The sequence below is a fragment of the Marmota flaviventris genome, chromosome 1, assembly GCF_047511675.1.
Source record: "Marmota flaviventris isolate mMarFla1 chromosome 1, mMarFla1.hap1, whole genome shotgun sequence".
NCBI lineage: Eukaryota > Metazoa > Chordata > Mammalia > Rodentia > Sciuridae > Marmota > Marmota flaviventris.
Window position 1 is genome coordinate 219306706 of NC_092498.1, and position 134314 is coordinate 219441019.

General features: G+C 58.8%; 7 protein-coding genes across 16 annotated transcripts in view; 3 read left to right on the forward strand and 4 right to left on the reverse strand.

Moving 5' to 3' along the window:
- The first annotated feature begins 7130 nt into the window (after nt 1–7130).
- Nucleotides 7131–10589, forward strand: Jsrp1 (junctional sarcoplasmic reticulum protein 1). The gene is made up of 8 exons (XM_027952778.2): nt 7131–7267; nt 7520–7645; nt 8164–8314; nt 8626–8663; nt 8821–8938; nt 9238–9408; nt 9900–9991; nt 10085–10589. Exons 3-8 carry the CDS (start codon nt 8197–8199, stop codon nt 10550–10552), a joined length of 1005 nt encoding a protein of 334 aa, XP_027808579.2. The 5' UTR covers nt 7131–7267; nt 7520–7645; nt 8164–8196; the 3' UTR covers nt 10553–10589.
- A 220-nt stretch (nt 10590–10809) lies between these two features.
- Nucleotides 10810–13865, reverse strand: Amh (anti-Mullerian hormone). The gene is made up of 5 exons (XM_027952568.2): nt 13038–13865; nt 12411–12550; nt 12074–12182; nt 11845–12001; nt 10810–11750 (listed from the first exon to the last, which is right to left on the reverse strand). Exons 1-5 carry the CDS (start codon nt 13573–13575, stop codon nt 10871–10873), a joined length of 1824 nt encoding a protein of 607 aa, XP_027808369.2. The 5' UTR covers nt 13576–13865; the 3' UTR covers nt 10810–10870.
- Nucleotides 13866–13948: 83 nt separating this feature from the next.
- Sf3a2 (splicing factor 3a subunit 2) lies at nt 13949–21528 on the reverse strand. 2 transcript variants are annotated; one of them, XM_071604288.1, is made up of 10 exons: nt 21429–21512; nt 20586–20882; nt 19167–19330; nt 18584–18655; nt 17475–17521; nt 16779–16888; nt 15611–15660; nt 15379–15519; nt 14962–15030; nt 13949–14841 (listed from the first exon to the last, which is right to left on the reverse strand). In XM_071604288.1, the coding sequence occupies exons 3-10, from the start codon at nt 19290–19292 to the stop codon at nt 14062–14064; spliced, it is 1395 nt and encodes a 464-aa protein (XP_071460389.1). In that variant the 5' UTR covers nt 19293–19330; nt 20586–20882; nt 21429–21512; the 3' UTR covers nt 13949–14061. The 2 variants fall into 2 exon arrangements, with proteins under 2 accessions (XP_071460389.1, XP_027808370.1); XM_027952569.2 differs by lacking the exon at nt 20586–20882 and having other exon boundaries at nt 21429–21528.
- A 419-nt stretch (nt 21529–21947) lies between these two features.
- On the forward strand, nt 21948–23633 carry Plekhj1 (pleckstrin homology domain containing J1). Its single transcript, XM_027952572.3, has 6 exons — nt 21948–22153; nt 22241–22308; nt 22376–22442; nt 22793–22883; nt 22972–23035; nt 23108–23633. The coding sequence occupies exons 1-6, from the start codon at nt 22060–22062 to the stop codon at nt 23216–23218; spliced, it is 495 nt and encodes a 164-aa protein (XP_027808373.1). The 5' UTR covers nt 21948–22059; the 3' UTR covers nt 23219–23633.
- Nucleotides 23634–24089: 456 nt separating this feature from the next.
- Nucleotides 24090–81346, reverse strand: Dot1l (DOT1 like histone lysine methyltransferase). Of its 5 annotated transcripts, XM_027952567.2 has the most exons (29): nt 81102–81346; nt 68110–68153; nt 62758–62832; nt 58471–58534; nt 56819–57047; nt 54746–54840; nt 53989–54051; nt 49221–49276; nt 48413–48492; nt 45491–45559; nt 44673–44779; nt 44141–44182; nt 43134–43277; nt 42712–42946; nt 42116–42229; nt 41363–41454; nt 41121–41222; nt 40557–40694; nt 39893–40018; nt 37975–38459; nt 37732–37867; nt 36873–37019; nt 35871–35997; nt 33495–34072; nt 32853–33058; nt 30418–30482; nt 28908–29861; nt 27621–28253; nt 24090–26434 (listed from the first exon to the last, which is right to left on the reverse strand). In XM_027952567.2, the coding sequence occupies exons 1-28, from the start codon at nt 81180–81182 to the stop codon at nt 27655–27657; spliced, it is 5253 nt and encodes a 1750-aa protein (XP_027808368.1). In that variant the 5' UTR covers nt 81183–81346; the 3' UTR covers nt 24090–26434; nt 27621–27654. The 5 variants fall into 5 exon arrangements, with proteins under 5 accessions (XP_027808368.1, XP_071460364.1, XP_027808367.1 ...); XM_071604263.1 differs by lacking the exon at nt 27621–28253 and having other exon boundaries at nt 28908–29864; nt 32853–32974; nt 81102–81342; XM_027952566.2 differs by lacking the exon at nt 27621–28253 and having other exon boundaries at nt 81102–81339.
- Nucleotides 81347–93866: 12520 nt separating this feature from the next.
- Nucleotides 93867–131637, forward strand: Ap3d1 (adaptor related protein complex 3 subunit delta 1). Of its 4 annotated transcripts, XR_011705228.1 has the most exons (33): nt 93993–94179; nt 105824–105919; nt 106614–106694; nt 108131–108211; nt 110367–110474; nt 111492–111621; nt 114536–114675; nt 114752–114825; nt 115906–115955; nt 117761–117810; nt 118503–118551; nt 119736–119881; nt 120133–120281; nt 120364–120594; nt 121335–121566; nt 122306–122451; nt 122897–123038; nt 123605–123676; nt 124282–124357; nt 124515–124723; nt 125103–125176; nt 125501–125672; nt 126439–126510; nt 126829–126951; nt 127264–127410; nt 127675–127722; nt 128260–128449; nt 128775–128863; nt 129061–129146; nt 129522–129643; nt 129871–129950; nt 130425–130967; nt 131006–131637. XR_011705228.1 is itself a non-coding variant. In XM_027952643.2 (32 exons), exons 1-32 carry the CDS (start codon nt 94084–94086, stop codon nt 130518–130520), a joined length of 3657 nt encoding a protein of 1218 aa, XP_027808444.2. In that variant the 5' UTR covers nt 93867–94083; the 3' UTR covers nt 130521–131637. The 4 variants fall into 4 exon arrangements, 3 of the variants coding, with proteins under 3 accessions (XP_027808444.2, XP_027808445.2, XP_071460400.1); XM_027952643.2 differs by having other exon boundaries at nt 93867–94179; nt 130425–131637; XM_027952644.2 differs by lacking the exon at nt 93993–94179 and having other exon boundaries at nt 105828–105919; nt 106627–106694; nt 130425–131637.
- Nucleotides 131638–132817: 1180 nt separating this feature from the next.
- Izumo4 (IZUMO family member 4) overlaps nt 132818–134314 on the reverse strand; it is a 2390-nt gene continuing 893 nt past the window's right edge. Inside the window, exons 4-10 of one of the 2 annotated variants that reach the window (XM_027952646.2) lie at nt 134204–134230; nt 134037–134112; nt 133890–133937; nt 133791–133805; nt 133547–133564; nt 133351–133365; nt 132818–133137 (exon numbers count right to left, since the gene is read on the reverse strand). In XM_027952646.2, coding sequence (XP_027808447.2) covers nt 133047–133137; nt 133351–133365; nt 133547–133564; nt 133791–133805; nt 133890–133937; nt 134037–134112; nt 134204–134230 — 290 coding nt within the window. In that variant the 3' untranslated portion in view covers nt 132818–133046. Of the gene's footprint in view, nt 133138–133350; nt 133405–133546; nt 133565–133790; nt 133806–133889; nt 133938–134036; nt 134113–134203; nt 134231–134314 lie in introns of both variants that reach the window. The other variant, XM_027952647.2, reaches the window with a different exon arrangement.

The following is a 134314-nucleotide window of genomic DNA, read 5'->3' on the forward strand; positions in this document are numbered from 1 at the left end:
GTAATTTGTGTGAGAACTAAAACCTAGACTTAAGCAAGAATATTTTACCTCCTAGGTGAATTCAGAACGTATTTCATATGTGAATTACAATCTGCATTTAAGGAGCAAAGGTGGAACTTGGTGTGGTTAAATTCAGATCGTATTTCGTATTTCATGTGTAGACTAAAACTTGGACTTACCAAGCAAAAATACTTCACTTCAAAGTTAAATTCAGTAAAATAGTTCCTGTTTTATGTATAAACTAAATATTGCTTTTAGCAACCCTCCCCTCCAAAAAATAGAATACTACTTCTTGCAAGCCCCACTTTGCTCTTCAGGTCCTACTTTGATTATTTTGGTGTTGGGAATTGAGTTCTGAGCCTCACACATGCTCTATCACTGAGCAAGATCCCCAGCCCTACCCACGGGAGGGAGGGAGGGAGGAAAGAGGGAAGGACCCTGTTTCAGCTGATGGGCAGAATCATACCCTTTGGGACAAGATGTTTCTCCTTTGCTAGCGAAGCAATAAGACCTTGCTTGGTGTTTCGTGCCTATAATCCTAGCTACTGGGGAGGCCAGGGCAGGAGGACCACAAGTTTAGGTCAGCCTCAGCAAATCAGTGAGACCCTGAGCAATTTGGCAAGATTCTGTCTCAACATCAAAAATAAGGAGCTTAGGGGCTGGGGATGTGGCTCAAGCGGTAGCGCGCTCGCCTGGCATGCGTGCGGCCCGGGTTCCATCCTCAGCACCACATACAAACAAAGATGTTGTGTCCGCCGAAAACTAAACAATAAATATTAAAAAATAAATAAATAAAAAATAAAACAATAAGGAGCTTAGCCAGGCGTGGTGGCACAGGCCGGTAATACCAGTGGCTTGGGAGGCTGAGGCAGGAGGATTGAGAGGTCAAAGCCAGCCTCAGCATCAGCAAGGTGCTGAGCAACTCAGTGAGACCCTGTCTCTAAAAAAAATACAAAATAGGGCTGGGGTGTGGCTCAGTGGTCGAGTGCCCTTGTGTTCAATCCCTGGTACAAAAAAAAAAAAAAAAAAGGATGGGGATGTGGCTTGGTGGTAAACTATTCCTGGTTCAATCCGGAGTACCAAAAATAAAAATAAATAAAAATTGATAAATTAATTGAAAAATAAATAAATAAAAGTTGTTTTGGGGTGCCCCACTGCTGAGCCTCAGCCCTAGTGTTGATCTTTTTTAGGGGGGAGTGGGATTGAACCCAGGAACACTTTACCATCAAGCCACATCCCAGCCCTTTTTATGTTGAAAGAGGGCCTTGCTAAGTTGCTGAGGCTGGCCTGGAACTTGCTGTCCTCCTGCCTCAGCCTCCCGAGTTGCTGGGATGCTGGTGCCCATCGCACCTGCCATGGTTTAAACACAAACGGGAACTCTGGGGAGTTACGTGGGGTCGCAGCCACTCCGGCCTGTTCCCCTGTCTTGGCAATGCTGGGTTCTCACTGTATTCCAGGCCTATTTGAGTTAGACACAACCTTCCCCAGGGGCCTCAAGTGACTGCAGACCCATGGAAGTAGGCTCCGATGGGAGGTGGCTGGTGCCTCCAGGTACCCTTCCGTGGGGGGAACACCAGTCAGAGGACAGTGGTACAACTGGGCAAGCAGAGGTTAGGCCACTAGAGAATCGTTTGGGGGACGTGCATCTTATCAAGAAGTTGTTGAGAATGGGGGTCGTGGAGAGCATAGAAACCCTGGGCAGGGCTGGGCCTGCCTTGGAGGAGGTGAGGACCTTTGCTATTTTGGGTTCTTCCTTTTCAGTGCTGGGGTGACCCCAGGGCCCCCCCATTGCTAGGCGAGTGCTCCATCCTGAGCCATGGTCCGGCCCAGCCTGTGGGTTTGAGATCTGTTTTTTGACCTCTGAACAGCTCCCCAGGGCAGGCAGATGGGCAATTCTGGGCCAGGTGTGCAGAATCTGGGCCTGCCAATGGCCAGCCTTGGTCACGGGGCCGTGGCCTGCTTACCCTCCATGACTCAGGCCAGAAAGTGACCCTTGGGACCGTCTGGCCCAATGGGGCGCTCTGCATGGCAAGGCAGAGCTCTGGAGTGACCTTTGGGTCACACCCGGCCACATGGAGCCCAGAAGCCTCCCAGGAAGGTGGGGGTGGGCAGGGTTATTTCTCCTTAGCAGACTTGGTCCAGTCGCTGGCCAAAACCACTTTAGTTTGGAATCTCTGTGGGTGAAAAGAAGTAGAGTCACTTGGTGAAAAATAAATAAAGACTGGCGTTTGGGGTCAGAGCAGGCGGGTGGATTGCAGTGGCCAGGGGCCCGGCGTCACCGACGCGGATGGCTCCAGGCCTGCTTTCCTGAGGACCCTTTTCGCAGCAGCCCAGGAAGTAGGAGTGACCCGGATACTGCGTGAGAACCCTGCAGCTGCTCCCCTTGGCCTCTGGCCACCCCCAGGTCACAGACACCAAAGCCGCCACCGCTCGGGAGACTTCCTCCAGCACCCTGAGGCCCCTGCCACGTCCCCCTGGTCCAGCCTGCCCACTGCCAGTGTCAGAGAGTGAATTCCTGGTGGACACTGGGGGAGGGGACACTGACCCTCCCTGGAGGTGTCCTGGGCCTTGAGGTGCTGAGCAGAGTCCCCAGCCTCTACCCTCCAGGCCAGGAGCTCCCCTGTCATGACGGCCACCAGTACCCCCAACATCCATTGCCTGCATCCCTGCGGGCAGAGTCACCCACCCAGGGGCGAGGCCACAGGGTCACCTAGAGGAGCAGGTGGGCTGGGTGGAGGGGTCTCCAGCCCAGGGGAGCAGGGAGCCCTTCCCTCTCACCCGGGAGCTGCTGTGGCACTGTACAGGGGCAGCCCGGACTGGCCGGCCACACCGGTTAACGGCTCTGGATGACAGAGGGGAGGGGTCACCCGTGCATCCTGCCAGGGACCCAGGGCCAACCCCGGATCTGGTGGGAGGTGCCTGAGGGAGCAGGGAGCTGTGGAGGGCATGGCCCTGGCAGCAGGGGTGGTGGCAGGCATTCTGGGTGCATCCCGGAGGTGGTGGCGCTGATGGGCAGGGGTGGCGAGCACGGCGGGCAGGGGTAGCAGTGGGGGCCAGAGCCCGGCTTTCACAACTGAAAAAAGAATCAAAAAAAGAAAAAAGCGGCTCCTGGAGTTGGTGAATAAGGGCCCTCCGAAATGCCACATCCTAATCACCAGAATTTGTGACTGTGTCACCTCCTGGGGCAGAAGGGACTCAGGTGTGACCAGGGGAGGGTCTTGAGCTTTGGCCACCCAGGGTCACCACAGGGTCCTGCTGACAGGAGGAGCAGGGTCAGGGTCAGAGGGCCAGGAAGACGCTGCGCTGCTGGCCCTGGAGCTGGAGAGGGGACGGGGACTCTCCCTGGGGTCTCAGGAGCTGGAGGAGGGGACCATGGACTGTCCCTGGGCCAGGGAGGCCTGTACTGGACTGTGGCCCAGGCCTGAGGGGTGTGTGGCTGCAGGCTGAGCCCCTGCAGGGTGACCCGTGGGCAGGAGCTGGGTGCCCGGCGGGAGCCCAGCCCTGGCTCTCCATGAGCCTCGTCTCCTGGCGGCAGCCCAGGCGTGTCCCGCGCCCGCCCGGGGTTGGCCCTGTGTGCTGAGGTGCTTTGGGAAGTGGGGTGACGCCTGCAGCTGACTGTGAAATGAAATTGGAGGAAGTAGGCGGGGGTGCAACTCTGGGGCGAGCACGTGACCAGCCTGCGCCAGGCCCTGGGTTCCACCCCAATGCCACCCCAAAACACAGCACAGCAAAGTGCTACTTGTAGACCCCAGGTGGCAGGTGGCGTGCGCCCCTCCGGTTCCCAACTTGTGTCACACGTGACGACTGTACTAATCAACTGCTCGAGGTGGCTGTGCAGCTCCTGGCGCTTCCTGCCCCACGAGGTGACACGGCGGTGGGCACAAGCTTCCTCTTCACTTTTGAACACTGTTATTGCTTCTTTTTTAAAAACATTTTTTAAATCGTCAACGGACCTTTATTTTATTTATTTATCTGCGGTGCTGAGAATGGAACCCAGGGCCTCGCACCTGCCGGGCAGCGCCCACCACGGAGCCCCAGCCCAGCCCCAGCCCATGGCGTCGGTTTTTGAACAACTGTTATTGCTGAAGAAAAGAGGACCGGTTGCTCATTTAGTGGTTTTCCTCTCTCTCCCAGTCCTGGGGAGGGAACCCAGGGGGCGCCACCCACTGGCGCGCCCCTGGCCCTTTGCATTTTGTATTTATTGTATTATTTTTTGGAGAGGTACAGGGATTGAACTCAGGGCCACTCGGCCACTGAGCCACGTCCCCAGCCCTATTCTGTATTTTATTTAGAGACAGGGTCTCACTGAGTTGCTGAGCGCCTCACTTTTGCTGAGGCTGGCTTTGACCTCTCAATCCTCCTGTCCCAGCCTCCTGAGCCGCTGGGACTGTTAGGCCTCCCACGTGGGAGGCCCTGGGTTCGATCCTCAGCACCACATAAAAATAAATAAACAAAATAAAGATATTGTGTAAAAAAGTGCTCATTTAAAAGATCAAAACTTGGAAGCAGCTTGGCAAAGCCTGGCAGGTTCCTGTTCCTGCCCGGTGACATCCTCAGATACCCAAGGGGTGCCACTCATGCCCTTGGCAGCAGGAGAAGGCTCTGGAAGGTCTGGATGCGGCAGGAAGTGCCCCAGCCGGGAAGTAACCCCAGGCCAGGGCCACGCCACGACTCCCGGGCACCTGGACAAGAAGTGCCGCACCCACTCCACTGACCGGGCCCGCAGCCCAGGCCAGTGTCCACTCGGGCGTCCTGGTCCTACACCCCGGCCTTTTAAAGTTCATTTTGAGGCAGGGTCTCCAGAGGTTGCTCTGGGTCTGGCTAGGTGGCTGAGCCTGACCTTGAACTTGGACCCTCCGGCCTCAGCAGTGTCACATGTTTGTGGTCCCAGCCACTCGGCAAGCTACAGCAGCAACGTCAGGTGAGCCCAGGGGCTCGCGGCCAGCCTGAGCAGCTTAGTAAGACCCCGCCTCACACCCGGAGGCGCAGGAGTGGTGGTGGCCGAGGGGGCTCCGGCGCGGCAAGCCCTGGCACAGCCCCTGGTACTCAGGAAGACGGGGCCAGTGAACTCAGGGGGGCAGACGCAGCGCGATCGTGGTGTCTGTTCAGCGGGCAGCTTGGCCCTCCCCCCATCTGTTGACCCAGGGGGAAGCCAAGGGCCGCCGGGGAGAAAGGCCCTGGGAGGTGAGGGGCAGCCCCGCTTCTCTCCCATCCTGGGAGACTCAGCTCCTCTGCTGGTCAGTGCCACGGAGTGACCTGCTCAGAGGGAGCGGGACCTGCCCAGCCCAGGGAGGCGCCCCTTCAGCAGGTCTGGGATCTGTGGTGGGGTCAGAGACAAGTTCTGAGAGAAGGCCCCGCTGCAGGGCCTTGCTGGGGAGCCCTGCCCTGAGGGAGAGGCGTCCTGAGGGAGGCTGGGCGGGGGCAAAGCAGCCATTGGCCAGGGACGGGCAGCTCAGCCGCAGGAGGACGTCGGCCTCCGCCCACTGGGCCTCCTGCAAAAGCTCAAGCACTCCTGGTGCAAGGTGAAGTGGTGTGGTGATGGTGACGTTGGCAGCCAGCTGACAGTTCCTCAGAATCGGCCAGCCAGGTGTGGTGGCTGGCCTGTCGTCCAGCTGCAGGGAGACTGAGCAGGAGGACGGCAGGGTCCAGGCCGGCGGGCACCGGAGCCAGACCTGTCTCAGCATAGGACGTCGCGGGCTGGGTGTGGCTCATGGGAGAGCGCGGGGTTCCAGCCCCAGTGCTGGGGACAAAGATAGACCATGTGGCATGTGAATTGTGTCAATAAGGTGTGTTTTTAAAAAAAAAAATCAAACAAGATTTTGTTTTAGGGGCTGGAGTTGTGGCTCAGCGGTAAAGCACTCGCCTAGCGCGGGCGAGGCCCTGGGTTCGATCCTCAGCACCACATAAAAAAATAAAATAAAAGTACTGTGTCCATCTGCAACAACAACAACAAATATATATATCTATATATTATATATATATATATATATATATATATATATATATATATATATATAATATATAGATATATATATAAAGATTTTGTTTTAGTTGTAGATGGACACACACCTTTATTTTGTTTATTTTTATGTCATGCTGAGGATCAAACCCAGGGCCTCCCATGTGCCAGGCAAGTGCTCTGCCCCTGAGTCACATCCCCAGCCCTATTTAAAACATTTTTTAAAATGATGACAAAAGCCAGGTGCGGTGGCACATGCCTGTCATCCCGGCAGCCGGGAGGCTGAGGCAGGAGGATCACGAGTTCAAAGCCGGCCCCAGAACTCAGGGAGGCCCAGAACTCAGGGAGGCCCCGACTCTAATAAGATACGAGATAAGGGCTGGGCTGGGCTCGGCGGTAGCGCGTTGCCTGGCACATGTGAAGCACTGAATAAATGAAATAAAGGTCTTTCAACAACTAAAAAAAAAATTCAAAAAATAAATAAAAATGAAATACAAAGTAAGAGCCGGGGTGTGGCCTGGTGGTTAGTGCCCCTGGATCCAATCCCAGGTATCAAAAATAATGACCAAAGGGTTTCCTCCGCTGGAGAGTGGTGTCTTAGTTCCTGCGTGCAGGGCGGGGGGTTGCCCTCCCTCGGGGCTGTCCTTGCTGGGACACCCTCTGGACACACCCCCGCAGAGGCGCCTGGTGTGGACGGTCAGAGGTGCCGGACAGAGGTGCCGGGGAGCGTGGCTGGGAGCTGGTGCAGCGAGTGTCCACAGGCAGCTGCTGCCCTGGAGCTGGCGCACGGCTGGTTTCACCCTCACCCCCCAGGGGGAAGCCACCCATGCCTCACATGGGGAGCTGAGGCCCTGCGCTGGGCAGCCTCTGGACCCCAGGTCCGTGGGCAGCCTTGCTCCAGGCCGGGGCCTCCTAGGTGAGGCCCTCCCTCCGACCCTGGCTGCTGGCTCTGTGCGCCCTGCAGGAGGTGGCTGTCACCCCAGCCAGACCTGCACACAGTGGTGCTCTGTGAGGATGTGGCCCAGATGAGACAGCAGTCAGCATGGCCCAGGCACTGTCCCCTCTGGACCCCACTTCCCCTGGTTGTCACCAGGGGCTGGTCTGATGGTGGCATCACCCTGAATGGGGTGGGATCACCCTCCGGCCAGTACCCTGCCTGGTTCCAGTGGTGATCTCCCGCCTGCCCCTCCCCTTGCTCCACGGTCCTCAGTGAGGTCCGCCCAGCTGTCTCTGGCCACCTGTCGCTGTCTGTCCCGTCCACCCTCCCAGACTCCATCCTGTGCTCCGGGCCCAGCGTGGTGGCTGTGGGTAAGAGGGGCTGGGGAGGCCGTCTCCAGGGCTGGGGTCCGCTCCCCCGCGCTGCCGCCCCCTCACCTGGGTCTCCCACCCCGGCCCCCTAGGCGCTGAAGCCTTCCTCCTCGGCCCCTCAGGGTCTCCCAGCCCCAGGGAAGGGGGGCCTCCCTTCCTGGGGTGAGGGACCCACTGGAACTAGCAGCCAGAGGCCATGGAGACCTCAAAAAGCAAGGTCTGGGGCTGACTTCAGGTTGGCCCTGTCTGCAGCCTCGGTTTCCTCACCTGCCATATGGGAACAGAGGCCGCGAGAGGAGGCCGGGGCCGTGGGCACGCTGGGACAGGAAGACCCCAGGACCCTCCTCCCCTGCCCTCAACTACTGTGGCCAGGGCCAGGTGGGTTCTGGCTGCTGGGGGTTGGGCCCCTCGGAACATGGGGATGGCTGAAAGCTTTGGGTGCCAGGAATGGTGGGTGAGGATGGTCAAAGGGAGCCCCCATAGGAGCAAGACCTGGGAGGGGCTCAGACACTGACCAGCTCGTGCTGCTGGCCTTGGACACCAGTTAAAAATAGTCCCTGGGCTCAGAGAACATGAGCTGACCCTGGGGCCCAGGTTCTGGTGTGGGCTGAGTCTTTGACTCATTGCTGTGTGACCTTGGGTGGATTCCAGTCCTCTCTGAGCTCCACACTCAGGGATGCTGGGGTCCAGAGAGATAGGCCATGGGGAGGGCCCAGCGTGGTGGCTGTGGGTAAGAGGGGCTGGGGAGGGTGCCTGGGAATGGGCCCTTGCAGGAGGTGACTGTGCTCAGAGAAGGCTGCTGGAGAGAGAGGGACCAGCAACAACTGGGAACTGGCAGAGGGAGGCTGGTGGCCTCCTGTCCTTGGAGGCCCAGGTGGTGAAACTCCTTTTCCCAGCCCCGGTCTGGGCCCACTGCTGCTCCAGTCTACATGACAACCAGAGCCTCGGAGGAGCTGGACGGAGGCCTGGGCAGCTGCCTGGCCAGCGAGGACCTCTCTGCTTTGGCAGATCCCTGCCCAGGCCGGCCTCCAGGGGACAAGCCTCCAGGTACGCTGAGCCAGGTGGCTCACCGCCAGACACCAGGGATTACTGTCCCTCACTGGGCTGGAACTGCTCCCTGCGGCCAGCCTGGTCCCCATTCCTGCCTCGGGGGTCTTTCAGGAGCCCGGAACAGGTGGCCGGCCACATGGATCTGGGTTTGACCCCAGGCGGCCTTTGGAGTCTGGGTGCTTTGGGGCAAGGGCGTCTCTGAGCTCTCTGCAACTGGGAGGCCTCAGGCACTGTTAGCCCAGCGGCAGGGGGCGGGGTCTGACCTGGGGGCCCTGCCACCTTGCTAAGCTCTCCATTCCCACCCACAGAGACCCCCAGGCTGGGCAACTCCAGCACCTGGCCCCAGGTGAGTGTCTGGGCCCTCAGTTACAGCCCAGGATGCCCTTGGAGTTGAGGACAAATTGGCTAAGAGGGTGTGTTTGTTAGACCCCAGGGAGGGCCGGGCTCCCTTTGAGGAAAGACCTAAGGAAACAATGACCTGGAAAGTCTGGTGATTCCCACAGGACTCTCGGGAGGCCGTGGCAGTGGGGAATGTGGCCACCAAACCCAAGAAGATGGAAAAGGAGCCTGTGGTCAGGGGGAGCCCAGGAGCTGGGAAGGAAAAGCTGAAATCTGGAGCAAGTGGGTTTGCAACAGGCATGGGTGAGGCAGGGGTGGGTACAGATTGGCATGGGGGATAGGCTGCAGCCTGGGTCACTAAATTTAGGGGGTCAAGTGACCGGATGCAATGGGGGCTCCTGGATGCCAGTGGCAGGCAGTGCCGGCAAGGGCAGGGGCACCCGCTGAGCCAGAGCCGCGGGGCGTCCAGGGCTCGGCTCACCTGCGAGGAGCTGGTGCAGGACGCAGGTCTGCCCTGCGCCCAGCGCGGGCGGAGGGTGCTGCGGAGCCCAGAGCCGGAGCTCAGAACACCCACCCTGCAGCCCCTCGGAGCGTCCCCGCACGTAAGAAGGCGCAGGCCGCGCCACCGCAGCCGCCACCGCCGCTCCCCGCCCTCGGGGAGGAGCTGCCCTGGGGAGACGTGACCCTCAACAAGTGCCTGGTGCTGGCCTCCCTGGTCGCCTTGCTGGGCTCCGCCTTCCAGCTGTGCCACGGTGAGCCGGGCTCCCCAGAGGTGGGATGGGGGTTGGGGACCAGGACGCCCGCCCCTCAGGGAAGGGCCAAGCACGGCCAGGGCGGGGTCTGGGTGCCTCCTCTCCAGGGTAGGGGCTCTTGCAGGCCGCTCTCCTGCGCCCCTCCCTTGAGCTCCCCCAGTGACCCTGGCCGAGGACCACTCTCCCCTCCCCCTGCGGCCAAGGCCACGCTCACACCGGCCTCGTGGCCTGGGCTCCCCCTTCCAGCTCCTGCCTCGGGCACCCTCTGGCCCCGCAGGGATCTGCGGGAAAAGAAGGACAGTGGCGCGTTTGCCACAGGACAAAGGGAGGTGCGGGACAGGAGTGCCCTCGCGGCAGAGAGCCCTGCCAGAGGCACAGCCAGGCTGCTCTGTGGTCGGGGCATGGAGCTCTAGGGTGGAGGGAGGGTGGCAGTGGACAGCGTGACCCGTCCTAAGGCCCAGGCTGACTGGCTTTCCCCACCGGTCCCCCAGATGCCATGATGGGGGAGGGGACTGCCCCCACACCTGCCCCTGAGCCCTGGGTCCCTCGGAGTTCTCCCCACAAAGAGCCGGTGACTTCCCTGGTAAGCTTTCCAGCGGCTGCGGGAGGTGGGGCCCCTGTCCCTGTCCAGGAGGAAGGGGTGGGCCGCCTCCAGACCCACGTGCCCGTCTTACAGCCTGAGCCCACCATCCGGGAGCCCCCATCGAGACGGCCCGCTCCCCAGGCGGGGCCACCAGCCCTCCAGGGGAAGACAGAGGACAGTCCCGAGGTCCCCATGACCAAGGAGGCCGCAGAGAAGGCTCCAGGGGAAACTGGGGAGGCCACCAGAGAGGCTGCTGGGGAGGACGGAGGGCCCAAGGAGAGGCGGCGGAAGGAGAGGCCGCGGAGGGAAGAGAGGCCGCCGAAGGAGAAAATCCGAAAGGAGAAGCCGCGGAAGGAGAGGCCGCGGGTCGCCAGGGAGGCCCGGGAAGCCCTGCCCCGACGTTGGGAGGCACGCGAAAGGGGCCATCGGCCCTGGGCGAAGGACCCCAGGTACCCTGAGCCCAGGAAAAGGCAGGTCTGGGTCCCCCCGCGGCACCCTGACGACGAGGAGGACGGGCGTCCAGGCCGACCGAAGCTCCGCGCGGGCAAGGGGCGGGGCTGAGCCGGGCCCGGGTCCCGAGCGCGTCCCGGGTCCCATCTGACTCCCCTCAACGGCCCGAGGCTCCAGCAAAATAAAGCGAGTGCTGCGGCCCGTGCGTCGCCTGCTCCTTCGTGCTTGGACCCCCTGTCTGAATGGCATTGAGCTACCAGGGGTGACTCAGGCCCTGCACTTGAGAAGGCAGAGGAGGCCCTCACGGCTCCCCCAGACGCAGGCGACCCCAGCCGAGTGCATGCTGTTTTTATTGGGGCGATGCTTGAGGTTTGACTAAATATGGGGAGGGGCGCTAGCTGGGGCGCGCTGGAGTCCGTGCAGCGGCGGTCACCGGCAGCCGCACTCGGTGGCCACCATGTTGGGCACGTGGTGAGCGCTAATACGCTCCTCGGATAGGCTAATGAGGAGTTTCCCCGCGTAGGCGGTGGGCACGCAGCAGGGCGGGCGAGCCAGAGCAGCCCCGCGGGCCTGCATCTTCAGCAGCAGAACCACGTGGTTGCCGTAGCGCGGGTTTCGGTCGGACTGCGGCCAGCCGCACTCACCCTGACAGTTATTGGCCTGGTAGGTCTCTGGGATGAGCACAGAGCGCTCGGCGCGCAGGTCCACGCTGAGCTCACGCAGCGCGCACGGCCCGTCCACTGCGCCCGTGGCCCCCGCACTCCGCGGCGCCCGCGCCGAACCGCGCTGATCCCGCCCGCGCCACTCGGCGCGCAATCCCTGCAAGGCCTTCAACAGCAGCAGCGCACGCATTGGGTCCCCGGGGCTGCCAGGGCCCTTAGTGTCACTGGAGTCACCCGGACACAGCTCCAGCAGACGCGCTAGCAATGGGGGCGCTGCAGGCGGCAGGCCCGGGAGTCCGCGGAGCTCCGCGGCCGCAGCCTGAAGCTCGATGGCCACGCGATGCACCAGGCCGGCGGCCCAGGGCGCTGACGCGGGGCCCTGCAGTCGCGTGGGGTCCCCAGAGGTGGCCGCAGCGGGCGGCAGCAACAGCAGTAGAGGCTCCTCGCCATCGAGGAGGCGTTTCAGTGCCGCGGGGTCTGACAGGTTGACGAGGCCCTGCGGGAAACCGGCAAGAGCGCCTGGGTCCAGGGCCAGGCGCGGCGATGAGGCTCGGGTGGGGGACCCTCGCAGCGCGCGCACCAAGCGCGTAAGCGTCTCCAGGAAGGGGTCTGTGCTGGGCGGCAGCTCCTCGGGCTCTGGGGACGACCTGGAACCCGCAGTAGGGGGCGAGGTAGTCTTGAGGGAGTGAGGCCGTGCCGCCTCCACCCCCCTACGCCCCCGGCTCCATGACCGGCACGCACCTGGGCGGCGGGAAGGGCACTATGTCCAACTGGCCATGGGCAGGCAGCGGCGCAGGCCCAGATGGCAGCAGGAAGAGGGCCGGGGTCATTCGCGTGAAGCAGTGGGGGTCGGAACCAAACAGCAGCGCCTGCAGCTGGGCGGTGCTCATGGGGCCACCTGTGGTGGGCGGGCACTACTATGGCTCGGAGATTGGCACCAAGGGCAGCAGCCCCTGCCCAGTCTGCCTACCGTCTCCGTGGGGCCGCAGGGTCAAGGTGAGCCCAGAGCTGCTCCAGGCCTCCGCTGGGCGGTCCACGGCCAGCACCAGATAGCGCGTGTTGTGGGTCGGACAGAGGCCCTGTGGAGACGGGGCTCGGCCTGTTTTTTGGGGGGCGCTGCCGCCCCCAGCCTGGCTATGCACATCCCTTCTCCCCGGTGCCTGACCACCCTTTTTCTCACTCACTGACCCTCTGTGCCTTTCCATTAAACAGAGACCTCAAAAAAAAAAAAAAAAAAAAAATCCAGCCTCCTCCCCTCAAACAGGGCTCCTGGTGGCCCAGGACTGCCCTTTGCAACTCCCAGATACCTGGGCACCTGGCAGCCCAGCCCCGGTGACAGTCACCTCGGGGCCAGGCCCAGGGTATAGCACCAGCAGCGCCTGCTCATGGGGGCTGGCTCCTCCGGGGGGCTCCTGGAACCTCAGCGAGGGCACTGGTTCCCATGTCACTGCAGCCAGGACAACAGGGACACCTGAGCCACTGAGCCCAAGTGCTCCCCAGGCCTGTTCTGCAACAAGAGCCTCCTCCCCAATTGCAGCCTCTGTCAATCTGTTGGAGGCCAGGAGGTCTAAGGGTACTGTCCGCTCTCCCTGGACACCAGGAGCAGGGGACCTCATCTGAAGGGACAGGAGGTCCCCTTCTTGTTGCTGTCTGGGAAGGAGACCACGTTGGGGGCTGGCTGAAGGCTGAAGGCAAGGATGCACCTTGGGGTTCTCTGGGTCTAGCTCTCCTGGGCTCCCTGGCTGTGGGGAGGGGCCTTCCCTGCTGACCTGGGAGCTCTGCCAGCACTACTGTGGGCAGGAGGGGTGCCCTCACTGTCACTGTGTGGGGGCCATCTGGGAGCCTGGGTATCAGGGAATCCCTTGTTCCTCTAGAGCAGAGACCCACAGCCTCCTCCCAGGGAGAAGCGCGGCCTTGGGAGGGCTTCTACATACCTTCCGCCAGGTGCAGGACCAGCAGCAGACCCCTCCGTTCCCCCAGCCAGGACCCCAGGTGCCGCAGAGTGGGCAGGGCAGTCTGCACGTCGCTGAGGTTGCAGACCCCAAAGGTTGCCAGGTCTTGGGGTTCCCAGCGGGACCTCCCAACAGCCTCCAAGAAAGCGTGTTCGTAGCTGCTCAGGGTTCCCACCACCTGCAAGGGGCCTCTGTTCCCACTGTTGGTCCTGCTCAGTGTCACCAGGCACAGGGGGTCCTGTGGGCCACCAGGCTGCCACATCCAGTCTTCAGGGAAGATGAAGCCCCCCGCTGGCTCCTCTCCTCTGGAGATCTCAACCCTCAATACAGTCCCCATGGCCACCACCAGGGCCAGCTGGCTAAGGAAAGGTGGGCCCTGCATATCGAGTGCTGGAAGGGGCTGGGTGGCCTGGCTTATATGGGTGAGCATGGAATGTGTGGGAAGAGGAAGGCCTCTATCTGCTCCACAGAGTGACCTTGGGGGACAGTGCCCAGCACCCCACACGGAGCAGGGGCACATGGGAGACACAGCCTTCTCAAAGAGCTATCTGTTCTGGGCCCAGCCACCTATCTCTCTCACCAGATAGCCAGGCCTGTGACGGCCCTGGGGACCAAGCTGTCCTTGAGGAAGGGTCCCTCCTAAAGACAGACAGCAGAGGGACCATGGGGGGGGGGGGCATGCTTGGAGTGCAGAGGCGCAGAACCCCACCCCCACCCTTGTAGCAGTGGGGTGGTCTCCGAGTCAGCTGGGGCTCCCTGTGCCCTTCCAGCTACACTCTGTCCAGCAGCACCCTGCACATGTCCTGGTGGAGGCCAGAACCCATGTGTGGCAGGCATGGGCCCCCCCACAGCCCTCCCACCCAGCAGTGCCCCATCAGTCAGTCCACTGCACACACGGGGAAGCTGTTTAATGGGCTCCGGGAACAGTAAGTACAAAAGCTCACGACGCCTTCCTGTGGGAACGCAGGGAGAAAGGGGACACCAGATACACAAGGGGGGCAGCTTTTCAGTTGGTTGGGGGAGGGGGAGGGATGTTCCCTGGACCTTCCGAGGGGAGAGGAGGCCTCAACATCGGAGGCATAGGAGCTGGGGGGTGCACCCCAGGATTTGACGGGTGAACTCCAGGAGGCTGAGGGTGGACCCCAGGAGCTGCAGGATGAACCCCAGGAGGCTGGGGGTGGACCCCTGGTGCCTGGGGATGTATCCCAGGGGCTGGTGGGTGTACCCCCGGTGCCTGAGGATGAACTGCAGGAGCAGGTGGATGTACTCCTGGGGCCTGGGGGTGAACCCCAGCCGTTGGGGGAGGGTGGACCCCTGGGGCTGGGGGGTGGACCCCTGGGGCTGGGGGGTGGACCCCAGGGGCTGGGGGGTGGACCCCTGGAGCAGGGGGGTGGACCCCTGGAGCAGGGGGGTGGACCCCAGATGTTGGTGGGTGAACCACTGGTGCCGGGGGATGGACCCCGGGAGCTGGAGGGTGGACCCCAGGAGCAGGGGGGTGAACTCCAGATGTAGGGGGGTGGACCACTGGTGCTGGAGGATGGACACCAGGAGCTGGTGGGGGCAGCTGGGGAGGCCCAGGGGGCCCCGAGGGTGCAGGCCCAGTGGGGGGCATGGGTGGCAGGGGCAGGCCTCCTGGTGGAGGCGGGGGCAAGGACTCTGGCAGTGGTGGCCGAGGAGGCAGACCATTCATCAACGGGGGTGGAGGCCGCTTCACCCCTGGAGGCCCTGCAGGGAGGCTGGGTGGGGCCGGAGGCTTCTCCATCTTAAAGTGGAACTGAAGGAAGAACTGGAGAGACATGGGAGGTCCTCAGACCCCGTGGCCTTGGAGCTGGGGGGTGGACCACTGGTGCTGGAGGCCTTGGTGTGGGTCCCCGCAGCACCCAGACCCAGGCCCCCATTCACTAACCTGCTTGGTCTCCCTGTTCCAGTGAGTCCAGAACTTGCCCTCAGCCTTGTCGATCTCCCGGCTGGGTACCTAGGGAGGACGAGAGGCCCCAGAGGGCCCCTGGTGTGAGGCAGACTGGGCGCACCCCCATCCGGCCCGCACCAGAGCGGCAGCCTGCGTCGCCCGGACTCACAGCTACCGTCAGCCCTGGACAGCCTAGACCCAGCAAAGCCACAAAGTGGAGGCCTCACAGCTGAGGCGCTCGGCCCACCTGGGGACCCCAACTCTTCATGGAACAGCAGTAGTCACAAGAGGGAGACCCCCAACGGGCAGTGCCCGTGCTGGAGGCCCATCTCCAGCGTGCAGTGGCTAATGGGGACCCTCCTGCCCTGTACACACTCTCGTGGGGGAAGGAGGAGACCCCAGAGGCCCGACTACCTTGAAGGCGATGGTCTCATAGGGCTCGGCAGCCATCAGCAGGTACTGCCAGCGCCGGTCCGGAGGCTCAATCCTCTGCTCGTAGGCAGACATGAAGCGGTGGCGAGGCATGATGCCCTCGGCGATCTCCGGGTAGTCGATCTGCGGAATGCAGCCAGTGGCAACGCTGCTTCTCAGCCAGTGCCTCTGGGGCCCCTCCCTCCCTCCCTCCCAGCCCTGGGCCCCACCTCACCTGGAACAGGAGGCTCTGCTGGCCCATCTCTGTGTCCCTCTGCTTGGTCACTGCAATAATGGGGCTCTTAGGTCCAGGGTACTGGTCCTCCCCGAGGGTGGTCTAATACTGCCCACCCACCAGGGGAATGGGTCTTGGGCAGGCGCCTGGGCTGGCCAGGGTGGCTGGATAGGCTCTGCCACAGGGAGGGCTCGGGTGCACAAGGTGGCGTCACACCATGCCGTGCAGTGCTCCACCACAACTCCTGGGGGCCTTCACGGCAGGCCACATCCCCAGACATCAGGACCCCGGAGTACAGCAGGGACTCTGGGGCCAGGAGGGCTCTCTGGGCCACCTCACTGGGATCCAAGTGGGGCCGACCTGAGTCCCAGTCCTGCGCATGGGGTAAGCAAGAGGAAGCTCCTATACTGGGATAGGACAGTGTGCCCCAAGAAAGGCTGCTGGAGGTGGCAGCTAAATCCCAAAGCTGACCACAGCCCATCGCCGTTTCCTCACCACACATCCAGAGCCCTGGTTGTGGCCTACCGCCTGGGTTCTGCTATCCAGCCAGCCCTTGCTCCCCAGGCAGGCCGTCTCAGGCCTCTGCTCTGTGGACCAGTTCACAGAACATCCCACCTCTTAAGAACCTCTTAAGAACTGCTCAACGGCCGATCCGCCTCCCTAACTCGCGGGAACGCGCTTCTGTGTTCTTACTGGTCACTCAGCCAGCTTTCCAACCCTTGTAACCCCTGGTCCTCGACAAGTTGCTCCTGAAGTTTCCTCTCTTCCTTCCCCTTTAGAGGTTATGAGGAGCCTACATTCAAGTTCAAGTTGAAACGAAAAGGCCGCCTGGCCTCACTGGCCCCTCCTGCCGCTTTCCCTTCCCATGTGCCCCCATGATGCCCCAGGGACACAGAAAAGAGTCAGGACTGAGGGTCTGGGGCACACACAAAGCTAGTGTGGCCAGCTGGGGAGTGGTCCCAGTTGGGACAGAAAAGGGAGCTGCTGGCGGGGGGAGGATGGGGATCAGTGCTGGTCAAGTCCTGGCAACAGAGGCCGAGGCCACAAGCCACGAGGGGACTGCTGTGAAAGGCCAGGGGATAGCAGCTGTGGCCCAGGGTTCTGGGGCCAAAGAGCTCGTTCACTCTGGGCAGCAGCTGTGGCCTGCTGGTCATTCCCACAGACACACCTTTGTAGCCTGGGCGGCCAATCTTCACAAACTTCTTCACCTCCACCTTGACCTTCTCTGGCGCTGGCTGGGCAGGGGCCTCCTTGGCCTCCTTGGCTGCTCTCCGGGCCCTGAGGGCAGGACAAACAAATGCTGCAGCCCCTGCAAACACAGGCCACCAAGGCCACTGGCCCAGATGCCTTGAGCCCCTGCCCTGACCTTGGAGCTCCTCTACAAGGTGAGGGAGACAAAGAGTGGGAGGTGTGGGAGAGGCCCTGGGGTCAGAATGTAGGGACAGGGACAACCGAGAAGGCCTCTCCCTCTTCTTGTCATGGTCAGCTGGGCCTGCTAGAGTCCTTCAGGGCATGCCGTGCCTCTTGCTCTTCTCAGAGGTCCCAATCCCCCTTTTTTCTTTAGTCTTTATTTTGGTAGTTGGGCGTGGACAGCATGTCTTTATTTTACTGGTTTATGTTTTTGCAGAGCTAAGGATGGAGCCCAGTGGCTTACACGTGCCAGGAGAGCGCTCTGCCACTGAGCCCCAGCCCCAGCCCATCAGGGTAAAGGGCAGGCAGAGTGTGCACTGCAGCCGAGGACACAGCTTCTCCTCGTCTCCCACCCATCGGATGAGGGGCTCCCCCTCCAACCTAGGTGCAGCCTGGCTGACTTCAGAGCCCCGAGCGGAGGCTCAGCACCAGCTGCAGGGGCAAAGGTACTCACAAGTTGGTCTGATGCTTCTTCCCCTGGGTATGCGCAAGGTAGCTGCCCTGCAGAGAGAAGGGATGATGACAAAGGCCAAGTAAAGACCCAACAGTCTTCCCCAGGGCCTGTGTGGGGCACCGGAATAAACAAGGCCAGTCTGCCATTGAGATAAGGAACAGAGGGAGCCAGGGGCAAGGCAGCCATCTGACCCGGTGAAGGCATGACCTCCACAGGTCCACACAGGGTGCGGGGAAGGGAAGACACGCTACAGGAAGTGCACACATGGGACACCCCAGACCAGCACCACAAGGGGCCTGTGGGTTCCTGCTGGCATGTGCACATCTGCACCTGGCTGCAGTGTGGTCAGCAGCGCAACACCTGGCACCCTCTGACCCACCACTTCACATCCACCCCAGAGAATGATCCAGCCAGTGTCCACAGCACCGAGAAGAGGCCCTGATGTGCAGGACAGTTCATTTCAACAGAGTGCAGAGACACGCGAGAGATAGAGAGCCTCGTCACTGCTGAAGACAGCAGAGCAGAGGACGCTCAGACCAGCTCAGAGCCTGCACCTGAGTCACCACAGCCACCTCCTGGCTGCCAGAACCATGGGAGAAAGGCCTTAACTGTGGGGACATCCTCAAACCACACAGGCTGGAGAGCCCCCAGAGCACGCCACCCCTCTCTCCGTCTTCTCAGAGACCCCTCTCTGGAGCCAGCCCATCAAACATCAGGCAGAGTATCCCGCACCCCCTGGCCTCGCAAGAAAGGGAGGCTGGGAGGGCTCCCAGCAGACACATGGGCCGAGTGTGCAGGACACAGCTGGTGACAGAGGGAATGTGACCTGCATCTTCAGCGATAGGCGTCTTTCACAGAAAGACACACTTTGGAACAAATGTCCAGTGAGTGGGCTGGCAGCTGTCTAGTGGGGTCCTAGGTGATGCCTCCGTTCTCCTCTCAGAGTTAACAACAAAGAGAGATAAGTCGGAGCAAGCCCGGAGCTGGGGTGGGCATCGGGCTGGGCTCTGCAGCATGGCAGAGGCTGGCCAAGAGAAGCGGAGGCAGTCAGTGCCAGGGAGGGCTTAGGGACCACTGCTGGTGGCAGGCCAGACCCACAGAGAACATACCTCATTGTTGTGCAGAGTCAGGCAGAGCTTGCATTCATACGATCCCAGGTGGTTTTTCATAAAATATGGATCCTGAGGAGAAAATAGATCCTGTCAGGCAGAGGAAGCCCACTGTCTATGGTCAGGGAGCTAAGGCCACAAGGTCTGGGACCTGCTGGGTCCTCCTCTCAGGCCAGCAAAAGCCTTAAGCACCATCTGCCTGATGGTGCTGGGACACTCCAGAGCCCTGGGTTTGTGACTGGGGGCATGGGACATCCAGACAGAACATCCTCCGTGACCAAAGAGCCCTGTAGCACATGCTCTTTCTAGCTATCCTACAAAACCAGACTTCTGCCGGGATCAGGGGCCACACCTGTAACCCCAGCAACCCAGGAGGCTGGGGCAGGAGGCTGGGAATTCAAAGCCAGGCCCAGCAACTTAGTAAAGGCCTAAGCAACTCAGGGAGACCCTGTCTCTGAATACGATACAAGAAAGGGCGGGGTGTGCCTCAGTGCCCCTGGGTTCAATCCCCAGTACCAAAAATAAAAAAAAATAATAAGAAACTCACTTGTGCACAGGGTGCCAAGACCTCCCTGTGGCCTACCTTGTTAATGTCAATGGTCTCTAGAGCCAACTGCCGGAGGCGCTCCCTGCGGTCGCGGTTGCTCTCAGAGGAGGAGGCCACACCCCCACTCCCTGTCTTCCCCCCAGGTCGATGCTGGAAATCCATGGTGAAGGCTTTGAGGCTTTAAGGAACCAGGGAGAAACCTGCGCGACAGAGGAGAGTGTGTGTGATGGACAGGCCGCCTGCCAAAGCTGTGGCCAGGCACCCTGGGACAGGCAGATAACAGGGGGACTCTAGAGGCATCTCCAGAGACTCCAGCTCAGGGGCCTGGCTAGTGGGGGTCCTGGGTGATGCCCTAGACAACAAGATGGTGGGCAGGGCAATCTGGGTTGGTTAAGGAGCATGTCTGACAGTGCACTGGACTGTGACGGAACTAGATGGCTGCAGGGAAACATGGTCTATTCTTGGCCTAGAAGGTTATTGTGGCGCCTCTCAGTGACTCTGGAGGGCAGGGGGAGGCGCCCAGCCTGGGCGTGCAGGGCCAAGGCCAGGGAGGGCAAGGTCACTCCTTGTACAGTCCTCAGCCTCTCCAGGAAGCTGTCCTGACTCACCAAAGCCTGGCTCACTCCCTCCTCTAGCTTTGGCTCTGTCCGGCTACATTTGTTCCTTATAACCTAATTTCTATTTCTCTAGCACTTAGGATTTGCTGGAGGCAAGGAAGACAGCTATCTTTGGATCCCCTCTGCCTAATTTGCAATATTCAAGAGCTACTTGCAGCTGTTTGAATCCTAAACACCCTGTTCAAAATCCTATAGGCCACCCCGGGTTCCCATATTCTATCATGTTCACTCAAAACCCAAACTCCAGGCAGTTTTTTCTGGTCACCCAACATTCTGTCTAGACTGTTCAATGACTGCCACAAACCCTCAGTTAGGGTCGAGCCCAGAGACCTAGTGGATGACAGCTCTTAAGGACATCTTCATTCTCATCCCCAGAAACCATTCCTTTGTGATCACATATGACAAAAGAGAGTCTGCAAGTAGAAGTGAAGGGCTGTGAGATGGGGTCTCATCCTACACTATCTGGGACCCAGTGTCAACAGAGTCCTCAGGAGGCAGGAAGGCTGAGTCACAGAGATGCTGGCAGACAGCGGGCTGCTGGCTCTGGAGCTGAAGGAAGGGGCCAAGAGCCCGTGGCCGTGGATCTCTAGGAGCTGGAGGAGGAGGGATGTGGACTCTTCCTGGAGCCTCAGAAGAGTCCAGCCCTATAAACCGACTTTACGCCCGAACTGCTGGGCATGGCACTGAGAGTAAACAAAGCCACTTCCAGACAATCAAGGACAGTAAACAAAGCCACTTCCAGACAATCAAGGACTCAAAAGAAAACTAAAAATCATTTGGTTTTTTTTTTTAGAAACTAACAGGCTGTGGGTTCCGAGAGAACAAAGAGTTGGCCAACCTAATAGCTAGGGCAGGGAACCAAATTCCACAACAGCAGACTGGACGTGGATGCAGCTTGAAGGGCTGTCGTCCAAAGCAGAGCAGGAATCCGGGGAGTCGATTTGTTTAAACACATGGAAAATACAACCAACGTGCACATGGGATCTTGGGGGTTTAAAGAGAAACCAGTGGTGCAAGAAGACGGGTTCCTCCTTTCAGCATGGGACGGCAGAGTCAACCTCAGGAAAACAGCGTGCAGGGGAGGTGGTGCAGGCCCGCAGTCCCCGAGGGGCAGCCAGGGCGCCTCCGCGAGGCCCTGCCTCACAATTAAAAAAACAAAAGAACCTGGGGTGTAGCTCAGTGGCAAGGGCTCACGGGTTCGCTGCGCAGCCCGGAACAAAGACCGACGACCCGACGGGGCGGGAGGCCGCTAAGGAAGCCGGACGCCTTAAACGGACACCTCGGGGGAGGGAAGTGTGCCGTGCCAGAGACCAGACGAGGGGAAGCGGCCGCCAGACTCGAGGAGGTGGCCGCTGGGTCCAGGGCCGGGCGTCCGGCTCTGCGCAGAGTGGCCGCCTCCTTCGGCCCAGGTCCCGCCGGGGCGCGCCTGCACGGGGCCAGCTAAAGCTCCGAGGCCGCCCGCGCCAGAGGAATGCGCGCTCACGGGCTGCGAGGCCGGCGAGACCCCGGGCCGGCAACCAACGCGGGCGCTCGGGGACCCGAGGCCCTCCGCCACCCAGGCCGCCCGCGCCCCAACGGGCCTCCCGAGAGGGCGTGCCGCGCCGCGCGCCGGGCTCCCACTCCACCCCGCTCCAGCGAGTTCCCGGGCCGGCCACCGCCCACAGCCCGCGCCGCTCCTCACCGGGGCCCAAGGCCACGCTCCGAGGCCTTCCCGGCGACCGCCAAGACTTCTCCGTGCGCACGCGCAACGCGTAGGACCGAGCCACTTCCGGGACCAACGGAGCTGAGCTTCCTTTGGCGCACGCCCGGTCCGCCCCGCGGCCCGGATGGACAACCGGGAGGCGCGAGGGCAAGAGGGCGGATCTAAATGCAGGCTGGACGAGGAAGGGCGCGTGCGTACAACGTCCGCAACGAACTCTCGGTGCTCGTTCGCGCGGTACTGGGTGTCGAGAGTGGACGCACTGAGACGCGGCCGGAAACGCTATCGTGCCCTCCACCTGCACATGTACACCTCGGGAAGGGGCACCGCCTGTCAAAGGGGTTGCCGTGAACCAGTTTCCGACCCAGGCTCAGTGTATTTCGTGACTTTATAAAGGCAGCTGATCTCCCCCACGGGCCCCGCACGCCAGCGCCACGTAGCGGCTGCGGGAAGGAGAGGCCGTTCGGGGCGCGCAGGCGCACTACCTCTGTCGGTACTTCCGGGACAGCTCCGTGAGACTTTTGTGGCGCCGGTGCCGCGCCACCGGGGACGGCGGCCGGGAGGAGAGGCGCGCGCTCCGCACTCTGGCTCCCGTATCCCTGCGGTGCCTGCCATGCGCTACAACGAGAAGGAACTGCGGGCTCTGTCCCAGCAGCCGGCGGAGCTGGCGGCGGAGCTGGGCATGCGGGGGCCCAAGAAAGGCAGCGGTGAGTGGGCCGGGCCCGGGTGTCTGGCCGGCGGGGGGGCGTTCGCGGCGGCGCTGAGCCCGCGCTGAGCCCGCGTTGTGCCCGCAGTGGCCAAGCGGCGGCTGGTGAAGCTGGTGGTCAACTTCCTCTTCTACTTCCGGACGGACGAGGCCGAGGTAGGGGCGCGGGCGCCGAGGGGGGGCCCGCGCGGGCGGCCGGCGCTCACGCCCGTGTCTCGCGCAGCCCCTCGGAGCCCTGCTGCTGGAGCGCTGCAGAGTCGCGCAGGAAGAGCCCGGCGGCTTCTCCATCAGTGAGTGCCCCGCGTCGCGCGTCCAGCCCCTGGCCGCTGGGCGGACACGGTGTGTGCCCGTTGAGGCATCCCCGGTTCCTGGCTCTGAGGAGCTTCGCCCCGTTGCGTCTGCTCTTAAAGAGCAGCACTCGCCGCATGTAGGGTCCACTTTGATGACTTCCATCAGCAAAGGCTCACTCCAGACAGGGTCACCTCTGGGCTTAGGACGAAGGAATCTGGGGCGGTGTTCTCTTCAGCTCGTGGCAGGCGGAGGGGCCCGAGGAGTCTAGGCCTTGGCAAGGGGAAGGTGGTGCTGTGGCCGGCAGGGTGTGGAGACTGACAGGTGGCCCCCTCTCTCTGTCCGCCCACAGGCTTCGTGGAGGACCCAGAGAGGAAGTACCACTTTGAGTGCTGCAGCCAGGAGCAGTGTGAACAGTGGACAGAGGCACTGCGTCGGGCCAGGTGAGCTCGGGGACAACTGGGAGGCACCGCTCAGCAGCCACAGAGGATGGGATGAGGCTCTGACTTTGCCAGTCCTGCCCTCTTCCAGCTACGAGTACATGCGGAGAAGCCTCATCTTCTACAGGAACGAGATACAGAAGATGACGGGCAAGGTGTGTGTGGGGCTGGAGGTGGCGGGGGCAGTTCTCACGGCCCAGCTTCATGGCCACCCTTCCATCCCACAGGACCCCCTGGAGCAGTTCGGCATATCCGAGGAGACCAGGTTTCAGCTGAGCAGCTTGCCCAGAGAGGGGCAGTCAGCTTGTGTCAGCTCCCAGCTGGATGAGCTGGACTGACCCTGGGCTGGGCCCTCTGCCCTGGGTTTCTGGCCATGACTGCGTCTGCAGTGGGAGGTGCTTTGGCCTAAGGATGGGTGGGATGGACAGGGACTGCCTCTTTTGAGAAACTGCTCAGCTTGCCCTTCCCTCCCATCTTGGGGGTCCCCCAGATCGGTCCAGCACTTGGCACCTAAGTGCCACGTGCCCCTGCCTGGTCTCTCCGGTGCATCCATTGAGGGCCAGGGGGGCATCTGACTGGCACAACTCTACTGTCTCATGCCAGCTGAATGTATGTACGAGGCTCTGTGAAGCTGTGAATGTGAGGGTCTCCCTCACCAGCTGTGAACTTGATTCCTGCTGATGGTGCAGGCCCTGGCGCTGGTTTCCAGGTCGCCAAGCTTGCCCTGTCCAATAAAGGTACCTCTTTTCCAGACTAGGTGGTGGTGAAGTCAATGGAAAGAGGAAGGGGACTCAGACAGCCAGAGCCCCCCTCCTGAGAAAGTGAGGGACAAGGGGTCCTTTCAAAGTTCAGATCGAGAGTTGGGAATGGTGGCAGAGGCCCCTGCCCAGGGAGGAATGGGGTCACAGCAATCCTGGATGACCCTATGGCTGCACCCAGGGTGCTGGCAGACCTCAGCTTGGGTGTGACCAGAAAAGACGAGCATTTTTCCACCAAGGCTGGGTCGCAGGTCAGCTCATGCATGAGGGTGTGGGTTCAAGGCCCAGTACTGAAGGGTGGGGCTTGGCCTCCCCGAGGCAGGGTCCCCTCTGCCACTGTCAGCTCCCACAGCTGCTGCTACCCCCACCCGTGGGTGGAGGGTTCCCCACTAGGGGGACGACACGCGTCACTGTCATGTCACCAGGAAGAAAGGATGGCATTCAGACCAGGTCCAGGTGAAAACTGTTTTATTATAGCGCCCAGAGGTGGAACAATGCAGCGGGCGCCAGGGTTGGAGCTGGCCATGCGCCCAGCGAGTACAGAGTACACTACAGAGTTGAAACAAGGCTGCGCTGCGTTACAAACAAGCTGGGCAAGGGAAGGCTATGTGGATGGACATTACACCAGGACAAGGAGGGTGGTCCAACAGGGTGATGAGTCCCAGGTTCGTAGGTTAGTGTAGATGCTGACCAGCAGGCAGCCTGCAGGGCCCAGTCCTTACGGCTTCCTGACAATTCCTGAGCGGGAGCCAGTTGGCGCTCCAGGGCTTCCCTGCAGTCACCCTCAGCACCCAGCAGCACCCCCCCCCCCCAAGGTAACTGAGACAGGTGTCAGCCCCAGACTCCGGCACAGCTCTGTCAGCACTGCCCCACACCAGCATCCCTGGGTGCCAGCACGTGGGCAGTGGGTCAATCTGGGTGGTTTCTGAGGGTAGCAGGGGCCTGGGGTGCTGAGAACAGGAGGCTGCTGGCCCCATGGTCAGCTGGGGCTTGGGTTACATGCCCATCCCCTGGTGGGCTCAAGAGGGAACTTGCTGGGACACCTGAGACCCAGTAGGGCTCAGTGTCAGGCACATGCCCAACACGTGGTGGTATCTCCCGACACTCAAGCGTACGTGCAGATTAGTCCTAGGAAGGTGTGTGGGCAGGAGGCCACGTTGGCATGGCCTGCCCCGCACACAAGCCACCACTACCTGGGGAGGTGGGTGGAAGCATACAGTGTTTAAAGAATGGGTTTGCATCAGACCCGGGACTTGCTGTGTGTGGACTTCACTTCTACCACCCTGTGGCACCTGGGGAAGCTGTGTGGTGAGAAGTGACCCTCAGTCCCCCACACCAAGCAGGGCACTGCCGTGCTAAGGGCTGGGCTGGAGCCCCTGGGAATGAGGCACAGCACCTGCAGGCCTGGCCGAGAGCACCAACAGGAGGGGTGGGTCACCAGCACCATCTGCAGAACTCACTGCAGGGGGAGGGGCACCAGGTCTGGGACAGGCTTCAAGAGCAGCCAGGGGTCTGCTGAGGCTTCAGAGAGGCAAGGACACCCTGGAGGCCGAGCAGCCCTGGCCCGTCTGTGGCTACACCACGCGTCCATTCTCAGCACCAACGAGGCTGCCAGAGGAGCCGGCATCCCCTCCAGACCTGCAGGCCCAGAGCACCCCGACAGCACAGGGCGCCCGCCTTCCTGAGGGCGGGGTGGGCCAGGCCCCTCCGAGGCGCACTCTGCGAGGTCTGCAGTGAGGGCCGGCCCTGGAGCCCATGCCAGTTTTGTGCATTTGAATAAATATAAAGGTTTCTTCCCCCTTGCTTTCTCTTCTGTTAAAGTTCACTGTGCATTATACAATCTAAAAATAAATGCAGTCAAGTCTATGAAATTTATAAATTCTCATCACATCTCTATAAAATACTGTCACTCTTCAGTGTGACTCTCTCAGATACACAAATACAAGGGGACCCACCGCGGGCCTGCCCCATGTCACCAAGCAGGGTGCCACAAACCAAAGAAAAACAAACATGGAAGTGACTGCACTGGGCACGACACCGGCACAGAGCCTTCGGGAGCACCAGTCAGAACCGCGCCTGCCGCAGAGCTGTGCCCACTGCCCAGAATGCCAAAGGCTGGACCCTAAGCCGAAAGGTTGACAATTGGGGGTGTTCACAGTGAGGGGGCAGGAGGCGGTGGGGGCAGGAGGCTCAAGGGGCTCCAGAGGAAGGCAGGGCTGCAAGGTCAGTGCTGGCCACCAGGAAGAGGGCCTCCTCTGAGGGCCCTGACCACAGAGCCCCCTGCTCACAATCGGGCAAGCCTTTGGTACAGGATCAAGTGATGGGCGCTGGGGAGGACGTTTCTGAGGACTGGTTTTGGCGTTGGTCAGTGTCCAGGGCAGCACCGAGAGGTGGAGGCAGGCACGGGCCTGGTGTCGCGATAGCACCGGGCGGGCTGGCGGCGTCTCCGTGGGCGGGCAGCCCTGCAGGTCCGTGTATCTAGATATAGACTCTCTTACATAGACATTTATACTTCTCAATAGGTTGCCTTTGACGACTTAGATGGAATAAAATAAGTCAGAATTGTTTATACTTTTTAAAAAACGATAAATACTTTATCTAAAACTATCGACAGTACAAACTGGACTGTGGCAGCACCTCCTGCGCGTGCCGCCAATTCACAGTGGAGCTCCTTGTCCCTGTCCTGTCCCCGCCGTCCAGGTGGGGGCCCAGTAGGCCAGCGAGCACTGAGCAGCAGGCGCGTTGGTCCACACCATCCTTGCATAGTCGCGCGGTTGAGGTAGAAGTCCTAGTTACCTGCAGGGGGCACAGAGTGGGGAGAGCAGCCTCATTAGCAGCCTGCTGGGCGGAGCCTGGCACTTACCAGGCCAGCCCGAAGGCCTTCAGAGAACACACCCCACGCCGCCAGGGCCGCCCTGCAGGACACCTCGGCAGACCGACAGAGGCAGGCATTCCCTGTGGGCAAACAGGGGGCCTGACACCCAGACGCTGCCGCGGCCAACCCCAGCCTTCTTCAGCTCAGCCGTCCTGACCGCGGCCACCCTACTGCTGGCACTTCTCAGACGGGGGGCCAGACATAGCTCTGTCTCCAGCCCCCGAGTGAGCAGCACTCTGACCAGCCCAGTGGTCAGCATCCTGTCTGTCTCTACTTCCCACATGCTGGGGGCAGGTCAGAGCCACCATCAACTCCTCACCCAGTGAGCACACCTTTGCTCCACAGGATGCCAGGACAGGACAGGCACCCTGAGGTCTTGCAACTGGCCGAGGGGTGGAGTGGACATGGACCACTCTGTCCCCAGGGGGAGGCAAGGCCCCTTGGCTGTGGGTCATGGCTGCAGCACTGCTGTGGCCACACCTGTGGCCTGGGCTGGGCCTCGGTTCCCAGTGTGCCCTGACAGCCCCACCTGGCTGCCCGCGACCGCCCGGAACTGGGGCTGGAATTCCAGCAGGAGCCTCAGTCTAGAACTGCAAGGCCAAACCCCTTTGGGGACCTGTGGCACACCAGGGGCTACATGTGCCTTGGGTTTTCCTAATTCCTGTGAGGTGTGTACAAGGACTCAGACCAGGGTCATCATCGCATGCCCTGGCTCCCTGGCAACTCCGCCAGCCAGTCTGTCACAGTCTTGGCAGGACTTCTCAGCCCTGCAGGGTCACCTGGGCTTGGCAAGAAGAGCCAACCCCTACACCTGGCCCTGGCCCTGCACACTGCGCCTGAACCCTGTGGCAGCTGGCATGGTGCACCTCTGCCCCCGTGGCTGTTCTCTGATCTGCTGACTGGCCATGGCTGGGGGGGCCACATGGACAGCCCGTGTCCCTCAGGACCCAGCAGCTCCTGCGCTCACATGTGGCCCTCGCACCTGGAGCTCTCCCAGGGCACGGCACCTCCCCCGGGGCCCTCTGTGGCGCCCTGTGGGCCGTCTTCTGTGCCACGGGAGGGAGGGCTGGGTTCTCGAGAGCACCGCCTGCGTGGCTCTAGCCTTACCTTACAGAATAGGAACTGCTAGCTAAGCAAGTCTTTATCGAGGCTTAACCCCCGAAAGGTGTGCGGCATACGGAGGCGGCATGCCAAGGGAAACCCACACAGCAGACGGCCCTGTGGAGCTGGCCTGCGGGATCGCGGGCGTGGCCTGCGCCAGGGCCAGCCGGGGCAGGGGCTGGTGGTGCACCGTGAAGGAGGGGCGGGAGACCTTGTGCGGGAGGGAGGCGAGCTTGACAGACAGAGAGGCGTTAGCAGGCTGCAGAGAGGTGGCCGAGGAGGAGGGTAAGAAAGCTTTGTTAGCCGGGATAGACGCTAGGTTCTGCAGAAGCATGGGCTCAGGGTTAGAGGCCAGCAGCGCGGCGGGAGGAGGCAAGGCGACGTTAGGAGGGGGGGCATGGAGGACAGGCGGCCCCGCAGGGGGCCGGCCCAGGTGCTGAGGAGGAAGCGGGGCAGGCGGAGGCGGAGGGGGCGGCCGAGTCTCGACCGAGGCCGGGGCCTGAAAGGAAGAGGCCGAGGTGCTGGCCGCCGCCTGCAGCGGGCTCAGGCCCAGCGTGGCGCTGCTACACACAGCCCCGCTGCCGACACTGGCTCCAAACGGATGAGCAGAGGCAGAAGGCACCGTGTGGTTAAAGACACCTGCAAACAGGAGAGAAAAGAGCTTCAACAGGCGGGCACGGCCCAGCCAAGCAAGAGGAGCACAGCCGCAGGGGAAGCCGGGCAGCTGCGGCTCTGGGTCACAGGCAGCACTGGTGGCAAGCAGCAGGGCGCAGCGCAGGGCACTTACCTGCAGCCAGCCGAGGCCCGCCCCTCGGGCCGGCCTGCCCGCCCGCGCCCAGCCGGGAGCTCCAACGCGCTACGCCTGGCCCGGGCTGCACTCCACCCGGGGTCTGCGTAGGCGTGGTCGGGCTCCCTGTTGCCCAAGGCCAGCTCCCCTGGCCTTGCTGCAGTGGTCACCCTTAACCAGGTGGCCTCCCTGGCAGAAAGGACTGCCCTAGTTATGTGAACCGTCTCTTCTGAAAACAAGAGGGACGTGTTACAACAAGAACCTGATGCAGGCTGAACCGGCCAGAGTCCTCCGCCTCACGACAATCATCTGGGTCTCAAGAAAAGGACACCCCGCGGAGCCTGCCAAGGTGCAGGGGCTGCATGGCCCAGCACGGCCCTCTAGGGGGCTCCCAAAGGACCAGCACAGCAGCCATGAAGACCTGAGCGCTCCTGGGGGAGGCGCCCCTGGGTGACCAGAGCCCTGCCCTGGGGAAGCTGGACTCAGGAAGGCCTGCCTCCGCCTACCTCCAACGGTTCCGCCAGCCACCCCAGAAGAGAAGCTGCCCATGGTGTGGGAGTTGGTCAGTCTAGTTGCGGCGGACGACACATGTACCAGGCCCGCGGCGGCCGGCACGGAGCTGAATAAGGATTGTAGCACGGATGAGCCAGCCACAGAACCGAGGTTGGCCTGTAGGGACATGGGGCCCAGGGTGAACTGGGGCCCAGGGGCGAAGGTGCCCAAGAAGGGGCGGTGTGCCTGGGTGGCGGGAGCTGCGCTGCCGGCAGAGGACACTGCGGTGGCGAGGCCAGGGCCTCCCAGGAGGCCCCCAGGAGGCACCGTCGCAGCGGAGATGAAGAGATTGTGGCCGTTCTTGAAGTCCAGCTCGCGGTCCCGGCCTTTGCTGGGCCTGCTGCCGTGTGGCAGGGCAGCCTTGTCCGTGGGCCCGCCAGGGGGCAGGCCAGGCTCAGTGGGCTCCTTGCCAGGGCCACCCTCACCCTTCAGGCCACCCAGGCCCTCCAGCTGCCTCTTGTTCAGGAAGGGGTTGGCCTCAGAGGGGCCCTCCTTGCCCCGCTGGGAGGGGAAGCTCAGTGGGGCACTCAGACCGGCCACTTCAGGGCCCTTGTGGGAAAGGGAAGCACCGTCGTTGAAGCCATGTAAACTGAGGTCCGCGGCAAGGCCCCCGCTGAAGGCCAGGCCGTTGGGAGGGTTGGCGCCTGGGCTGAGCCCATCTGCCCCTGACAGGGGGCCAGAAAAGCCTTTCCTTGGGTGGGTGGCAAGCTTGGCCTCGGCCGTGACAGGCTCCTCTGGGGCTGGCCGAAAGGCGAACAAGGAGCTCTGGCCGAGCGCAGAGCTCGCCTGCAGGGGGCTGTCTGCAGACTTGGCCAGGCCAATGTCGGAGATGGGTGAGAAGGTGGATTTCCACTTGCTGCTGTTGACGGGCTCGCTCGCAGGGGCTGGCTTCCGTCCCAAGCCACCACCTGCTGAAGAGCAGCAGAGGTGTGAGCCACTGAGATACTGACGTGGGACCTGGCACCCCTTTCAGGGAGGCTGCAGGGCCAGGTACTCCACGGGTCTACAGGAGCTGAGACAGGACAGAGGCAGGAGGGACAGGTGAGGGGAGTGAGGAGTGGCAAGAGGAAGCCCTGGAGTGTCAGACCACGTGGCCTCAGAACAGAGCCCTGCACTGTGTCCTGGGCACTCAGGTGCAATCACCCCAAAGGGAGGGGAGGGCTGTGCAGGTGGAAGGAATGGAGGTCGGAGCCCACGACTGGGGCTCTTGGGGGTGGGGGCAGGCTGGCCAAGAAACTAGCTGGTCTGACTTAGACTGGCAATGAGGTGAGTGTCCCCAAGGGCAAAAGGCAGGCCCACAAGATGTACTGCAGCCCAGGGTGGCCCCCAAGCAGGGGTCTTCAGGGGAGCAGCTGGATGCAGGGTGACCCTGAGTGGTAAGGCCACATGCCTGGGAGGGACGGGCCCTGACCACGAGCCTGAGCCTCAGGCTGGGAACAAGCAGCAGGAAGCATTTCCACTCACCGTTTTCCAAGGTTTTGGGGGGAGATTTACTTTCTAAGGAGATCGTTGCAATTTTTCTCTCAATTCTGTTAAGGGAAAAAAACAGCATTAACATGTGACATCCGAGGGTGTGTACAGGACCGCTAACACCAAACCGCCCGGGGAAGTTGGAAAGTGACGGACACAAAGCCTGTTCCCAGGCCCTGCATGGGGGACCCTCAAACACAGCTGGGGCCAGGTCCAGCAGGAAGTAGGGCCTAACACCCCCACAACACACACAGGGCCTCAGACCCTGCTGGGTCCCAACAGATGAGTGAAATGCGAGTCCCAACTCAGAGGAAGCACACGGCTCGAGGGGCCTGGCACTGCACTGCCACCGTCACCACTTCAGCAGCACCCAACTCGGAAGATCTTGAAACCATTCGGGCAGCTGCTCCCAATACCCGTGGGGAAGGCCCAGGGGCAAAGCCTTCACCAAGGGAGGAGCAGAATCCAAGGGACGCAGATCTATCGCACCACAGCACCCGGGGCGGCATCACCTCTGAGAAGGACACCACCAGGCTGGGCACACTCCAGTCACCAGAGGAGGATGTGTGGCCAGCACGCACGGCCATGGGGTAGCTGCCTGTGTGAAGGATGCTCACACCACACAAGACCACGGGGTGGGCGGATTACCAAACGCAGGTCCAAAGGCACACATGGAGCCATGAACGTGAGCGCAAGGCCCAGATCAGAGAATGGCAAGTTCAAAACCAGCCTGGGCGGGGGAGGAGCAACCTGGGTCCATTGCCTAGTACCCAGGGAAAATCAAAGCAAAAAAACAGGCTGGGTGCTGTGGCGCGGGCCTGTGATCCCAGGGCTGGGGATGCTGAGGCAGGTGGACTGCAAGCTGGAGACCAGCCTCAGCAACTTAGCAAGGTCCTAACCAACTTAGAGAGACCCTGTCTCAAAAAACAGGGACTGCGGATGTGGTTCAGGGTTAAGGGCCCCTAGGTTCAATTCAATTACTGGTGCCAACATAAATTCATAAGATTAAAAACAGCATCACCATAGAGCCCAGTAATTCCACTGCAAGGGACAAGGTAAACTGAAAACCTATTTACAAACAAACAGCCGTGCTCACGGCAAGATTCACGACATCCAAAGGTGGTGACAGCCCAAGTATCCACTGATTAATAAACAGATGGACTCAACTGTCACACCCACCCAAAGTGTCCAGTGCCCATGGCTGCGAGCAGAAGCGAGGCGGCAGCTGCAGTGTGGATGGACCCGAGGACCTGGTGCTCAGTGGGAATCAGACACACAAGGCCACAGCGTGTGACCCTGTGACAGGAGACGACCAGGACAGGAGTCTAGAGATGGCATGTGGATCTGTGGGTGCAGGGCTGGGGAGGGACGGGGACCTGCTCAAAGCAATGTGCTTCCTTCTGGGGCGATGGAATGTTCTGGACCCAGATGGAGAGGTTCGCAGAGCCCAGTGACTGGACTCAAGACCCCTGAGTTGCAGCTTGTAAGTGGGAGAACCATGTGAGAACCACACCTCAAGACGCTGCCGCTCAGAAGGAGACACACCTCCGCACAGCTGGCCAGGCAGGCGACAGGCACCGAAGGCGCTCAGACTTCAGTTTTGTTTGGAAATATTTTTTCAGTTTTTGAAGGAACTTCATTTTTATTTCTTTATATGCGGTGCTGAGAATCAAGCCCAGTGCCTCACACAGGCTAGGCAAGCCTTCTACCACTGAGCCACAGCCCAGCCCTAGCCCCTAAAACTTCATTTTTTTAATTTAAAAAAGTTTTTTTTTTTTTTTCGTTTGGATAGTCACAATACCTTTATTATTTACTTAGTTTTACAAGGTGCTGAGGATGGGACCCAGTGCTTCACGCGTGCTAGGAAAGCACTCCACCAAGCTACACCCCACCCCTCACCTTTTTTTTTTAGTAGTAGTTGGACACAGGCCTTTTATTTGTATTTATTTATTTTTATGTGGTGCCGAGATGGAACCCAGGGCCTCACCCGCACTCTACCACTCAGCCACAGCCCAATGGCCGCTTCTGTTTATCATTTGTCTGTCTGTCTGTGGTGCTGGGGATTGAACCCAGGCCTAGTGCATGTGAGGCAAGCACTCTGCCAACTGAACCCCAGCCCCTTCATTTCAAAATTTTGAGACAGGGTCTCACTAAGGTGCTTAAGGAAGCTGGCCTCCAATTCACAGGGCTCCTTCCTCAGCCTCCCGAGTCCCTGGGATGACAGTGTGCGCAGCCCGTGGGCAAGATGGGCTGACCCTGAGGGAGGTGGCCGGGCAGCCTTCCCCAAGGGGTCTGTCTGCTCGAGAGCATCGCCCTCTGAAGCCAGGGCTGACCCAGGTCAGGAGGCCCCCCACACCTAGGCAGGTGCGCCCCTCCCTGCCTGTGTAGAGTCCTGTCCCAGGGAGGCTGCTGTCCTGTCCCCCACTCACCGGGTGCTGCTGGGCTCATCCTCAGAACCTGGCTCCTCGTCAGAGGTCAGTGGGGAGTAGTGGGCCCCGTTGGTCTGGCTCAGGGGCCGCTCCTTCTTGAGCACGGGCGGCTGGTCATGGTCCTGGTAGGGGATGGGGGAACTCTTCAGTGAGTTCTCAGGGGATGAGATGGCCGTGATCTCTAAGGGCTGATTGATGTTACTGACCTGAGGGCCAAACAGAGGCAGATGCACAGACACGCAAAAACATGGACACGTAGATCCCAAAGCACAATACCTAACGGGCTTCACAAGATTCTGACCAACCCAGGGTTCTGGGGACACCGGGGGCACGTCCCATACCTCCTGAGGCATCCGAAGACCTGCCCAGCTACGGTTACTGTCCAGGCACCTCCCCACCTGGTACGTGTCCTGCTTTTGCAAAACTCTGGATCCCAGAGAGGCAGACTAGGCTGCCCCCCTCACCCTGCACCCAGCCTCTCTAGGACCAGCCAGAGGGGACAGGCCAAGCTTTCCTGAAGCCCTAGGGTCTGCCCCTCGGTCTCTGCCTCCTGGACATCCACCGTCCCTCCAGGGGTCTTTGGGGCAGATGCTGCATCAAGAGCCTGTGTGCACTCTGCGGTGCGGCTGCCCTGGTCCTTACCATGGAACTGAGGTTGAGGGGGGACCCTGAGGACTGTGTGAAGAGGCCAGCAACAGACGGCAGGGCCCGGCGCTTGGGGGACACGCCTGTGCTCAGGCTTGGGGTCCCAGCTGACGTGCGCTTCCTCCGGCCACGCTTGCGGCTGTCCTGCCCGTGGCTCTGCCCACAGTCTCCGCGGGCTCCTGGGGCCAGGGGGCTGTGCTTGGTGGAAGGCGACTGCTTGGTGCTGCCCCCACTAGCTGAGATGGTAAACACGATCCTCCTCTTGGCTTCGCTCTCCGGGTCTGAGAAGCCCGAATCAGAGGGCAAGTCTCCCTTGCCTACATCAGGAGGTGGGCACTGGGTGGCACCAGCAAGCCGAGGGCTGGCAGAGAGCGGGTGGGCAGGAGAGGCGGGGCCCGGGTGTCGGGGCGGCATCAGCAGAGGGTGCTGCGGCGTGGTGCTGCGGGACCCCACAGTGGTGAAGAGGCTCCCGGAGCTGGAGGGCTCATCCAGGGCCACAGGCTCAGCTCCAGAGGCGAGTGGAGCAGGGCTGCCCACGAGGGCCCCGCTGATGGCCATGGAGCCAGCGTAGAATCCTGCCAAGGAAGGCGTGAGTTTCTCAGGAGGCCTGCCCCCAGAGAACCTAGTGTGCCCCGATCCTGGCCAAAAAGGAAGAGGGAGAGCCCAGAAAGCGAGGTTGGTCCTGGGAGCCACAGCGGCCTCCCAGCTGCGATCTGGTGACTGCAGAAGCTCTCTCTCCTGAGGGGGAGAGCGGAGTGGTCCAGGGTCTCAGAAGAGGATGTCAGAGGACCCGCCCCGGCCGTGCCCCGCCATCTCCCAGCCCCACATCGACTTTGGGACTTGCTGGCACCATACACCACCCACAGCCCTAACTGCACGGCAGCAGCTGTGGGCCAGCGGGGCGGACATTCCCAAACCAGCTTGGCCTTGGTCTGTTTCCTCTCCAGACCCGCAGGGGACCCTCCCTCCCGCCTGTCTGAGCAGTTGTGGCCTCAGGCCTCCACTGAGACACCTCAGCAGGCCCTTGCCACAGGGGGCCCAGCTGGTAAGACGTTCCCCTGAAAGCAAGAGTGCTCTGTTGCCCTCAGCCACAAACACGGTACGGGAAACGCCTGTGCGCCAGTCCATCCGCTCCTGGTCAGAGGCAACTCTGGGCTCAGAGCCTCAGGCCACTTCTGGACCATGTGCGGGACATACTTCTGGGACCTCCCAGGGACAGTAGGGCCAGGTCTCTGGTTCTGCCAGGGAGTCAGGACAGGAAGCAAGTGGTGGCAGCATAGTGCTCAGGCCAGAGACACATTCTGGGCACCAACTACCAGCAGAGGCCTTAGAGGAGATCCCTCCCACCACCAACTGCACCCGCGTTCTCCACACACACCGCTGAGCGTGGGGAAACCTGGGGAGCCCCTGACAGGTCCACGCGCAGCTGCCCCACACCACGAGGACAGACAGAATGGATGGCAGTAAGGAGCTGGGAGGTCAGAGTAGGTATGGTGTGCTCTACTGACTCCGGGGACCAGGGGCTTCTCTGGTAACTGGAAAGGCGTGGGGCCCGTCCGCAGCAAGCACGCAGCCCCACTCACCCGGGTCCCTTCGTGGAACCCCTACCTAAAGCTTCTAAGGGCCACCAAAACTACCTCACAGAACAAACGCTCGTCCAGCTGGAAAACCGCCCCGGGCAGCTGGTGCTGATGCAGAGTGTCTCTGTTAGCACTGGACTGTGGACCAGAGCTAGAGGACATGCAGCAGGGGCATGGAGGCCTGTCGAAGAGCGGCCTTCTGTATGCGACCTATGGGGACGTGGGCATGGCCTCTGCACCTGCAGGTCAGGCTTCGCTGGGACAGGCCTCACTCAGGCACTTACAGAGCTGTGGCTGCTCTCCAGCTGGGACAGCTGTGGCAGAAGCAAGCCCTTCTGAGGTAAAAGCAGACCCCACATGACACCTCGGGCAACTTTCTAAGCCAGTCCCCATATCCTGGGCCTAGAAATCCCAACCTTCAAGCTGGCAAATGACCAGGGCAACACCTTGCTGGACGGGGACCTACTGCACGATGTCTCAGAGCACCTCTCAGTGCTCAGCAACCCAGGCTCAAGGTCAGAGCTGCATACTGTGGTGGCCACAGCCAAGACTGCACTGCTGGGGGGTGCTGAGGCCAATGTGACCTGACCCATGCATCTGTAGGGCTGTGGGGTTAGGAGAGGCAGCAGCTAGCAAGGCCCTGGCTCACAGTCCCCACTGAGGTCCCATCCACCCCAGCGCCCCAGGACCCTCCTGCATAATAGGCCGCAGCAGTGGTGGAGGCCTGGGTACATGGGTCCCAGGGAGGAGGTAGTGGTTGCCAGTCCCAGGAACGGCCCCCCAAAGGGGTTACCTGTGGGTGCCAGAGAGAGCCCCCTGCCTCCTGCACTACTCCCAGCGGCATGGGTGTTAGCACCATTCTGCTTCTCCAGGGTGGACGAAGAGTCTCGGGGCTGTGGCACAGGGCTGGGGGTACTCCTCTGTGAGAGAGACCACAGCACGTCAGCAGGCCGAGCAGGACAAAGAAGGGATGGCAGAGGGGGTTCGAGGCCCTAGCCAGGAACTGGGCCAGGAGGACTGTAGGCCAAATGAAGACCAGGGGAGAGGAGACTGTGGACATCCAAAAACCCAGGAACTACACGTGTGGGTGAGCCACGCACACGTCACGTCCAGTTAAGAGACCAGGTGGAGCTGCCACAGGTCCACCCATGAGAGACGAGGGGCTGCCACTCAGGCAGGGCACTGCTCGGGAGCAGCAGGAGACAGGCCTCGGGTGCGGGACCCGAGTTCTCCTGATCCTAAGGCTCTCCTCCCTCTGCTCACTCAGGCCACCTTCCACCCAGCCCAGACAACAGGTAAAAGAGCAGGCACTGCACCATTGAATCTGCACTCTGAATGCCCTTTCTCTGGAGTCGGATGCTTGAGATTTTATAGCATACGAATTAGATGATTTTTATAATTTGGGTAGTGGGGACGGAACCCAGAGGCACTGAACCACTGAGCCACATCCCTATTTCTTTGAGACAGGGTCTTGCTAAGTTGCTGAGGCTGGTCTGCAACTTGTGATCCTCTTGCCTCAGCCTTCTGAGTAGCTGGGTCACCAGAGTGCACCACCATGCCTGGCAATGGGGCGTGATCCAACAAAAAAGAATACCCCATAAAAACAAATGAGAAGGCTGGGGTGATGGCTCAGTGGTGGAGTGCTTGTCTCGCATGCGTGAGGAACTGGGTTCGATCCTCAGCACCACGTTAAAAAAAAATAAAGGTATTCTGCCCCCCATCTACCAAAAAAAAAAAAAAGAACCCTGAACCCCTCTTGGCCACACGTGGCCCCCAAAGCCCCAGCCCTGCTTACCACCCTCTCGGCGCGGCTGGGCAGCACCACACTGGCCAGGGGAATGCTGACCGGGAGCTTGTTTGGCTGCACAGTGCTGAGCGGGATGCTGATGGGCAGGCTGGTGATGGTCTCCCCATGGCTGCCATAGGCTCGCTCCTTCCCACTCTGCTGACAAGCGCCAGACTGTCACTACTGGCCCAGCCAGGCTCAGCAGACCCCAACCCAGGAGCACAGCCTTCAGTACACCACCCCCACTCTCCTGCAAGGGACAAGTAGCATCCATCTCTAGCTGGCAGCCCCCACAGTAACTGTCTTCCATGGTGACGGCACCTCTCAGGCCCATTGGGCTTACAGCTGCATAGCCTATGCCCTCGCCAGTGCAGTCCCAGCCTCCTGGACATCCCAGAGGGCCACTCATCGGAACACGTCTCCAGACCACTCCGCCTGCTGCACTGTTGGCTCCCTGCCTGCAGGGCATCCTCCCCCACCCCCTGCCCACCCCCCACCTCCTCTCCATCCCTGCACACATGCAAGAGGCTCCCTACCACAAAACCATGGGGCAACGGCCTCCTAAACTGCACCCAGCACCCACCAGCGCTCCCCGCCCTGGGAATAAACAGCTTCCCGAGGGAGACCCTGACGGAGCCCTGCCTGCCGCCACAATTTGCATCCTGAGGCCTGCACAGGTCAGTTACCCTCATGTCCTCCAGGCAAAACTGTGTCCCATCAAGCCCAAAGTTAGAAAGGGCAACCCACTCTCCTAAACATGTCTCAGGATGGCTCTGCTGGGCACCTCCCAAAGCCCTGACAAGCCTGCCCTGCCCAGCACTCAGCCTGCAGAGCCCGAAGCCGAGGCTCCCAGAGGCCAGCACCTCACCTTCTCGCTGCTCTTTTCTCCTGCTATGGGCAAGGCTCCTGGAGAAGTGGGCCGGGGGTCTTGAGGGCTCAGCTTCATGCTGCTTGAGAGGCCAGGGCTCTGGCAGGGAAGGCTGCTTTCCTTGGCGTGCTCAGCTCTGCCATGAGAAACAACAACTCAGGAGCCCCCTTGGAGCTGTGGTGGACCAAGCCGGGCAAACCCCAGAACTCTTTCTGTGGCTGCTGCCCCTTCCACTGCACTCACCGCGGGTGCAGCTCACTGGCAACCATCTTGGCAGGCCCAGCGTGGTCCTGGCTCAGGTGCCTCCTGAGCACAATCTTGGCTGGGGAGAGCCTGGTGTAGTCGGGCAAGGCCAGGCCCGACAGCTTCTCCAGCCGGGGGCGGCCGCTGTGGCTGGGGGTGCAGGGCACGACCTCCTGGTCCAAGGGGGAGGCGAGGTACTGGGGGGTGTTCTGCTTGGAAGAAGGCCGACTCAGAGCACCACAGAGCTCATAGCTGGTGGCGTGGCCATTCATGGAGAGCTCTGGGCTCATGCTGCTCACGTGAGGCAGGGCAAGCCTGGCACAGTCCAGCTCCAGGTGCAGCCTGCTGGCCTCTGCCTCCAGCTCCCGGCCCAGGGTGCCCTTCCCGCGCAGGTGCACGGACAGCGCGTCGTCAGGCGGCACGCAGGACTTGAGCTGCAGAAGCTCCTGCTGCCGCTGGCTCTTCTCCAGCTCCACAATGCTGATCTGCAGGGCAAGAGGGAGCCGTCCGACGGGATGGGAGGGCGGCCAGGCCTATCTCCCAGCCAGCCACTACCCTCAGGGACCCTCCCAAGGAAGGTACAAGACGGCCACCCCGGAGCTGCCAGGATGCCATGGGCACACACAGGGCGAGAAGACCCAGGCAGCGGAGATCTAAGGATGGGGTGGCAGATACACGACACGCGGATGTCACAGGCCAACAGACACGTGCTCTTCGAGAGGAGAGCACATGCCTCCAGCAGTCACAGGAAGCACAGTGACCCACTTCTGTCAGAACAGACTTGTGTGCCTAGAAACACTCAGCAACGCTGTGGAGGACGGGCCACACTGGACCTGCAGCCTCTCCTTCCTGGTGCTGAGGGGACACTTTCCATTCAGGCAGTTTGCTCTGTGGCCCCTCAGCCCACTACGGAGGTAGCACTCAGAGCCCGTCGTGCTGGGAAAGGCAGAAGCCATGAGGGCCTGGCATGAGGACCTCTCCCAGGCCAGAGGCTGCGCAGGACGGTGTGGGCGGGGCCCGCCAGCTCCTTTCCCTGTTATCTTTGAGACGTCTCGCTGTGTCCCTCGGCTGGTCTCAAGCAACCCCACCTCTGCCCAGAGAAGCTGGGGCAATACGCGAGCCACCATGCCCGGCTGCTCCTGTTTTACAGGACACACCAGCGAGGCTGCTGGGGACAGTGATGCTCGGCAGGGCACAGTGCAGAAATGCAGCGGGCAATGTGCCCCGGAGCCTTCAAACGCCAGGGAAGCCACTTGTCGGGAGTTCATGCTGAATGTATCCCAGTGTCTCGTGAGGAGCCATCCCAGGCTAAGCGCCCAGCGACAGGGACCTTTTCAGTAACCGGGAGCCTGCCCTGGGAGGCATGGCCTTCAGAGGGGTCCAGGTGCTCGCTGCAAGCCCCCTCGCTTCCCTCCGCACTACTACCTGGCAGTACTGTGCATGGCCTGGGAGGGCAGGCCTACACACTGCCCCGCCTCCTCACGCTTTCTGAGTGGACACACCTCTCACGTCTCAGGGTACGTGCTGGGTTTTTTTGTTTGTTTTTTAAACACATTTTTAAATTTTATTTGTTTTTATTTTTACGTGGTGCTGAGGATCGCACCCAGGGCTTCCTCCGTGTTAGGCGAGCGCTGCCACTGAGCCCCAGCCCCAGGCCCCGAGCTGGTTTTGGAATAAGCAAGTTCTGTCAGGGACCACTTTGCCAGGTATTTTTATGAGGAAGTGCCCAGGACATTGGAGGTTTGGGGTGTATCCCTGCCACCAAGGCCACGCAAGGGGCGGGAGTAAGCTGGTGCCCAGCGGCCACAGCCTGCGCACAGCAGGGGCCTGACAGGACAAGGACAGGCCCATGGTGTGAAGACAGGCTGCCCTCAGGGATGCCTCTCAGGCTGGAAGTCGGGGGTCTCTGGGGTCTCACCTGCAGCTCCAGGCAGTGCCGCTGCTTCTCCGAGATCTGGCTCCTCAGGGCCTGCTTCTCCTTGCGCAGGTTCTCCAGGGACAGGGAGGACCAATCCAACTTCAGCTCCTCACACCGGGCCCGGAGCTGCAGCCACAGGGACAAGGAGTCTTGGCAGCAAGCCCAGCCCAGCCCAGCCCGACCCCAATGGCAGGGAAGACCAGGAGTGCAGCTCTGGCGGCAGGGCGCCCAGGGGCATGGCCCTGCATGCCTGGAGCATGGCTCCCCGTCTGGATGCCAGTGTGGCAAGCCAGGGCCCTCACAGAGCCTGTGGTACACAAGATCACCGACCCACGAGGGGCGAGGTAAGGAGTGCCCTGTGACCTGGCAGGGGACACCCTGAGAAGCAAGGCTCCTAGAGTCCAGTGGCACGTGTGAGGTGCCCCCAGAGAAGTGGGGCCACAGGACTGGAGCATGGTCTAAGGCAGGGTCCACAGAAGGCCCGGCTGGATTGAACAGGGCCTCACAGACATCCTGAGCAGGGCCGTGGGGAAGCTGAGCTCCTGGAGGACATCAGCCTTCCGTGGCCGACTAGTCAGTGACAGGCCTCTGGGCCCACGTGCCCAAGGGAGACCCAGCCTACTCCAGAACACTCTGGAAGCCGCAGCCTGATGCGTGCACATACCAGCTGCAGGCTCTGGCTGCGCAGCTCGCTGTTGTCCCTCTCCAGTTGCTCGGACTGCTCCCGCAGCTGCTGGTTGTGAGCAGAGATCTCCTTCTGGGCTTGGATCAGGTCATTGTAGGTCAGGGCCTTCACACCCAGCTGGGGACACAGCAAGAGACGCGTGGGTGCAGGAACAGCTCGCCCCGGCAGCCTGAGGAGCCCCCACGGCTGCCAGGGACCACAGGGGAGGGAGTGATGGGATGGATGGCAGAAAGAAGGAGCTACTCATTTCCCTGGGGACACTAGAGGGTGGGGTGCATACTGGTGACAGCAGAGAAGATAGAGGTGAAAGGAGTGACCATCTGCAGCCCTGCCCCAGAACACAGAAGCAGCAGCCCCACGTGGCTGCAAGTGGACCAGGGCCCTTCCCTCCTCCGCAAGCCTTCGCCGTCCTGACAGAATGCCATCATAAAGGCAGGCAGGGCTAGGGGAAGCTGCCCTGGACCTCACCGCCCTCCACCAAGCCCCTGGTCATAACTGCTAGGATGGAGGCCCAAGGCAGCCGCATGGCCTTCAGGCCACTACCTCATCCAGTTTTTGCTGGAAGAGTCTCCTGATCTCCTCCTTCTGGGCCTGGCAGTGGCCGAAGAGCTGCTGTGCGGTGCCCAGCAACTGGGCGTTCCTCTCCTGTGGGTAGGGGACAGACGGGAAGAGAGCTCAAGGACCCACTGGGAAGGTGACAGTGGAGCCAGCACGGGAGTGACAGAAAGCCACCCCTTGTGCCCACAGCAGGACAGACACAGCGGGGAGGGCAGGGCCACACGCACCTTCTCCTGGTCCAGCAGCTGCTGGAGGTTGGCCTTGTACTGGGGGGTCTTCGTGTAAGCCAGGAACTGCAGGTACTGAATCTTGAACGACTCTAGGGGGACACAACACGGCTTGGAAGACAGCTCACGAGGGGAGAGGGGAGAGGGGAGGGCAGGGCAGGGCAGGGGAGGGGCGGCCCTTCAGGAGTGCTGGGCTTCGGCCTCAGGTCACGCACAGTGCACACTGCACTTCTTCTGGGCGGGGCCTGGGCTGCCTGCCGTGCCCAGGCTGTGCCCCCCAACCATGGCGATGCCCACCCTCCCTGTGACACATCTCGCAGCACCCACACCACAAGGGTGCCCTGTGCAGCACAGCAAGATGGCCCTGCACTCTCGTGGCACCCTCCGGGCATAGAGCCCACCTGAGAACTGTGCTGGGATTCTTCCCTGTGCAGTGACTTGGTCTCCAGGGTGGGTGTCCTGACGCTACAGGGTGCTGAGCAGCACCCTGGTCTGGTACTCCAGTCAGGACAGCCATCGATATCTCCTGAGGTGAGTCAGCCTCAGTCACTCACACAGGCCCAACCTGAGCCTCTGCTGACCCATCCAGAAGGTCCAGCAGGGGTCTCTGGAGAACACTGGTGATGAAGAACCTCTACACCCAACCCCAAGCTGTGTGGGAGCCATGACCAACAGAACCCTCGACCCGTCCTGAAAACACTGCAGGCCAGGGCAGCTGCCCCAGTCAGGCCTCCTGGGCCCCGGCCAGCTCACCTAGCAGCTTCTGTAGCGCAGGTGGGGTGGGCGCCACCAGCAGTGGGTTGGGGGAGTGCCGCTGCACACTGGGAGGTAGCTGGTAGAACGGGCTGTGAGGTGACCGGCAGGCATCTGCAGGAGAAGGCAGCGTCCAGGCGTCAGCCACTGAACGCCTGCCCTCATGCCCTGACTATCCGGGGTAGCTCTCCAGGGCTACAGAACCGAGGCTCCCTACGTTTCCGGGAAGCCAGAGGACGCACCAACAGCACATCTCGGCAACACTGACCACCACCTGCAGCGGCCATCTGGCTGGTGGCCCACTCCTGGCCTGAACACCACCACTTTTGCCTTAGTCGTTTTGGGGATGGAACCCACAGCCTCACATGTGCTAGGCAGGTGCTAACCGCCAGCAAGAATGGGATGAGAAAGCACCCACGTGCTACAGGGCTCCGCTCAGGGCAGGAGGGCGCTGACCGGTACGCACCCCCTGCAGTCACGACCACCCCTGCTCCTCCCAGTGCCCTCAGCAGGGTGGGCAGGAGGCAGGCATTCGTTCCCCAGGGCACCTGGACACTGGCTCCAGGAGGTGCCCCGGGCAGGGTTAGGCTGCTCACCCTGGGGCGAGGAGGATGCTGTCCGGGACACGGTCTGGCTGTGCAGGAGATCCAGTGCAGATTGGTTCTTCTTGGGCTTGCGCTCGGGGTTTGCAGTGTTCATTTTCTTGGGACGCCCGCGCTTTCGGCCAGCCATCTTCCGCCCCTTCTTGTTCAATTTCTTCTTCCGGGCTTTGGAGGGAGATGGCTTTTTGACAGTGGTTACCCCCGCTTTTTCCTCCTCAGCACCAGAATCCTGACGGGCAAAGGCAGGAATGAAGGGTCCAGCTGATTACCAAGATGGTGCCAGGGGCTGGGGGCGAGGCGCAGGGCAGCTGCTCTCAGTAGCCCCCCCCCATGGATGGCAGGCACTGCCTCTGTGGCCGAGGCAGGGGCTGAGTCCTACGGGCCTTCCCTGGGGGCCCTGTGAGAGGGCGCCTTACCCTGGGGGCCTCAGCGGGCCCAGCCGCCTTGCTCTCGGGGACCTTGGTGGGTGCAGCCGCCTTGCTCTCGGGGACCTTGGTGGGGGTGGTCGCATTGCTCTTGCTCTCTCGCTGCTGCCGACGCCGAGCTGCCTCTTGCTCCTCCTGGGAAGAAAGCGTGGGACACGTGTCCAGAAGGCACTGGCACTCAGCTCTGCTCGTCGCTCCTTTCCCCGTGGCACAGGTGAGAGCGTGGGGGCAGCGCGGCACGAGACCCAGGCTGGCACACAGGCAGCCGGTGTCCTCCGCCAACGCCCGTTGAGAAGAAACCAAACACCTCAAACACGAGCCGACCAAGAGCAAGACCCAAGTGCAAGGTCCGAGCCCGGCCCCTCAAGGGGAAACTCAGAGGTCCACCTGCAGGCCACTAGCTGCCCAGGCATTTGCCCCCTTGACCAAGAGGCACTGGCACTCTGCAGTCATGAGAAAACCATGCCAGCCAGCCTGGGACAGCTGCACTCTCCTGAAGACCCACATCCCAGGAAGAACACTGCCCAGAGGGCCCCCACACACTGGGCCCAACTCAGTCCATTTAAGGACAAGGACTCCTCTGACTCTCCAGAGGGACAGAGTGGAGGGTCATGAACCAGCTTGAGTGTCCAGTGACCAGGCAGCTGAAGCCGCAGAAGCACCACTAAGCCCACTGTGCAAGCAGGACAGGCATGAGAGCAAACACAGGTCAGGCAGACCACAACAGGCGGGATACCCACCTCTGGTCGGGGAGGGACACAGGGCAGCACAACGAGCCAGTAGCCTGCACACAAGCCCCCGCCTCAGCACGCTCACACCACAGCCCCCCCGCCGCCGGCCGGCCGGGTCTGCTGGCAGTGAGGCAGACGCACAGGCAGAGGGCAGCAAGGGATGCAGAGACCCTGGCCCTCAGGCCCCTGGTCCCTCAGAACCTGGCCGCTGCACACAGAGCACCACACCCACACCGCTAAGTCAAGGAGAAAGAAACACCAACTTACCCTGAGTTTTGGATTTTTCAGACTAGAAAAATAGTTTTCAAGCTAAAAGGAAGAGGAAAAAAAAACACTTAATACAAGCGAGTCCCAAATTTCCAGGACAAAAGCGACACCCAGAGAACCTCAGACACGCTGGACAGCCAGGTGACAGGCACTCAGCACACAGCTGGCATCAACAGCAAGCCGAGTGTGACTCAACCCCCCAAAAAGTTGTTGTCCCTGCCACTCACAACAACGACAGTCCCAACCCTCAGGCCCCAGAGTCCTGTCTCCTGCAGAGAGACTGGGAAGAGGGTGGCAGAGGCGCAGGACCAGCCTCCCGGGACACTGGGTGAGGAAGCCAGGTGGGCCGTTACTGTCCCTGTGCTGTTCAAACCTGAGACCAACAAACAGCCCTGACTGTGAGCCACTCGCTGCCCTTCCTGTTCAGCCCACACGGTCCTCGGGTGGAGGACTCTGGGAGAAGGCAGAGGTGGCTGCACAGTGCAGGTAGGGAAGCCTCGAGCACATGGGAGCAGAGCGCGCGAGAACTCACTATGGTGCGGTCGATGGTGTGCAGGTAGTAGGAGACTGGCTTCCCCGTCCACGACACTGAGCCCTTCAAGGGTGACAGCTCAACCACGCGCATGATGGTGCCAATGTCTGCAGACCAGCAGAACAGCTCAGGCCACAGAGCGCATGGCCCCAGGCCCGGCCACCCTCCTCCAAAGCCCTGCAGCTGAGAAGGGCAAGCAGCGCCCTGTGCCACTGCTGACCGCCTCCACCCTGTGCCGGGCCACGCCTGGGTCCCCCAAGCCCAGGCTGGCCAGCAGTCCCCAGGCCTGGCCTGGCTACCAGAGCAGGCGGAGGAGCAGCACCTGAGCCAGAGCTCTGTGGCCTAGGGGAGCTTATAAGGATAAAGGCAAGGGCCTCGACCGAATGGGTCACAAGGAGCCTGCAGAAGGATCTGGAAACAGCTCACATCACAGCTGTGACAACAGCCAGCACCTCTGAACACGCAACCCTGAGAAGAGAGGAGGGCTGTGCCCAGAGGACAAGGGAGGGGCCCACAGGTTCCCCTGCATGGGCAGCTGGTGGAGGCGACCTAGGCCTCCATGCCAAAGCCTTTCCTTGTCCACAGGGCCCTGATCCTTCAGCACCTCCTCAGAGCCACGGGTCTCATCTGGGTGACTCTGCTCCCAGGGGACACTGGACCACAGCAGACGAAGCGTGGTCATCAGGACTTGGGGAGTCGTGAGGCAGAGGGAAATCAGGACACTGCTTGGCAGCCTGCAGTGCCAGGGAGACTGTGGCTGACGCCTGCCTGTGTGACTCTGCCCTGCTCAGTCTCCCAGCAACGTGAGGGCTGCTTACCACTCAAGTTTCTACTGTTGATTCTGAAGTTCAGAGGTGCGAAGGGTTTCGAGGACACGATTCTGCCACCTGAAACACAAAGGAGACTGGTACCACTCGTGGGAAAACAGATGCATACACGTGACCCAAACTGCAGCTCAGAGCAGGCCACCAAGGAGACAAGCACCGGGACTCGAGTCCCGCCCACCCACTCAGAGGAAGGAAACCGAGCCCTCGGCTGCCAGGTGAACCTGTCCCAGAGTCCTCCTTCAAACACACTGGGCTGCCCTTCCTTACGCAGCCCCGGTGCGTCCCTGAACCTGCTGCCCGAGGTGGAGGCGCACCAGACGGCACGGCCACCACCGACTGCAGGGTCCACACGGGTTCTGATAACCAAGCACACAGAGTGCCTGGGGACCTGGGACTGCCACCCATGGAGGAGGAAGCCAGGCTGGGAACAGCAGTGCCTGGCGGACCTCTCCTGGGGCGCGGCCAACTGAGGAAAGGGGACACAAGTGTGTGCGAAGGGCCAGCACGGGCCCCGGGGATGGGGAGGCCCTGGGCAGGGCTGGGATGCGTGGCCACACACTCGAAGTGAAGCCTGGGGAGATGAAAGCAACAGCCACACAGACAGCGGTCTGACTGTGCCCAGAGAGACGACAAAGTCCAAGGGCCACAAGAGCCACAGGGAACCCTCGATTTCACTAAATTCATTGCTGATGTAAATATCAATACTCGTCGCCATTATGAAACAACTTTTCACATAAAATGGAAAAAAAAAGAAGAAAAACAGGTCGTAGACATGCCGCTGCCCTGGGAGCCAAGCTGTGTGCGTGTGCGCAGCCGTGGGGCGAAGCCAGCCCCCTGAGCTGCACTAAGCCCCCCCCCTTTTTTTCTCTATTTTTTTAGTTGTAGGTGAACACAATGCCTTTATTTTTATTTTTATGTGGTGCCGGGGACCAAACCCCATGCCTCACGCATGATAGGCAAGCACTCTAACACTGAGCCACAACCCTGGCCTTTATTCATTTATTTATTATTTTTAAAGACATTTCATCCCCAGACAGGTTCTCTTTAAGTTGCTGAGACTGGCCTTGAACTTGCAATCCTCCTGCCTTGGCCTCCAGAGTCCCTGGGATGGCAGGTCCAGCCACCACACCCAGCCCAAACCTTTTATTATAACAAAAGTCAATTAAAATCAAAGATGAGAGCGTGAAATTTAAATTAGAAAATTCAAACATCATCCAGTTGGGCACATCTGTGCGCACACACTCGCAGGACACCAGCACCCAGCCCTACAACCCACCCTGCCTTTGCTTTTTAAGTCCCGACCCCCAGCCGGAGGGCTGGGCTGGGCTGGGCTGGGCTGGGCTGCCACAGGCCTGGCCAGGTCCTGCTGTGCCAGGAAGGAGCCAGACCCTGACGAGCAGGGTCCTGTCAGAAGGCCATGGAGCCAGCGAGGCTGAATCATCTGAGCTGCAGAGAACACCACTACGACAGCCTGCTCCCCACTGCGCACCCAGGCCATGAACAGCAGCAGGAAGCCGTGCCCCACACACCCCACAAGCACGCGGGCAGCAAGCATCGCCAGTGACCACCCCTCGTAAACATCCTGCGTGATCCCAGACCCAAAGGGATCCACCGAGGCAAGTGAGCGCCTTCTGAGGGCACCTGTTACCACGAAGGGCTGTCACGCAGCACAGCTGGCTGCGAGGGACAGGTCAACACACATGGAAGGGCAAGTGCAAGACGTGGGATGCCCCACTAGACTACAGTTCAACACCGACACAGGCAAGGTTAGGAGGGGGGTGGGCCTGAGTGTGGCCAGAGTATGGGGGAGCCCCGTCTTGCATGCCAAAGCCCCAGGTGCCACCCCTAGGGCCACAGAAAAGAACACAGGTGAGAATGTCAGAGAGCAAGTGACCCCAGCAGCCACCAGGCAGTGCCCATAGGTGAGTGCAGACGGAAAGGCAGCTGTGGAGTCCAAAAGGAGTCTCTTCCTTCTGAGGGTGCAGGCAGCACTTGACACTGGTGACCCCAGTCCTCAGGAGGGACTTGAGGGCCGCTCAGGGATGCAGCGTGGCACTGGCCACCCCTGACTCTACAGTAACTGTGGACAGTGTTCCACACAGGGCTGCACTCACAGCCCTGCACACCCAGGCCCAGGCCCAGTGCTTCCCACAACTGGGGCCGTCTGGTTGATGCTGGGCTAGCCTGTCCACTCAGTCTGCCTGACAGCGGGACGACAACCATGGAGGAGAGCCTCCCCACAGTCTCTCCTGGCCTGGGGCCTCCCGAGAACAAGCGACAGGAAGCAGGCTCCCGGCGCCCAGGACACGTGGGAACTCAGAGCAGCAGCAGACAGAACAACAGCCGGCAGAGGAGGGGGAGCAGCGGCAGCCTGGCGAGCAGCAGGCAAGGGGCAGCGCTGCCCCATACCTCCTGGGCTTGGCCCCATGAGAGCCCCAGGAAGATGCAGGCAGGAGGACAAGCAGCAGCTCTGTCGGGAGCTAGGGACACAGCTCAGCTCTAGGCGCATGCCCTGCATGCACAGGCCTGGGTTCAGTCCCCAGCACCACCAAAAATAAAAGAGCGGCAGCAGGCAGCTCTGCCCTTAGCTACACTAGCAAGAGCCACCGTGGCCCTGCCATGCAGAGTCCATGGCTTCTGATGCAGCCTGCCACTGTGGGCCGGGGACACGTCAAGGTTTGTCAAGGGAGACTCCCAATCTGCCTGCCTGCCGCACTGGAGGGCAGTGGCATCTGAGGCAGGGCCCTAGGCAGACGCACCTTGGGCACAAGGATTCAAGCCCACAGCAGTGGATTCACTTGTTCCAAAGAGAAAACCCAGGCCAAGATTTGCGCACACCGCGACCTCAGCCCTCAGCAGGGGCTGTCTGTGCGGAGCCCTGTACTGCGAGGGCCTGGTGGAGGGGTGCATTACCTTCCTTCATGTTTGCAAACCGCTCCTTCAGCTGGTGATCCACCTCAGGACCAAAGGCAAAGTTATTCACAAATATAACACTGCAAAACAATGTTCCAGTTGAGTCAGCCACAGCTCCACTCCAGGCGCAGAGTCCCAGCGTGGCAACGGCCTGCCTCCAGCCACTACCAGGCGCTGCCCACACCCCACCTGCCCCCCGGGGCGCCACCAGAGCAGAGCAGAGCAGCAGCACAGGGCCGGAACAAGGCGCTCTCGTGTCCCTGGCCAGGGGCCCCCCTGAACCCTGGCAGTCTTAAAACCAGAGTGTCTGGAAACGTCCACTAGCAATCACACCAGGTCAGACATCCCTGAGGACTGGACAGGGGGAAGCAGGAGGGCTGTGATCAAGGTGGAGAGCCATGAAGGCCTGGCAGGGATGAATGCAAAAGATGGACACAAAAAGTGGACACTCTGTCACCAGCACACAGAATGCAAAGCTGGATGGCATATGCCCACGATGAAGGCACCTAGAGACCTAGACAGGGCTGGGTCTCATGCCCACTGTCCCTGCAGGCACTGAGCATGGACAGTCCAGGAGCCAGAGTCAAGCCCTGACAGGCTGAGATAGAGATGGCAGCTGGGCTGGGGCCACAGAGAAGCACACTCCACACTCTCTACGAGTGGCTGCTCTGTCACTCCTCAGACACGACGAGGTGGACAGTGACCCAGACCCAGATGGCCAGCATAAGAAAGGGGCTGCCCGCCCGGGTCCTCAAGGGCGATGGGATGCCCCATGCCCGTGGGTACCACGTGCCCGCACTAGCCGTACCTTGTGTTGGCGATCCGCTCTCTCCACTCTTCTGAGAGGAAATCGCCTCGTTCCAGCTGAGAAAGAAAAGAGACCGTTTACTCCCCGCATGGGTCTCGTGCAGTCCCACAGTCCTGCCCCTGCCCGGCTGCTGTGAGGAACACCTGAGAGGAGTAGCCGCCGGGGGGAGAACACAAGAGAGGCCGAGGCCTGCCAGCCGCCACCTGTGCTACAGCGGGCCGGAGCAAGGTGAGCTGAGCCCAGCCAGGATGCCGGAGCAGGGCAGAGCCCGCGACCACTCAGGGCCTGGAGGGGGGCAGACCAGCTTGGGTGGGAAGTGGTGACAGCCACACCAAGGAATGTACTTGACAGCCGTGATGCTGTGTCCATGCTCTCGCTGGAGCCCACCCACAGGGCCTGTGGACCCAGGATGGGCCTGCGCTGTGGCTGGGCCCTCCAGGGGCAGCCCTGGGCAGGCTCTGTGTCAGTCCCACTAGGGCCTCCCTGAGGCAGCTCCGCAGGGCTGGGAAGCCCAGGGCGCCCTTCTTGTCCCCATAGTGCCCACGACACGCACACACAGCAGGGGAAGCCGGCCCCGCTGAGGGACCTCTGTCCGCTCACTACACATGTGACCCGGCACCAGTGTCCCCACAACCCAAGCTGCACAGCGGTTCTTGTTGGGAGGCTAATGCTCCTTTCTGGCTTCCTAAGGCCAGGTCTTGCGACCAATTGCCCAGGGCCATCACATCTGGAAAGCCAAGACGCGAGGCGTGTGCTCTCCAACAGCAGCCATTTCCACTGCGAGGCGGGAGCCCCAGAGGCAGGAACATGTGCCACACTCCACGTGGGCGTCCATGCACACCTGCAGGGGGATGGCCCTTGAGGACCTCGTGCTCAGTGGGAACCAGACACAAAGACCACACGGTATGTGACTCCAGTGACAGGGAACATCTAGGACAGGAGGGTCTGGAGACAGGACATGGCATTCCTGGGTCCTCGAGCTAGGGAAGGGGTGGGGACAGCTAATGAGTCACAGCAGAAGCGCCCATCAGACTCCCCACATCTGTGAGGTGACTTAGGACAATGTTGCTCACACAGCGCCCACAGCCCCATGTCCCATCCAGAGCATTTCTCAGGACAGCAAGACACTGCTATCTGATGTGACAAGGTCACACCCAAGCCAGAGCAGCTGCACATGAGCACAGAGACAGGAGGAGACGTGACCGTGGGAGACGGGAGCAGGAGGGCCACCCTGAGCCTCTCCAGGGGCAGGACACTGCACTGGCTCCAGCCAACCCTAACGTCTCCGTCTTCCCAGCTCCATACCCAGCCCTGGCCCCGCAGACACGTCAGGCCTGGGCACATAATTCATGCCTGCCTCTCTTTGAAGTCAGCATGTCACAGGTAGAAGCACCAAGTGCCTAGGGAATAGGTCTGTGCGCTAGATGACAATATTCCACACATCGGCTTGCTGCTGGGAGTGACACGTGTCCTACATGACTCACTGAGAGGATTCCGGAAGCCCTGCCTGAACTCCCCAGCTCCCCCCGGCCTCTGCCCACACTGCCCTTGTTTCGTTCCTGTCAATGTGAAAGCCACAGCAGTAAGGACAGTCACGTGCCGCGTCCTAGGGTCCTCCCAGAGGATCACCCAATCTGGGGGGCCTTGGATTCCAATACAACACCTTCAGCCCTCTGGGGTGGACTTTCTCCTTCACAGCTCACCATCCATGGCAGACCACCGCCAAGCCACTGCCCAGCACCCATGAGCACCACCCGACTTCACTCCTACCCTCCCACAGGGCTGCGCTCCTGGGGACAGGCTTGCTCCTGCACCCGGCCCCGCTCTGGGCCTTCCTTGCCTGGGTGCTGCTGGGGCCAAGCACTCTTGATGAAGAGCAGATGGACGGTTTCCCAGTCTCCAGGCCCCAAGGTGGGAACTAAAGCTGGCTGGGTGTCTCAGAGTCCTGCTGATGCAGCAAAGGCCAAAGGAAAACTAGGTGGCGGGTGTGGAACCGGCACGGAGGATGTTCTCACTGCATGGCTGTGCCTCACGCAGCCTGTGGCCACTGCACCCCACCCTGGGCATGGAGACCACCGTCTAATTGGCAGCGGGGCCGGTACCTCATCTGTAGGACAGACCCAGCCCTGTGAAGTCTCCGCATACAGGAGATTCAGGCAGGCCACGCGCAAACCCAGGGAGGGCTGGAACCACCATCTTGGTGGGTGAGGGCCCCTGTCAAAAGAGCATGTCCGGGGGCCCAGGTTGTGGCTCAGTGGGCACAGTGCTTGCCTAGCATGCATGAGGCACTGAGTTCAATCCCCAGCACCACATAAAAATACACAAGTAAAATAAAGATATTGTGTCCATCTACAACTAAAGCAAAAAAAAAAAAAAAAGAGCATGTCCATGAGTTGACCCTGGGGATTAGCTACTCTGCCTACATGCAGAACAGCCAACCAGCCAACATGGACACACCACAGCCCACCTCTTGATAGCATCCGGCACATAGGGAGGCCAGGGTGGCCTGGGCCCAGAGCAAACAAGGGTAAGAGATGCCAGCGCCTGCAGAGAGCTGAGGGTGGGGCTGCTGCTGCGGGGCCTCCACGGGCTGCATTGCGGCAGCTAGCCCACCTTGGGGACAGCTGTCCCAGCCCCAGCGCATCCCCCAGAAGGACAGCCACCACACAGGGCAGAGGCGGAGCCACACAGGGATCCCGAGGCCACAGCCACAGAGGGTGCCGGTGGGTCTGCCTTCTGAACACATGACATCTGCTGAGCACCAGGCCACCACAAAGCGCCAACGACACAAGGGAGACTGGCCTGGTGTCTCTGCCCCAAAGCTGGCTCCAGGGCTCTGGAGGATAGATGGGGCTCATGGGTAGAAGCTGAGGCAGGCAAGAGCAGCGGCAGCCTCCAGGGAGCAGGACTCCGCTGCAGCCGCAGGAGGGAACAGAGCGGCAGGCGCAGAGCCGCAGGGCAGTCTGTGAGCCCAGCCTCTACAAGGAGCTGGGGGAGGGTGCCGAGCCCATGAGGTGGTTCTGAGTCTGGGAAAGCACACTGCGCTATTTTTAGGCTCCTCCTGGCTTTATTCCTCTTCCCTTGTTGAGTAACGGAAGATGGGACTCAGGCTTGCCAACCAGGGCGCTGTGTCAGAGCCACAAAGAGCTACTCAGAGGCTTTTTCAAAAATCAGGACACAAGTTCCCGCCAAAACTGGCATTCAAACAGCCAGGGGCATCCTCTAGCTACACCTCCCTGAGAAGGTCTGCCTGCAAAACAGGATGCTGCCCACATGAGGGCACGTGGAGCTGGGGGCCGAGGCTGGCAAGAGGCCTGCTGTCTCTGCTCTGATGTTTATGGTATCACCCAGACCAGGAGGGAGGGAGTTCTTTCCCCCAAAATTCTGTTCCTAGCCATAAATCAGGAGCCACCAGCACGGACAGTGAGCCCCATGAGCCCCCAGGAAATGCAGACAGTGGAAATGGGCCAGGTGCGACACCATGACTTCACACACAAGCTGACCCAAGGCCTGGCAGGCCTCAGTGACGACAAGAAGAGAAGGAAAGGGGACGACCAGAACCTGACCCCTTGTCCCTCCCTCTCTTCTTCTGGTAGTGAAAACACAGGAGGCCACCAGGAGACTGACTGGGGCTCCTTCTGGGAAACACGGCGATGAGAACTTCCAAGCATGTGCTTGAACTCTCAGCAGAAATGTGGAGCACACTGTGAGTCCAACCCTGTGCACCTCTTACTCGGGGATCTTGAGAACCTGGTGACCTAGCTGGGACTTCAGCTGGGAACTTTCCAGGAGACAGAGGCCCTGGATGGGAACAGGTGTCCTGGAAATGGAAGCTGAGCGGCTTGCTGCCTCCCCATCCCGGGGAAACCCAGAGGCCCTCGGACGTGCAAAGGCAAGAGGACCACAGGTTCCACCCTCACCTCTCAGTGAGGGGGCGGGGGGGGGGGGGGGGGTCGGGATGTACAAAAGGTTGTCACCAAGAAAAGAAGGCAAGCTGTATCCCCTGCCCAGGGTTGAAGTCCTGGTCTGGGAAGAACAGGACAGAAGCAGAGGAAGGATTTCCTAACTCAGTACTAGAAGCTGGTGTAGCTACTCAATGCCAAAACCCCACAGCCACTGGAGGAAAGGACTGCAGATGTCACTGCTGTCAGCACAGGGGCAAAACCTCAGCAAAGAGAAGCCAAGGCCAGCTGGACTTTCCTGACCATCGCCAGTAGCAGGCCAGAAGCATGGTGCGGCTCGGGGCAGAGCACTTGCCTCTAACAGACGTGAGCCCTGGGGTCATCCCCAGCACTGAAGAAAAGACTTAAAAAGCAACAGTTTAAGATTAAAAATGAGTGTCCCATCAGCTGGCCACTGGCCAGAGGGGTCCACACACTCACATGCACATGGGCTGTGACACGTCCACAAGGACCCTGCAACAGCAACCAACCTGTGCAGCGGGGGTGGAGAGGAACTCCACCCACCCAGGCGCCTTTTGCTAACACAGCCAGGGCAGCAGAGCTGGGCCCGCCCCAAGGCAGCCCTCAGGCCTCAAGGACAAGACGGAAGAGGGACTTCCAGGAGGCCCACCAACTGCAAGTCCTCCTCCTGCTAGGGCTCACGGTGACCACACACTGCCTAAAGGATGGAGGCCCAGGCCAGAGAGGCAGTAAGGGCAAAGTTCCCATGTTACTATGCGGGAGTGGCGGGGGCCCTATAGTGGACGGAATGGGAGAGCTGCAGGGGGCAGGTGTCGTAGCCGCGGGCATGGAGCGATGGCACTCACTGTGTATTCTGCATGCTTTTTTCCATACCATTTCATCCACTTCCTGAACTCTCGGTCCATGGTCTGGAAGGAACACACATCAGACAGCCCTTTAGAAACCCAGGGAGGCCAGGAAGGCACAGGAGGGCCCCACCCCGACACCCCCCACCCCCCCAGGTGCCTGCAGACCCCACGGCCTCTCCTGCTCTGGCAGGAGCACACTGTCTGGGACGTCAGTTTCCACCTGCAGTCTTGCTGAGAAGCACCCCAGGGTGCTACACACATTTCTGCAGGCCAGAGTGATGGCTCAGGTACACCCACTCGCCAAGCCCAACTGACTCTCCACCCTGGGCAGAGGCTACGAGGGGCTGGCTCTAGCAAAGGCCCAATCCTCCACTGCTAAGAGGGGGAATGGCCAAGGAGGGGAGTGGGCAGTGAGAGTCGAGTATGCAGATGTGAGGAGCTAAGCATGATTCTTCTACCAGGAGGGGACCAGTCACCTCCTCCCAGATGCCCATGGTGTGCAATCCCAGGAGAATGGAACCAAGGGCACAAGGGGACCTGCCAAAACTTCTCCCTAAGGGACGGGGCAATCTGCAGGGAGGGGCTGGGGTTGTAAACACAGGAACACCCGATTCAATTAAACTTCCCAGGCCTGCGAAGACTGATGCCCAGGTGGGGAAGCCCTGGAGCAGCAGGGCACAGGGCACAGCAGGTCTGCCCTCATTGGGGTTCCCTGCCTCCGCGGGCCCCACTCACCTCCGCGGGCCCCACTCACCTCCGCGTACTTAGCTGGGATGTCTGCTTTCTCCACTCCATAGTGATGCTTGCAATTGGTGGCTGCAGCAACCTGAAGGACAACCTGCCCCACACCTTCAAGCAGAGAAAGATGTGTCAGAGGCCAAGGCAGCCTGAGGGAGAGGCATGGCCACCTGGGACTCCACCAGGTGGACCCTACTGAGGGGGCGGTCACACCAGAGTCGAGGACACAAGCTACATGATCATGTCCACTGACATCAAGAGTCGAGGCCATGGGCTGGGGATGTGGCTCAAGCGGTAGCGCACTCGCCTGGAATGCGCGGGACACTGGGTTCGATCCTCAGCACCATACAAAAATAAAGATGTTGTGTCCGCCGAGAACTAAAAAATAAATATTAAAAAAAAAAAGAGTCGAGGCCACAGAACACCTCAAAACCACTGTGAACTCTGAAGTCACTTGGAACACCTCAAATGAGCTCCCACCAGACGTCTCTGCTCCATCCACTCACCCAGGGCAGTCCTCTGTGGCCCCCAAAGGCAGAATCCTCTCTGAGGACGCTGCCTGGGTCACTGCTCAGACACAGCACAGCTAGAGAAGGCACAGCACTACCTAGAAAGATGCTTCTCTGCCGTTACCCAAAGTCACCAACAGTGGGTAGCCTGGCAGGCCTGAAATGCCCTCCAGGAAGTCCAGCATGACCTGACTAAGGGATGCCTGTGGACCCCCCCCCCAAAGATGGAGATGATGTCTCCAATCTCTGCAACTTCAAGGAGTCTCTGCAGGGCCAGCACACCCAGTGGCCTGTGCAGAAGCGAACACTGTCACTGCAGACATCCAGGGGTCCTGAGTGTCAAGGCATTGATGCAGCAGGGCCTTCAGAACCATCTTTCCTCACATGGGGTCAGTGCTGGACTCCAGCTTGCCTTTCCAGGCCGCACACGACACGCTCAAATAATAATGAGCATGCAACTGAGAGCCATGCCAGCAGAGGTGGCCCGAGCCAGGCCTGAGAGTGCAGGACTCAATCTAACAGAGCCAGGCTACTGGCCACACTGGTTATCCCAGGAGGCTGAGGCAGGAGGATGCAAGTTTAAAGCCAGCCTGGGCAACTCAGTGAAACCCCATCTCCAAATAAAACAAAAAGCAAACAAAACAAGAAAAGCCGGGCATGATGGCACATGCCTGTGTCAGAGGCCAAGGCAGCCTGTGTGAGAGGCATGGCCACCTGGGACTCCACCAGGTGGACCCTACTGAGGGGGCGGTCACACCAGAGCTCGGAAGGTTGAGGCAGGAGGATCCAAAGTTCAAAGCCAGCCTCAGCAACTTAACGAGGCCCTAAGCAACTTAACCAAGACCCTGTTTGAAAATAAAAATTCAAAAGGGCTGAGGATGTGGCTCAGTGATTAAGCACCCCTGAGTTCAATCCCTGGTACCAAAACAAACAAACAAACAAAAAAAAAGTGGGGATGTGGGCCAGTGGTCAAGCACCCTGATGTTCGATACCCAGTACTAGAGGACAGACACAAAGCACAGACCCTCCAGCAGACGCTGAGGTTTGAAAGATGGCATCCCCTCCAAAATTCATGTGCAAACATAATCCCAAATGGTAAGGTGTAAGAGGTGGGACTTTGGAAGGGGACTCCACCCTCTTGGATGGAAGGGGTAAGCCAGGCCCCTTCCTGCATTCCACCCCCTGCCCTATGAGGACACAGCAGGAAGCAAAGCCTTCCTAGGGCCGGGCATCTGAGCTTCTGCCTGAACCTGGTGGGAGTGAGGCCCTCACAGCCCTGACCAGAGAGCCACAACTCTGACGGCTGAGTTCCCCTTGCCTCTGGCCAAGGCGCAGTCCCACAGGCCATGTTAAGTGCAGGCAGACGGGGAGAAAGCCAGCACAGGCCAAGGGTCAGGGACTGAGCTCTAGGCCACAATGGAAGACCCTGGACAGGAAGCACCGGGTGTGATTCCTGGGAGCTTCTCCCCTGGGCTGTGGACACTCAGCCAGCACCTACTCCCTGTTAAACTCTTCGCAGGGACATGCACAAAGGCATAGACATAAACAACTCCTCTCAGGTCATGCAACCCAAAACTCACCACTGCCCAAGTCCACAAAGAGATCGTCCTCAGTCATCTTGATCTCATCAATCATCTGGGCCACCAGGTCAAAGGAGGTCTCCCCGTACACCTCAGGGGAGAAGGGCTCATAGTTGTTGAGCTTCTCAGGGTCGGTCACTGAGTGGTTGTAGACCTGCTGCAGGATGTGTCGCAGGAGCCCATTGGACGGTCGTGTGTTCAGCTTCATGGGCTGGGTGGTGCCCTTCCACTAGGAACACGAGGTAGCATCAGACATGTAATGCCACAGGCAGACCACAGGGGCCACCCCAAGACAGAGAGCTGGGGATGTGGCTCAGCAGTAGAGCATTTTCCTAACATGCGTGGGGCCCTGGGTTCCATCCCCAGGACCACAAAAAGAGAAACAGCAGCAGTAGCAAGCAGGGAGTGTGTGTGTGTGTGTGTGTGTGTGTGTGTGTGTGTACAAAAGTGTGTCCGCATACTTGGGAGTGTACATCTGACTTTCTTTTCTGCAGCTGGGAAAGAGGCATAGATCACGTTCTGTCACTCCTCCTGCTCGACTAGATGGGCTGCTGCAGCCCTCATTCCAAAGAGCACTCTCTGACCCCAAGCTCATCCGGGGCTCGTGCCTGCTAGTGTGCAGCCTGGGTCCCAGCAGCCTCTGGCACCTCACTGCTCACCAGTGTGCCATCTCGTGCAAGAGCACCTGTGCCCTGGGCCCCGACATGGACATGGTTCCTTGCAAGACAGTGGTCTGGCCTCATCAACTCGGGCTCTGCAGCCATACAAGGGCCACGAGCTGCTTCAAGAACCAAAAGCTGGCCACTGAGGTATCGCTCATGCACGGGCCCTCAATGGCTCACCCAGAGTCCCTGGTATGACGCCCAACCCTCCGGTGTCACTGAAGGCCCAGCACCCGCCTCCTCACAAGAGGGTGCATGTGCAGCTCGGCTCATGACTCTTCATGGCCCCATCTCCAGGACCCAGCCCAGCCTCAGAGCTACAAGAAGGCCCCATGCCCACCACTGACCCACACAAGGGTCCCTTACAAACTCAGCTGATGCAAATACCCTCCCCATGGTTAGCAACGGCAAGCCAGCTACCCACTGAGAGAGCCCCGGGGTGGCACACGCTACATGGCCAGCCAGCTACACGGGCATCGCAGCCTAGCTTGGGAGGGACGCGAGGCCACGCTACTCCACACTTTTGCCTCCCCAGTGGAAACACCTTCCAGGAGGAACCGGCTGTCACTGCATGTCCCTCATGAGAGCTGAGCATCTCTCAAGAGGTCCCACACCAGAGAACCTGCTCTCTCCAGAAAGCAGATGGTCCTGGACCCAGGAAGCAGCAAGCCCCTGCTACAGGGTCCCAGCATTTCAGCTGTGTGGGGGGCGGTGAGGTCAGACAAACCATGCCACAGTCGGGCCTGCACGGAGAACATGTGTCACCTGCTGGAGAGCAGGGGAGGCAGAGCTCACAGCCAGGAAGGCCACTGAGTGCCCAGGTCTCTGCCATGGCCCACAGGTAGCAGAGCACAGGGGCAAGGTGCGTGAGGGTGCACTTCAGAAAGCAGAGCCGCCCCTGCCCCGAGGGTTTCAGCAGCAGCGCTCCAGGGCTTCACAGGGAACACCCGCCCAGGGAAGGGACAGCCTGTGGGCACTGAGGCGACCTACCAGCTGGTGGATGCTGTCGATGGCACGATTGTACTTGTCACACAGCCTCTGCATGCTTTCAAAGCTGAAAAAGGTAAGGGAAAGGCTGTCACTGGAGCTTGGAACATGACCCTGAACCTCAGACGGGCACAGTTCAGGAGAACCAGACCCCTCGCAGGGAGCACAGGCACAACCCTGGCCAGGGTCCCGCGGAGAAAATGTGCAAAGGACAACATGGCCAGGCTGGGCCCACACATCAAAGCCAAGGTCAGGTGGGCTAGCAGGCATCGTTCAGGACAGGACATCAGGCAGCAGCTCTTAAGGGAGGGCCACAGACAAGACACAACCAGGGGCTCACACTCCGCAGCCAGCTGACGCTGGCGGAAAGCAGGCCCGGGCCCTGTGGGGGCCTTGGAGGGTCTTCCTTTTCCTGGCTGGAGAAAGCCCCCGTCGTTCCTGCAGGTCTCCTCCCCAGCGCTCTGGAAGCCACCAGGCATAGTATGGGGGCAGCTGCCAAGGAAAGCCCTCCTCTGCATAAGGGCAGCACCCCTCTTCACACCAACATTGCTTCCGTCTAGGACCAGCTTCTGAAACTTCTGACACATTCCAAGACGTGTAGAGCAGGTTAGAACCTAACACAGAGCAAACACTGCGACTTTGCTCCAGGTGCTGGTCTCCAGCCCCCGACCACCCATATGCACATGGGTTTGTCTGGATGGATTTCTGTTTCGTTTGAAGTGCTAGGGATCAAACTAGGGCCTCACGCGTGCTAGGCTAGCACTCTACAGCTGAGCTACTTCCCCAGTCCACATGAGCACACCCACAAGCTTCCATCGGCCTCCTGGGCTAGAACACCAGCTCAGCTACGACTGGCTCTCCCAGAGAATCTGGCGATTTGTTTGAGGAGCTGCTATCCACTGCATGCCCAGCAGGGTTGCAGGACCAGGGAAGGTGCCTCACCCCCAGCGCCCACCACAGCCCCCTCTAGAGAATGAGCTGACCCAATGATCAGACGCCAAGGGGGAGTGCTGCACCTGGGAAGGGAGGTGGCTTGCAGGCTCTCTTAGACCACCCCAGGAGTGGTTTCCTCTGGGGGTGACTGGGGAAGCAGGCTAATCAGACCCTTGTCACAGAGACAGGACAGATGTCCAACACCTACCAGCCCGTCCCCCACCCCTGCCTGGAGGAGGAGCCTGGCGCTGGCTGCACATCTGGTGCGTCTTGCTCTGCCTCGGTCCAGCAGGAGAAGCTGCACCCAGGCAGCACTGCACAGGACAGCAGGGCAGCGAACAAGACAAAGCTCCACCTGGGGCACGCACTGCAGTCCCCCCTCTCAGCAGGAGAGGACCACCTTGAGTCCAGAAGTTCAAGGCCAGCATGGGCAGCACAGGGTGACCCCACCTCCACAACAAACAAAAAGAACAAGACAACTCAAGAACACCAATGGCACGACCCCCTCAGAGCCTGAAGAGGCCACAAGAGCCAAGGACAAGAGGACAATGCCTCTGAAAACTCCGACTGCTGCTGCTTCACAAGGGCCGGGCCACCAAGAGCCAAGACCTGTTCCCTCAGTGCTGGGGCAACTGGGGCCCACACAGGCCAGAGCTCGCGCCAAGGTCTGCAGCTGGCCACCAGCCAGACAAGAGCTGGTGGCCCACACAGGGCACAGTCCTCCTGGGGGGCCGCAGTGAAGCCCGCACGCCTCTGTGGGTAACACCTCACCTTGGCCAGCACCCTCCTGGGCCCCTGGTGGAAGGACAGGACCAACACCCCTGGGCCATTTCCTCATGTAGACCTCAGGGTGAACAAGAAAGGCCACCATTTTCCATCTCTATGTTCTTGGATTCCAATTTTTACATCTCACATTCAACCTCAACAACTGGAAGCCACTCAAAACCTCTGGCAAGGGGCTGGGCTGGGCTCAGCGGTAGACGCTCTCCTCCCAAGACCCTGGGTTCCATCCTCAGCACCACATACAAAAATAAACAAGTGAAATAAAGGTGTTGTGTCCAACTACGACTGAAAAATAAATATTAAAAAAAAAAAAAAAAAACATCTCTGGCAAGCTTCTCCAGAGTGCAAAGAGAATGGGGACCTCCCCCATGTGCTCAGGAGCCACACATTCCCTCAGGTGGGTGCCATGCGACTGACCCTGCTCCTGATCTCTCTTCCAAAGCAGACTGAGCCGGGTGCACTGAGGTCCACCTGTAATCCCAGCTGCTCAGGTAGCCGAGGCAGGAGGACAGTGAGCTTTGTCAAAGCCAGCAACTTAGCGAGGTCCTATCTAAAATAAAAAATGAAGGGCTGGGGATGTGGCTCAAGCAGTAGCGCGCTCGCCTGGCATGCACAGGGCGCTGGGTTCGATCCTCAGCATCACATACAAATAAAATAAAGATGTGTCCACCGAAAACTAAAAAATAAATATTAAGAAATTCTCTCTCTTAAAAAAAAAAAATAATAATAACAAGGGCTGGGGATGTACAGTACAGTGGTACAGTGCCTCGGATTCAGTCCCAGTGTCAAAAAGAGGAGTAAACTGAATTCAGAAGTCAAGAGCATCAAGCACTTGTGTAGGAGCACACTGTGAACAAAGTGTCTCCAAACGCCTGTTGCCAGGCACGTGAGGGCCTGGAGACGGGGCAGGGGAGCCCAGCATGTGATTAAGGGGAGGGCTGGGCCAGCACCGCCCTCTACTGCTGTCCACCTGAAGGGCTGTGGTACTGGGGCAAACAAGCACTTCTGGCCTATGCCCTGGTTCCTGACAGAGTTCCCATGCCCAGGAACACCAAGTGACAGCCACCTTTTGTTCTGATGAGGCAACTCCTGGTGGGCTCCGGAAACGGCTGGCAGCAGAAAGTACAAGTGATGGCTAGAAGCTTGGTGGTCTCAGTCCCACCTCCAACCACCAGAGAGAAGTGGGGGCTGCAGGTGCGACTAACCGTACCTACAAGATGGAGCCTCCACAAAAACCCTGAACACAAGGGGAGCACATGCAGGTGCGAGGGGTGGTGCACCCGGCTCGAGGGGACAGAACCCTCCCGCGGGACTGTTCAGGACCTCCCCTGGCACCTTGCCATCTGGCTGCTCATCTGCACCCTTTCTCATGTCCTTTGTAACAAACCACTTTTAAACATAACAGGTGATTCCCTGAGTCTTGTGAGCCACGCTAGCCAAGACAGAGCCTGAGGTGGCGTCCCAGGAACACCCACGCGTGAGGACATGAGGTGGCTGACCTCAGAGCCTGCAGCACCAGGTCGACATGGATGTACCCTGCGAGCCAGCGGATCTTCAGGGCCCCTGCCCTGCAGGAGTGAAGGCAGCTCCATTCCCTGCCTGTTCCCACAACAGGGTGAGGCACGGGGCTGGGGAGGGTCACCGAGGCCAACATGCTGGCCCGCTGCATGGGTCCCTTCCATGGTGAACAGTGAAGGTGACGTCAGACAAAGAGCACCAGATGCTGACCATGAGAGGCTTGTGGTCACTCTAGGCTTGAACCTGTCTCAAGTGAGCCTTCTGAGCTCCCAAAGCAGCTCTGCAGGCGAGACTGCTCTGTCCCTCTCAGCCTGGCCCTCCTGCTCTCAAAAACACAGGGTTCCAGGCAGGCATTGCAGAGACGCCTTGCCCTCCCCCCAACCAAGTTCTGGGAGGGGACTGCTACAAGTGCCACCACCAGCAGCAGCAGCAGCAGCAGGAGACACGCCCTTTGAGCACACCCAGCCAAGAGGTCTACAGGGCTGGCCCAGCCCAGTGCTGTCCCGGACCAGGGCAGCAGCAGCTGGCGGAAACACTGACTCTGGCAGGCAGCTCCTGCTATAGAAGGAGTCACTGAGACTCGGGGGACTCCACACACACCATGCCAGTGTCTGCGACATGGAGTCTCCAATTCTGTCCTTGCTGGCAGCCCTGGCCAACGCCTGATGGACACACCCGCCAAAGTGACTATGGAGGCCACAGCCAGCTCCACAGAGGAATTTCGAATCAGCACATGCCATCTAAGAAGAGGTCACTCACTCTAGGATGTGTCCCTATGATGAGCTGCATCCCCCTCACGGAGGAAGCAGCCAGGTACCTCCATTTACCTTTTCTTTTTTTTTTTTTAGGTGGGGTACCAAGGGTTGAGCTCAGGGGCCCTCGACCCCTGAGCCACACCCCAGACCTATTTTGTATTCTATTTAGAGTCAGGGTCTCACTGGGGTGCTTAGCGCCTCCATAATTTGCTGACGCTGGCTTTAAACTCTCGGTCTTCCTGCCTCCACCTCCGGAGGCACTGGGATTAAGGCATGCGCCACCACACCCGGTTCCATCTACCTTTTGGTGTCGTAGTCAATTAAAACGTAGTTCTCCATGGCAAGCTTGAGATCTGGAATCTCTTCACAGACCCATCTGAAACACAAACAGTTGACCACAAAGAATACCATTATTTAGACATCATTTTTACACTCCCCCCAGCTTTTTTTTTTTTTTTAAACCAGGGATTGAACTCAGGGGTGCTTTACAACTCAGCCACATCCTCAGCCATTTTATGCTTAACTTTGAGACAAGGTCTCACTAAATTGCTTAGGGCCTCATTAAATTGTGGAGGCTGGCCAGGAACTTACGATCCTCCTATCTCAGCCTCCAGGGTTGTTGGAATTACAGGCCACCGCAACCAGCTTACACTCCTTCTTGAACACTACTCGCTCTCACATATAAAAACAAAAATCTCTGGGTTGGGGCTGTAGCTCACTGGTAGAACGCTTGCATGGCACGTGTGAGGCACTGGGTTCTATCCTCAGCAGCACATAAAAATAAAGGTATTGTGTCCATCTACAACAAACTTTTTTTTAAATCTCCCATGATTCAACTCAAAATGTGAAAGAGAGAAAGAAGGCATTGCTTTATAACAAATGCAAAGTTTATGATGAAGTTAATGTGAATCACTAATTCAATAAAGGCTTCAGAGTGAAATGAATTTACATGTTATGATAAGAATATAAAAGATTTTTTTTTAATTACCATAATAGGATCTAGAGAGAAATCTGCTCAAATCAGGGAGCTCTAAAAGCAACTTACAACTAGATACTTTAAAAAAGCTATCATCTCGGGCTGGGGATGTGGCTCAAGCAGTAGCGCGCTCGCCTAACATAAGTGCAGCCCGGGTTCGATCCTCAGCACCACATACAAAGATGTTGTGTCCGCCGAAAACTAAAAAATAAATATTGAAAAAAAAAAAATTCTCTCTCTCTCTTTAAAAAAAAAATTTAAAAAGCTATCATCTGAAAAATTAAAACTAGTCCAACAACAACAACGGTGCTTTTTCTTTTTTTTTAATTTTAATATTTATTTTTTAGTTTTTTCGGTGGACACATCTTTGTTTGTATGTGGTGCTGAGGATCAAACCTGGGCCGCACGCATGCCAGGCGAGCGCGCTACCGCTTGAGCCACATCCCCAGCCCACAATGGTGCTTTTTCAACAAGCACTGGGAGGGAGAGACGGGGGCCTGTGTGAAGAGACAGGACCTAGGTGTTGGCCCGCTACAGAGCAAAACTCCCTGGGCCCGTGCAGCCCCGCCAAGGCAGCACCCTGCAGACCTCGGAGAGTGAGACAGAGGCAGAGCCATCGGAGGAGGCATGACGCCCCAGGGTGCCACCACCAAGACCAAATGCCTTCCAGCAAAGCAGCTGCAGGCGCAGAGGGCTCCACTGGCGAGTGCCACCCAGCACATCGGGAGAGGACCCAGCTGCAGGCCTGCCATCCCAGCTCCTAGGCAGGATCCTAAATTCAAGGCCAGCCTGGGCAACTTAGCGAGACCCTGCTCGAGACTAAAAGGAGCACCCCAGGCTTCAAACCCCAGGACTGGGGAGGGGAAGAGGGAGAAGAGAAAACATCATCCTACAAAGACCCTTTCAGTTTCAGGAGGTCGGCTTACCCAGATACCAAAACCAGAAAGAGGCAAGGGACTATAAAGACAAAGGCGCTACAAGAAGGAAAAGTGCAGACCAACAACCCTAAGGGACAGACACAAAAGTCCTGCAACAGTCTGGGGAGCAGGCCTCACCAATCCCTGGAGACCCATGGGGCCTATCCCAGGGAGGAATGAAGACTGCGCAGGGCCATCTCCACAAAGCAGAGGGTGCACACCATGCCACTCAACTTCTCACAGCTGGAGACAGAAAGAGGCGTCCCTTGGTGAAGGGCTTACGGTCACAGTCAGCTCTGCCTGTGGGTTCCCAGGAAGGCCACGAGGAAACCACAGGGCACACGATGGTCCTCGCTGCCCCGCAGCACAGCAGGAACCAGTCCTCCTCTCAACAGTGTGTCCAGTTTCCAGCACTTGAAATAAGCCTCATTGCATCCCACACCTGAGGCAGGGGTGACCCCCAAACTCAAAAACCAAAGCCTCTGGGGCCACTGGGCAGTGCAACCCTCCCAATTTCTCCTGGGACCCCTCAGTGTGCCTCTAGTGTCATCAGGCCCTCTTCATCCTCAGCTCACACTGGGGCTGGGGTCCGCTCAGTGGCAGAGGCCTGACTACCCTGTATGCCACGTGCAGGCCCCGGGTCCCATCCCCAGAATAGCAAAACACACACACACACACACACACACGTAGAAGACACAGAAGGGCTGCAGCTGCCCTTGGCCACTGGGCACATCTCGGTCATCAGGTGAGGACTTCTGCAGCCACTTCTCGTCCACATTGTCCTACAGACCAAGAACAAAGGGAAGCAGAAGCTGGAGGGAGCACTTCAGCAGGCCACGACTCGCCCCAGGACCACACCACCAGAGCACCCAGGGAGCACGGAGAGGCAGGCCATCAGAGCCTGGTGGAGCGAGCACCGCGCACTGACGCACTGACACACGACCGGTACTCAACACGCAGACGGAATCTGTTTATCTTTACAGTGCTGGGATTGAACTCAGAGGTGCTCTACCACAGAGCCACCCCATGGGGTTTTTGTTTTTGTTTGTTAGACAGGGTTTAGCAAGTTGCCAGGCTGACCTTGAACTTGCAACCCTCCAGCCTCAGCCTCCTGAGTAACTGGGTGACAGGCTGCCCCACCAGGCCCAGCTAAAAGTCAATATATTTATATACACTTCCAACACAGAGTTTAAAAACTCGTGTTTGCTTTTGTTTTGTGGTGCTAGGTATGAAACTTAGGGCCTTACACATGCTAAGCACATGCTCTATCACTAAATTATACCACCTAACCCTAAAAAATTGTTTCTAAATGCCACTTAAAATAGCCTTAAATCATATATACTTGGGGGTAATCTCATGAAAGATATGAAGACTTGTACACCAAAAGCAATGAAACTGCAGAAAAAAAGGTAAAGACAACGTATAGAAATAAAGAAATATATTACAGCTAGACACAGTGGCACATGCCTGCAATCCCAGAGACTCTGGAGGCTGACACAGGAGGATCACAAGTTCAAGATCAGCCTCAGCAACTTGGTGAGACTTTGTCTCAAAATTTAAAAAATAAAAATAAAAAGGACTGGGGATGTATGGCTCAGTGGCAAATTGCCCCTGGGTTAAATCACTGGTACCACCAAAAAAAAAAAAAAAAAAAAAAAAAGAGGAAAGAAGCTGGGAGGTGGAGGAGCATGCCTATAATCCCAGTGTCTTGGGAGGGTGAGGCAGGAGGGTCCCAAGTTTAAGGCCAGCCTCAGCAACTTAGCAAGGTCCTAAGTATCGTAGCGGGACCTCATCTCAAAATTAAACATAAAAATAGCTGGGGATGTGGCTCAGTGGTTAAGCACCCCAGGGTTCAAGCCCCAGGACCAAAAAAATACACTACAGTGGGCTGGGGTGGCTCAGTAGTGAAGCACCTGCCTAGCACTTGTGAGGCTCTGGGTTCCATCACCAGCCCCACAAAAAGACACAAGCAGGACTGGGGGTTCAATTCCCAGCACCACAAAAAAAGCAAAAAAACTCCACTTGTGCAGCAGAAGCCCGGAGGCTGTTCAGCTGGTCCTTCTCCCTAGCAGCAGATGCAGACTCAAAGCCAGGCGTAAGAAGCCCAGCAGGCCTTCCTGGGGAACATACGCTGCCCCCAGACTGGACATGGGCAGAGCAGAACCACCAAACGGGCATGGAGGAGGGCAGTGCTGGAAGAGGCCACCCCAGGCTGATCCCTTCAGTGCAAGGTCCCAACAGCTGGCCCAGAGGCCTTGCTCTAGCACTGATGAGGCAGAGGGAGGACAGAGCCTGGGGACAGGAATGGGTTTCAGGGCCCTCTGCCCACACTACAAAGCCCGGGCACCAGCACCCCACTCCTGGGTTCCTGCTCCCTGTGGATACTGCAGGGACCCAACAAAATGATACACCAGAAAATCACTACCATACACACAAAGTTCAACCACGTTCAGCTCGAGTATGGAGATGTCACAGCCGTGTGGCACAGGTGGTGGCTGCCCAGTGCTGCATGTTAAGGCTGAGGCCCAGTAAACAATGTCCAAAAAGACCTCAGCCACTGCTCAGTATCGAGGTCCCTCCCTCCGAGCAGGAGGGGCCCCCTCTGAAATCCCCTTATTGGCAGTAAGACAGACCCCTAATCATCTCCACCCTCTCAGAGGTCAAGTCAGGAACGTGCCACACCTAGGTGGATCCTGTCTGTGGGGCTCACTCCAGCCCCAGTTCTCCCCAGCAGACCCTTCTGTCCCTCTAGAGCTGCTGCAGGACCCCTCCCTCTCCCCCAGGAGGTGTTCACTTTGATCAACTGTGTGTACCTTATGCTCCAGGTTACCACTGTGAGTCACTCCGCTAGGGCTTGGCCCCCTGCCCACGTCCACTCACTTCAGGGAGCCGCCAGAGAGCACAGCGTTACTGGGGGCAAAGGGGCCCCAAGACAGGTGTAGCTTTGCTGCAGGCCTGAATGGAGCATCCTGACGGGGAGTGGCCCAAATTCCACACATGGGTGGGCCAGAGGGCCTCCCAGGGCACCATCCCTGACCACAGCTCTCGGGAACAGGCAGCTGCCCCCTTTCTCCCTGTCCCCACTGTCACTGGCTCTTCTCTGAACACTCAGATGTGTTAGGGTAAGGGGCAGCCCTCAGTGGCACACACCAGTGACTCGGGAGGCCAAGGCGGAGGATTACAAGTTCAAAGCCGGCCTCAGCAATTCAGTGAGGCCCTAAGCAACTTAGTGAGACCTCGTATCAAATAAAAATAAAATAAAATAAAGCGCTGGGGATGCAGCTGAGTGGTTAAGTATCCCTGGGTTCAATCCTTGTACAAAAAAATAAACAAATAACCTGGGCACGGTCAGGCGCACTGGCACATGCCTATAATGCCAGCAACCCACAAAGCTGAGGCAGGAAGATCACCAGTTCAAGGCCAGCCTGGGCAACTTAGCAAGACTCTATCTAAGGTAAAATTAAAAGGATTGGGGATGCAGCTAGTGGTAGAGCACTCTCCTGGCATGCACAAGACCCCAGGCTCCATCCCCAGGTGGAAAAAGAGAAAAAACCCGGGCATTTTATCTGTCAAGGGTGGTGGACCACAAGAACAGAGCATGGCTGTTGGGCCTGCAGTACAGCACAGAGCCACCTGGGCCCTCCTTGAGGCCTCTCCTGAGAGCTCCCCTGTTGAGGCCTGTAACCACCAGGGACAGGGCCCTCGCACTCTGGACACCCCCACCCGATACAACAGTGCTCTGCACCTCCCCGGAACTCACCGGATAGTCTCGATGATCTCATGAGCAGCATCATGATGTTTGTCCTGAAAAAGACAAAGCAACATCTTAGCCCACCGAGCTGCCCTCCCTCCAGGCACGACCCCAGGGAATGGAGGTGGCTACTGATCTCCCTGGTAACCACACCATGGTGTCCAACCTCTTTTCATTTCTCAAATGATGTGGCTCCTGAGCCCACCCTCAAGAAAGGACAAGTAGATGCCAACCCACTGCAGTGGTGGCCCCCTGAGCTGAGCCTTCCCAGGGGCCACTTTAGCCTAGCCTAGAGTAACCGTCTGTCCGTGATTCTGCCTCCACACAAGCCCAACAAGGGGCTGCGAAGTCGCTGAGCCGCAGAGATCTACGTCCCATCTGTAAACAGGGGTCAGCATCACAACAACTGTCCAGCACCTATGCGCAGCTGTCTCAAAGCCCAGAACACACCATACCTGAAACCAAGTCCGCCAGCCCCAAACCCACCTCCGACCTCATCCCTGCTCCCCTCTGCACCCCAAGGCCAGCACCCCAGTTGGGTGCCCCTAGAGCTCGGGAGCATGGCCACTATTTGTACAACATACATGTACCCTACATGCTGATAAAAAGTAGGCAAAGGATAAAAAGGAGGAGCAGCACCAGAGCGGGTGTTCCCTACCAGCCTGGTTAGAGACCCCAGAGCAATGCCCACTCCTCAGGTTCGCCATACTCCCTTCCAAAAACACACAGGACCGTGGCTCCCCGCCCACTACAGTGACCATGCCTGAAGATCCGGACCCTCACCCTCGAGGTGTTCAGGCACATGCACACCTGCACACACCCAGATGCTTTCCTTGGTGCCCCTGGATCCAGACTGAGAAGCTGCAAGACAAAATCTGGACGTCGCCAGCACCAGCCCACCCTGCTCTCCCAAGGCCTTTGTGCCTCACGACATTCACGTCCACAGCCGCTCTCCATCAGCCTGGAGCTGGCTGCCATGACAGAGCACCTGCAGCATTCCCCACCCTGTCTCCAGGAGCTCTCTGCTCAAGCCCCTGCCTCCAGATTTCCTGCACCTCATTCACCACACCCCAGGGGCCACAGACTTTCCCAGTGCAGCCCCTAGCTCTCCAGCACGCAGCCACGTGCCACACGAACAGTGAGCATCTGAAAGGCAGCTGCTGCAGACTGAGGGCCACAAGCGCGCACCACTCCCGGCATCTCCAGATGGGGGCAGAAGGGGACACAGAATCTCAATGACAGCTTCACAGTGCACGTGCTGAAATATTTCCTACATGGTTAATAAAGTAAAGACACCACCAGGCTACATGGCTCGTGTTCTAACTCCATGGAACTATTTCTGCTACTGCACACTGGATCTCTTGCCCCATACTTGTCCCAAGGTCACCCCAGACTCTCCTGGGCACCTGGGATGCATGAGCAAACCAACTAGAATTTGAGCCTGGCACCTGGAGTGTCAGAGATACATGTGGGGTGGAGCACGAAGGACTGTCAAGCCTCATGGGGCCTGGGGCCAGCACCACACTCTGGCTGACCAGGCCCATGCAGTGCTACCAACTGGCTCCTGCCGAGCAGCTCAAAGGCGCAGCTCCAGGCCTGTGCCTGCTCTCAACCAAGCCATGGTTTTCAGAGCTCTACAGCAAGGGACAGTGCCTGCCCCACAGGGATGCTTGGCAAGAAAGGAGAGCATGTCTGAAAGGACCCTGCAAAGGGCTGAGCACACCTGAGCACTCAGTAGCATCAGAACGACTCTCCAGACACCCTGGAGTCTTGTTTCAGAACATCTCAACTGAGACATAATTCTCAGACCATACAACTGGCCCTTAAAGTATGCGACTTGGACAATAAAAAGCTTGCCTAGCATGCTCAAGGTCCTGGATATCAATATCCAAAACACATATTAGCCTGGTGAGGTGCTGCACGCCGGTAAGCCCAGCAGCTCGGGAGGCTGAGGCAGGAGGATCACGAGTTCAAACCTGGCCTCAGCAACTTAGTGAGGCCCTAAGCAACTTAGCAAGGCTCTAACCAACTTAAAGGGACCCTGTCTCTAAATATAATGTAAAAAGGGCTGGGGATGTGGCTTAGTGGTTGAGTGTCTGGGTTCCATCCCCAGTACCCCCCCCCAAAAAAAAAAAAAAATCCCACATACCAATAAATAAGTAAAGAAAGTGTAAATTCAGGCTGTGGTACAGCTCAGTGGTGGATGCCTGCCTAGCATGCACAAGGGCCTGGGTTCCATCCCCAACCCTGCAGGAAAATAAAAAACGTATCAATTCTATTCACCTAATGTATCCAGAGTTGTACAATTATCACCACGGTCCAAATCCTATTCCAGAACAGGTCCAAATCCTATTCCAGAACATTCTCATCATCGCAAAAAGAAACCCTTCCGCCAGCAGTCACCCTGTTATCTCTCCGACATGGTGGTGCACATGTCTGACACTCCCTGTCTCTACAGACCCTGCTCTGGAATGTGCCAGTGGAGTCCCACATACTATGTGGCCTTTTCTGCTACACACTCTTTTTTTTTTTTTTTTTTGGTGGCATGCCTCACACATGCCAGACAAGCCCTCCACCACCCAGCTACATCCCAGCCTGAAGCCTTCTGTCGTAAGACACCTTCTCCTGTCCTTTCTGTGTGTGGGGGGTGTGTGTGTGGAGAGGCGTTGGGGAGTATACCCAGGGATACTCTACCTCTGAGCCACATCCCCAGTCCTTTTGAGACAGAGTCCCCGCAGGTTGGTTAGGATCTCATTAAGTTGCTAAAGCTAGCCTCAAACTTGTGAGACTCCCCATTCACAGAGATCACTGGTGTACACCACCACACCCAGCTTCCCAGCCCTTTGTGTTCTGAGGCAGGGTCTTGTTTCATTGCCAGGCTGGCCTAGAACTTAGCAGTGCCCTGGGCCAGCTCCCCTGTGGTGCTCCTCATAACCCCCTCCAATTCACTGAGGTGAGGGGTGCACGCCTGTGATCCCAGCATTGAACAGAGCTGTGAACACTCACTGACCCCCGTTCTGTCCACAGAAAGCCCTGACATGCACAGTGCAATGCCCGATCCCAGCTCAGCTGTGCTCCTCCTGTGACTCAGGGCTCCAAGAGAGGGAGCCCAGGAGCCCTGGTTTGTGAACAGCCCTGGTCTCTGGATTCAGGGAGAACCCCGCTGTCAGATCCTCCCGCAGCCCAGGGTCAGAAGCTCCTTCTTCTGAGCAAGTACCCAATCTCCTCTCACGAAAACCAGCCCCGCAGCCCAGAGAAGCAACTGAGAATGTCTCCCAGGTAAAAACCTACCCTCACAGTTGGCTGGGACTAGGAACGCCAGGCGGCGGGCACAAGGGGCTTCCCTGCCCCAGTTTCCAGTTGTGGAGAACACCCACAACTTCCCCAACAGAGGCTGAGGACATAGCTCAGTAGCAGAGCACACACCACAGTAAAAAACACTTCATCAACACAAACAAAATTATGGGCCTGAGTTACAGCTCAGCGGCAGAGCGCTCCCCTAGCACATGTGAGGCACTGGGTTCTTGCCTCGCACCGCGTAAAAATATTGTGTCCACCTAAAATTTAAAAAACAACATTTTTTTTAAAAAGGTATTGTGTCCATCTTCCAACTAAAAAAAATTTATTTTTTTAATATTTATTTCAGTTTTCGGTGGACACAACATCTTTGTTTGTATGTGGTGCTGAGGATCGAACCCGGGCCACACGCATGCCAGGCGAGCACGCTACCGCTTGAGCCACATCCCCAGCCCTAAAAAAATTTTTTAATTGTTCCCACCTTGAACCATACATAGTCGCCCTCCTTAATCTGCAGGGAACATTCCCAAGACTCCCCATAGATGCGTGGATCATGGCAAAGCCCTCAGCATGATGACTGTGGCAGAGTTTAATTTACAAACAGGTACAGCAACTTGTGAAGTACAGGCAGTGGCAGAGCAGAACCACCACAACTGCACACGCACAAGGCGTGGGTCTGCAGCGCCACCCAGGAAGTGCAGGGCACTGGACAAGCACTATGAACCACAGCAGCATGTCCAGCACCAAGACAGCCGCGGGACACATTCACGGCTGCCAGGACACACAGTACGCAGGTGCTGGCAAAGGATGCCATGCAGGATGACGTGCAATTTAAAACTTACAAGTGGCTTATTTCTGGAATTCTCCATCTAGTATTTTGGGGCAGAGGCTGACTATGGGTAACTGACCCCTCAGGCAAAGCAGAACACAGTGTCACAAGGGAAGGTGGTTCCTGACACCAGGTTGCTCCTTCCAGGACTGCTCACCTCCAACTAGGGCAAGGGCCTGGGGGTGGATGCAAGAAAGTCCCAGGTGTCGTGGTCAGCAAGAGAACTCACAGAGACGTACACCCACGATAAGGAACCCCAGGTCAGGGAGGAGGCCAGGTGTGGCTCCTGGCTCTGCCACCAATCTGCCCAGCAGGTTCCTTTACAAGGGCCACCTGCACACCCTCACTGCTGTTCTGCATCCATTCTGAGAAAGGTCCCAGTCCTAGGGTTCCTACACCAGGCTGCAGTGCAAGACCTGTGCCAGGGCAGAGACCATGAGCGAGGACACAGTGGCAGGCTGGGAGGGATCCTCAGTGGACACCTACCCAGCACATGGAAGCCCTAGGTTCATCCCCAGCACCACAGAGGCCAGAAAAGAGACCAGGAGTCCCAAACAAGGACAACATTAAACCAAGCACAGCCTTCTTCTGCAGGTCTGTGGTCCCCAGACAGTGGCCCAGCCTCAGGCCCCTGGTCCGCACGGCAGACCCCCTCAGCACACCTCTGTGCTGCCAGGCCTCCAGGCTGCTGACACCCTTCCCTGACCCCTGTCAACTGGTGTCCTTTAGACCCCACCACCTACGCCCCTCAGCCTTCAGCATCTGGAAAAGCCCAATCAGATCTGAAGGGTAGTCATGCCCGCTCCACACTCCAGCTCCCAGTTCTGCACAGCAACACCTCTGACCGCCCACCCTTAGCAGAGGCTGCAGAATGGGAACGTGCCTTAGAGACCCAGTGCTCTCTGGCCAGGGACTGGCTCCTGGGCTGAGCAGAGCCTCAGGAAGAGAGCTACTCCACCAGGTGCTCAGTTCCCCAGGGAGCAGGAAACAGCCTTCCAGAAGCTGCAGAAACAAGTCCAACCTGCCACTGCTTTTACGTTTCACTAGCTGTAACAACTGTTCTCTACGGTCCCCAAGGTAACATGGCACCACAAAAGGTACAGAAAAGCCAGTGATGGTGGCAAACTCCTACAACCCCAGCTCCTACGGAGACCAAGGCGCGAGGATGGCAAGTCTGAGACCAGCCTGGGCAGCTCAGAGAGACCCTGTCTCTATGTGAAAAATAAAAAGCACTGCAGGTGTAGCTCAGTGGTTAAGAGCAGGGGTCCAACTCCCAGTCCTGGGGAGAAGAAAAGGCAATCTCCTCAGGTGGGCCTCTGAGTCAAGAGGTGGAGACGTCCTCACCCTGGAGGTCACGGGTTCTTGAGGAGTGTCTCCTGTTCCGTGAGAAACATGGCCAGGTGGTGAGCCTCAAGAAGGGGCTTCCTCAGGCTGCAGTCCCACTCAGTGCCAACTCTGATGCGTGCACAACAAAACCACAGCTAAAAACACCCTGGACAGCCAGACCCGCAGCTCCCGCCTCTGAGCCACAGTACTCCAGGGCCAGGAAACCCCAAAGCCAGCAGACACTGGGGCCTCCAGCCCATGACCACCAAGGAGTCCTCCCCAGGCTGGTCCCAGAAACAGGAAGGGGCCACAGGGGTCCCACTAGGCCCCATCTCCAGCTCCAGAGGAAAAGGGAGAAAACTAAACACAGGTGCAGCGGGGAGTCTGCCAAGGGACCCAGATGAGGAGTGCAGCCACGTGGGCACTGGTGGTCTTGTTTTGGTTTTTTTTTTTGGTACCAGGGATTGATCTCAGGGGCACTCAGCCACTGAGCCACGCCCCAGCCCTGTACTGTATTTTATTTAGAGACAGGGTCTCACTGAGCTGCTTAGCGCCTCGCTATTGCTGAAGCTGACTCTGAACTCACATTCCTCCTGCCTCAGCCTCCTGAGCCACTGGGATGACAGGCGTGCGCCACCGCGCCCCGCCAGGGTGGTCTCTGGTAGGGCAGGTGCTGTCCCTCACCCCTAGGTGGGGCAGCATGGCCCTTGGCCTGGCTCCAGATGTGGGCACCCAATGCTCCCAGGGCTGCCTGTGCAGTACCCCTCGAGACACAGCACACTAATGGGTACAGAGGAAGGAGATCCAGAGCCAGGGGCAGGGGTCTGGGCACTCCACATGGGCCTGGCCAGACTGACACTATTAAATGCAAAACACACTGCGCTTCAGACTTGAAATGAAAACCCGCTGCAGAATGAACTCACTCTGATTTTTTACTTTTCAGAAGGGGTCTCGCTATGTTGTCCAAGCTGGCTTCAAACAAGCCCTGCCTCAGCCTCCTGAGGAGCCGGGACTATGGGTGCGGCACTGCACTCAGCCAAAAGAGCATTTTTAAACTTGACCCTGAACCTGTAGTCCACAAAGGGCCCTTGGGCCCAGCCCACATCCAGGCCCAAGGGGAAACCACAGCAGAGCTGCCCTTTCTGGCAGCTGCTCTCTACAGGAAGGAGGGCAGCGTAGAATGGGAAGGAGGACAGGAGTCCTGCTGCGCAGCTCCAGGCCAGCACTGAGCCCAGACAGCCCCTCAACAACTGCCCATCGTGACAACTGCACTGCCCGGCAGCCCAAAGGCTCCCCCGAACGTGCTGGGCAAGTAGCCTTGGAGGTCTCTGAGGAGAGGCTGATGCCACCCCCGCCCAGGCCAATAAGGGTGAGGAGGTGGGACACAGCAACGAAGCTCACAGCCAGGACTCTCTCAGCTTCACAGGAGATGCTCTGCTGCCACAGGCCAACGTGGCTGAGAGCTGGGGCCAAGGCCCACAGGTGGCCTGAGGGGCACAGGGTCAGTCCTCCCTGCTCCCAGGCAGCCCAACAGAAGTGGTGCCACACCCCTGTACACAAAGTGACAGCAGGTGTGGCAGAGGTCTGAACCACCACCCTGCCTGCAGACACCACTGCTGTCTGCCCGGGCACAGGCCTGCCATTAGCACCACTCGGGATGAAGGCCAAAGTCCTCACAGGGCCCAACACCTATGACCTGGCCCAGCTCACCTGCAGAGTTACTTGGCACGAGCAGGAATGGACCTCAAGGAGGACCTCATGCTACGTGAGAACCAGAGACAACAGGGCCAGTACTGACTCCCTAGACAGGGAACCTCCAGAACAGGTAAGTCCTGAGACTGGACGTGGATTTGTGGGGGCAGGGCTGGGGAGGGCAATAGGCAAAAACAATTACTGTACACTCTGCGGGAGCGCTGGGGGCACAACACACTGTATCACTTAGGCATACCTCCAGAGTCCTTTAGTTTGTTTTTGTGCTGGGGACTGAACCCAGGGGCACTTAACCAAAAGCCACATCCCTAACCCTTTTTATTTTTGGAGACAGGGTCTCCTAAGTTGCTTAGGGCCTCACTACGTTGCTGAGACTGGCCTTAAACTTGCAATCCTCCTGCCTCAGCCTCCGGAGAGGGATTATAGGTGGGAGAGGGATTACAGGTGTGCCTACTGCGTCCAGCTTCATTTTTTGAGACAGAGTTTCACTAAACTGCTAAGGCTGGGGGTTGGGGATGTGGCTCAAGCAGTAGCGCGCTCGCCTGGCATGCGTGCGGCCCGGGTTCGATCCTCAGCACCACATACAAACAAAGATGTTGTGTCCGCCGAAAACTAAAAAATAAATATTAAAATTCTCTCTCTCTCTCTCTCCCCCCCTCCCTCTCAAAAAAACAAAAAAAAAAAAAAAAAAAAAACTGCTAAGGCTGACCTGGAACTTGTGATTCTCCAGCCTCAGTTGCTGGATGACAGGCATGGCTACCACACCTGGAAGGGTATACACCTTCACAGGGCTGAGGTTGGAACACAGGCCTAGCTGACATGCACATTCCTAAGAAGCCCAGAAAACAAAAATAGGGCCAAAGCAACAAATAGAACATCCAGCCAACCAACCACATCCAGCAGCCTGCCTGCACCCTTGAAATGCAGGCTGTGAAGCACAGAGTCTTTCTCAGCCTCCACACTACTGACACTCGGGGTCCTCCTGCTCCCTGAGTCTTACAGGTTATCAAGCAGCATCCCTGGGTTCCCCCACCCCAGATCTGACAACCACGGATGTCTCCAGACATCACTGTCCCCTGCAACACAGCCCCCACCCCACCCCCGCCCCAGAACAGCTGGCTTGACCTTTCCAGAGTCAAGGGGCCCGACCTGATGGCTCCTGCCTGGAGCATTTTGTAGTCCATGGGAGGTCCTGGTGGGAGAGGGGTGTGTCCTCAGTCACCTGGGACTGAGCTGCAGGAGGACAAGAGGAACTTGGGATCACCATTTCCTACTAGTGTGCCTGCATCAACCTATGGTCACTCCCAGACAAACAGCTTCCAGCAGAGGCCAGGCTCAAGGGACCCTGTAGCTCACACCACCTCCCTAGCACATCCCCAGCTCCTGGACCATCCTGCTCGCCCAGGCCCCACCAGGACAGCAGGCAGCGTGACCTGGATTGAGTGACCAAGCACCACAGCCAGCGCATCGCCACACCAACACATCACCAGCTTCTGTTTGTCACTCTTTCCCTTCTCCACTAAGTCCCCCGCCACAGAAAGCAGGACAATCACCCACAGAGGCCAGCCTCAGAAAACACCTGTGAGTCATGCTGCCCACGCTCTCTGCCACCCACCAGCTGCGGCACACTCATCAGAGGGTCGCTCAGCCGGGAGGCTGTCTCCAAGGCCCACAGCCTAATGAGTCACCAAGAGGAAGGCCACCCAGCAACCCTCAGGTTCTTTCTCTGTGCTGTCAGGCAAGTCACCAAAAATGCCACTCTATCCTTCCCCACAGAAGGGCCTTCCTGCTTTAGGAATGCCACCAAGAGCTCTCAGGTCAGTGATGAGAGGGCACCCAGGCCTGAGTCAGTGCAAGCACCAACACTGCCCGCCTCCCCGTGGCACCCGCCAGCTCAGCTGTGCAGACCCAGTTTGACACTGGCCATTCTGAGGACAGTTGAAGCTGTTTCCACTTCCTCCCCCAGAGGCCCTGTCCTCCAAGAAGCCCCTGTACCTCCCCAAGGGCCACTGGCAGCCCCTCCCTCTGGGACCTCTGATGATCTTCTCTGTGTGGCACTATAATTTTCCTGACCTTTTTCTTTCCTTCTCCTTTTTTTTTTTGTAATTTATTTATTTATTTTCAGGTGTAGATGGACACAACACAATGCCTTTATTTTCATGTGGTGCTGAGGATGGAACCCAGGTCCCGCCTGTGCTAGGCGAGCGCTCCACCGATGAGCCACAATCCCGGCCCCTTCTTCCTTCTTTTTTTTTTTTTTAATTTTCAGTTGAAAATGGACACAACACCTTTATTTATTATTTTTATGTGGTGCTGAGGATGGAACCCAGTGCCTCACACGTGCCAGGCAAGGGCTCTACCACTGAGCCCAGCCCCAGCCCTGACCTTTTCCTTTTAACTGAACTGCTTGCTGACATGGTGGCTGTGACTGTCATCCCAGGGACTGAGGAGGCTAAGGCAGGAGGACCAAATTCAAGGCTGAACTTGGCAATTCAGCAAGACCCTGTCTCAAAATAAAAATAAAGAGGTCTGGGGAGGGGACTCAGTGGTTAAACACCCCCGGGTTCAATCCCCAGGACAAAATAATGACAACAACAATCAAACTCCTGGGGCTGGGGCTGGGGCTCAGTGGCAGAGGCCTCGCCCGGCAAGTGCAAGGCCCTGGGTTCCATCCTCAGCACCACATAGAAGTAAGTGAATAAAATAAGGGTATTGTGTCCAATTACAAAAAAAAAAAAAAAATTTGAACTACCTTGGTTAGGTAAGGTTCTAGAGACTGAGGAACATGTCCTGTCCTCTGTGCTGGGTAGGGGCACTGAGCATGTTCTGCAGGTGCTTTCACAAACAAGCAGGGACATCTGCAGGCCATATTTCAAATGTACTGTCACAGGAATACTCTGACCCTCTGACCCGCCCCAAACCTAAGCTTCTGAAATAGTCCATTTTCACTTCAAGTACTGCAACTCATTTCTGAGACAGCAAAATTCTTCAACAGGAACATGGCAGGTTAAAAGGGAGCACCATAACCAGGCACCCTGCACACACCCACCACCCAGTGACTCCCGAGGCGGAGGCAGGAAGACCCCAGTTCCAGACAGCCTGGACAACCCAGACCTGGCCCACAATAAGACACAAGGGCTGGGGATGTGCTGTCAGTGGTTGTGCACCTCTGGGCTCCGGCCCAGTCGGGAAATAGCTCCACAAGCTGCTGCTCCCTACTCTGCCCAGGGAGATTCCAACCCCTCCACCTGCAACCTGCCGGCCCTCAGTCAGCAGCAAGACGACCATGCCGGGAAAGGCCCATGATGTTCAGTCAAGTAAGGTCCTGTCCAGGGAGGGAAGGGGCTAGGTGAGGAATCCGGCCTGCCATTGTGAAGGTAGATCCTGCCCCGCTGAATGGAAGGTCTTATCCACGCAGGGTGGGGACACAGCCACTGTCTCTGGGTGAACTTCCACCTTAGAACCAGGGGAGAAGGACAGGGGAACCTGGCAGCAGCACTCTACCCAACCCCTGATGTCAGGCTCCAGTGGAGTTCCGAACTTTTTGCTTTTCTTCCCCTTTTTTGGCACCAGGGATTAAACCCATGGGTGATTTACCACTGAGCCACATCTGCAGCCTTCTTTATTTTGAGAGAGGGTCTCAAACTTGCAATCCTCCTGCCTCAGCCTCCAGAGTCACTGGAATGATAGGCGTACACCACTGTGCCTGGCTAGATGTCTAAGCTTTTTTATTTTTAACTTATTGTGCTGGGACTCTAACCCAGGACCCCTTATACACTAAGCAAGTACTCTCCCACTGGGCTACACCACCAGCCGCCTTTTCCACTTTTAGGATGAAGGGTGGCGGCCGTCCACTGGCACAGGCCCAGCAGCCCTGCTCTTAAGCCTCCTCAAAGTCAAGGCGAGACTTCAATTCATGTGAAAACCTGCCCACTGATGTCCAGAGCCCCTTTACTCTAATCAAGAAAAAAGAGAAAAAGAGTCCGTGTCCTGCGACTGCAGGATAAACAAAAACTGGCCTCTCTACCCAAGGGATGCGGCGCAACAAAAAACAAAAACTGCAGGCTGGGGATGAGTTCAGCGGCAGAGCCCTCGCCTGTATGTGTGAGGCCCTGAGTTCCCAGTACAACAAGAAAAATAAATAAATATTTGGTTGGAGGAGAAACCTATAATGGGATTTGGATGGGCACGGTAGCACACAACTATAATCCCAGCAACTCTGGATTTCTGGTAGGAGGATCCCATTAGCCTAGGTGACTCAAACTAAAAAATAAAACCAGGTACAGTGGTGCATGTGAGTAAGCTCAGCATCATTGGAGGGTGAAGCAGGAGGATCACAAGTTTGAGGCCAGCCTTGGCAACTTAGACCTGTCTCAAAATAAAAAGGAAAAAGGACTGGGATGTAGTTCAGAGGTAAACCACCCATAGGTTCAATTCCCAATACCAAAAAAAAAGGAAAGGAAACACCTTGGGCAGGGGGTGTGGCTCACTGGTAGAGCCCTGGGCGTGACCCCCAGCACACCACACATCTCAATAATTACAAGGACTGCAGAGATAACTCTGATACCCAAAGCAACTTGGAGGAGATTAGATACATTTTGCTGACTTAAGCACCAGAGCCAAAGGGCTACACACTGTTGGTTCATTCATCTGACTTTATGGAAAAGGCAAAAGCATCATCACAAAACAGTCTAGGGGGGGCTGGGGATGTGGCTCAAGCGGTAGCACGCTCGCCTGGTGTGCATGCGGCCCGGGTTCGATCCTCAGCACCACATACAAACAAAGATGTTGTGTCCGCCGAAAACTGAAAAATAAATATTGAAAAATTCTAAAAAAAAAAACAGTCTAGGGGCCAGGAAGTCGGAGGTAGATATGGGTGGGCAAGACAGTGGTTATGAGGCCCAACTGAACTCTGAATGTGAACGACCCTGCAGAGAGCTGAGAGAGGGGACAGGAGTTAAATCCGAAACTCCTGTGGCCTGGTAGGAAAACCGTGGGAGTCTCCCTCCTGATGCACACCCAGCCGCCCAACAGGAGAGGCAGAGCGCGGGCCTCCCTCCTGACGGCCGCCGCCACCCTACTTCCAAAGCCGGGCACAGGCCAGGGAGTCAGGAGCCCCGGGGCGGCCCAGCAGGTCTCGGGGGACAGAGGGCGCCAGGTCCCCTACAGGCCTGCCTCTCAGGCCCTATGCACCCAGAGCGCCCCGAATCCTGCCTGCCTCAATTTCCACCCACATGCAAACTGACCCCCAGGACCAGGGTGCTGAGGACCCCGGGGGATCCCTGGACTTCTGGAACCCCAGGCAGAAGGCTTTGTAAATTTCCACTCAGCCTACAATTCTAAGAGTCCCTAGAATTCGGGGGACAGCACTCCCACTTCACAGGACAGCTCCAGTCCTGCCCACCCCCAGATGAGGCGACAACCCTCCCAGCTCTCGGGGCCGCACCGTCCTGCCCCCAGGGTCAGGGGGACAGCCCTCCCAGCTCCCGGGACAGCTCCAGTCCTGCCCACCCCCAGATGAGGCGACAACCCTCCCAGCTCGCGGGGTCGCACCGTCCTGCCCACCCCCAGATGAGGCGACAACCCTCCCAGCTCCCGGGGCCGCCACCGTCCTGCCCCCAGGGTCAGGGGGACAGCCCTCCCAGCTCCGAGGCCGCACGGTCCTGGCCCGAGGATCCACTGACGGGCTCCAGACCCGGACCCGCCGGCTGACAGCGCCCGCCCGCGGGCACCGGGCAACGGCAGCCGCGCGGGGCGGGCGGAACGGCCGCCGGCGACGACGACCCCGCCGCGGCCCTGGGCCCGCCGCCCGCGTCCCGGGGCCCCGCGGCGAACTCACGTAGACCGGCAGCGGCCACGGGTAGACGGCGGGCTCGGCCCCCACGGGCGACTTGAGCCTCAGCTCCAGCTTCTCCCCCATGTCGGCGCGCGCGGCCGCCGCACCATGCTAGGCGGGCGGTTGGGGAGGGCGGGGCGCCGCAGGGCGGCGGGCGGAGCGGGGCGGGCGCGGCGAGGGAGGGGGTGGGGGGCGGCCCGGGCCTGGCCGCCGCCGCCGCGCTCCCGTCCGGCCCCGGCTGCCTCTTTGTGGTCACAGGCCCGGGGCCTCCAGCGCCGCCGCCATCTTGGGCCGGCGTGAGGCGAGCACAATGAGCCGGGGGCCGGGCGGAACCACTCGCCGCGCGCGCGGGGGGGGGGCCGGCGCGAGGAGGCGGTGCGCCGATGCCGCCCCGCCCGCCGCGCCGCGCGCGCCACCCCTGCGCCCGCGCGGCCCCATGGGCTCGCCCGTCCGCACGTGATCACGCAGGCACGCACGCTCCTTTGCACGTCCTCGGCTGCCCTCGCTTGCCCCCGCCGGCCGGAAGCGGGGACCCCGGGAAATCCTGCGGGCAGGCCCTGTCGGGTGGCGAGTTCGAATCCCGACTCCCCACATCCCGCAATTTGCAACTTGAGTCCGTCTTCAGTGTGGAACCCCCGAACGCAGGGGCCCACCCCAGCTGCAGGCACAAGACACCCTCAGTAATGCCGCTTATTCATCATTCTGGGTACCAGCCGCTGCATACTCAGTAGTGGCCCAGTGAATAAAATGAATGCCTTTCCACTTTCTTTTCTTGTGGGGAACTGGGGACTGAGCCCAGAGGCGTGCTACCACTGAACTGCATCCACTGCCCTTTTTGTTTTATTTTGGGACAGGCCCTCAATAAGTTGTGGAGGCTGGCCTCTAACTTGCCATCCTCCGGTCTTGGCCTCCACAGCCGCTGGGCTGACAGACTTGCCCCTGCACCCAGCTCAAGCATATTCTAGATGTCACCTTAAAAGTTGTCTTGTGTGAGAGGTGCTGTAGAAGAACCTAGGACCTCACAAGTTCTAGGCCAGTGCTCCACCACTGAGCCACACCTAGCCCCAATAAGATATCTTAAATTTTAATGAGATTAATATTTAATTTAAATCAGTGGACTTTAAGAGGTAAGCCTCTTAAATAAAAAATGATAGTAGGAGGCCCTTGTTTTGGACTAAGCTTCTGCCCTGGGCACCAACAGACCAGGTTAGAGCTCAAAATGGATCACTATCTCTAAAGTTCACTTTGCCAAACAAAAACTAAGGTGTTATCTGACCTTCCCAGAAATCAGGAGAGAAGAGATAAGAGCTCGATTTCCCCAACTGCCTGGTTTCAGTGAGCACAACCCTGAAGTCCTTCTGCCTTAGTCCTAATCTAATAAGAGTTATCTGCAAAACCAGGTGTGGTGGCCGCACCCAGGAAGCCTGAGGCAGGAGGCAGCAAGTTGCAGGCCACTCTGGGCAACTGAGTCAGACCCTGTCCCCAGATAGAAAGGGCTGGGTTGTAGCTCAGTGGTAGAGCACCTGGTTCAGTCCCCGCAGCACTCACACGAAAAATGAACCGCAGCAACCTATGTCAACTTTTTTTTTTTTTCTATTTTTCTTTTTTGGTACTGGAGATTGAACCCAGGGGCACTTTACCACTGAGCTACATCCCAGAGAAGTGAGATATTCAAAGTGCAATTCGTTTTTTTATTTTGAGACCGGGTCTTAAGTTTCCCAGACTGGCCTTGAACTTGGGACCCTCCAGGAGTCCCCAGAATGACAGATGTGGCCACTGTACCTGGCATACAAGGAGAATAGCTCGAGGTGACCTTTCCCCACAGGGGCTTTGCTGGCTTTTCTTTCAGCTGTTACCAACCTATAAAACCAGTCTCCTATAGGCCAGGCTTGGTGGCCACGCCTGGCACGGCAGCCGCCCGCTCGGGAGGCCGAGACAGGAGGATCCCAAGTTCACAGCCAGCCTCAGCTAAAAGCTGGGCACTGAGCAACTCAGTGTCTGTAAATAAAACACAAAACAGGGCTGGAGTGTGGCTCAGTGGTGGGGGCCCCTGAGTTCAATCCCTGGTACCAAAAAAAACAAAGACTCTTCTGCCCAACTTATTAGAACACTCCTGTTCTTCCTGGGAAGAAGTGCGGCTGGGTTCTGGAATCCCAAACAGCCAGCTGATCTCTCCACGGTTGTGATTTTACCTTTAGCCTGAGGAAGACTCTCTCCTTCACCAAACTTTGGGCAGGCTCCTCCCTCTTTTATGGCTTGACCTTGGGCTCCCAAATTCTTCCTTGTCAAGCCCAGGATTTAAAAAAAAAAAAAATCCTGCTAAGTCAGTTTAGCCAGAAACACCTGTCCTCTGTTGGGATCGATCTTCCTGATCAAATTACTCCCCCACACTCCCCAGGAGACACCCCACCCCGCAGTGCCTTCCGCAGGAGCCTGGTTCCGTGGGTCCAGCCAGAACTCCCCTCACGGCTGAGGATGAGGCTTCCTCTTAGTAATTTTCCGCTCCCTGCCCCTTCTCTCGGCTCCTAGAGTATGAATTCCCAATTTTCCTGGTTGCACTATTCAGAGTCAAACTCAGTCTCTCTCCCCCACAGCAAACTCCATCCCAACAGGACAGCCCCCTCCAATCAAAGTGGTATGAACACGGGAGCCCCCCAGGGGAGTTCTGCCCCCCGCGCTGCCTGTCTGTGGATGTGAGCTGCCACCCACTCCTCCCTGACGCCCAGCCTGCCCTGCCGACTTGGGACTTGCCAGCCCACACAGTCACATGAGTCAGTTCCTTAAAATACATCCTTCTATGTATGTGAGCGGCTCAGCTCTATTTCTGGAGGCCTGAGTCATGGCTGGGAACTGAGGCTTGCACTTGGGGGTATCTGGCTTCCAAGTCGCCCTCCCAGGAGGGGTGCCTGAGGATCACACAGTGCAGGACTGACCCGAGTCTCAGCAGTGACAGGTGGGAAGGCAGAGACATGGGTCCAGAAGGAGTTGGAGCCCCGGAGGCTGCTCTCGGGGGGGCCCAGAGGTGTCCTGCTGTAAGAGGCCTTCCCTGAACCCCCCAGGGGACCCGGCTCCCCTCATGTGTTGGCACTGCCCATTTGTCCAGGACCAGCTCGGAACCTGGCCAAGAGCAGGCGCCAGGGGTGCTCATGGGGAAATGAGGGGCGGCAGAGTCCACTGGGGAGATGAGTAGAGGGTCCACAATTCCTTGGAGAAAGAGTGGGAGAGTCCAGGTCCCCACGGGAATGAAGCTGCTCCACGGCTTGTGAGGGGTGCTGTGGTGCGCTAGAGGTGCCCCCAAGCTCCTGTTAGTGCAGGAGTGTTCAGAGGTGAGCCTACGGGACTCTCAGCTGTGGCCCAACCAGTCCACCATGGTTGGAGTGGACCCACTGGTGTGGGCAGGTGGGGTGTGGCGGGAGGCAGGCGGTCACTGGGGTGCCCTGGAGGGTGCCTCCCCCCTGCACCTCCCTTCCCCTCTCTGTCTCTGCTCCTGGCCACTAAGCGGAGCAGTTCTCCTCCTCCTCGCCCTACCTCACCTCCTGTCTCCCCCAGCAGTGGCCTTGGCCCCCACAGACCAACCTCTGAAACCATTAGCCACAATAGCCCTTTCCTCTCCTAAGTGTTCTAATCAGGCGCTTCAGTCACAGCATGGCAGAGCTGAGGGACACAGGGGACAGCAGGGAAGAGGGAGCACACAGTTCTGTTGTCCAGCAAGGACACAATTATTTACTCTAGCTGGGCATGGTGGCACCTGGAGACCCAGCTTCTAGGAGGAGGCTGAGGCAGGAGGATCGCTGGAACCCAGGAATTCAAGACCAGCCTGGGAAACAGAGAAAGACTCCTTCTCCAAACAACACAACAGCTCAGTTGGCAGGGTGCGGTGGGCACGGTGGGCACGCCTGTCATCCCAGCAGCTCAGGAGGCTGGGGCAGGAGGATGGTGAGTTCAAAGCCAGCCTCAGCAAAGGTGAGGTGCCAAGCAACTCACTGAGACCCTGTCTCTAAGTAAAATATTGTCCTAAGGGTAAACATAGGGGCTGGGGCTGGGGCTCAGGGGTAGAGTCCTCACCTAGCATACGTGAGGCACTGGGTTCCAGTCTCATCACCCCATAAAATAAATAAAATAAAGATCCAAGGGTGAGCAATAAGAAGTGTTCTTTGATCCCAGTGGCTCCGGAGGCTGTTAGGAGATCACGAGTTCAAAGACAGCCTTGGCAAAAGCAAGGCACTCAGCAACTCAGGGAGACCCTGTCTCTAAAATAAAATACAAAATAGGGCTGGGGTGTGGCTCAGTGGTCGAGGGCCCTGAGTTCAATCCCTGGTGCCCCCCAAAGTAAAAAATGTTTTGTCATCCTGGGAACTGAACTCAGGGGTGCTCTACAGCTGAGCCAAGCTCCCAGTGTAATGCCAGGTTCATAGGACCCCATAGACCTCCAGGAGCGTCCCAACGCAGCGGTCCCAGGGGGCAGAAAAGTCAAACAACAACTGCTAACATTGATTAGCACATTCACTGGCGGGAACAAGATGGGTAGGGGTGATTGGTTAGTACAAGAGGGGGATTCATTTGAACTGACTGGTGTAAGCCACGAGGGGTGTACGTGCTGAACTGAGTGGTTTCCCAACACGTTATCCACCCCATAAACTACTGGGGGTCACCTGGCACCCCAGGTATTTCCCTGTCTCATGCTGATTGGAGGTTGCTAGGGGGTTGCTATGGGCCCTCACCTAGCCTGACTGAGTCAGGGACACCTGGCGCCTCAGATCTCAACTCATCAGGGTCCGCTCCGCGTCTAGGAGTGCTCTGTGGGTCTTTCCCAGGACAAGGAAAGTGTCCTTTCCTTAGGACAGGCCTTGCTCTGAGGTAGAGGCTGGTTTCTCAAAAATGGAGTCACATCTGTTTCTCATTAGCCCTTTTTTTGTGGGGGCGGGCGGGGGGGGGGGGCATTGGGATTGAGCTCAGGGGCCCTGGACCACTGAGCCACACCCCAGCCCTCTTTTGTGTTTTACTTAGGGACACGGTCCCACTGAGGAGCTTAGGGCCTCGCCATTGCTGGGGCTGGCTGTGATCCGGCCTCCCCTGGGAGCTGCTGGGGTCACAGGCTGCCCCACGCTGCCCAGGTGATCTTTCACTTTGAAACAGAGTTTTGGTGAATTGCCCAGAGTGGGCTCAAGTAGTTGGGATCATCAATAAAAAGGTTCCCAGTGGGTCCCTGAGGGCTGCGAGGGCAGCCTGGGGGTTGGGGAGGTCCAGGAGGGTGGACAGGGGGAGGAGCCAGGAGGGTCTCCAGGCAACACAGGCTCAGGATGACCTGGGGGGATGACCAGGAACCCTGCAGTCACAGGGCTGGGATGGCTGGCGTCCTCCCCGCCAAGGACAGCCCTGAAGGCTCTAGAGACAGGGTCCCTACGCCCTTCAGCTTGGCATCCCCCTCCTGGCCTTAGAAACCAAGGGTCAGGGAGGCAGGCTGGCTGCCCACAGGCCTGGGGGGTAGCTCCCTCAGGAGTGGGCCACACTGGTATCCAGGGCCTCCCCCTCCCTCTCCCTCTTCCCCTCCCCCTCCCTCTTCCCCTCCCCCTCTCTCCCTCTTTGTCTCTCCCTCTCTGCGCTCTGTCTCCCTCTCCCTCTCTATCCCTCCCTCCCTCTCCCTGCTCCTCTCTCCCTCTCTCCCCCTTCTATATCCCTCTCCCTCTCTCCCCCACCTCTCTCCCTCCCTCTCCTTCTCCCTCCCTCTCCCTCTCCCTCTCCCCCTCCCCCCTCTCCCTAACCCTAACCCTCCCCCCTCCCTCCCTCTCCCTGTCCTTGTCCCTCCCTCTCTCCCTCCCTCCCCCTCCCTCCCTCCCTCTACCTCTCCCTCCCTCTCCCCCTCCTTCCCCCTCCCCCTCCCTCCCTCTCCCTCTCCCTCTCCCTTTCCCTCTCGCCTTCTCTATCTCCTAGGACTATCCCTCTCCTTCCAGGTCCCCTGCCCCCAACTCTGCAGGACTAGCATGGAGCCCAGGGCCTCCCTCATGCCAGGCAGGTGTCCACCACTGAGCTGCACCCCAGCCCTTTTTACTTGTTTGAACAGGGCCTCCCTAGGTTGCCCAGGCTATCCTTGGACTTGGAATCCCCTGCCTCAGTGTCCAGTAGCTGGGATTATCCTGTGCGTAGCACCAGGCTCTCCTCTTTCTGCAGAGAGGCCCTCAGGGTGTCTCAGCCTCAGCCTGGCCAAGCTGGGCTCATGGGCTCACTGCCCCCTGGCCCTGCCCCTCCCTGCACGCACTAGCTTGGTGACCAAACCAGCCCTGGTGTGACCTTGGGACTCCTCCCTCCAGCCCTCTGGCTGTTCCCTCTGCTCAGCCACTCACCACACTGGGGCCCACCCTGCACTCTGACTTCCAGCCCAGGGCCTCCCCTCCGCCCATCCCAGTGGGTGACCTTGGGTGAATCCTGTAACTTCAGAAGGTCTCGGTCTCCTCCACTTGGTGGCCAAGGGTTGTCTGGAAGAGTGGCCTGCCACACCTGTCATCCAGGCCACTCAGGAGCTGAGACAGGAGGATGCCAAGTTAGAGCCAGAGTGTGCAACTTAGTAAGACTGCCTCGAAATCCAAATTAAAAGGACTTAGACTGTAGCTTGGTGATGGATCGTCCCTGAGTTCAATCCCCAGTCCCACACACACACAAAAAAACGGTGATTTGTCATGTCTCTGTCACCACCCTTAGTCAGATGTGGGGGGTCTGGTGGCTTCTGGAGGCTGCTACAGGTCGAGACACTAGAACAGAGACTGTGATATGTTTTAATTCACATTCTTGAACCAGCTAATATGATCTGAGGCCCAAACTTGACACTGGATGTCCTCCAGGTGCAAACTGGCATCCTTCCACGAGGTGAGTGGGTGAAGGGCGGCTCTCCCTCAGTCCCAACCCTCTCTGTGGCACTCCTGGGGGAGCATCCATGCTTGAGAATACTCAGAGAGTCCAGGGGCTCCTGTCCTTGGCTGCCCTAGAACTCAAGCCTTACCCCCGTCTGAAGCTAAACAAGGTCAGGATCTGAAACAAGGGGTCCAGGGGTATATTTGGCAAGACGGGGGCAGGGCTAGAACCCTAGGCCCAAACCCTGGCCAAAGAGCAGGTGTTTCAGCACCACGGAGAGGTCCAAGCTGCCCAGGTCAGTGGCAGTGACTTAGGACAAAGCAGCCCCAGGCGCCCACTCAGGCGCCAACAGAAACGCCTGTCAATCAGCGGGATCTCCTGACTAGCACCTGTCAATCAGCAGGACCCCTGGCCAATCCTGGCGTTCAGCCAACTCCCCTGACCAACTCCAATAGGACAAGGGACTCTAAAAACACCTTTTCCTGTCCCAAGCCCTTCGCTTCCTGCTGTAAGCCCCACAAAAGTCCAGTCCGGAGCCCCCACACGGTTTCTCCTCAGACCCTCCTCCTGTCCACTCTGTGGGTCTGATCGGGTTCCGCCCAGTAGTGAGTCTCAATGAAGCCTCCTTCGGAGGCCTTTTTAAATCGGCCTCCTTTGGCCGATGCCCGCCTCGCCTGATCTGACACTGAGGAACTGGGTTCTCTCCTCAGCTCCATGTCTAGTGCCCCTGGCTTGGACCTTGCCCACGGGTGCCTTGTGGGCCCTGCCTGTCACGTTAGGTTTTTTCTCTTCTTTTTTATTCTTCCTTGTGGTGCTGAGGACAAAACCCAGCCCTTCACCTGTGCCAGGCAGTGCTCTGCCCCAAGCCACGCCCCAGGCTTGAAAAGCTCAGCTATGCCCCCCCCCTTTTGCAGTACTGGCATTATTGAACCCAGGGGCTCCCTACCACTGAGCCATACCCCCAGTCCTTTTTATTGTTTTATTTTGATACAGAGCCTCTCTTAAGTTATTGGGGCTGGCCTCAAACTTGTGATCCTTCTGCCTCAGCCTCCCATATGGCAGGGACATCAGGAGTATGCATCTTGTCTGGCTGTTTGCACATGTTTCTATCTTTCCAAAATTCCATCTGCAGGTGACCTTGACCTTGGCCTATGGATTTGTAGTCCTCCCTCCCTGCCAACAGAGATGCACCCAGGCTTCCTCTCTTGCAGAGGGGGAGCTCACTGCCTCCAGGAGGAAGCAAATGATGCAACAGGAACACAACAAGAGGGATCTCAGAGGGATCCAGGTGACCCTGGACCCTCATCTGCCAAGTTGGCTTTTGCAGCTCAGGTTCCTGTGCTGCCTCCAGGCGGTTACTGTGGGCAGTGGTGGTGGAGCACGTGTAAATAAGGTCATAGGCTTAAGCACCTTCACTTCACAGCATCTGGCCTTAGTACCTCCGCGGAGGCTCATCTCACCCACTGTTGAAATGGGTTCACATGTGCTAGGCAAGTGCTCTGCCAGGGAGCCACAAACCCAGCCCCGAGCCAGTTGTGTGTGTGTGTGTGTGTGTGGCTGGGGACTGAACCCAGGGCCTCGACAGGCTAGGTAAGAACTGTACCACTGGATCTGGGTTTCATGGTCTAGGCCCAGCCTGATTTCCTTCTCTTCACAACACCTCCCAGAGCTCTCCGGGTCAACTCTCCCTGACATACTAGTGGACTCCTGGGTTTTGCTTTTTGCTTTTGTTGTGGTTTGGGTCCTGGAGATGGAACCCAAGTTGCACCTGTGCTGAGCTCCTGCTCTGTGTCGCTTGGCAGAGGGGAAACACCGAGTGTGTGACTACCCCTTTCTCCAACTCCACCCACGCCGAAGCCTCAACAGTGGGTCGAAGTGAGCCTCCACGGAGGTATTTATACCCGACGCCAGGGGACTGTGGGGACTTAGCAGCCCGTTCCAAGACCAGCTGTTGGGTGACATCAACGACCTCTCCAGCCACCTCTCCACTGAAAAGGCCTGGAGCAACCCAGAGCTAGGGCCTAGGGTAGCAGGGCCCAGGGGCAGCCATCCATGTGAGCTGGCCTGTAGAGGACAGCAGCAGTGACGGTGACAAGTGCCTGAGGTAGCGCGTCTGTCACTGTAGCCTGCGCTGGCTACTACACCAGGTGTCACCTCATCACATGGCAAGGACTTGGAAGTGGGAAGCCCAGTGCCTTCTTGGTGAGAGTTGGAGGAGTAGAGAAGTTTAAGACGTGGGTTTGAACTTGGAAGCTGGGGCTGGTTCAGGGACCTCACTTCTCCGAATGTGGGTTGTCAAGAGCAAATGGAAATGAACGGCGCCAATTTGTCACAGATTTCAAAACAGAACTCCTGGGGGGTGTGCCATGGGCACTCGGGGAGCGTTGGCGAGGTGACCCTGACCGGGCCCTCCGGAGCCACCAACGTCACCTTCCTCCACTCTTCCAGCCCCACCCCCCTCTCTCTGTGCCGGCACCGGCCAAGCCTCTTCTGTCCCTTCACTGTCCTGACCTCGGTCTGGACTAGTTTTCCCAAACTTCTCCTGGCCGGGACTTTGTCTTTCAGCTCTGCTCGTTGCCAAAACTGTCCACGGGGCGATGCTTCCCGCGCTGCGGCCAGGCGGGTGGAGGCGCGGGCGGTGGAGGGCTGGACCCGGTGCGGGAAGGCCAGGGGGTTCGCAGGTGCGGCTCTTCCAGTCCCTCGGCCGGCCGGGGCCTGGCCCGGGCGGGGCTCTCTGCCGGCCCGGCTATCGCTGCCCTCTGCTGGCTGCCCTGGGGGTTGCAGGCAGCCGCCGGCTCCGGTTTAGAAGGAATCGGGTCTTTCGGAAAGAGTCATTCAGTCTTCCTGCACTGAAAAAAAATAAAATAAAAAATAAATTTAAAAAATAAAAATAAAATAAAAATTCATTTTTCTTTCTTTCTTTTCTTTTTTTTTTTTTTTGACTCAGTGACACTCAACCAATGAGCCACATCCCCAGACCTATTTTGTGTTTTATTTAGAGACAGGGTCTCACTGAGTTGCTTAGTGCCCAGCTTATTGCGCAGGCTGGCTTTGAACTCGCGGTCCTCCTGAGCCGCTGGGATGACGGGCGTGCGCACCGCACCGCGCCAAAATATTTCTTAAGCCCCTACTCATACAACACACAAAAAAGACCAAGCCGCCCTTCCTATGTGTGTCCCGGTGGGAAGAAGTGATAGAGACCAGTAATAAACAAAATAATTAGTCAACAAAAAAAACACAGACAAGAATCCAGCAGGGAAGGGAACAGAGAGTATGGTGGGGACTTTCCTGTTGCACAACTGGGGCCTCCTGTCAGGCAAGTGCTCTACCCCTGAGATGCACCCCCACACCTTTCCATTTTATTTTGAGACAGGGTCTTGTGGTTGTCCGATCTGGCCCCAGACTTAGTCTCCTGCCTCAGCCTCTTGAGTTGCTGGGATGACAGCGTGTGCCACCACACCTGTCCTGCACAGTGCCTCCCTGGACTTCAGAGGTGGGAAATACCATGTGTGGGTCACTCCCCTGGTGTCTCCCTCACCACCTGCAGAGCGGGTTGGAGGAGGGTGAGGCCCTCTGGCTGCCTGCGGGTGCTCTGGTGAGCTGTCCTTCAAAGCCCTCTGCTGAGCAGGCTCCAACTGCATCCCTGCCACCCTCCCACTTCACTCCCCTCCAGCTCTCCCTCTCCACATGCCTAGAATGGCCCCAAGTCTGTGTGACACCTGACACTCCTTGGCCTTCACTCTTCTCCTTCTTTCAAGAATGTGCCTCATCCTTTGGCTCTTACACCTGTATCATGGAATGGCATTCTGAGGGGAAAATACTAGGAATAACCTCTCTGTCCACTGATAAGTATCTAAGAAAAGGATGATATTGCCACTAAAAACAGAAAACCAGAGCTGAGTGCAGTGGCACACGCCTATATGCCCAGTGACTTGGGAGGTTGTGGCAGGAGGATCCCAAGTTGGAGGCCAGCCTCAGCAACTTATTGAGACCCTGTCTCAAAATAAAATAAAAAGAGCTGGGGCTGGGTGTAGTGGTACATGTTTGTATTCCTGCAGCTCTTGGGAGGCTGAGGCAGGAGGATTGAAAGTTCAAGGCCAGCTTCTACAATTTAGCAAGGCTTTAAGCAATTTAACAAGATCCTCTCTCTAAATCAAATATTAAAAGGTTTGGGGATGAGGCTCAGTGTTTAAGCACCCCCGGGTTCAATCCTCCCCCAAAAAAGCTGGAGATGTAGCTCCATGGTAGAGTTCCTGCCTAGCATGGCCATTGCACTGCAAAAGATAACAAGAAAAACCAAAAACCCACAAAGCATTATAAGCCATTGCACACAGATATGGATATGAGATTTCTTTTCTCTCTTTTGTGGTACTGAACTGAGAGGTGCTGCATTACAGAACTCCATAGCCATTTTTTTGGTTTGAGACAGCATCTTGGTAAGCTGCCCAGGCTGGCCTGGAGCTTGGGACCCTCCTCCTGAGTTGTTTGGTTACAGGCGTGCACCACCACGCTGGACTTAATTTTATTTTTCTTTTTTTGGTACTGAGGATTGAACCCTGGGGCACTTAACCACTGAGCGACCTTACCAGCTCTTTTTATTTTTTATTTTGAGGCAGGATTTTGCTAAGTCGCTTAGGGCATTGCCAAATTGCTGATGTTGGTTTCCAAATCATGATGCTCCTGCCTCAACCTCTCCAGTTGCTGGGGTTACAGATGTGTGCCAACACACCTAGCCCGTTTAATTTTTTTTTTTTTTTAAAGACAAAGAGTCTTGTTATGTTGTCCAATCTGGCTCCAATCTCTTGGGTTCAAACCATCCTCCTGTCTCAGCCTCTGGAGCTGCTGGGACTACAGGCATACACCATTGTGCCTGATTTGTCTTTATATTTAAAGGGGCTAGTTTGTAGTTGAACCAGTCTTTATAAAATCCATTCTTATGTGTTTTTTTTAATCTTTATTTTATTTTTATGTGGTGCTGAGGGTCAAATCCAGTGCCCCACGCAGGCTAGGTGAGTAGCACTGAGGCCCAGTCCAGCCCCCATTCTAATGGGTCTTGATTTATTTTTTTTAAATGTGGCTGTGATCTGATCAGGTGTCCTGCACACTAAGCAGGTGCCCTGTCATCGAGCAGCGATCCAGCCATGGACTTTTCGTTTTATTCTGCTCTTTGGTTTAACTGTATTCTCGATATAATTAGTCATATTTGTGCTGCATCTATATTATCCGAGTTTGTGGCTGGCTCTTCTACTTCCCTAAAGGGGTATCCCTAGGGCGGGCACTGGGTGTATCTTATTTCCTGTTGCGTCCGGTGCCCCTTCCTATGCCTGGCACACAATGGGTCCTCGATGGATCTGTATTGAGTGAGTTACTTGCGTTGAAGCTGCATCTCTGGCCTCAGTTTCTTCCTGTGGGCACGTTAGTCCTGTCCTGACCTATCACAGTATTTTGTGAGGCTGCAGGGGACACAGGATTGGTTCGCAGCATGGAACTTGGAGGTTCTCAGGAAGCGTCATCTCTCAGATACAGAGAAGGCGGAGCTAGGTTCTTTTCCAGGAACTGGACGGTGGAACTCCACGTGGGCGCCCGGCCCACCAAGGCTCCGCCCACCACAGATCACGCCCATATCTGTCACTTAGCCCAGGGGCGGGACGAGGCGGACCCCCATTTCGGGGGCGTGGCTAGACACAGAACGAGGAAGTGCCTGGAGTTACGTACGACACTGACCAATGAGAGGGCAGAGCCTGACCCTGAGGGGGCGGAACCATGCGACCGAAAAGGGCAGTTTCTCATGGCGATTGGGCGGACTGTCGTCGTCAGGGAAACGGAGGCGAAGGGGCGGGGCCTAGGCGGGGCGGGGCTTCCTCAGACGGCCCGGCTGGGACCCGGCGGCCGCCGTCAGCTGACCTGCCGCCATCTTGTCCGCCATTTGCCAGCGGCTAGGCTCCGGAGCGCGGGCCTTTGGGCAGGGGGTCGTCGCCGCCGTCCCTGTTCACCGACCGCGCCGCCGCCCTGGCCTGGGCACCTGTCCCGCCGCGGCGGCCGGCAGCGCAGTGCTCCGCGGGCGGCAGGCGCGGTTCCCGGGCCCCTGCACGGTGCCGGGCCGCGGACCTTCGGGGGCCAGAGCCCGCGGGCCGCCGCGATGGCCCTCAAGATGGTCAAGGGCAGCATCGACCGCATGTTCGACAAGAACCTGCAGGACCTGGTCCGCGGCATCCGCAACCACAAGGAGGACGAGGTGAGCCGGCACAAGCGGGGTGCCCGGCCTGGTCACCGTCCCGGCTCTGCCCGCCCTGCGCACCCGCCCGGCTCAGCCGGCAGCCGGTGCCCGGGGCCACGCTCCGAGCTCCGGCCCCGCCTGTCCAGGGGCAGCGACGCCGCACGTCCTCTCCCTGTCCAGCCTCAGTGTACCCCTGTGCTGCCGTCTGCGGACCACCTGGGGCAGCAGTGTTCCCGAGGCGGCGGCCCGGGCCCTGCCGCAGGGTGGCCAGCCTCCCGGAGCCTCAGTGCGCCCCTCGGGGAGATTCTGCCCCCTCCCCTCGGTCATTGCACAGAGACCTCGTGAGTTTCCCTACACAGGAGAAGTTGTGGGGCTTGGTGTCTGCGCCCAGGAACCCTGGGGACTCAGGAGATCCCTGATTCTCATGGGGACTCTCCTTGGAGCCGGAGGCAGGGGATCTGAGGGTGCCCCTTGGAGAAATTCCTGGATGGGGAACCGTGTCCAGGTTGCTCCCCGCGGCCAGGCTGGGGACACTGCCAGGTGTCAGGGCCTTGTCTCTGGGCCCCAGCTCCTAGGGCTGTCCCTTCAGCCCCCATAAGGGAGCAGCCAAGAAAACGCTGGAGTGGGAAAGCCAGCTTCAAACAGGAACCCAACCCAGGGGTGGAAATGGTCTCCCAGAAGTGAAATTGTAACTGGGCATCATTTCCTTCCCTCCCCTCCCTTCCCCCAACCTGTGACCTAGATTAGGGAAGAACAGAAACATTGAGCGGCCACCAAGCGGCTGGCTTCATTGAGGAATGCCCAAATAGGAGGGTTAGGCCCTTTAAGCCCAGGTGCCAGATATGAGCTGGTCTGCTCACTGGCCTGTGCCAGAAGGAGCAGAAAGTCAGGAACTCGCTCCAGGTGCCCTCAGCCAGGCTCCTGGCTGGGAACCTGAGGTCTTGCGCCTTGTCGCCCTTTCCCAGAAGCTTGTCACCTGCTGGGCCAGGAGGCGGGTTTCTTCTTAACTGTACGCCATCCTGCCTCTCTGGCTGCACCTTGCTCTGCATCCCCAGCGCCTGGCTGCTGGGTGGCTGTGTGAGCAACTTGGATGCCGTCCTCAGTTCTGTTGGAGCTGAAGGAGTAGCTGTTTGCCCTGCGGTGTAGATAATGAGTGTGGCTAGCCAGATTCAAAGTGTGTTCGCACCCTCAGGTGGCTTTTTCTGCCCCGGTAAGATCTCCTGGCTCCTGTCCCTCCCTCCCATTCTGTGGTTGTCCCTGGTCAGCTTGTTTGGCAACCCTGAGGGTGGACCACACACTCTCTAATGAGGGGAGTGGTGCCCCCCGCCCTGGTGCTGGGGATTGAACCTAGGAGTGCTCTGCCACTGAGCTACACCCCAGCCTTTTTATTTCTTATTTTTAGACAGGGCCTCGCGTAGTTGACTGGCCTGGCCTCTTGTGTAGTTGGAATGACAGGCATGTGCCACTGTTTGGACGGTATTCTATCATTTTTTGAAATGGAATCTTGCTCTGTTGCCTAGGCTGGTCTTTTTTGTTAGCTTGTTTGTTTTTTGGTGCTGGGGATTGAACCTAGGTGTGCTCTACCACCAAGTCACCGCCTCAGTCCTTTTTAATTTTGTTTTGACACAGGGTCTTGGTAAATAGCTGAGGGTCTCACTAAATTGCTAAGGCTGGCTTCAGACCTAGTGACCCTCCTCCCCAGCTTCCCGTTGCTGGGATTATGTTCGACACAGGGCTCCAGGCTGGTCTTAGACTTGCAATCCTTTGGGCTCAGCCTCTGGACTAACTAGGATTACAGGTGTGGGCCACTGCACCAGAAAGGGGCCTGGTTTTTTTTTTTTGGTGGTGGTGGTACAGGGAATGGAACTCAGGGACACTCAGCCACTGAGCTGCATCCCCAGCCCTATTTTTATTTAGAGACAGGGTCTCACTGAGTTGCTTTTTGATAAGGCTGTTTTTTTTTTTTTTTTTTTTTAGTTTGATAGCATGCCTTTATTTTGTTTATTTATTATTTTTTTTGGTAGTTGTAGATGGGTAGAATGCCTTTATTTTGTTCATTTTTATGCGTCGCTGAGGATTGAACCCAGGGCCTCATCCATGCTCGGCGAGCGCTCTGCCACTGAGCTTCAGTCCAGGCCTGAGGCTGGCTTTGAACTTGTGATCCTTCTATTTCAGCCTCCCCAGCCCCTGGGATTACAGGTGGTGCCACTGTGCCTGGCGTGGGCCTGGTTTTGAGGGAGGTGTGCCTTCTTTCCCCAGTAGCCTTCAGCCCCTATGTTGTGGGTCAGTCCCAAAGTCTTGCCCACACAAAGCACACACTTTACCACTCAGCTGGACCCTCAGTTTGGAGGTGTGTTTCTTCATTTAGAGTTGGTAGGAACTGATAGTGCCTTTTCCACAGACAGGGTCCTCATCAAATGGGACACCGGTGGTGGATGTGATTTTATTTATTTATTTAGTTGCCAGGGATTGAACCCAGAGGCATTCAACCACTGAGCCACATCCTCAGCCCTTTTTTGTATTTTATGAAGAGATAGGGTCTCACCTAGTTGCTTAGGGTTTTGCTAAATTGAGGCTGGCTTTGAACTTGTGATCCTCCTGCCTCAGCCTTCTGAGTTGCTGGGATACAGGTGTGGCCATCGCGCCTGGCTGGATCTGCTTTTAAAGGATGCAGGGCCCGGCTGGGCGGGATGTTCTCAGAGTCCCAGGTTTCTGTGTGCCTCTGTTGACTGGTTGACGTGTTGGATGATCCTGGCAGACCTGTGGAGTCTGGCTCCTGGCTCCTCAGAGGTCCATCCTCGTGGTCTCAAGGGCATTCCTCCAGGGCTCACAGATGCTGGTGCCACAGCCCTGGGCAGCCGCAGTGCCTGTTCCCCCTTTAAAAAGTGGCTTCCTCCGCCGGAGGCTGGGGCTCATGGTAGAGTGCTCACCTAGCATGTGTGAGGCACTGGGTTTGATCCTCAGCTCCACATAAAAACAGATAAATAAAATAAAGGCCTTGTGAAAAAAATTCTTAAAACAAAAACAAAAAAAAACGCGGCCTCCTCCTCCACTGGTGCTTTTCTGTTGCGGTTGCCCCTGAGCAAAGACCCCGAGTGTGCGTCTTCCCAACAGAGCTTCCTTTTGGTGGTAGGTGTTGGCTCCGGCAGGCGGGCAGCACCTCTTCTAGGCAGCAGCTGTGTGATCTGGTTTGTGCGACACGGGGTTCCACGCAGAGCTGGGCATTGCTGGGGATTGGGGACAGGTCTGCCCGCCCCTGCCCGCCAGCCCTCCGCCCCTGCAGCTTGCTGCAGTGTGCAGGCAGACCCGCCGCACGGCAAGCCCCCCTGATGGGCAGCTTAGTGGGGTCAGGCAGTGCCATTTGCTCTGCCTGACAGTCTCAGGCTGGTGGACCAGGTCCTCCAGTGTCCACCCAGGTCAGCGAGGGCGTGTGTTGATCAGGGCCAGTGCCTGTCACTCCGTGGCCTTGTGCCTGGATCTTGCAGGCTTCCAGCACCTTCCCCTGCCTGGGCGTGGTCTCTTCTCTAGCCCCTTTGGGTGGCACCCAGGTGCATCTCCTAGGCCTCCACCCCAGAGGGAGGTGCTGGACCCTGGCTTGTCTGTGCCTGGTGTACGGGAGTCCGTGCCGCCCATGTGCTCCAGCCAGCGATTGAGTGCCCAGCAACCCTGGGCAGGCCTCTGGGACCCCAGGCCACCCCGGCTTTGTTGTATTTCCCTGTGACCACAGGTGCAGCCCCAGGGGATGCTTTTGTCCCAACAAAGTCCAGGCATGGACAGCCCATCTTGGGGCTGCTGCCAGGGCCCTGGATGGAGCTTTTTCTTCACGTCCACTGGCCCTACTCCCCAGTGGGCTACCAGCGACTGTCACCCTGGGTAGAGGGCACACCCGCTCTCGTGGTGTGGCCCTGTGGTGTGCCTGAGCCTGCGCGTCTGCCCCTCACCCTCGTGGGTCTCTCCTGTCACAAACCTCTAGGCCTCTTGGTGTCTCCGTTGTCCAGCTTCTTTGCTTAGCCCGGGACTTGAGCCTCCCTGAGGCCGTGACTCCTTTCTCCCACCCGCCTCCTGGCGCAGATGCTGCCTGTTGTTCGGGCCCTGGGCTGGGACTGGCTCTGCTCACCCACTGGGCCCTCTGCCTTGCCGGGCCCTCCAGGGCCTCTTTCCCCGAGGCCCCAGGCGTCGGGCTGCCTGTCTGCCTTGAAGGTGGGCCCACCTCTGTCTCCTGGCTTCTGTGCTGCAGACTGGAAGCCATAGCCCCACAGTATGGGTCTTTCCCGGCCCTGGGTCACTAGGTGACCTGACTGTGGTCAGCTGAATGCTAGTCCCCAGAGGGAGCCTCATGCTGATCCTTGGACATGTAGGTACCTTGCCTCTGGATGCAAGATAGGATCAGGGAAGGACCTTGAGCTGGGTCACCCTGGCCATCTGGGGCCCAGGGTCACCACAGGGTCCTTAGGAGGGGAGACGGGTGGGCGGAGTTAGAGAGCCTGGAAGATGCTGTGTGCTGGGCCTGGTGCTGGAGGAGGGGCTCGACCCAAGGGCTGAGGGGCCTCTGGGGACTCAGGAGGGCCCAGCCCTGCCACACCTGGATCCACCGCGGCCTCCTCCGGAGTCGACACTGAGCAGGTGAGAGCCGCTGTGTCTACAGTGACCGTCTGACGGAGTGCGTCAACCTGACTCTCAGGTGGACACGGCAAGGAAGGCCATCTCTGGGGGTCACAGAGCTCCGACACCGCAGTCAGGACAAGGGAGTCACCACGTTTCCAGGACGCTAGAGCTCCCAGGCCAGGAGTCGAGGGGACGGGAGTGTGTGTGCTGGCCCCAGCTGGCCATGCTGCTGTGGGGCATCTGGTGTCACCACTGCCTACAAACGGTGCTGTCCTGTACAGGTGGTGCTAGCCATGTGAGCAGGTTCAAGCGTTCTAGTCGCCATCTTTTTAAAACACAGAAGCGGGCTGGGTGCAGCTCAGTGCTGGAGCGCTGGCCTGGCATGTGCGAGGACCTGGCTTGATCAGCCTGCAGGACAGACACAAGCAGCAGGCAGGGTTGATGGAAGAAGGACCCACCTGACCCGCACCGCCCTGAAGATCCCACCGAAGCTCTTCTGTGTTGTCTGGTCCTGGGCCAAGGGACCTGTGTGTCTCTGCTCCGCACCTGTGTCAGTTCTAACCCCATGTTGCAGTTCTTGAGCTGCGTGTGGCCAGGGCTCCTGTGGGGAGCTGCAGCTGACACTCAGCGTGCTCTGCCGTGGTCCTCTGGTCACTGGTGTCCTCTCCCTCCATACCCTCCCCTCCACCTCGTCTCAGTTCCAGCTCAGAGCAGGTGTTCTGGACTTACCCATCTTGCTGTCACCTTCCCCCAGAAGCCTGGGTCACCCCACACTTGGAGTGCAAAGTTGGTATCCCCATCCCTCTGTCCTCCCTCTTTTTTGGGGGGTGCTGGTTACTGGGGATTGGACTCAGGGTCACTCAACCACTGAGCCACATCCCTAGCCCTATTTAGAGATAGAGTCTCACCGAGTTGCTTAGGGCCTCGCTATTGCTGAGGCTGGCTTTGAATTTGTGATCCTCCTGCCTCGGCCTCCAAGCCATAGGGATGGCAGGAGTGCGTCTGTCTTCTGTCCTCCCTCCTTCCTGGTCCTTTTAAAGAAGAGCAGAGCCCCGCCCTGTGCCCTTGACTCCTTTGCTGACCTGCAGCATCTCTTCTGTTCCTCCTGTGTCCGTATGTGGGGCCTCTGGTCAGATGCTCCCAGGGCATCCTGACTGTATCCCAGGCCTCCTCCCTCCTGCCCTGTACTTGCCTTCAAAGCCCTGGGTGGGTCCCCGCTGCCCTCGGCTGGACTTTCCAGCTCCCCTGTGCCAGCTTCTGGCCTGGAGCGTCCGTCCCTCCGTCCCAGCACCCTAGGCACCCCAGGCCGGGGCTGAGCCCTCAGGGCTGCGCAGCCGGACACTTGCGGCCCTCCTTGCCTGTGCTCTCACTCGAGTTTGGTTCAGCACCACCTCGACCAGCTTCCGTCAGGTGCTGGCAGAGGCTGACCGTGAGCAGGGCTGTAGGAGCAGGTGCGTGAAGGCCCCTGGGATTTGCCTCACAGTAAACTGACATTTAAAATCCCATTTCTGGATTTCCCATCCTGGCCCAGTATGAAAACATTTTCGCTGCGGTACAAGAATTTCCAAAACCTATTTCACTGATGCTTTTAGACACTTGTTTTCTTTTTATTATTGGTTTGTGGAACCTGGGGCTTTGCACCTGCTCGGGAAGTGCTCCACCATTGGACCACACTCCCAGCCCTTTTATTTCTTTGAGACAGGGTCTTGCTAAGTTGCTGAGGCTGGCCTTGAACTTGTGATCCTCCTGCCTCAGCCTCCTGAGTTGCTGGATGATGCCCAGCTCCCTTGAACATTCATTTTATTGGTTTGTGAGCAGGCGCAGGACCATGCCTGTCGTCCCTGCTGCGCAGGAGGCTGAGGGGGGAGGATTGGAAGTTTGAAGCCAGCCTGGCCACCTAGCCACATCCCAACTTAGCCAGGCCGTCTCAAGGTACAAATAAGGAGTCGCCCGGGGGAAGTGCTTGCCTAGCCCAGGAGTGGCGGAGACTCGGTGGGTGATATTTCAAGGATGCTGTAAACTGGGGCTCAGGGAGGGAGAAGCGGGTGCTGTGCTGCCCTGGGCCGCAGTCGGGCCTCAAGAACGCCCTTCCTGGGCCCAGGGATGCGGCTGGGGACACTCACTAGGGTGCTGCCATGGGACCTGACCAGAAGTCCTCTGCTGATCTGGCTTGGGCAATACTTAGTACACACTGACTGTTATTTTGTTTTACTTAAAAAATTTTTTCAGTTGTTGATGGACCTTTATTTTATTTATTTCTTTTATGTGGGGCTGAGGATCAAACCCAGTGCCTCACACGTGCTGGGCAAGCGCTCTGCCACTGAGCCCCAGCCCCAGCCCAGCTGGCCCCTGGTGGTTATTTTTTGAGGTTCATTTTCACACCTGAGAGAAGGATAAAAATGCATGTTTGAGCTGAGTTTTCTTTCTTTGGAGCGGGTTACTGGGGTGCTCTATCACTGAGCTGTACCCCCAGTCCTCCTTTCTTTCTTGTTTGCCTCAATAACTTACTGAGGCTGGCCTGGAACTTGTGACCCTCCTGCCTCAGCCTCCTGAGTTGCTGGAATGACAGGGTGGCCACCATGCCACACTAAGTGTTTTTTTTTCTTCTTTCAGTAACATCAGTCACTGCCCTAAGTCAGGGTCTCCTCCTCATGACCGAGGCTAGGGCTCAGTGGTGGGCGTCCTGAGCACTGCACGTGCTGAGCAGCACCCCTCCTGGCACAACCTCCCTCATGGAGTCACCACTGTCCCCAGACATGGCCGGTGTTCCCTGGGGATGGGGTCGCCCAAAGGAGAACTTGCTCTGGAGCTCTGGGCCCGCTTCTCTCCTGTCAGGGAGCATGCGGCAGGCAGATGGAGGGTCAGGGAGACCAAGGTGGCCTCGGGTCGCCTGTGGTGCAGCTGCTGTACACTGAGCTGTCGTTGAGCTTGCTGATTGCTCCCCTTTGTCCCCAGCCAAACCCTGACCAGGGCTGAGGACCCACTGCTTTGCCCCGGCCTGCAGTGGATGCAGACATGAGGTGCCCTCCCAGCCTCAGGGAAGGACCGTCCAGGTGGCACCTCTCCATGCTTTCATCTTTTGTCCCCAGAGCCGCTTACATGAGCCGCACATGCTGAGAGGCAGTATGTGGCTGCACCCAGTTCATTTATTTATTTACTTATTTTTTAGGGAGAGAGAAACAGAGGGAGAAAGAGGAGGAGGAGAGAGAGAAGCAGTGCCTAGGCTAGAGGCAGTGGGCAGGGTTGGACCTGGCATGTGGCACCACCCCCTGCCCCTGCTTGGGGCCGAGGAGCCTTGTGAGCCACCAGGCACACGTCCTCCTGTGCAGACGGCAGGTGGCCCTCGAGCCCCTCTGCCAACACTGGGGAAATACAGCTTCTCTGGCTTTATCCCAGAAATCTGCCTGGATTTCATTCATCTAGGGCAGGCCCAGGAATCGGGTTTGTTTATATTTTTGGTGGCGGGGATTGAGCCAGGGGTACTTTACCACTGAGCCACTTCTCCAGCCCTTTTTATTTATTTTTAAAATTTTTAATTAATTAATTTATTTTTGGTGGTGCTGGGGATTGAACCCAGGGCCTTGTGCATGCTAGGCAAGAACTCTATCAGCTCAGCTATGTCCCCAGCCCCCTTTTTTAGTTACTTTGAGACAGGGTCTTGCTAAGTTGCTTAGGGGCTCATTAAATTTCTGTGGCTGGCTTTGAACTTGAGATCCTCCTGCCTCAGCCTCCTGAGCCCCTCCATGACAGGCCAGTGAGAATCTAAATTTTTAAGAAAAGCTCTCCAGGGAATTTCATCTGTGCAGCGAGGTTTGATACAGCCAGTTTGCCTGTCACCCTGAGGGGTTCCTGTGGAAAGGAAGTGTGCATCCTGTGTTCCAAATAAGTTCCCACAGCTAAAGAGGAGCCCTTGCACCTCTGCACTTGTTTGGCAGGTGGAGGAGCGAGTTTTTCCATGGAGCTAGCCCAGGCAGTTGAGGAGTCCCACCAGGCTGCATCTTGAATTGTTTTTGTGTTTCAGTATGTAGCCATTTATACCTTACACCTCAAAACATTTCTAGTTTATGGTTTTTTTTTTTTTTTTTTGAGACAGGGTCTTGCTAAATTGCTGAAGCAGGCTTTGAACTTATAACCCCCTTTCTTTCGCCTCCTGAGCCACTGAATTATAGGTGTGCGCCACTGCATCCAGCTAGTTTATATTGTTAACATAGGATCATCCCTTGGCACCCTCGAGGGCTTGATTTCAGGACTCCCAGGATACCAAAAATCCAAGGATGCTCAAATGCCTTATATAAACTGGACACAGTGGCACTGGCAAAGGTGACTTGGGAGGTGGAGGCAGAAGGATCACAAGTTTGAGGCCAGCCTCAGCTACTTAACAAGGTCTGTCTCAAAAAAAAAAAAAAAAGAAAAGAGAAAACAAGGACTGGGGATGTGGCTCAGTATGAAGTGCCTTGTTTCAGTTCCTGGTACCCTTTTACCACAATCCATATTTTGACACCAGGTAGCTTTGATATAAGCATTTAAGCACTGTGACGAGTCGCTTTGTGATTTTGGTGCTGAGGTGGCACCCAGCGCCTCCCACCTTCCAGCATACCGCTCGGCCGCGAAGCTGCACTTTTGCCTGTGCGTGGATTTTATTTCGGAATCTTTGCGCTTCTGGGGTCTGCGTGACTGCTTCCTGTTGCCTGCTTCTCTGCTGAGGTTCCCAGGCTCTTTCCTGCCCCAGCGGACTGTCCTCTGCTCCTCGGGAGCCGGGCGGCCTGAGGGGCTGCTCTGCCTGCCCAGCCCCTGTCCTGCAGCCAGCTGCTCTCCCTGGGCTGCCTGTTTCCTTGAGTGCAGGTGGCTCCTGCTCCTCATTTGGAGTATTTTCTGGATACTGGGAGTGGACATTGACAGGTCCTCCTGCCCGGGCAGCGGGAGGCGTGTCGCTGAGAACCTTAGTGAACTGGTGTTGTGCTGGGACCCCCGTCTTCAGTGGTCTTGGGTGTACCTGGGATTGGAGTTGCTGGCCAGGTGGGCGGTCACTACTGCTGCCGGCAGCAGCTGCACCTTTTTTTTTTTTTTAAAGAGAGATATTTTTTAATATGCATTTTTTAGTTTTCGGTGGACACAACATCTTTATTTTATTTGTATGTGGTGCTGAGGATGAACCTAGCGCCCCGCGCATGCCAGGCAAGCATGCTACCGCTTGAGCCGCATCCCCAGCCCACCTTTCTGTTTTTGTACCGGGGATTGAGCCCAGGGGTGCTTACCACTGAGCCACATCCCCAGCTCTATTTAATTTTTTCTTTTTTAAAAATATTTTAGTTGTAGTTGGACACAATACCTTTATTATTATTTTTTTTATGTGGTGCTGAGCATCGAACCCAGGGCCTTGCATGTGTGAGGTGAGCGCTTTACCCCTGAGCCACAACCCCAGTCCCTTTTTTTTACTTTTTTATGTTTTATTTTGAGACAGGATCTTGCTAAGTTGCTTCAGGCTTTTGCTGAATTGCTGAGGCTGGTCTTGAACTTGCGAACCTCCTGCCTCAGCCTCCCCAGCCACTGGGCTTACAGGTGTGGCCACTGCACCTGGCAGCTCCACTTGTTTGTTTGTCTGTCTGTCTGTGGTACCAGGAATTGAACTCAGGACCCTTGACCACTAAGCCCCACCCCCAGCCCTGTTTTGTATTTTTAATTTAGAGGCACGGTCTCACTGAGTGGCTGAGAACTTGCTGGTGCTGAGGCTGGCTTTGAACTGGCGATCCTCCTGCCTCAGCCTCCTGAGCTATTGGGATGACAGGCGTGTGCCACCGTGCCCAGCAGGCACCTCCACCCTTGATGTTCCCATTTAGCAAGAGCCTGAAGCAACTTAGCCAGACCCTGTCTCAAAATGAAACACAAAAAAGAAAAGGGGCTGGGGTTGGGGCTCAGCAGTAGAGCGCTTGCCTCACGTGCTCGAGGCCCTGGGTTGATCTTCAGCACCACATTAACTGCTGTGGTCCTTTGAGGTGCAACAAAGGGACATCCGCGTGCCAGGCAAGGATCCCAGGAGCCCTCAGCAGGATTTGGTAATTTGAAGCATGTTGTCAGTGTACAGTGTCGCTTGTTCCATTGTTCTAAGTCTGGATCATAAAATATTCACAATATTCTGTGGCAGAGAGGGCACTGAATAGCAGTGGCCCTCTGCCCCTGCCTGGGTCAGGGCGTGGCCCTGCAGTGACAGGACGAGCAGCAGGTGCTGGGGCTGCCTCCACAGAACAGCCCTGGAGGGGATGAGGTGGCCGCACGGGGACTGGGACCAGAGCTCCTTGTCCCATCCACGAGGGCCTGACCCCAGGGGAGGTGGCAGGTCTTGGGGGTGTTGGAAGGAGCTTTGAGCCCCACCATCTGAGGATGGGAGGACAGGATACAGCAGGTACAGCTCTTGGTCCTCTCATCACACAACCAAACAGGGTGAGGGGCCCTGGTGCTCAACACAGTGCTCAGGAGGGCCCCCCGTGGCCCCTGAACACCGACTGTTGAAGTTACCCCGGACCCTGGAGTGACCTCTGCTTTCCTCCTGGGCTGACGTGACCTCTGCTCGTCTCGTGGTGTGCCACACTCAGAGGAGCACGTCTGGCTGGCACCTGACCCTGGCCCCTCAGTGCTGCTGGGTCGAGCCCTCTTGGGCATGGCGGGAGGGCAGAGCTGGCAGCCTGTGCCGAGGGCTGGAGGCACACGGCAGGCGGAACCCCTGGGTGGCATGACAGGCCCAGTGCCCTGCGTCCACTGGGGAGTGGACACATCCAACGTGTCCACACATGTGTTGGAATGTTATGTGACACCAGAGCATTCTGTCACCCTCACCCAGGGCGTACAAGAAACTGTGTCCTCGTGAGCAGTTACCGCCATCCCCTCCCCAGCCTCTGGGTGTCCACGGCCTGTCCCTGGACCCACCTGTTCTGGGCATTTCCTATCAGTAGAATCGCACACTGTGGCCTTTTTGTGTCTGGCTTCTTTCCAGACTGGTTACTGTCGACTGTTTCCGGTAGATGTTTGAACTTAGGCTGTTTTCTTTCTTTTTCCATTTTAGGCAAAATACATCTCTCAGTGCATTGACGAAATCAAGCAGGAGCTGAAGCAAGACAACATCGCGGTGAAGGCCAATGCCGTCTGCAAGCTGACCTATGTGAGTGCCTCCCGAGGGCTGGGCCGAGCCTTGGCCTCAGCCTCCACCTGCCAGGCTCAGTGTGTATTCCACATCTGTCCACCGTCCCGCTGCCCGTGTGTGTGTGTGTGTGTGTGTGTGTGTGTGTGTGCGCGCGTGCCTGCCTGCCGTCCATCCACCTGTCACACTCACTGCTACCATCTGCCAGGGTGCCAACTCCAGGTCAGGCTGTGATGATGACACAGCTGGCGTGCCTGGGGTGCTGGGGGTGGCGGGGTGCTGGAGGCCCGCCCTCCAGGAAGGCCTGGAGCCCAGCGGGTGAGCCCAGGCTCTGCGCTGCCAGGCTCCCTCCCGGGCTGCAGTTGCTGCCCATGGTGTGAGCTGGGGCTGTGCCCATCCTCCCACCTGCTTCCTCCTCAGAGATAGGGAGGGCTTGTCCCAGCAGCCCCCAGGAAGGGCACTTGTGGACCCAGCTGTTGCCCGGAGCCCAGTGTCGTGGGTGGGAGTTCCGTGTCTCAGTTGCCGGCATTTGTTGCCTTGTAGAGTTGTTGTTGGCCTGTCCCTGTGGATTCTGAGTGTCAGATGGTGCAGGAGCCTAGGGTGTGTGTGGGTGCCCTTGGTGGCTGAGCTGACTGGAGCGCACGTCCGTTAAGGTGGCTCCCTTTGTCCCCGCTTTGGCGTGTGAGTAAGAGTTCCCGTGCCTCCTTCTTAACAGTTGCAAATGTTAGGGTACGACATCAGCTGGGCTGCCTTCAACATCGTCGAAGTCATGAGCGCCTCCAAGTTCACCTTCAAGGTGGGTACGGGTGGGCGTGGGCGGGGGGCATCCTCCACACCAACATCCCCTGGGGCCAGGCGCCAGGCTACCAGGCGAAGTGTCAGCTTCCCGAACCCCAGCTTCACGCGCACCCCAGGTGGTGAGCGTGGGTCCTGGAGGGTTTACTTGTCTTAAAAAAATCCTCAGGGCTGAGGGGCAGCTCAGGGTGAGGCCTTGCTTGGCATGCGCGAGGGCCTGGGTCCGCCGGTACTGCTCGTCAGCAGCAAGCCCGAATCTACCCTTGGGCATTTATTGACCCATTTTGTCCCGTTGTCCAGATGTGGAACACCTGTGAGAACTCAAATGGAGCAGGAGATGTACCATTTAGGGTGACCTTGAAATAATACTGGCGTGTTGCTTCCATTTGCAGAATTGAAAACTTGGGACTTTCATGGGTTAAAGGAAACATATTTCAAAAACAAAAAGAAAAAAAAAGAAATAACAAAACTAATAATGACCTACCTGTCTCAGTTCCAGTGGCTTTCTCCATGCAACCGTCACCCCCCAAGTTGTTGATTTATTAAATACCATCTATGTAAAGCTTTTCTTTTCATTTAAAATAATGTCAACAAATGTTGATTTTGTTAAGCCTGAACTGAGTGTACATTTTAGATGACAAGTTAAATTTATGACCCTTAGAAAAAATCAACAGTTAATCTCCTTGTCTCAAGATCACTCCATTACCCTGTCCGTGTGCCTCTTAGACATTTTCTTCTTTTTTTCCCCTGTTACTGGGGATTGAACCCGGGGTGCTCTACTGCTGAGCCACATCCACAGTCCCTTTTTAAATTTTTATTTTGAAGACAGGGTCTCGCTAAGTAGCCCAGGCTAGCCTTGAACTTCTGACCCTCCTGCCTCGGCCTTCCAGGTTGCTAGGATCACAGGTGTGTGCCACCACACCCAGCCAATTTATTGGTTGATATTTCTTGTGGTCCTGGGGATGGGACTTGGGCTTCACACATGCTCAGCCAGCGCTCTCACTGAGCCATGCAGCCCCTCACCCCAGGAACTGGGGTGGAGAAATGAAATGCTCTGTTTGTCAAAGCTGACGTGGTCGCCCATACACGTGTATCTAAAGCATTCTCTGCATTTGTGAGTGTGACCCTGGGCATCCTCTGCAGCCTGCTGAAGAGGGGCCTGGGTCATCACCAAACCCAGGACTTCCTGCCTCATTTCCGTGGCTCAGCGGCTCCATTGCAATCAGAGCGCAGGCAGGGCCTGGCAGCCTGTGGAGGAACGTGTTTCCAGACCAGGAGCTCCCACCCACCTGGGCGTCTCCTTGAGCTGTGTGGAGGCCTGGTGTGGCCTGGCGCTCGCGCCCCAGCCCCCAGCACCTGGACAGAGGACACACTGCTGGCTAGAGTCTCCAGGAGGCTTCCTCGTGTCTCTGACGTGCTGTCGCTTGACCCCCACAGCGCATCGGCTACCTTGCTGCTTCCCAGTGTTTTCACGAAGGCACAGATGTCATCATGCTGACAACGAACCAGATACGCAAGGTGGGCACTCACCCCGGCCACGCTGGCCCTCCTGCCTCCTGTGCGACGCGGAGAAAGCCCAGAGGGTGGCTCCTCCAGCGAGCAGGCTTGGCCTCGGCAGACCTGGCGCTCGTGGGCCTGGCAGGACACCCCTGTCTTGTCTCCTCCGCTCGGTGCTGGAGGCGAGCTCCGGCAGCTCCAGGGGTGCACTTGGAGACGGGCCTTGTGGCACCGGCCCTTTCCTGCTCCCCTCCTACGGCCCCTGCCAGTGGGCGCTTTCTCCCATGTTGGTTTTTTGGGTGGTCCAGGAGTGTGAACCTCTACACTGAGCCATTACCCAGCCCTTTTATTTTTCATTTAGAGACAGAGTTTCACGAAGGTGCTTAGGGCCTCGCTAAGTTGCTGAGGCTGGCTTTGGACTTGCAATGGTCCAACTGTCCTGCCTCAGCCTCCTGAGCTGGTGGGTGATAGGTGTGGCCACTGTGCCGGGCTCCCCTGGGTTCTTTTAGGTTCTGTGAGGTCTGTACAGAGTTCTTACCTTTCTGGGATGGCCTTGAGACTACAGAGAAGACACTCCTCCCGGCCCTGGTGCTCCTGGCCCACGACGTGGCTGCAGGCGTGAGCACCTTGGAGGCCCACCCTCTCTGTGGGGCTGGCCCCGCCAGCTCCGACTGATATCAGAGGCGACAGATTCATGTTCACCGGGGCAAGGGCCGGACCCTGTAGGTGTTGTCACCCCTTCAGGGTACCCTGGACCATGGGGCAAGTGTGTGGTGCTATTGACGGCACAGCCTGAGGTGCAGGTCCCAGCAGAAAGGTCCTACTGAGCTCGTGGTGCAGGGGAGCCAGCTGTCACCATGGATGAGAGCAGAGCTGCTAGGTGTGGCCTGTAGGGACTTCAGGGTCAGGCGCCCACGTGGGGCCAGGGCAGGTGGGGTTTTCTGCCAGGAAGAGGGTGTGGTTGCCAGATGGGGAAGGGGTGGGGTGCAGAAAGAGGGGGTGGGCTCTGTGTGCTTCAGCACGCCCCTGCCCCGCTCCGTCCTGACCAGGAAGCGTGCTGGGCTATGGGTCAGGCCTGCAGTGCGGGGAGCCCTGCGGCCTCGCTTTTTAAGTTTTCAATATACTTTTAGTTGTGGAGGAACATGATCTCATTGTTTGTTTATTTGCATGTGGTGCCGAGGATCGATCAGGTGCCGGCAAGTGCTCTCCACTGAGCCAGCCCCGCCCCTCCGGCCTCACTGTCTAGGGAGTCACTGTTGTCCCTGTGCTGTCCTGGCTCAGATGGAGTGCTTCCGTGCCGTGGCGGCCCATCTGCTGATGGGCACCCCGAACGTGTCCTGGATGTCCCCGCCCCTGTGCCTTTCTTTCCTCTCCTTTTCCTTTTCTTCTTCTTCTTCTTCTTCTTTTTTTGAGTGTAGGTTTTATTTAAGTGAAGAAAAAAGAGACAGAGCTCCCGCAGGTCCAGGGGACCCAAGGGATCACCTCCCCTGCAGTTTTTTTTAGTGCTTTTAGTTGAAGATGGACACGGACCTTGATTCTATGTGTTTTATGTGGTGCTGAGGACGGAGCCCAGGGCCTCGCACACGAGGCTGTTGCTCTACCTCTGAGCTGCAGCCAGCCCTCCCCTGCTGGCTTAACGAGCCCAGGACTCTGAGAGCTCCTGGACCACAGGCCCAGGGCCCAGGAGGGCTGCTGCTCTGGGGCCGGGACCGGAGCCCAGTGGTCCTCAAGTGCCCTGTCCACAGGTCTCCCTTGCAGTAGGCCCCTCATGTCTGGTGCCCTCTGTGGCTCTTTGCTGAGTGAAGCTGCTCTAGGAGTCGGGCTCCTGGGGGGCCGAGGGCTGCGCCAGGGCTGCTGACATGTCCCTACCGTGGAGGGTGGCTCTCGGCGCACCCCCGGCACATGCAGGCCCGGAGCCCCAGCCCCTTCAGCAGGTGGAGCCCCGGGCAGACGAGTGGCGTCCAGAGCTCCCTGGGTGGGGGAGCGGCGCGCGTGGCGTAGTGAGGTCCTGGGAGCTGCCCTCGGCTTCCCTGGTGTGCAGCCTGGGGCCAGAGCTCCAGCAGGCGCCGGGCTTGCCCCTGGCTGTTCTGGGGGCAGGGCTGTGGCTCCAGGGCCTGGGGCAGGGCCGCCGGCCGGAGCGGCACAGGCACACTAAGCGGCTCCTCTCCCCTCTCAGGACCTGAGCAGCCCCAGCCAGTATGACACTGGAGTTGCGCTGACTGGCCTGTCCTGTTTTGTCACCCCAGATCTTGCCAGAGACCTGGCAAATGACATCATGACACTGGTGAGTTTCCATCCCGCCTGCCAGCCCTTCCCTTTGTCCCGTGTTTGGGTGCCTGGAACTTGGGCTTAAGGTGTCCCACCCAGAAAGCTTGGCCGCGTGGAAACAGGTGAAGTGGTCCACGTGTGGCCTGGGTGAGATGGGAGCTCAGCTGCTGTCACCCCTGGAGGGACCTGCTCGGGGTCACTTGAGTCCCTGCGTTTCTGAGTTCAGCTTGAAAACGACCCTGCTGGCAAGAGGAAGCTGGGAGTCCAGTGTGTCAGGCCTATGGGTCGCCTGTTTTCTTGCTGAGGTGTGTGCGGCCCTGGCCCTTCTCAGTGCCGGCCAGCTGCAGTGTGGTGAGGCCTCCCCTCTGCCCGGTGCTGTCCAGGTGTGGCTCTCCTCGGCACCGAGACAGCCTTGAAGCAAAGCCCTGTGGGCGCAGCCCCTGCATACTGGCCACACCGGGGCCTGTTCCTCCGTTTTCCACATCAGGGTGTGGACAGTGGCACCTCCCACCTGGTGAAGGTCATGTGTGGTCAGCCTTGACCACAAGAATGTGTGGGTGTCGGCTGATGGTCTCGGAGCTTGTTACGGCTGTCTTGGCTCCTAGATCAGGGTCAGCACACTGTGGCCCCAGGGCCAGATCTAGCTGGCTGCCTGTTGTCAACCAAGTTTTAAAAATAAGTGACTGACTTGCCAGGCAGGATGGCAGTGCCTGCAGCCCCAGCTACATGGGCAGAAGGGCAAGAGGGTCACTTGAGCCATCTCAAAAAAGAGGAAAAAATAAAAACTGAATTAAGCCAGGTTCTGGTAGCACCTGGGCGTGCCCGTGCTGCTGTCCGGTCCAGGGCAGAGCCTCAGTCATGACAGAGGCCACCGAGCCCACAAGGCCGGAAATATCACCTCTGGGCCTTTCCAGATAGCTGGCTGGCCCGGAACTAGAGTGCTGGGAGCCACCCGCGGGGTGAGGGTCAGGGCCCTGGGCAAGGCGGGGTGGGTGATGGGGGAGCTTGTGTCGACCCTGGGTTCTCTCTGCAGATGTCACACACCAAGCCGTACATCCGGAAGAAGGCGGTGCTCATCATGTACAAGGTGTTCCTCAAGTACCCCGAGTCTCTGCGCCCCGCCTTCCCTCGGCTGAAGGAGAAGCTGGAGGACCCTGACCCCGGTGGGTACATTGCAGTCTGTGGGTGCTGCCAGGTCTCCAGGAATGTGCGAGGGCATGTTATCTGGGAGCATGTGGGTTTGTGGGGTGGTGATCCTAGTGGAAGCCCCTTGTCCCCTGTGTTGTGATGGCCACGGGACACAGTAGACAGCATCTGAGGCCCAGCCTGGCCTGGCAGGCAGGAAGCCCACTGCATCCAGCCGGCAGCGGGTACAGTTGAGCTTGGGGTGCTCCTGGGATCCAGGAAGGGGTGGGGAGCAGCTCGATGACCCTATCAGAGCAACCTGGTATCCTGCCCGGGCGCCACCTCCAACCTGGTGGCCTTGTGGCCAACATTTGCAATGTGGCCACTGAGGGATGCAGTGTTGAACTGTCATTTAGAACCCTATGATAGAGAACCCCTCACTGACAGGCAGTGAGGTCCCTTGTAGGTCTTTGGAGTACTTGAACCCCTAGAGGCCACACTTAAGAGGTCAGGGGTGTGGAGCATGGGGACAAGGGACCCCTGGCAAGGGCCTTTACTGCTAAGCATCACCCGGGGGGCTCCAAGGGGTCTGGCTGGGGGATCAGAGCGTGTGGTGTGGGGAATCAGAGAGCACCAGACACTGAGGGTGCCTGGAGGTGCCTGAGGCTGTGAGGGCGTCCCTGGCACATCTGCACATCCCTGCGGGGTGTGGTCAGTGGGGCAAGTCAGGCAGCCTGCATCCAGTGTTCCACAGTGAGGTGGTCACCAGTGGTGGCTGTCCCAGGCAGAGGCTGGATGGACCTCACTGAGGAATTGAGAGCCGGCCCAGAACTGGGGACTGTCACAGGTGACCAAGTGCCTCCGGCCCAAGGGAGGCTGGGGTTCAGGGTGCACCCTCAGGAAACATAAGAGGTCGTGTGGAGGTCAGGGGCGTTTTATCAGGCTGCGTCTCATGGCCTTGGGCATAGAGGGCGAGGCCTGGTTCAGGAGAGAACACCCACCCCTGGCACAGACTCCCATCCCGTGGGGCAGAGCGGGAGCACGGAGCTGAGCCACCTCCCCCTGGACTGAAGGCTGGTAGGTCCAGTCCCTCCCTCCCTCCACCAGAGCGGAGGCCAGAGGCTGCACTGGAGTGTCCTGGGTGTGTGCCACGTAGTGGAGTGCAAGACTCTGGGCCACCCCACTGCATGCTGATGCTGGGGACCATGGACCCTACTCTTTTCTCAGAGTACCTCTGTGCTCCTGTCCCTGTCACCAGGGCAGGGGCAGAGCTAGGGCCACACTCTGAGTTCTAGTTTGGTGGGAGCACTGAACCTCAGAACTTTTTCTCTGGGGCTGGGGCTGGGGCTCAGAGGCAGAGCGCTCGCCTAGCATGCATGGGGCATGGGTTCCATCCTCAGCATCACATAAATGCAAAATAAAGATATTGTGTCCACCTAAAACTTAAGAATAAATATCAAAAAAAAAAAAAAAAGAGAGAGAACTTTCTCTTTGGTCATAAAGACTGGGCCATGATTTTTCAAAGCAGGAAGGGGTGTTTTTTTGGGGGGGTATTGGGGACTTAACCCAGGGTGCTTTACCACTGAGCTGTGTCCCCTGCCCCTATTATCTGGCTGGCCTGGAACTTGCGATCCTCCTGCCTCAGTCTCCCAAGTGGCTGTGCAGACAGGTGTGGCCATCATGTCCACTCATTTTCTTTCTTTTTGTTTTTCTGCTCTTTTCTTTTTTATGTTTTTGTTTGTTTGCTTTAGTTGTAGAAGGATACAGTACTTTTTATTTTATTTATTTATCTGTTTGTTTATTTTATGTGGTGCTGGTGCTGAGGATGGAACCCAGGGCTCATGTGTGCAAGGCACGGGCTCACCACTGAGCCACACCCAGCCCTGGTCTTCTGCTTTTTTTTTTTTTTTTTAAAAGAGAGAGAGAGAGAGAGAGAATTTTAACATTTATTTTTTAGTTTTCAGCGGACATAACATCTTTGTTGGTATGTGGTGCTGAGGATCGAACCCGGGCTGCACGCATGCCAGGCGAGCGCGCTACCCCTTGAGCCACGTCCCCAGCCCATCTTGTGCTTTTTTTGAAAGTTAAAAATTTCAAAAACCCTTTTTTCGGGGGGATATCAAGGATTGAACTCGGGCACTCAGCCACTGAGCCACATCGCAGCCCTATTTTGTATTTTATTCAGAGACAGGGTCTCACTGAGCTGCGTAGGGCCTTGCTGTCGCTGAGGCTGGCTTTGAACTCGTGATCCTCCTGTCTCAGCCTCCTGAGCTGCTGGAATGACAGGTGTGCACCACTGCATTGAGCTCAAATGTGTTTTTTAAATACTGTCAGATTCATAGAAACACGGAAGAAGTACCACAAAGAATTCTGACCCGTGTGCCCTTCCCTCAGCTTTTACAAACCCTCTGTCAGGGTCTTCAGCGTGAAGCCTGTTGAAACAGGAGCGCCCCTTGGTCCCATGCACCAAGTGCTGATTCGCTCCTTGGGCCTGGCTCCAGCACCTGCCTCAGAGGAGGGGCCTGCCCCCAAGTCTTTCTGCCACCTGATGCCAGCCACACCTCTGACTAGCGACACATTTGGGGGCTCCCACACCCTCACGTTCTACCCTTTGTTAGCACACTCCCGTGCAGCCAGGCCTCAGCACCCTAGGCACCCCTGCTCCCAGCCAGAGGCCCAGAGCCCCAGGGCAGGGCCCTCTGGGGCCCCTTAGCACACAGACCCAGAATGTGCATGTTGTCCACACCACACTGCAGTCCGCTGTGGCAGTGCTGGCTGGTCCTGTGCCTGTGCAGTCCACGAGCGGGTCCTCAGATGGCCAGCGCCAGCCTTGCGACGCTGGGTTCCCGTTAGCCAGGACAGCCCAGTGGACAGGACACTCTTGTAGACGGGATGGGCCCTTGAGGACAGGATGCTCTATGCTGTTGATGTGGGTGCCCTCTTGGTCCTCAGGGGTCCAGTCTGCGGCCGTCAACGTCATCTGTGAGCTGGCTCGACGAAACCCCAAGAACTACCTGTCCCTGGCCCCCCTCTTCTTCAAGCTGATGACCTGCTCCACCAACAACTGGGTGCTCATCAAGATCATCAAACTGGCAAGTGCCCCCTGGGGTGTCTTCTGGCCCTCAGGGCCGCTTGAGCTGGCAGTGACACACCCCTCTATCCCCACAGTTTGGAGCCCTGACCCCTCTGGAGCCAAGGCTGGGCAAGAAGCTGATTGAGCCTCTCACCAACCTGATCCACAGGTAGGCCTCCCCTTGCATGCCCGGCTCATGGCTCCCAGAGCAGGAAGCCAGGCCCCGACCACCCTCATGCCATCCTGGGCCGTAGGTCCACCTTCCTGAGGAGGAAGGACTCAGGGAGTGTACCTTAGGCAAGTGCCTTGGCGCCTGAGGGGTCCCCTCTGTCTGTACTGCAGCAGTGGACATGGCCCTGCTGTGCCTGGACATGGCCCTGCTGTGCACACTCAGGCAGCTCTGGCTTCTGATCTGTGGCGCTGTGCCAGCTGGTGGGCCCTGCACCCTGGACTCTGGCCTGTGGCCTTCTCTGCTTGGGCTTCTGTGGTTTGGGCTTGACACAGCACCGTGTCAAGAGTAGAGCAGACTCCTGCTGCCCGCCCACCCCTCACCTGTCCTCCCAGGGCCCATCTTGTTTGTCCAAAGTCCTGGCTACTGTGCTGGCCACAGCTCAGGAAGGGAGAGGGTGGAGTGGCCAGAGCTAACCTCCCGAGGGCCGGCCATGGGGCCTCTGCTGGCCATGTGTGCTGACCTGTTGCTCTCCTCGGGGTGCCAGGTGGTACTGTGCGATGCTGGAGGAGGTAGTTGGGGACACTCTGTGGGCACCACAGGGTTCACTGGGTGCCGAGCAGAACCCCAAGCCTTCCAGACCTGGTCACCTTTATTTATAAAAGCAGTACCTTTGTCCTTTGCACCAGCAGAGTGGCTAGGTGTGGCGGGAGCCTGTGGCTGTGCATCCGGATCCCTGCTGGTCTCAGAAACCCAGGCTGCTCCATGGTGCTCCCTGGGGACTCTAACTGCACTGTTGGCTAACTGTGTTTGTTTAAAGCCAAGAAAGGAAGCCTCAAGCCCAGCAGAACTCACCAGAATCTTCAGTTACATGTGTGCTCTGTTTGTAATGAAACGAGCAGGGAGAGGGCGGTGAGCTGGGCCCTGAGGTGAGGCCAGGGGGGTGACTCTTGGTAGCCGTCACAGTGTGGCTGGGCTGGCAGCAGTGCTCTCCCTGTGAGGCCTCCAGGGCAGTGCCCCCACCTGATGTCTGGGGCGACTCCCGGACCTTGTCCTCATGCTGTTCCTCTTCCTTCCCAGCACGTCCGCCATGTCCCTTCTGTACGAGTGTGTGAACACCGTGATCGCAGGTGAGCCCACATCATCTCCTCTGGGGGGTGCTGCCAGGCTAGTGTGAGGGTGCCAGGCCCGCCCCTGGGTGTCTCCCTTGCTGAAGCTCAGGAAGGGAGACGGCGGAGTGGCCAGAGCTAGCCAGGCCCACGAGGCCTCCCCTAGAGTCAGGTGGCCCACTGTCCCCTTGACCCTGGCGTCCATGAAGGTCTCTGAGGTAGCTCATAGCCCAGCCCTCTTTGGAAATGTGGGGTTTCCCATCTAAGGGGACAGAGCCCAGTTACCCAGCCCCTGTCACCTGGGATCGGCACCCTGCTGCTCCAGCCCTCCTCAGGCCCCTCCCACAGAAGGGACCCAAGGTTTCATGCGTTTTGTCTGTGGATACTGAAGTTTGGTTTCACAGGTTGCATAGGGTGGTAGGGGCTGAGCCGTGGCTTGGTGATGCGCGCTCGCCTGGCATGTGTCCGATTCTCAGCACCACATACAAATAAATAAAATAAAGATCTAGCAAAAAAACCAACTCTGCACAGGATGGGGCCAGCGCTCCTCACACCTGGCCAGGCTGGAGGGACCGGATGCTGTGCGTGCCCAGTTGTCGTGTGCCCCTTGGGGTTGTGTGTCTGACCCAGCACTTGCGCGTGGCTGCCCAGCTGGATGCCCGCCAGCCTCCCCTGCTGCTCCTTGTTGGAGGAGCAGAGCTCTTGCCACTGCTTGGCGCCCTGTGTCTCTTGCAAACTGGTCGTTAAACCTGGTGGCCCATGAGAATCGAGTCTCGGTGCCCACCTAGTGGGGTGCCCTGGGCGGGGGCAGAAAGCTCTGGTGTTGGCTGTGGTGCCGGTGGCCGCCTCCCACACTCCTGAGGTGATGTCATAAGACACTGACGCGCATTCCGTGCTGGCAAGAGGAGAAGTGGGGCCACACCTCGGACAGGGAGGGCCAGAGGGCATCGGGGTGAGGCATAGGCAGACGGGGGAGGGGGGAATTTGGCCAAGGAATCGAGTGGCCCTGACAATGAGGTGGGGAGTTCCGGCTGCAGGAGGGGCCTGGCGTGCCTGGAGCAATGGCTCTTGGGTGATTGTGCTGGAGTCAGGACGGGGCCATGGCCTGACACTGTGGAACTTCCCTGGATGGGAGTGACTGATGCCCTTCGGGCTGTGATCTACTTTTTTGGTTCATGTGATTACAATTGGCCAAGGGCAAGACCAGGACCAAGGGCAGCCTAAAGTCACAAACAAGATCAGGGGTTCAAAGACCCCCCAGGCCTGGCGCCTGCTGGGGTCCCCAGGTCTCAGCAGGTCTCAGCACGGGCTGTTCTCCCAGCTGCGGTTCTTAGTGACAGGACCCAGAGCAGAGTCAGAGGTGGGGGCACTTGGGGACCAGACAGGGCCTCCAGAGTCTCCTCCCAGGGAGTCCCACAGGGTGCACTTGGTCCCCACAACACACCTGTGGAAAGTCACTGAGAGCTCACAGAGACCCAGCGCCTGGGGTCAGTGGGGGACACGCGGCCCCTCTGCCTGGCGCGTGCTGAGATCCCAGATCCAGAGGCGCCCAGGGGCTGAGCAGAAGCCACACTGTTGGCCCCACGGCTCAGGCCCAGGAGCTCCTCCTGTCACGGGGGGTGGAGTCCCCAGGGCCCGGTCCCCAGACGCTCAGGCCAGCCTCAGCCTCAGGCTGTGGGGTGGGCTCTGGGGTGGGCTCTGGGCTGCTCAGAGCTGCTGAGCCTAGTGGTTCCCAGGGCAGCAGCCCTGCTTGTCAGCACCCCCTGGGCTAGGGCGGGTGTCAGGACTCCGCTGCTGGCCGCGGGTGACGTGCCTGTCTGTTGCAGTGCTCATCTCTCTGTCCTCTGGCATGCCCAGCCACAGTGCCAGCATCCAGGTACGTGCCAGCACCCTGCTCTGGGGTGGGCTCTGCCCGTCCTCACCTTCACCCACCTAGCACGTCTCTCCATGTGAGCCGTGTGCCCACTCCCAGCTTGGGCCTGTGCACCTTTGTAGTGCACACGGGGGTGTCGAGGGAACTGTGGCCCTGTGTTCCCAGTGACAGGCAGAGCTGCTGCAATCTGCCCCCGAGCTAAATCAACAGCGGAGCTCCCTGGGGGCTCTTGGCACCTGCTGCACCCGGGGTGTCCCTTTCTTGTCACTTAGAAGATGGCCATCCTGCTGCTGAACTCCCCCTAATCCCTGTAGTCATGGGCCCGTTGCCCAGTGCCTCGGAGCTCTGGGCTGCCGGGCCCCTGGCTGACCTGGGGATCACTGGGTAGTCACCTCAGGTCTGTCTTGGTCCCTGAGGTGAAGGAGGCCACTGTGTCCCAGCCCTTTCCCAGAGGCCCCATCCTGCTGGCGCACGTCTGCTGGCCCATGAGGGTCTCTTGCTGGCAGGGTCCATGTGGTCCGTGCTGGCTTGCCTGCCCTGGTGCCTGCAGACCCATTGCCATCCTGCGGAGCAGGCCCTTGGAGAAGGGCCCTGGCCTCAGGGGAGGCCGGCAGCTTGGTGGGATGGGGGTAGGGCGGGCCGCCTCAGCCAGGGTCACCCTGCTGTGGAGACGGAATCAGGTGTCCTCTTTGCAGCTCTGTGTTCAGAAGTTAAGGATCCTGATAGAAGACTCGGATCAGAACTGTAAGTCGCCCCTCCTCCAGGCTCTGTTCCTGCTTTCCAGACTCTGGGGAGCGAGGCCTCTGGAGCCTTAGAAGAGGGGTGGGGGTTGTGGAGGCCAGGGGTCCTGCACAGACTCTGTGAACAGACCAGCACCAGCGTCAAGACAGATGCTGCCCCTTCTCCGGGCCTGGGCAGCACTCCCCTGGACCTGTGTGCTCGGGCCAGGCCCTCCGGTGGCTCTGTGGGCTGTGCCCTGTGCACTTGTCTGCAGGCTGACGGCTGCAGCCCAGCCCAGGGAAGCAGAGGGGCCATGTTGCAGGTAGTGAGAGATTCCACAGGTGGGCAGAGCCAGGGGAGGCTGGGTCGTCTTCAATAGGACAGGTGGCATGGGCTCCCAGGGCTGTGGCCATGATGCCTTTCTGCTGCCCGCACTGTCCCTGGGGCTTCTGTTGAGGAATCTGGCTCAGTGGTACCATGTGGCACCTGGGCTCAGATGATTCCCTAGGGCTGGGGTTGTGGTCCCCAGGTCTCTGTGGCTCTGCTCATCTCTGCTGTGGCTCAGGCGGGCCCTGGGCAGTGAGACCTCACCACAGCAGCAGGCTGCAGGCCCGTGCCCATGGACAGGCTGCTGTTTGCAGCTCCGGTTTCTGTTTTGTTCTGCTGGTCCCAGGGACTGGACCCAGGAGTGCCCAACCACTGAGCCACGTCCTCAGCCCTTCCTATTTTTTATTTGGAGACAGGGCCTTGCTAAGTAGCTAAGGATGGTGTTGAACTTGTCCACGTCCTGTCTCTGCCTCCCAAGCTCCTGGTTTAGTTGGCGTGTTCGCCCCATGGCCTCAGGCTTGGCCTCTCTCTTCTCCATGGCCAAATGTGGGCCAGTCAGGTGTGGGCAGTAAACACCAGGGCCTGTGGGCACTGGATGGGGCACAAATCCCTGTGCTTCCTGATGGGCATGGGAGCGTAGGCGACATTTGTCGTGGATGGAGAGTAATGGCTGCTAGAACTGGAGGGCAGGTGGGGGTTGCGAGTTCCTCCCCTGTCCCGCTCAGAGGCCCCTCTCCCGTGGACTGTGCAGAAGGCCCTTGTGTCGTGTTGCGGAGCCTTGGCCCTGTCTCCTGGGGAGGGCCACAAAGCTGGGAGGTGCTGCCGGGTCGACGAGGCATCACGTTCTCTCTCCATGGCTGACGGCTCCCATCTCCCCCCAGTGAAGTATTTGGGGCTGCTGGCCATGTCCAAGATCCTGAGGACGCATCCCAAGTCTGTGCAGGCCCACAAGGACCTCATCCTGCAGTGCCTGGATGACAAGGACGAGTCTATCCGGCTGCGGGCGCTCGACCTGCTCTACGGGATGGTGCGCCTCAACCTTGTGCCAGCCCCGGGGGCACATGGGGCTCACGGGCCCTGGCAGGGTTAGATGGTGGCCAGGGGCCTGTCTGGATTTCGGGCATGGTGGGGACAGGCTCTGGGTGAGCCGCTGTGTGCCAGCTGGGCTTCCTCCTTGGCCCCTGTCCTGGGGGGAGGCTGCCCAGTGTCGACTGCGGATTCCGCTGGGTTGGGGGAGTGCATGCCTGTTAAGTGCAGACCCTCGCCTTCCCCCGCTAGGTGTCCAAGAAGAACCTGATGGAGATCGTGAAGAAGCTGATGACCCACGTGGACAAGGCCGAGGGCACCACCTACCGAGACGAGCTGCTCACCAAGATCATTGACATCTGCAGCCAGTCCAACTACCAGTACATCACCAACTTCGAGTGGTCCGTGCCCACGCCTCCCTGGTGTCCTGCATGGGCTGGTGCTTGTGGTCCCTGGGGCGCCTCTCACGGGCTCTCCCTGCAGGTACATCAGCATCCTGGTGGAGCTGACCCGGCTGGAGGGTACCCGCCACGGCCACCTCATCGCTGCCCAGATGCTCGACGTGGCCATCCGCGTGAAGGCCATTCGCCGGTTTGCAGTGTCACAGATGTCCGCCTTGCTGGACAGCGCCCACCTGGTGGCTAGCGGCACTCAGCGGAATGGGATCTGCGAGGTGCTCTACGCGGCTGCCTGGATCTGCGGGGAGTTCTCGGAGTGAGTGGGGCAGGCAGTGGACACCGTGAGCCTCAGGGATACCGGGATGTACCAGCATAGCCGTCCCCTGGCTGTCTTGCCGTGCCCGCCTAGCTCGACCTTCCGCTGAAGTGTGGGTTTGTCATCAGCTGGGACTCGGGAGTTGCCACAGAAATCTGTATACCTGATAGGATCACTGCTGCCCTGTTGCCCCTGCAGGGTCCTGTCCCTGTCCCCACAGCCCCTGACCACTCTCTGCCCAACCCCCATGGCAGCTGTTTGCCCTGCCCTGGGCCTGGCAGCTCAGCGAGGGTGCCTCACCTCTGGACTCCCAGGAAGGGCCGCGGCCCACAGACGTGTGGTTCTGCCATTTCTCATGGGGGGAAGGTTTGATCGCGGGAGGGGACGCAGACAGCGAGCCAGGGCGCGGGCCGGGCCTGGCCTGTCTCCGTGATTGCTGGGCACTTCCGAGTTTCCCCTTGTGGCCCAGGAACTTCCCAGGTGGCCAGTCCCTAGGGCGTGGCTTCTCTTTCCTTTGCACGTCTCTCTTCTTGGCTGCGCTCTGAGCGTCCTGTCTGGGCCGTGGTCTGTCGGCTGTGTCCCGTGACATGCCATTATGGTTCCTGGTTCTTCAAGTCCGTCTCAGCCCTGCTGCTGGCCCAGGGAGTGGAGCTCTCCGTGTGGCCCTGGGAGGCGCGAGCCCTTTCCGGCTTCTCCCTGTATGCATGCGTGGCTCCCCTCACTGTGGCTGTGTCCCCCAGGCATCTGCAGGAGCCCCACCAAACACTCGAGGCCATGCTGCGCCCCAAGGTCACCACGCTGCCTGGCCACATCCAGGCTGTGTACGTGCAGAACGTGGTCAAGCTGTACGCATCCATCCTGCTGCAGAAGGAGCAGGCAGGGGAGACCGAGGCTGCCCAGGAAGTCACCCAGGTGATGGTGGAGCGGCTGCCCCAGTTTGTGCAGAGCGCAGACCTGGAGGTGCAGGAGCGGGTAAGGCTGGAGTTGGGGGAGGGTCCAGCCCCGGGAAGAGCCCTGCACAGCCTTGAGGGTGTTTGTCCCTGGCAGTGGTCAGGTTGCAGGGAGTCTTATCCCTTTTCAAAGCTCCCTGGTGAGACCCCTGTTGTGGCTTTCCCAGTTGGGGCTCAGGGAGGACAGTAGGACATGGCCACCTTGGAGGTGGCCACCAGGTTCCAGGGGCATCTGCTGCCTCGTGTGGGAGCCGGCTACTTGAGTGCTGGCACACCAGGACCACGAGGTGTGGATGGCGGCCCAGGCGTGGGGTCCAGTGGGGGGCCTGCAGTGCCGTCCAGTGCGGGCAGTCAGCCCTGCTGGGCCAGGTATGCAGCGTCTGCCTGATGGCCAAGGAGGCCTAGCCAGGGTGTACTTGAGACTTCTACACAGACGTGTGCCCTGGCGTTGACAGGGCCAGCTGTGTCCCTCAATGTCCCTCCAAGAGAGCCCAAGCTGTCTTGTCCATCCGTGTCCCAGCCTGAGCTAGAGGTGGTGCAGCTGGGCTGTCACAGGGCCCCCCGGGAGGCAGCGTGGCTGTCTGTGGGCACTTTCACTGACAGCGAAGCCCCCTTTTGTCACCATCCCCACACCTTAAAGAGACAACTGTGGAGACGGGTGGGTATCTGGCCAGTGGCTTCCCACAGGGAGTGGGCAGGCCTTACCAGCCCCGGGGGCCGGGCCACCCCAGGGCCCTGCGTCACCGCTGTTCCTTTCCTAGGCGTCCTGCATCCTGCAGCTGGTCAAGCACGTGCAGAAGCTACAGGCCAAGGGTGTGCCTGTGGCGGGAGAGCTCAGTGCCCTCTTTGCTGGGGAGCTAAACCCAGTGGCCCCTAAAGCCCAGAAGAAGGTCCCGGTGCCCGAAGGGTGAGCACCCAGGGAGCAGGGGGCAGGGCGCATGGCGAGTCTGACTGGCCTTGGGGGCCGGCATGCACCCTGGGAAGGAGGGGCGCAGGGGGGTGACGGCGGGGGGCTGTGTGGCTGGTGGGGTGTGGCAGCCTAGGCCACACTGGGCAGGGCTGGCTGTGCCTCTCCCTGTCTCCCCTAGACTGAGAGTGGCCTGAGCTGCTTTGGGTCCCCAGGGCACAGGGTCAGTGCCAGATGGCAGGGTCACCTGGCTCCTGGCCCTGCTCTGGCTTCCCATCTCTGGCCTCTTTCCTGAGGGGCAGCGGTTCCTTGCCTCGTCTGGCCTGTGGGGATGGCGGGTGCTGGTGTTCAGGGCTGCCACCGGCTGGACACGCGGCCCCCACTGCTCAGGTGCCGCAGTGGCCGCCGCAAGGGTGGCTGTGCCATGACCTCCCTGTCTGCACAGCCTGGACCTGGACGCCTGGATTAATGAGCCACCCTCGGACAGTGAGTCTGAGGACGAGAAGCCCAAGGCCATCTTCCACGAGGAGGAGCAGAGGCACACTCGGCACCGGCCGCCCGAGGTGGACGAGGAGGAGCTGGCCCGGGTGAGTATGTCAGGGGCGGCCCTCGAAGGGCTCTCTGAGAGACAGGTGTCCCTTTCAGCACAGTCTCCCAACAGCCAGTCCTCCGGTTGGCCCTGTCAGACCAGGAGGCCGTGTCCAGCTGTCCTCCTAGGGGCACTGAGTGGACAGTTGATGTTAGGGTTGGGCTTTGACTGCCCACGGGCCACCTGGTGGCCTCCTTTGTCCTGAGCTTATACTCCCACCTCATCCTCTTCCATGGGGGCAGGAGCCGACCTCTCACAAGCCCTTCTCCACCTGCACCCTGTGCTCAGGGTGAGCTTCCTGGGTGAGAGCTGGGGACAGGCCAGCACGACGGGGTCTCTGTCCTGGCGCTGCCCCAGGAGCTGGGCGCTCTAGGCCAGGCGCTGCCCGTCTCTGAGCACTTCTCTCTCTCCACTGCCCCGCTTGGGCCATGGTTTCCTTGTTGGTAAAACTGACAGTAAGAAAAACGGGTCAGCTTCCCATGGGGTTTGGGGGCCCTTGGATCTGGCCCAGTGCCTGGACGCCCCGCTGTGTTCCACTTGTGTCCATGTGTCTTGTGTCTACAGCGCCGGGAGGCCCGGAAGCAGGAGCAGGCCAACAACCCCTTCTATATCAAGAGTTCTCCATCCCCACAGAAGGTGAGGCTGGGCCCAACAGCCTCCCTGTCCTGGGAGCACACTTCCCGTGGGATAGTGGACCGCGTCCTGTAGGCTGCTCAGGGAGGGCCACAGGCTGCGGGACTCCGACGGGGCCAAGGGAGGGTGCAGAGCTGAGGCCTCTGGATGGGAAGGGTGCCCATCATGTGGTCCTTCTGGTGCTGCAGGAAAGGGGGTCTCACCCCCCTTCAGCGTGCCCAGCTGTCCACAGGAGGCGCTGGTCTCGCGGGCAGCTCCTGGAGTGGAGTGGGTCCTCGGTGACTGTAGAACCTTGAGGAGCTGCTGGGCTGTTTCAGTGGGCCACTTGTGTCTGCTTGGTCCTGGCCACCCTGGGGCTGTGGGGGTCCTTGCTTTGGGCTTAAGCACATGTCACCCTTCAGTTTGGGGGAAAGTTGCAGAGGGAAAGTAGGCGAGAATTCTGATTTCTGTGACCTCATATGTGACCAGACCTCCCGTCTGCAGGAAGACGCACAGCTCAAAACGAGCTGGGCTCCTGCCCCTGGTCCCTGGGGTGGGCTCTCCTCACACGTGCCCACCACCCCCAGACCCCCACAGTGTGCCGCTGACGCCATGAATTGCTCTTCCAGAGATACCAAGACGCGCCAGGCGTGGAGCACATCCCCGTAGTGCAGATCGACCTCTCGGTTCCGTTGAAGGTCCCAGGCAAGTGTGCTGGTTTGCAGGTGACACATGTCACATGGGCCGGGGGTTTCCCGCTGCCCCCCGCAGAGTCCCCCACTCATCCCTGGGCTGCCCACGAGGCCAGCTCCTGTCGTGGATGGGTGAAGTGCGTGGCTCGGGCTGAGTGCGCGCCCCACAGGGCTGCCCACGTCAGACCAGTACGTGAAGCTGGAGGAGGAGCGCAGGCACCGGCAGAGGCTAGAGAGAGACAAGAAAAAGAAGAGGAGGAAGGAGAAGGAGAGGGAGAAGAAGGGCAAGCACCGCCGCCACAGCTCACTGCCCACGGAGAGCGAGGAGGACATCACCCCTGCCCAGCAAGTGGACATTGTCACCGAGGAGATGCCTGAGGTGAGCCCCGCCTACCAGCACAGGGACGCCACATCCCTGCCAGAGCTCCAGCCTCCCCTGCTGCTGTCTTCCTGGGTGTGAGGGTGGCCACCAAGTCAGCGCTGTCCTGTGTGCCAGAGAGAACAGTGTCCACCTCACACTGCCTCATGAGGCCAGAGCCCCTTCTGTGGCCTCCCTGGGGGTATGTGTCTACCCCGTGACCCTGCAGCCCGGGCGCGTGGCTCTGGTGTCCTCCCCTGTAGAGACGTGGCACTGCTTGCTGTGGGTGGCCTCGTGGGGGTGGACCTGACTCTTCAGGCAGGTCTGCTATCTCGGGCTGGATTCCGCCAGGCCCTGCAGTTGCTGGTTAACTGGATGCTGAGTTCCTCTGTTCCCCCAGAATGCATTGCCCAGCGACGAGGATGACAAAGACCCCAACGATCCGTACCGGGCCCTGGACATTGACCTGGATAGGTGAGCAGGGGGTCAGCTTGCTGGTGCCCTGCGGGCTGCAGTCAGGCTGGGTTCTGCAGTGTGATGGGTGGGCCCTCCAACCCCCAGCACCCAACCAGCGTCCTCAGCTGTGAGCCCGCTCCCAGGGACCTGGCAGGAGAGCACACGGCCTTCACAGATGTCAGGGAGAGACGGGGCAGGCCCTTTGGAGGCCAGGTCAATCAGGCCTTTCTTGGGTGCTAGGACGGGAGTAGCACCCCCCACTCTGTGACCTTGCAGGACCACATAGTGCTGGCAGCACCATGGGGCTCGCTGCACCTCATGACCTCATGCCTCCCCCCCAAGGCCCTTAGCCGACAGCGAGAAGCTTCCCATCCAGAAACACAGAAATGCGGAGGCCTCAAAGTCACCCCCAAAAGAGGACGTTCCTGTGGTAGAGAAGAAGAGCAAGAAGCCTAAGAAGAAGGAGAAGAAGCACAGAGGAAGGGAGAGGGAGAAGAAGGAGGAGGAGGAGAAGGTACGCTGGCTGGCTGGCTCGGCCTCCCCGCAGCCCCAAGGTTGTGGGCAGTGGGGCAGCCGGCATTAGCAGGGAGTGGCCCTCAGAGTCAGGCTCAGGCCATGGAGGTGGGGACCTAGTGCAGGACCTCACTGATGCAGGGCGAGCAGGAGTGACAGTGAGAGGCGCCTGTGTCCAGTCCTGGGAGACCTGCTGCCACCCAGGCAGGGTGCTGCTCAACGCCCCGCGTGGGCATCCACGTAGAAAATGGGTGGGGTTTTGTTTTTGTGGTACCGCGGCTTGAACCCGGGGCCACTTAACTGAGCCACACTCCAGCCCTTTTCTATATATTCTTTAGAGACAGGGTCTTGCAGAGTTGCTGTGTGCCTCACAGTCTGCTGAGGCTGGCTTTGAACTTGTGATCCTCCTGCCCCAGCCTCCCAAGGTGCTGGGACTACCGGCCTGGCCTCTGCTCTGCGCCTGGTTAAAGTGGGCGGATTCTGAAGTACTTGGGCGTGGGCCACCTGCCGCCCTTCACAGCTGACAGCCGGGGCTGTGGGCTTCTGCATCTGGGCCCTTGGAAGTGGAGCACGTCTGGACGTGGGTCCTCCTGGGCCTTAGAGCAAGAGCCAGAGCGGGGCTGTGCCTGCTCCTGTGTGCCAGGAGCTGCAGGGCAGACAACTCTGGGCCCTGGAGGGCAAGGCCAGCGCCCTCAGCCCTGCTGGCCCTGTACCCTCCCCCATGGCCCATCCCGCTTTTGCTAACAACCTGTCTCCTGTGGTTTCAGGGCGAGGACTTGGATTTTTGGCTGTCCACCACCCCACCGCCTGCCACTGCCCCTGCCCCGGGCCCATCTGTGGTAAGAGGCTGATGGGGTCTGTGCTGTCCCTGACGTGTCTGCAGGTCTCACCCCAGCACTATCCGGGAGCATGTGGGGGTGTGGGTGCAGCCTGGAGCACAGCACTTGGGGTCTCCTTGGCCAGGCCTTGCACCCCCACCTCCTGGCCTCTTGGTGTCTGCAGCTGCCCACCCTGTGGGATCCCGTGGTTGGCCAGGGAGAAATGAGGCAGGGTGTGGTCCACAGTCTCCATGTCACTTGGAGGGTGGTCCCCAAGCTTTCCTGTCTCCCTTTTGAGCCCACCCCCTTGCAGCCTGGTGACCTGCTGGTTCCCTGCAGGAGGAGCCCGGTGTGAACGCTGTCGTTACTGCAAAGGAAGAGTGTGAGGGTCCCAGGACAGAAAAGCCCGAAGACCAGGAGGAGGATGCCGCCGAGCGTGACACAGAGCACGACACAGAGAGGGTGAGGTGCCACGCGGTTGGCAGCTGTGCAGCCCCGAGGCTGCAGGGTGGTGGGCACAGTGCACATGGGTGCAAGGCCACGTGGGAATGGCCAGGACTGCTGGGGCCTGTGGGCGGTCTGCCCGGCCTGGCCCCCGTGGCCCAGTCTCACAGCGTCTTTCTGTCCCTGTTGTTACCATTTCCCCCGAGTGCTTGAGACCGAAGCCAGGCGCCCCCACACCAGACAGGCACTCTGCCACTGGGAGGTCCACCCACTGGGTGAGCCACCCACGGGGGAAGTCCAGGGACAGAGCCCAAACTCTCCCTGGTCCAGAAACACTCCAGGCACAAGAAGAAGCACAAGAAGGAGAAGGGGGACCACCGGTCCAGAGACAAGAAGTCCAAGAAGAAGCCGCTTGAGCGCGAGGTGGCAGCGGGGGAGCCGGTGGAGAACGGCGCCGCTGAGGAGGAGCCCCTCCCGGTGAGGGTCTCCTGCTGTCACCCTCCCGAGGAGCTCCTGCGACCTCCACTGATTGGAGAGACCCAGAGGGTTCTGGAAGCCTGCCCATGGGCGCAGCTGAGGGTGGGGTGGGCCAGGGGCTGGAGGCAGCCTGCAGTTAGACCCAAGGGCACCACCTGGAGCCTCTGCTCCGCAGAGCATTTCACGCCCAGCCCCAGGCAGCACCACGCAGCACCACAGCCCCAGGTCCTTGTCACCCACACTGACCAAGTCCTTCTTTCCCAGCCCATGTCCAGCTACTGCCTCCTTGCCGAGAATTCTTACATTAAAATGGTGAGTGATGGTGCTTCTAGGGGGCAGGGTCCCTGGGGCAGAGAGTGGTGGGGAAGTCTTGAGGGACAGATGGCAACTCCACCGGCCACCAGAGGCTCCCAGATGTTCCCAGGGAGGTGGCACTTAGGCTGTGAGACAGACCTCACTTCCAGTGCATGTCATAGACATGCTACCGGTGGCCAGGCTGCCCGAGGTCAGCCCTGTGCTTACAAAAGATGTCCAGGGGTGCACCCATCATCCCAGCCACTTGGGGGGCTGAGGCAGGAGGACGGCAAGTTCCAGGCCAGCTTCAGCAACTGAGACCCTGCCTCAACTAGTAAGGGCTCCAGGGGTAGCTCAGTGGTGCAGCTCCCTGGGTCAGTCCCAGTGCTGGAAACAGAAAACGGCAGGCTCAGGCTGTGGGCAACCCCTGCCCCGCCTCCTGCCCCACCCTGCACCCGCTGGGCACGGATCGCTTTTAGTTGGCAGAGAAGCAATTTCCTTGCCCTGCAACAAGCTGGCGGCCCTCAGTCCTGTCCCTGGGCTTGCTTCCTGCAGACGTATGATGTCCAGGCCAGCCTGCAGAAGGACAGCCAGGTCACGGTGTCCGTCATCCTGGAGAACCAGAGTAGCAGCTTCCTCCAGCACATGGAGCTCAGTGTGCTGGACTCGCTCAACACCAAGATGGCGCGGCCAGAGGGCTCCTCTGTCCACGACGGCGTCCCCGTGCCCTTCCAGCTGCCACCTGGTGAGCCGCCTGCCCCCCATATGGCCTTCTCTCCTCAGCCCCCGGGGGCCAGGATCGTGACCCAGACCTCAGGGTGCTGGTGGCGGCAGCGGCCCCAGCCTCGAGCATCTGGGGTCTCGCAGGCCCTCAGCACTGCGGCCTGAGGCAGAGAAGCCAGTCAGGGTCGGGGTGGGACTCCAGCAGGCCTTTGTTTCTGCCTCCGTGTCCATGGCCTCTCCTGGGGAGCCAGCTTCCCAGCTAGCCATGGGGGATCAAGAGCCAGCTCCAGAGACAGAGCCAGAGCCGGGACCCCGGCTGAGCCCCTGCTGTTGGTCTCCCCGTCCAGGCGTCTCCAATGAAGCCCAGTTTGTGTTCACCATTCAGAGCATCGTCATGGCCCAGAAGCTCAAGGGGACACTGTCCTTCATCGCCAAGGTGTGTGCCACTGGGAACGCAGTCCTCCTGGGTCCCTGGCTAGTGTCCACCTGGCCGCTCTACAGCCGGCAGTGCACAGAACCCTGCTGTGGCTGGGCCCCTCTCCCCTGTCCCAGCGAGGGTGTTGGGGGTCCCCAGGGTTAGGGAGCCCCATGCTCGGGTGTGATCCCCACCAGCCCCACCTTCCTCCTCCACAGGACGCTAATGGGGCCACCCACGAGAAGCTGGACTTCAGGCTGCACTTCAGCTGCAGTGCCTACCTGGTGACCACGCCCTGCTACAGGTGCGCTCCTCTCCTGTGCAGGGGCGGCGACCCCCGCCTGCAGGGCTGCTGCCTGCCTCTTGGTGTGCGAGGACATCTTGTCCCTGTGTGCGCGTCTGTGTCTTGACCTCCTCCTCTCACAAGGACACCAAGCATACTGGATAGGGCCACCTAAGTGACCTCATTTTGCCTCAGTGACTTCTTGTAAGGCCATCTCCAAACAGAGTCCTATTCCGAGGCAGCGGGGTTAGGACACAGCATGGTCTTTAGGGGGCATGGCCAGTTCAGAGACCTCCCAGGCCCCTGGCTTGTGAGGCAGGCTCCACCAAGCCTCCTGGGGGCAGGGCCCAGGCCCCTCACCTGTCGCCACTGGCCTGTTCTGTGTCCCTCCCACAGCGATGCCTTTGCCAAGTTGCTGGAGTCCGGGGACCTGAGCATGAGCTCAATCAAAGTTGATGGCATTAGTATGTCCTTCCAGAATCTTCTGGCAAAGATCTGTTTTCACCACCACTTTTCAGGTAAGGGATATGATGTGGTTAGTTCTGGGCGCAGCCTGTGCATGCGGGTGGTCCCCCTTAGCTGGCCTGGCGTGTGTCGCAGGACCTCCCCAGGCCACAGCAGCCCTTGCTCACCTCAGCCAGCTCCTACACCTCTTGCCCCCCTTGCCCCCATGGCTGAAGGCCACCTGGGGAAGGCCCTGCCCTGGGAGGGACAGCCCCGACTGTGTCTTGCCGCTTTCTTGCAGTTGTGGAACGAGTGGATTCCTGCGCCTCCATGTACAGCCGCTCCATCCAAGGCCACCACATCTGCCTCCTGGTGAAAAAGGTGAGTGGGCACGGCTTCTGCACCCTCACGGGGACTCTTCTGCACCCCTCAGGGGGCTGCTGGGCCCTGCAGAGCTCCACGGGCTCTCCACTCACCTCCCTCTGGGACCTCCGCCCTGTGGTTCCCTGGCCTAAAGGCAGGTCCCTTGCTCCCCTACTCTGCCCACCCGCTACGTGACCCTGCTCCTGGGGCCTGGGCCTGGAGGGCAGGAGAAAAGGCAAACTGGCTGCCAGTTCAGGGCTTCTTGAATTCTAGTCTCCACCCCAGGCCACCTGCCACCCTCAGTGCCCCACGGCATCCGGTGGCTGCTCCCGTCTCTGGCGGGAGAGAGCGCAGTGTGCACACTGCCCACGTGTGGTGAGCAGATCACCAGCACACCAGGACTCTGCCTAGCCTGCCGAGGCCCTGGGTTCCCCCGCAGCAGGAGGCGGGCAGTGCGCGCAGGTGCAGGCAGCCTTGGCTCCGTTTCCCCAGGGCGAGCACTCGGTGTCTGTGGATGGGAAGTGCAGCGACCCGACTTTGCTCAGCAACTTGCTAGAGGAGATGCAGGCGACGCTGGCCCAGTGCTGAGTGCCAGGCATGACGACTGGCACGTCTGGCGTGTCTCGCCTCTCCCTTGTCCTGTGCACTGTCCCTGTGCCCAGTGTTGGTCGAACTCCACTGTCACCTGTGTAGACATCCGCAATCCTATGTTGTGTTGATTTTTTTGATCCTTTTTTACTTTAAATCTGTCCATTCTCTGGCAAGAAGCCCTGTTCCAGTCCCCAAACCAGCAAGGGGCTTCCAGCTGTGCTCCACGCCCTGCCCAGGTGGCTCACTCCTCCAGTGTGGTCACTGGGGCTGCCAAGGAGCCCTTGGGACCACCAGGCCAGGACTGGCAGACCCCACGGGGAGGATGCTTGGCAAGCAGGCTGCAGCTAATCTGGGGCCTGTCCTTCTGCCTCCCAGGCCTTTTCTGGGGGAGCCCCTGCTGTTGCTCTTTCCCCAAACATCCCCACTGGTGGCATTTGTAGGGAGGTGAGCAGGTGGTAGGGAGGTGAGCAGGCGGTAGGGAGGTGAGCAGGCGGCCATCACCAAGCTGCTCTCCCTAGACCCCGTGATGAGAAAACGGTCGTGCTGTCTGTGCTCCTGGGTCCCCTGCGTAGGCCAGGCCTTAGGCATGAATCACTGACAGTTGAATCACATCCTGGGCTGTCTGGGAATGGGGGTGGAGCCGGATGACCCCATGTCCCTCTGCTCATCACTGAACACACCCAGGCTTGCCTCCACCTCAACCCTGTTGGGAGGCCCAGGTGGGGCTCAGGAGCGCCACGCCTAGGCTTGTGTCCAGTGGTGGAGGACATGTCCCAGACGCCTCTCGGGCTGGATCCCCTGAAGAGCCCCCTCCTGGGCTGAGCAGCCACTAGGCAGGGCGCGGGGACCCAGCCAGCCCATCGCCCACAGACAGGCAGTGGGTGAGCCAAGTTCCCGAGATGATGGCTCCCCATGACGTTTTAACTGTTCCTTTTGATGGAAATGGTCACTTTAGCATGTAGGGTAATCTATTATGGAATCCCATACCGTGATTCTAGAACTTTGAAATTGTATGATGTTACACGACTATTTGCTATCGACATTCCCGTATAGACATATCACGCTGCTGTAATGATTTTGTGTCCAGATGATCCAATAAAGTTGCAGAACAGACTCTGCACGTTCCTCCGGCCTGTGTATGCCTTTCACCAGGGTCGCACCCAGGTTGGGGTTGCAGAGGTGTCCACGGTCCCCAGCGTGCAGTCATGGCTCCTGGGCCTGGGGTGGTAGTGGGTGAGGGAATCTCCAGCCTCTACCCATGGAGTGTTGTCACCTAGAAGTCACAGTTGAGGCGCGGTGGGGAGGGCCAGGATCAGGCTGGAAGGGGCTGGCGTTTGGTCTCCAACAGACAGTCGAGTGGCATCACTCTGGTACAGACCCAGCCCTGCCCGTGACCCACAGCAGGACTGGCTTCTTGTCCAGGCTCTGCTGTCTGAACGGCCACCACCTGTGGGCTCTTTCCCATGATTCCAGACATCCACTTCAGCCCCTGGTCTGGACCCTCAAAGGGGCCTTAGGCTCAGTGTTGGTAACCACACAACGTGCTTGGTGGCCAGCTGCTCAAGTGGCATGATTCCCGATGGCTCTAACGCCCCTAGTCTGGAAGGCAGGTGGTGAGGAGTCACCACAGGCTGCCGCACATAAGCGGCATGCGTTCTCCCAGACTTGCAGGCCCTGCCTGCGCACAGCACCAGCACACCTGGGGCACGTGCGCACGGGGCCAGCCACACATGGGTGCAGAGCAAAGGAGCTGCAGATGGCTAAAGGCAGCCATGAAGCCACCCCAAGAAAGGAGTGTGCCCTCCGCCAGCCTTGTGCAGCTGCGGCGCGTGTGCCCACCGCCTCCGCCTGCTGCAGCCCGCCCTTCCCAGGGAGGGGCAGTCGGAGCCTGTCTACTCCCCACTGAGAAATGGTGCAGCAGGGACCACAGTGGCCCGTGTGCATCTCTTGTCAGAGGCAATGTGCCTGTGTGAGTGCCCTGGGGGTGGGGGTGGGTATGCGGGGGCAGCACCTTCATCCTTCCAGGGACTCTGAGCTCAGCTGGAGTTCGGGGCAGAGCTGTGGCCAGAGCCCCCGGGCAAGGAAAGCTGGCCTGGCTCTCCCCCAATGTAGCCCCATCTTATGCTCTCAGAAGGAACCCATGGCTTCCTTGGTGTGCCTTCCTGTGAGCCTGCCCACGGGTGTTCAGGAGCGGAGGGTGGGCTGTTGGGAATCGCTGGACCTGACACTGGCTCCATGGACACGAGGCCAGAAGCCCTCTGAATGGCTCCTGCCGGGCAAGAACTGTTCTTGGATGAGAAATGTCAGGGAACTTTAATCCTCCTGTCAAATAGCTCTGAGACCCTGCCCAGGGGCTGGTGCTACACACCAACCCATCCCCCTTCCCTTCCCCCAACCCTGGCCCAGCCTGGGCTCTCTGGGGTTGGGGGGACCCGAGGCAGCAGCAAGCCTGCGTCAGAGGCACAATGAGACAGTCCAGCTGAGTCCTTTGCCCCACTGCAGCTGGGGGCAAGGTGGTGGCCCTCAGTGCTGGGTCAGACACTCCGAGGCATTTTCCAAGGTCAAGTTGGCCAGGTGCTGTGGTTCCAGGCACGTGAAGCTTGGTGATATCAGGCTGCAGGGAACAAATGCCCTCAGCCTTCTTCCCCCGCCCCCGGCCTCCCTCCCTCCCTGGATGGCCAGCTGGGAAACTCGGTCCCGGTGCATGGATGAGGCCTGCCTATTCAGAGTGCCAGGTGGGGTGGCCTTAAGTGGGGCTCTCTGTTGAGGGGCACCCCTCTCCCCAGTGGCTGCCTGCTTCATGCCACCTCCCTCCCCAGTCACTCACAAGGCTGGAGTGGTTCTGCACGTCCCAGGCGAGGAGATGAAGGAAGCCATTTGTTCATGAAATGACCACTCGGGTGGTAGCACAGCAGGTCCGGCATGTCCCGGGTGCAGAGAGAGCCCTCCCCATGGTACACACCTGCCCCCCAGCCCAGAGGAGCCCACTGTGCCCATCCCCCTAAAGTCCAGGGCAGCCTTACCTCATGCTGGTGTCCTGTCTGAAAGACATGGCAGGCTCTCATCAGACCCCCGCTCTGGGGCTAAAGCTGTGCCCATGGCCCTCAGGCCTGCCCGGGGGCTCTGACCACAGCTCTGCCCCGAACTCCAGCCGAGCTCAGAGGCCCTGCAAGGATGAAGGTGCTGCCCCCACATACTCACCCCCAGGGCACTCGCACAGGCACACTGCCTCTGACAACACAGAGTTGGGTTTGAGGAGGGACTTACTTGTGCCAATTATTTCTACAACGACAGCCGGTTTGGAGTCAGGGGATTAAGTGTCCTTGAACGGTGTCCCCTCCCTGAGCCCAGAGACCCCTGACTCACATGTAACTGAGAAGACCACGCACGGCTGTCTCCCACTGTGCTGAAGACCTGCGGGGACATGGGCCTTGGAGGTGGCATGCCCCCAAGCCCCAGGCCCTGCCCTGCCCTGGTGACGAGCCCAGGATCCCATGGATAGAAGGGCCCTACTTGCAGTTGTAGCCAAAGCATATGACATGTGAGTCTGTGCAGTTATTGCAGGAGATGGTGTCATACTGGAAGATGCCTGCAACACAGGAGACGGCCGCAGGCTCCCCTGGGTCTCCCAGCCTGAGCCACCATCCTGCTCCACTCAGCCAGGACCCAGGCTCGCTTACCACAGTGACGCTGACAATCAATGCGGCCTGTGGGAGAACAGGACAGCATGTGCTAACCAGGCCCAGCTTGCCCAGAGGCTCAGGGCTCATCCCTGGCCACCTGGAGCACAG

Excerpts from the sequence above, each read along its gene's own strand:
- Plekhj1 (XM_027952572.3), top strand. The coding sequence starts at position 22,060 with ATGCGCTACAACGAGAAGGAACTGCGGGCTCTGTCCCAGCAGCCGGCG. Across the intron at positions 22,154-22,240 it reads GGGGCCCAAGAAAGGCAGCG|TGGCCAAGCGGCGGCTGGTG; the intron begins GTGAGTGGGCCG and ends TTGTGCCCGCAG. Across the intron at positions 22,884-22,971 it reads GAGGCACTGCGTCGGGCCAG|CTACGAGTACATGCGGAGAA; the intron begins GTGAGCTCGGGG and ends GCCCTCTTCCAG.
- Sf3a2 (XM_027952569.2), bottom strand. The coding sequence starts at position 19,292 with ATGGATTTCCAGCATCGACCTGGGGGGAAGACAGGGAGTGGGGGTGTG. Across the intron at positions 15,520-15,610 it reads AGCAGAGCCTCCTGTTCCAG|ATCGACTACCCGGAGATCGC; the intron begins GTGAGGTGGGGC and ends TGCATTCCGCAG. Across the intron at positions 15,031-15,378 it reads ATGAGACCATCGCCTTCAAG|GTACCCAGCCGGGAGATCGA; the intron begins GTAGTCGGGCCT and ends CGTCCTCCCTAG.
- Amh (XM_027952568.2), bottom strand. The coding sequence starts at position 13,575 with ATGTGCCCCTGCTCCGTGTGGGGTGCTGGGCACTGTCCCCCAAGGTCA. Across the intron at positions 12,551-13,037 it reads GGTCCTGCACCTGGCGGAAG|TGACATGGGAACCAGTGCCC; the intron begins GTATGTAGAAGC and ends TCCTGGCTGCAG. Across the intron at positions 11,751-11,844 it reads GTGCCCTTCCCGCCGCCCAG|GTCGTCCCCAGAGCCCGAGG; the intron begins GTGCGTGCCGGT and ends TGCGGGTTCCAG.
- Ap3d1 (XM_027952643.2), top strand. The coding sequence starts at position 94,084 with ATGGCCCTCAAGATGGTCAAGGGCAGCATCGACCGCATGTTCGACAAG. Across the intron at positions 118,552-119,735 it reads AGAAGACTCGGATCAGAACT|TGAAGTATTTGGGGCTGCTG; the intron begins GTAAGTCGCCCC and ends ATCTCCCCCCAG. Across the intron at positions 127,723-128,259 it reads AGAATTCTTACATTAAAATG|ACGTATGATGTCCAGGCCAG; the intron begins GTGAGTGATGGT and ends TGCTTCCTGCAG.
- Dot1l (XM_027952567.2), bottom strand. The coding sequence starts at position 81,182 with ATGGGGGAGAAGCTGGAGCTGAGGCTCAAGTCGCCCGTGGGGGCCGAG. Across the intron at positions 44,183-44,672 it reads ACACCATCGACCGCACCATA|CTTGAAAACTATTTTTCTAG; the intron begins GTGAGTTCTCGC and ends TCTTCCTTTTAG. Across the intron at positions 30,483-32,852 it reads GATGAGCCCAGCAGCACCCG|AATTGAGAGAAAAATTGCAA; the intron begins GTGAGTGGGGGA and ends TTCCCTTAACAG.
- Jsrp1 (XM_027952778.2), top strand. The coding sequence starts at position 8,197 with ATGACAACCAGAGCCTCGGAGGAGCTGGACGGAGGCCTGGGCAGCTGC. Across the intron at positions 8,664-8,820 it reads ACTCCAGCACCTGGCCCCAG|GACTCTCGGGAGGCCGTGGC; the intron begins GTGAGTGTCTGG and ends TGATTCCCACAG. Across the intron at positions 8,939-9,237 it reads AAAGCTGAAATCTGGAGCAA|CCCCTCGGAGCGTCCCCGCA; the intron begins GTGGGTTTGCAA and ends CCCACCCTGCAG.